Source organism: Mobula hypostoma, chromosome 23 (genome assembly GCF_963921235.1).
Source record: "Mobula hypostoma chromosome 23, sMobHyp1.1, whole genome shotgun sequence".
Lineage (NCBI taxonomy): Eukaryota > Metazoa > Chordata > Chondrichthyes > Myliobatiformes > Myliobatidae > Mobula > Mobula hypostoma.
Window position 1 is genome coordinate 3601679 of NC_086119.1, and position 112149 is coordinate 3713827.

The 112149-nt window shown below is 49.2% G+C and overlaps 3 protein-coding genes across 7 annotated transcripts; 1 reads left to right on the forward strand and 2 right to left on the reverse strand.

The window, feature by feature from the left end:
- Positions 1-20654: 20654 nt before the first annotated feature.
- LOC134336884 (tricarboxylate transport protein, mitochondrial-like) lies at positions 20655-52770 on the reverse strand. Of its 4 annotated transcripts, none has more exons than XM_063031490.1 (9): positions 52602-52770; positions 47264-47371; positions 44150-44249; positions 40549-40687; positions 34990-35074; positions 33088-33192; positions 28709-28824; positions 23009-23082; positions 20655-22922 (listed from the first exon to the last, which is right to left on the reverse strand). In XM_063031490.1, the coding sequence occupies exons 1-9, from the start codon at positions 52762-52764 to the stop codon at positions 22817-22819; spliced, it is 996 nt and encodes a 331-aa protein (XP_062887560.1). In that variant the 5' UTR covers positions 52765-52770; the 3' UTR covers positions 20655-22816. The 4 variants fall into 4 exon arrangements, with proteins under 4 accessions (XP_062887560.1, XP_062887561.1, XP_062887563.1 ...); XM_063031491.1 differs by lacking the exon at positions 52602-52770 and adding an exon at positions 48912-49131; XM_063031493.1 differs by lacking the exons at positions 44150-44249; positions 47264-47371; positions 52602-52770 and adding an exon at positions 41123-41191.
- A 1724-nt stretch (positions 52771-54494) lies between these two features.
- Positions 54495-81579, forward strand: tekt1 (tektin 1). 2 transcript variants are annotated; one of them, XM_063031941.1, is made up of 8 exons: positions 54495-54584; positions 55347-55552; positions 67163-67328; positions 69247-69375; positions 70738-70881; positions 76425-76647; positions 77609-77805; positions 80850-81579. In XM_063031941.1, the coding sequence occupies exons 2-8, from the start codon at positions 55363-55365 to the stop codon at positions 81007-81009; spliced, it is 1209 nt and encodes a 402-aa protein (XP_062888011.1). In that variant the 5' UTR covers positions 54495-54584; positions 55347-55362; the 3' UTR covers positions 81010-81579. The 2 variants fall into 2 exon arrangements, with proteins under 2 accessions (XP_062888011.1, XP_062888010.1); XM_063031940.1 differs by lacking the exon at positions 54495-54584 and adding an exon at positions 54595-55244.
- Positions 81580-84944: 3365 nt separating this feature from the next.
- inpp5ka (inositol polyphosphate-5-phosphatase Ka) lies at positions 84945-111800 on the reverse strand. The gene is made up of 13 exons (XM_063031173.1): positions 111631-111800; positions 106956-107031; positions 104747-104854; positions 104530-104638; positions 104300-104416; positions 102927-103102; positions 100569-100680; positions 97637-97746; positions 96393-96597; positions 90443-90580; positions 88503-88586; positions 87329-87433; positions 84945-86657 (listed from the first exon to the last, which is right to left on the reverse strand). The coding sequence occupies exons 2-13, from the start codon at positions 107021-107023 to the stop codon at positions 86565-86567; spliced, it is 1425 nt and encodes a 474-aa protein (XP_062887243.1). The 5' UTR covers positions 107024-107031; positions 111631-111800; the 3' UTR covers positions 84945-86564.
- Between the last annotated feature and the right edge of the window lie 349 nt (positions 111801-112149).

The following is a 112149-nucleotide window of genomic DNA, read 5'->3' on the forward strand; positions in this document are numbered from 1 at the left end:
GTGTTCTACATACCCACCTTTCTCTGTGTAAAAAACCTACCTCTGACATCACCCTCCCCCTCGATTTAGGTATTTCCACCCTGGGAAAAGGACTGATTGTCCACTTGATCTATGCCTCTTATCATCTTGTACACTTCTATCAAGTCACCTTTTATCCTCCTTCACTCTAAAGAGAAAAGTCCCAGCTCGCTCAACCTTTCCTCATAAGATATGCTCTCTAATCCAGGCGGCATCCTGGTAAATCTTCTCTGCACCCTCTCTAAAGCCTCCATATCCTTTCTGTAATGAAGCAACCAGAACTGAGCCAATACTACAAGTGTGGTCTAACCAGAGTTTTACAGAGCTGCAACGTTACCCTGTGGCTCTTGAACCGAGTCCCCTTACTGACGAGGATCATCACAACATATGCCTTCTTAACCACCTATCAACTTGGACAGCAACTTTGCAGGATCTCTGGATGTGGACTGCAAGAGCCTCCTTCCCTCCACATTGTTAAGAACTCTGTTATTGACCTTGTACTCAAGAATTGTTTCCACCCTTCCAAGGGGGAATCAGCACTGCACCTTCCTTGCAGACCTGATTCCCTGCAGCGTCCTTGACCTATACCCAGGTATGAGCTCCGAACCCTGGCCACCACCCGGCCCACAATGTTATGCTAACCTACGTTAACCTTCTCCCCAATCAATCTAAACCTTCTCCCCAATCAGTCTAAACCTTCTCCCCAATCAGTCTAAACCTTCTCCCCAATCGGTCTAAACCTTCCCCACAATCAATCTAAACCTTCTCCACAATCAATCTAAACCTTCTCCCCAATCAGTCTAAACTTTCTCCCCAATCAGTCTAAACCTTTTCTCCTACATCACCAACAACCCTCCATTTCCTTACATCCAATTAATCTTAAATGTTCCTAATATACCTGCCTCTACCACCACCCCTGATAGTACATTGCAGGCACCCATCTCTCTCATAAACACAAAAGATTCTGCAGATGCTGGAAATCCAGAGCAACACACAGAAAATGTTAGAGGAACTCTGCAGGTCAGGCAGCATCTATGGAAAGGAATAAATAGTCAAGATTTTGGGCCGTGACCCTTCAACAGTACTGGAAAAGAAGGAGGCAGAAGCCAGAGTAAAAGGTGGGAGAAGAGAGAGGACTACAAGCTGGCAGGGGATAGGTGAGACCAGGTGAGGGAGAAGGTGGATGGGGCAAGATGGGTTGTAGCCAAGTAGATGATGGGTGGAAGAGGTAAACAGCTAAAGAAGGAATCTAATAGGAGGGAAAACTGGACCATGAGAGAAAGGGAAGGAGGAGGGACACCAGAGGTGATGGGCAGGTGAGGAGAAGAGAAGGGGTGAGAGGGGAACCAGAATAGAGAATGGAGAAAGAGAGAAGGAGGAAGGGGAGAAATTACCAGAAGCTAGAGAAATTGATTTTCTTACCATCATGTTGGAGGCAGATGGAAAAAGAGGGAAAGTGGGTGGGGAGTGGGAAATCTGTGCTAAAAAACAAGCCCTGACATCTCCAGTAAATTTCCTCCATTTGCCTGATGGTTTGCTCATCGCCAAGCGTTAATCAGGCCTTGGGGGAGTGTGGATCTGCATCACGCACAGTAGGTTTGGCAGTAACTACTGTGGACCTGAGCAACATTAGCAGATCTGAAGGATTCAATATTAAGCAGAACTAAAAAGAAGAACAGTAATGGGAAGTTCAAATTACAGACAGACACAGTACAGAACCAATTCCAACGATGGGAAGTTAGAATTACAGGCAGACAGAGTACGGAACCAGGACCAATGATGGGAAGTGAGGATTCCAGACAGGATTCCAGACAGACAGTGTATGGAATGAGGTCCAACAATGGGAAGTGAGGATTCCAGACAGACAGAGTGTGAAATGAGGTCCAATGATGGGAAGTGAGAATTCCAGACAGACACCGTATGGAATGAGGTCCAACAATGGGAAGTTAGAATTACAGGCAGACAGAGTACGGAACAAGGTCCAACGAGTCCATACTGACATCAAACAGCCACCTTTATAAATGACATACACTGAGTGAACACACAATGGGTCCTGGAGAGGGTGAGGCATCAGAACTGACGGCTGTCTGCTCATTGTGTGTGAAGTGTTGCTCTGTGGCAACAGCTGCTCAATTGGGATTTATTTATCACGTGTACGTGGAAACATTCAGTAAAGTGCGTCATTTGCGTCAGCAACCAACACAAGCTGAGGATGTGCTGAGGGCAGCTTGTAAGTGTCGCCACACATTCCGGCGTCAAAATAACATGCTTATCATGCTTGGCAGAACAAAACAAGCTACAACAACAACAAAATCAAAATAACAGCAGCAAAAAAAACCCAATTTCCTCCCTCACACACACCCACAGAGAAAAGCATCCAACACCAGGACAGGCTGCCTCCAGGCCTGAGCCGGACTTGCAGACATCAGGCCTCCAACATCCGGACATGCCATCCCAAGGGTTTCAACCATCAGTGATCAACTTCCGGACACGCCAATGTCAGGCTTGGACCTGCTGGCTACGACCTTCAGTATCGACCCCAAAACTCGCTGATTATGGGACTTTGTACTGGGGTCACAAGGACCTCTGACCCCTGCAGTTAACCTCACTTTCCTAGCAGGCTGACTTGGTTGTTGGAGAGGGTATTCTGTAGTAATATGTGTAGAGTGCCAGTTTTCAGTGGAACCATCTACTACAGCTTGGTGGAGATGGTCTGGGTGTGATGGAGAACCTCTGGGTAGCCTCCAACCTGATGGCATGAACATTGACTTCTCAAACTTCCGCTAATGCCCCACCTCCCCCTCATACCGCATCGGTTATTTATTTATATACACACATTCTTTTTCTCTCTCTCCTTTTTCTCCCTCTGTCCCTCTGACTATACCCCTTGCCCACCCTTCGGTTCCCCCCCCCTTTTTCTTCTTCTGGGGCCTCCTGTCCCATGATCCTCTCATATCCCTTTTGCCAATCACCTGTCCAGCTCTTTGCTCCACCCCTCCCCCTCCTGTCTTCTCCTATCATTTTGGATCTCCCCCTCCCCCTCCAACTTTCAAATCTCTTACTAGCTCTTCCTTCAGTTAGTCCCGACGAAGGGTCTCGGCCCGAAACGTCGACCGTACCTCTTCCTAGAGATGCTGCCCGGCCTGCTGCGTTCACCAGTAACTTTTATGTGTGTTGCTTGAAATTCCAGCATCTGCAGATTTCCTCGTGTTTGCATGATGACATATAAAGCTAATCTTTAAATCTCTTTATTAGAGTTGGGAGCTGAGCTATTCAGCATATTTACTAATGACTAAAGGGCTGTACTCTCACTGTTGGCATTGAGACAGCAGTGACGAACAGTTTCGAAGGAAGCATTACATTACAAATGGACATTAACAGTCCAAGCGAGCAGCGGCTGGAGTAAACCAGATACACCAGCTCAGACCACTCCCCTGGTTACTGAATGCCCAGAGATATTTACTCTGTAAACAACCACGATTAAGTTTCATGGGGTCGTATTAAGTTTGAGGCTTCTGCCACCTAAGTTATTGCCTGCAGTTTTAAACAGTGACCATGGCAACACGTATGGCCACTTACTGACTTTCCCTAGACAAACTGCGAAGTGATTGCCCTATCTGGACTCCTCTGGGTATCCATCACAACCTGTCAACAGTGCAAATGTCACACCCACACAGATTTGCAATGACATTTAAAACTTTGACAAACTTCTCTAGATGCGCAGTGGAGAGTATACTCACTGGTTTCATCACAGCCTAATATGGAAACGCCAATGCCCTTGAACAGAAAATCCTACAAAAGGTAGTGGATACAGCCCAGTCCATCATAGGTAAAGCCCTCCCTCCCACTGAGTACGTCTACATGAAAAACTGTCACAAGAAAGCAGCATCCATCATCAGGGACCCCCACCACCCAGGACATGCTCTTTTCTCACTGCTGCCATTAGGAAGAAGGTACAGGAACCTCAGGACTCACCACCAGGTTTGGGAACAGTTATCACCCCTGAACCATCAGGTTCTTGAACCAAACGTCATTGGCCCCATCATTTAAATTTTACCACAACCTATGGCCTCACTTTCAAGGACACTTCATCTCATGTTCTCGATATTTATTGCTCAGGCCATATGACATAGGAGCAGAATTAGGCCATTCAGCCCATCGAGTCTGCTCTGCCTTCCATCATGGCTGATCCCGGGTCCCATTGAACCCCATACACTTGCCTTCTCACCATATCCTTTGATGCCCTGACCGATCAGGAAACTATCTTCCACTTTAAATATACCCATGCATTTGGCCTCCTCCGCAGTCTGTGGCAGAGCATTCCGCAGATCCACGACTCTCTTGCTTAAAAAATATCATCCTCGTGAACCTCTTCTGGACTATCTCCAATGAGAACACATCCTTCTGAGATATGGGGCCTGAAACTGTTGACAAAACTCCAAGTGCAGCCTGATTAGTGTCTTATAAAGCCTCAACATTATCTCCTTGCTTTTATATTCTATCCCCCTTGCATTTGCCTTCTTTACCACAGACGCAACCTGTAAATTAACCTTCTGGGAGTCTTGCAAGAGGGACTCCTAAGTTCCTCTGCACCTCTGATGTTTGAACCTTCTCCCCATTTAGATAACAGTCTGCACTATTGTTCCTTTTACCAAAAAGCTTTATTGTACACTTCCCAACACTGTATTCCATCTGTTACTTTTTTGCCCATTCTTCCAATTTGTCGAAGTCCTACTGCAATCTCATTGCTTCCTCAGCACTACCTACCCCTCCACCTACCTTTGTATCATCCACAAACTTTGCAAAAAAACCATCAATTTCATTATCCAAATCAATGACAAACAATGTGAAAAGTGACCCCTGAGGAACACCACTAGTCACAACAGCCAACCAGAAAAGGCCCCCTTTATTCCCACTCGCTGCCTCTTGCCTGTCACCCATTCCTCTATCCATGCCAGTATCTTTCCTGGAACCCCATAGGATTTTATCTTGTTAAGCAGCCTCATGTGTGGCACTTTATCAAATGTTTTCTCAAAATCCAAGTAAATGACATCTACTGCCTCTCCTTTGTCCACCCTGCTGATACTTCCTCGAAGAATTCTAGCATATTTGTCATGCAAGTTTTCCATTTACAGAAACCATGCTGACTTTGATTTATGTTATCATTAGTCTCCAAGTACCCCGAAAACCTCATCCTTAATAATGGACTCTGTAAGTGTCGCTACACTTTCAGCACCAACATAGCATGCCCACAATTTACTAACGCTAACCCGTACGTCATGGAGTGTGGGAAAAATCTGGAGCACCCGGAGGAAACCCACACGGCCACAGAGAGAACGCACAAACTCATTACAGAGAGAGGTGGGAGTCAGACCCTGATGGGTGGTCGCCGATGCTGTAAAATTGCTATGCTATGATGTGCCCTAACAACTTAACCACGGCTGCAACTGATCTCATGTACAGCTACCAGGCGTGATGTGATGCCTCTTACAGTTGAACAGCCTTCTCCCAGTCACAGGTTCACACCTAATAGGCCTAGATATAGAGAGGACGTTCCCAATAGTAGGAGAGTCTTGGACCAGAGGGCACAGCCTCAGAATAGAGCAGAGATGAGGAGGAATTTCTTTAGCCAGGGAGTGGTGAATCTGTGGAATTCATTGCCATAGACAGCTGTGGAGAGCAAGTCGGGTATATGTAAAGCAGAGGGTGACAGGTTCTTAATTAGTAAGTGTGTCAAAGGTTACGGGAAGAATGGTGCTGAGAAGGAAAATAACTCAGCCATGTTGGAATGGTAGAGCAGACACAATGGGCTGAATGACCACATTCGGCTCCTATGTCTTATTGAATTGAAGTTATTACTTACATCCTTCATATACGTAAGGAGTAAAAATCTTTACATTATGTCTCCGTCTAAATGTGCAATTTATAGTAACATAATAAATAGTATGTACAACAGGACAGTCAATATAACATAGAAATACTGTTGTATCAGCAGGAATTAATCAGTCTGACAGCCGGGTGGAAGAAGCTGTCCCGGAGCCTGTTGGTCCTGGCTTTTATGCTGTGGTACCGTTTCCCGGATGGGAGCCACTGGAACAGTTTGTGGTTGGGGTGACTCAGGTCCCCAATGATCCTTCAGGCCCTTTTTACACACCTGTCTTTGTAAATGTCCTGAATAGTGGGAAGTTCACATCTACAGATGCGCTGAGCTGTCTGCACCACTCTCTGCAGAGTCCTGTGATTGAGAGAAGTGCAGTTCCCATACCAGGCAGTGATGCAGCCAGTCAGGATGCTCTCAATTGTGCCGCTGTAGAAAGATCTTAGGATTTGGGGGCTCACACCAAATTTCTTCAACTGTCTGAGGTGAAAGAGGTGCTGTTGTGCCTTTTTCACCACACAGCCGGTATGTACAGATCACGTGAGATCCCCGGTGATATGTATGCCGAAGAATTTGAAGCTGTTCACCCTCTCAACCCCAGATCCATGGATGTCAACAGGGGTTAGCCTGTCTCCATTCCTCCTGTAATCCACAATCAAATCCTTTGTTTTTGCGACATAGAGGGAGAGGTTGTTTACTTGACACCACTCTATCAGGGTGATGACTTGTTATTATTTGAGATTAGGCCAATCAATGTAGTGTTGTCAGCAAATTTAATTAGCAGATTGAAGCTGTGGGTGGCGACACAGTCATGGGTTATACAGAGAGTAAAGGAGGGGGCTTAGCACACAGTCCTGAGGGGTTCCTGTGTTGAGGGGTTGAGGGTCAGAGGAGCAGAGGTGAGGGAGCCCACTCTTACCACCTGCCAACAATCTGACAGGAAGTCTAGCATCCAACTACACAAGGCAGGGTGAAGGCCGAGGTCTCTGAGCTTCTTGTCGAGCCTGGAGGGAATTACAGTGTTGAATGCTGAACTGTAGTCCAAGAACAGCATTCTCACATACAGTAAACATATGGTCTTAAAATAAACCATATTTTCTCCTAGCTGCCTGGTTCAGACGCTTAGTTGGGAGGCTGTGGTGACTAGTTTCTCTCCAATATACACAAAGTGAAGCCCACTGTGTAGGTAACTAGAGGCCTTCCACCAGCACCATGCCATGAAGTGACACAGCACTAACCACTTATCTCTAATCCCATTTACCTGTATTTTTAGTCAAAATAACAAAGAATTATAATGAATATAGAGGAAAGAAATAGGACACTTGCCCCATTGTGATAATGTTTGTGCTGTGTGAGGCTGGTGGTATTTCTCCCGCTGCCTCTTTGCCCTGCAGTGACACTGTCCACCCTCTACTTCAAAGTTCAAAGCAAATTTATTATCAAAGTACATAAGTAGTTAATATGCCCTTCGCCTGAGCGGGCGGGTTTCCTCCGGGTGCTCCAGTTTCCTTCCACATTCCAAAGACGTACCGAGCAGTAGGTCACTGTACATTGTCCTACAATAGGCCCTGGTCAAGTAGGTGGATTGTTGGGTGGTGCGATTCACTGGGCCCAGAGGACTTGTCCCATGCTATATCTCTAAATAAATAAAGGTTATACTACCCTGAGATTCATTTTCTTCCAGGCATTCACAGTAGAACAAAGAAATGCAATAGAATCAATGAAAAACTACAAAGACTGACAACCTCTCAGCAAAAGAAGAAAAATTGTGCAAACACAAAAAAGCAGTAACTAGTATTGAGAAGGCGAGTTGTGGAGTCATTGAAAGTGAGTCTATAGATGTGGAATGAGTTCAGTGCTGAGGTAAGTGAAGTTTTCCATGCTTGATGGTTGCAGGGTAATAACTGTTCCTGAAACTGGAGGCTCCTGTACCTCCTGCCTGATGGTGGAGGCCGCTTTCTTGTGGCCGTGCTTCTTGTACATGTGCTCAATCACGAGGAATTCTCTTTCCCTTAGACAACTTGCTATTCACCTCAACCACTGCCCGTGGCAGCAAGTTTCAAAGCACAGAGTGGAGGAGTTTCTTATTTCCCTGTTGGATCGATACCTAATAAATTTCATTAACTAATAGGTTACTAGTTGGGAATTCTTTCACAGCCTGGGTTTGTGAAAAATCAGTTGCTTAGATTCAGATTCATTTATTTATCATATGTATATTAAAACATATAGTGAGGTGTCGTTTGAGTTAACAACCAACACAGTCCAAGGATGTGCTGGGGGCAGTCCGCAAATGCCCCCACACATTCCAGCATCGATGTAGCATGTCCACAATGTTCAACAGAGCAACACAAGCTGCAACACAGCAGTACTAACAATGACAAAATATCAAATCCAGTCCCTTTCCCACCCAATTACACACACACAGACAGGCGTTGAACCCCAGAACAGGCCACCTCCAGGCCTGCAGTTCTTGGCCACAGACTCACAGATATCTGGCCTCCAACCTCCAAAGACTAACTCGGTCTCACAGGGCTACAGATATCAGACATCCCACCTCTCCCGGAAGTTCCAGGAGTCTCCCGCATATTAATAGTGGCTCCCTGATGCCCGCAAATTATATACAATATCACGGAAATCAATGTTTTTGAGAGCAAACAAGAGAAAGCGAGAGAGAGAAAACAGGAGCGCGAGAGCGCACGCGAGCGAGAGAGAGAGAGAGAAAGCAAGCGAGAGAGCGAGCAAGCGACCACGAGAGAGAGCACGAACAAGAGAGAGCGAGAGCACGCCATGGCAGAGTGTTACAAAAAAAAAGAAAATATAAAACGTACGTCACCCCAGACTACACTAAAGTGTACCCCTGCCTAAAAAGGGTCAAAATAATGACAGTGTTGCTCGTTGCACTGTTTGTAACAGTGACTTTTCTATCGCCCATGGTGGGTTAGGACTGTAAAAGACACGTTGAGGTGAGTTTAACAGGTGTCATTCGTTCATTAGCATAGCTAACGTTGTTTAAACTAGCTGGCCAGCTGTTAAGGAGCTACTCTATTGCAGACATCCCACCTCTCCCAGAAGTCTCCCGCAAATTGATGGTGCTACCTCCCTGAAATGAGTTTTTGCAGGGTGGGATGTCTGAGATATCGACCCTCCAACTTCGGACTCCGCTGAACTCTGGGTATTAACCCCAAGACTCAGCGATCACAGGTTTGACCCTCAGGACTCACATGGACCCCGGTGACCTGCTCTGCCTATCTACATCACAGCCTCCAGAGTAATTCACTTGTTGCCAAGTCCTTTGCAACACGAAAGACTGTTAATAATTGCAAATACTTTCTTTTGTTGTGTTAAGTGAGCAGCCAGAACAGGGAGCCAGTGAGCTACAAACAATGGAGCTGATAATTGCTCTTTCGCAGAAAAAGCAAAAGGTCACCACCCCTCCAGGACCAACCTTCTGCCTTCCAACATCAGTTGCCACTGCAAGAAGCAGCCAGAATATAAATGAGAACATCAAGAAGCACTTTTACCTTCGAATGTTCAGGATCAACGTCCTGGGATGAAGTCCAAAACTGGAGGCTCAATGTCTGTGAGTCTGAGAATCAGGGGCCAAGGGATGGAGGCCCGGACATGGCCTACCTGGGGTTGGAGACCTGAGTGGGTGGGAAGGTGGGAAAGGGGCTCACTTTACTGATGTTGTCTTGTACTTTTGATACCGATTGTGTTGTTGCTGCTGAACATTGTGGACACGCTGTGCTGGCACTGGAATATGTGGCAACATTTGCAGTCTGCACCCCGCCCCCCACCACCACCACATCCTTGGAATGTGTCGGTTGTTAACGAAAACAACATATCTCACTGTATGTTTTGATGTACATGTGATAAGTAAATGAATCTGAAACAATTGTTTACTTTTTATCAGAATATTGGAGGTGGGAGGAGTGGGAATGATCCAGGAGATAGGGGTGGGGAAGAATTAGTCTGACGGATAACTCCAGGGATGGGGGAAGAATTAGTCTGACGAGTAGCTCCAGGGATACAGACAAGAGTGAGGTGTTTGCACTTTTATAGGACCAACCAGGGTAGGTCTTATACAGTGAATGGTAGGGCACTGAGGAGTACAGTAAAACAAAGGGATCTGGGAATGAACCATTGAAAGAGGCGTCACAGGTAGACAAGGTTGTAAAGAAAGCTTTTGGCACATTGGCCTTCATAAATCAATGTATTGAGTATAGGAGATGGGATGTTATGTTGAAGTTGCATAAGACGTTGGCGAGATCTAATTTGGAGTACTGTGTCACCATCCGTCACCTACCTGCAGGAAAGATGTAAGGTTGAAAGAGAGCACAGAAAATTTACAAGGATCTTGCCAGGTCTGGAGGACCTGAGTTATTAGGAAAGATTGAACAAATTAGGGCTATTCTTTAGAACATAGAACATTGAAAGGAGATTTGATAGAGGTATACAAAATTATGAGAGGTAAATGAAAGCAGGCTTTTTCCATTGAGGTTGGGTGGGACTACAACCAGAGGTCATGGCTTAAGGGTGAAAGGTGAGAAGTTTAAGGGGAACATCAGGGGAAACTTCTTCACTCAGAGTCGTGACAGTGTGGAATGAGCTACCAGCACAAGTGGTCCATGAAACTTGATGTTAACGTTTAAGAGAAATTTGGATAGGTACATGGATTGTAGGGATGTTCAGGGCCTTGGTCCTGGTGCAGGTCGATGGAAGGAGGCATTACTTCTCTACGACTCTGAAAGTTACTGGGGCACGGGTCCCACACACGCTGATCCTCACTGGGGGATGGTCCCACACACATGCTGACCCTCACTGAGGGATGATCAACACACACACATTGACCCTCACTGGGGGACAGTCCCACACACCCACTGACCCTCACTGGGGGACGGTCCCACACACACACTGACCCTCACTGGGGGACAGTCCCACACACCCACTGACCCTCACTGGGGGACGGTCCCACACACACACTGACCCTCACTGGGGGACAGTCCCACACACCCACTGACCCTCACTGGGGGACGGTCCCACACACACACACATTGACCCTCACTGGGGGACAGTCCCACACACCCACTGACCCTCACTGGGGGACGGTCCCACACACACACTGACCCTCACTGGGGGACAGTCCCACACACCCACTGACCCTCACTGGGGGACGGTCCCACACACACACTGACCCTCACTGGGGGACAGTCCCACACACCCACTGACCCTCACTAGGGGACGGTCCCACACACACACACACTGACCCTCACTGGGGGACAGTCCCACACACCCACTGACCCTCACTGGGGGACGGTCCCACACACACACTGACCGTCACTGGGGGACGGTCCCACACACACACTGACCCTCACTGGTGGACGGTCTCCCACACACACACTGACCCTCACTAGGGGATGGTCCCACACATGAACTGATACTCACTGGGGGACGGTCACACACATACACACACACACACACACACACACACACACACACACACTGACCCTCACTGGGGGACGGTCCCACACACACTGACCCTCACTGGGGAACGGTCTCACACACCCACTGACCCTCACTGGGGGGGACGGTCCTACACACACACACTGACCCTCACTGGGGGACAGTCGCACACACACTGACACTGACCCTTACTGGGGAACAGTCCCACACACACTGACCCTCACTGGGGAACGGTCCCACACACACACACTGACCCTCACTGGGGTACGGTCCCACACACACACACACTGACCCTCACTGGGGGATGATCAACACACACACATTGACCCTCACTGGGGGACGGTCCCACACACACACACTGACCCTCACTGGGGGACAGTCCCACACACAAACTGACCCTCACTGCGGGACAGTCCCACACACACACTGACCCTCACTGGGGGATGATCCCACACATCTATTGACCCTCACTGGGGGACAGTCCCACACACACACACTGACCCTCACTGGGGTACGGTCCCACACACACACACACTGACCCTCACTGGGGGATGATCAACACACACACATTGACCCTCACTGGGGGACGGTCCCACACACACACTGACCCTCATTGAGGGACGGTCCCACACACACACACACACACACACACACACACACACACACACTCACTGACCCTTACTGGGGGACGATCAACACATACACATTGACCCTCACTGGGGGGCAGTCCCACACACACACTGACCCTCACTGGGTGGACAGTCCCACACACACACTGACCCTCACTGGGGCATAGTCCCACACACACACTGACCCTCACTTGGGGGATGGTCCCACACACACACTGACCCTCACTTGGGGGATGGTCCCACACATACACTGACCCTCACTGGGGGGACAGTCCCACACACACTGACCCTCACTTGGGGGATGGTCCCACACACACACTGACCCTCACTGGGGGTACAGTCCCACACACACTGACCCTCACTTGGGGGACGGTCCCACATACACACTGACCCTCACTGGGGGATGGTCCCACACACACACTGACCTTCATTGAGGGACGGTCCCACACACACATCGACCCTCACTGGGGGACAGTCCCACACACACTGACCCTCACTGGGGGGACGGTCCCACACACACACCGACCCTCACTGGAGACCACCTGCGTGCTGTCAAGGTGTTTCAATTGATTGTAGTGAAAATATACCTGTATCTGGAAGGTCCTGGCTAGGGAGTCAGTATCCTGGCAAAAACTACAGTGTGAAGACAAAAGAACACTCCGAGCAACTCCGTGAAAAAGGTGATTGAAAAGCACAAGTCAGGAGATGGATACAAGAAAATTTGCAGGTCACTGAATGTCCCTTGGAGTACAGTTAAGTCAATCATTAAGAAATGGAAAGAATATGGGACAGTGGTAAATCTGCCTAGAGCAGGTTGCCCTCAAATACTTAGTGACCGAACAAGAACGGGCCTAGTGAGGGAGGCCACCAAGAGACCTATGACATTTCTGGAGGAGTTACAAGCTTCAGTGGCTGAGATGTGAGAGACTGCGCATACAACTGTTGCCTGGGTGCTTCACCAGTCCCAGCTTTATGGGAGAGTGGCAAAGAGAAAGCCACTGTTGAAAAAAACTCATATGAAATCTTGGCTAGAGTTTGCCAGAAGGCATGTGGGAGTCTCTGATATTAGCTGGATGAAGATTCTGTGGTCTGATGAAACCAAAATTGAACTTTTTGGCCATCAGACAGGGAAATCCTGGTGGAAAACCTGACGTAATCTACAAGAGAACTGCGACTTGGGAAAAGATATGTTTTCCATCAAGAGAATGACCTCAAGCATAAAGCCAAAGCTACACAGGAATGGCTTAAAAACAACAAAGTTAATGTCCTGGAGTGGCCAAGACAGAGTCCAGACCTCAATCCAATTGAGAATTTGTGGCTGGACTTGAAAAGGGCTGTTCACTCACGATCCCCATGCAATCTGACAGAGCTTGAGCAGTTTTGTAAAGAAGAATGGGGAAAAATTGCAGAGTCCAGATATGCAAAGCTGATAGAGACCTAGTCACATAGATTCAAGACTGTAATTGCTAGTGAAGGTGCACCTACTAAATACTGACTTGAAGGGGGTGAGTAATGATTCAATCAATTATTTGGTGTTCAATAATTGTAATACATTTAGACAGATTTGTAGAAATTTGTCTTCACTTTGACACAAAAGAGTCTTTTCTGTTGATCAGTGTCAAAAAACCAAATTAAATCCATGTGATTCAATGTTGTAAAACAATAAACCAGGAAAACTTCTGGGGCGGGGAGCTACTTTTATGTCATAATACTTTTTATAGACATTGTATATGCCAAACCAGAGCTGGCAACTCCTGTTGAAAGGGCCATCACTCTAAATACTTTATCAGTTACCAACATAAAGAAACTACTGTTGCTCTCAGTTGAACAGAAAGCAGGATGAAGGACTGAACAGAGGTGTAATTGGATCAGTGTCTGAATGAAACCTCCAACAATGAAAAGGCCATTGTACCTAATACTCCGTCCGGTCTTTCTCTAAACAAACTCACCCACTCCAACATCCCGACCTAGTGCAGTGCTACCAGGTTCAGATTCCAATTAATTACAGGCAGTCCCCGGGTTACGAATGTCCGACTTACAGACAACTCGTACTTATGAATGGACTGCCAATAAAGCCTATTATATTAAAAATTGGAGTTAAGTACAATGGTTCGTAATAATGAACGCACGCACTACTTCGTGACGCTCGTGAAAACATTGCACGGCTTCAGCGTTTTGTCGGCTCAAGGAAGGAGAACGCCATCCGCCATTTTAAGTCGGTTCACGTTGCCGTTAACACTGTGTTGAGTGTGTAAATTTGTATTTGGTTTAAAATTTTCTCTTATTTACCCTTGTAACCATGCCTCCAAAGCGTAAATCTGATGCAAGTGCTGGCGATGCATCAAAGAAAAGGAAAACGATCACAATTGAAAATAAAGTGGAAATAATAAAGCAATCGGAAAGAGGTGAAACGCCGTCGGTTATTGGAAAAACGTTAGGCTACAGTCGGTCAACAATCAGAACAATTTTAAAGGATACAGTGATGATAGCATTTGAGGAAGAAGACTGGGACCTAAAAACTCCAGAACCAAAAAAGTTTTTGATGAAAGAGTTAGCTGAAGTCTTTCGTCTCATTGAAGCAGGGATGGCAAAGTTAGAGGAGCAAGATCCTAACACAGAGAGGTTCACCAAAGTTTACCGTACAGTTACTGAGGGCCTCAGCTGCTACAAGGCCATTTATGACAAGAAAAAGAAAAGCTCTGCATAGAAAGGTAAAATATAAACTATATACTAAGGCAAACATTTGCCTAACTGACGCTACATAAGAACCGTATGAACCTGTTCCAACTTACCTACAAATTTAATGTTATGACAGACTTAGGAACGGATCGTGTTGGGGTAACCCGGGGACTGCCTGTAATTTGTCACATGTACACTGAAACATACAGTGAAAGGTATTGTTTGTGTGAACAACCAACACACCCGAGTGTGTGCTGGGGGTAGGCAGTCCACACATTCTGGAGCCAATATAGCATTGTAGTATGCCTACAATGTTCAGCAGAACAACACGGAACATAACAAGCAACAAAACAACAACAGCAAAAGAAGCCTCTTTTCCGCCCATGCAAACACACAGACAGTCCTCCAACTCCAGGACAGGTCTCTGGGTCTCCAGCTTCTGCCATCGGTCTTGAACTTCTACACCTCTGATGATCTTCAGTATTGACCCCCAGATTCCAGGCTTGCCGACTGACTGGCTCTTGTGCCTCCTGCCTGCATGAGCATCTGCTCCCAGGTTATCCCAACATCAGGGAGTTTCCTTTGTCACCCGTCCACATCACTGCGGACAATACCCAGAGACTGGATGTTATAAAATTATAACGTACTACTTTCAGAGCAGTTTTGCAACTGAAGAGGTTCTCTCTCCAATTGTATTTTTGCCTCTAAGTTGCTCATTTGTTGCTTCATAAGACATAGGAACAGATCTAGGCCATTAGGGCCCATTGAATCTACTCTGCAATTCAATCATGGCTGATTTATTTTCTCTCTCAACTCCATTCTCCTGCCTTTTCCCTGTAACCTTAGACACCCTTACTAATCAACAACCTATGAACCTCCACTTTAAATATAGTCATAGTCATAGTCATATTTTATTGATCCCGGGGGAAACTGGTTTTCGTTACAGTTGCACCATAAATAATAAATAGTAATAGAACCATAAATAGTTAAATAGTAATATGTAAATTATGCCAGTAAATTATGAAATAAGTCCAGGACCAGCCTATTGGCTCAGGGTGTCTGACCCTCCAAGGGAGGAGTTGTAAAGTTTGATGGCCACAGGCAGGAAGACTTCCTATGACGCTCTGTGCTGCATCTCGGTGGAATGAGTCTCTGGCTGAATGTACTCCTGTGCCCAACCAGTACATTATGTAGTGGATGGGAGACATTGACCAAGATGGCATGCAACTTAGACAGCATCCTCTTTTCAGACACCATCGTGAGAGAGTGATATACCCAATGACTTGGCCTCCATAACCGTCTAAGGCAATGAATTCCCCCATTGATTAAAGACATTCCTCCTCACCTTTGTTCTAAAGGGATGTCCATCTATTCTGAGGCTGTGCCCTCAAGTCCTGGACTCTCCCACTACAGGAAACATCCTCTCCATGCCTACTCTAACTGGTACTTTCAACATTCAAAAGATTTCAATGAGATTCCCCCTGCCCCCATTCATGACTCACATTGAAAAGTTGAAATGCAGATTTGCTTTATTTGTCACATGTGCATCAGAACAGCAAAACAACAGATGATGACGATGGATGCTGCTTTCCTGAGACACCACTCCATGTACATACGCTCAATGGTGGGAAGGGCTTTACCTGTGATGGACTGGTCGTATCCCTACTTTTGCAGGATTTTCCATTCAAAGGCATTGCCGTTTCCGTACTGGGTCATGATGCAGCCAGTCAATATATTCTCCATGTATGTCTATAGAAATTTGTCTAAGTTTTAGATGTCATGCTGAATCTTCACAAACTCCTAAGGCAGTCTCACCCAGCCTCAGTGGGAAAAGCATTTACACTATCTATGCCCTCATAATTCTGTACACCTCTGTCAAGTCTCCCCTCAATCTTCTACACTCCAGGGAATAAAGTCCGAATCTATTCAATCTTTCCCTGTAACTCAGGTCCTGAAGTTCCTGTAAATGTTCCTGCACACTTTCAATTTTATTTACATCTTTCCTGTAGGTAGGTGACTAAAACTACACACAATACTCCAATTAAGCCTCCCCAACATCCTACACAAGAGGAAATCTGCAGATGCTAGAAATCTGAGCAACACACACAGAATGCTGGAGGAACTCAGCAATCCAGGCAGCGTCTATGAAGAAAGTACAATCGATGTTTTGTTGACTGTACTTTTCATTGGCTTCTTCTGCAAAGCCAGTGCCTAATCCAATTCACTACCTCATCTTGAATGCTGAGCAACTGAACCTTCCTGACCACCCTCCCATGCGGGACCTTGTCAAAGTCCATATAGACAACATCTACTGCTCGCCTTCGTCCGCTTTCCCGGTAACTTCCTCGAAAAACTCTAAGATTGGTTAGACACGACCTACCATGCACAAAGCCTTGTTGAGCATTCCTAATCAGTCTCCGTCCATCCAAATACTTACAATATATCCAGTCCCTTAGAAAACCTTCCCCAATACCTTTCCCACTACTGATGTCAGCCTCACCAGCCTATAATTTTCGGGTTTATTCTTAAGGCCTTTTTTAAAAGGTGAGTGAAGTTATCCATGCTACTTCAGGAGCCTGATGGTTGTAGGGTAATAACTGTTCTAATACATGCAGTACTGTTCTATAACATTCCTGCACCTCAGTAACACTGCTGGCACTCATGTGGCCCCCTGGGGTGATACCCTACTACAATAACTGAAGGGCCAACCTGCCCCTCCTGCTCCAGACTGTGGTCCTTCCTCAATGAGCCCCTGCAGTGGCTGCACCCAGCTGCAGTGTGTCCTTCAGCATGTACCCCTGCAGTGTGGCAGCATTCTTTCACCGACGTCTCAACGTGCTGACAGACCAATGAGTTTCGGGCAGACCAGAGGGCGTCTTTCACTGAGCTGATGATCTGTCAGCAGCACGCGGTGCTTGTTTTCGTGTGTGTCCTTGGGAACAGCCCGTAGATCAAATCCGATGTCACACAGCTATTCACAATGACCTGTGACGTAGGCCCCAGTAGCTCTCTCCACAAGCCCACAGTCCACAAAGAGGTGAGCAACCATCTCGTCCCAGAGATTCCTTTTACCAATATCATCTCCATATTTAATAAGTAATTTTTTGGAACCCAAAACCATTGCAGGAATGTTCCCGAGCAGCAAACTGTGGCGGGAGAGGGTGGTGCGGGGCTAGGATTACATGCCTCCGGCAAATGGATCCATCGTCTCCTGTAGGACTAGTGATCCTGTTCCGGGGCCAGCAGTGGCCAAATCTCCACCTGAAGAATCTTCAGTGACTCCAGGTCCTTCCCCTGACATCCCAACACCACCAACTGCAGGAGCAGAAATAGGTTTTTGGGGTGGTTGCTCACTGGGGTAGCATCAACAGCCGCACTCAGGCTGTGAGACAGTGGAATATCCTGCCACCGCCAAGGTTTTGTCACTAGGACAGTGAGCTGTTTACCAGTTACCAGCAAGCTGCATCACTGCACGGTTTGGAAAGTGCACTGCGGCAGACAGGAAGGCACAACAACAGGTAGTCAAAACTGCCCAGCGCTTCACCGGCACCAGTCGGCCCACCGTCCAAGACTCATATACAGAACGGTGCCGGAAAAGGGCCAGTCACCTCATGAAGGATCCCACCCACCCTGCTCATGGACTGTTCGTCCCAATCCCATTAGGGTGGAAGCCACATAGTGCCAAAGCCAGTTCCGCAAGACTCAAAATCAGGGACCTTGGGGTTCGAGTTAACAGCTCCCTGAAAGTGGCTACTGTTAGAATCTTGTTCTGGTGTTATGACATTACGAATAACATAATTAAGGTGAAGTAAAGTGAGATTGAGTAAAACGTGTACAATTTCACTTCCAACCGATGCTGTGTGGCTGATGAAACCAACCACTGAGAGTGGGACATCATGATTCTGTCCCAGGCAAGACAATAGATGAATGTTCCTGCTATTACTCTGATAGGTAATGCACAGTTCAGGACATTTAAACCTCCTGGTTAGTTGTGTATTTCTCTCCATGAAGTTAGTTGTATTCTCTTCTCTTGTATCTGAGCAGTCAACCCAATATCTCGTTTCCTTATCCTCACTCTCAGAATCTGGAAATCTCCATTCCTCGACACTGCAATTAAAGCTGTATCTTTTGGGATCCGGCTTTCGGATAGACACCAGTATTGAAAGTTCCCTTCTGGAAAGTACTATAGGGATATTAAAAGTTTGTGTAATCAGAAGTAGTGGATGCGACCCAGTACGTTCCGGGCAGTGGATAGGACCCGGTACGTTCCGGGCAGTGGACATGACCCAGTACATTTCGGGTAGTGGATATGGTCCAGTACATTTCGGGTAAAGCCATCGAGCTCATTTACACAGAACACTGTTGCAGGAAAACAGCATCCATCATCGGCAGTCATCACCACCCAGGCCATGCTCCTTTCTCACTGCTGCCATAATGTTATTGGCACAAGAGCCCCAGGACTTGCACCATCAGGTTCGAGAACAGTTACAGTTACTTCCCCTCAACCATCAGGCTCTTTAACAAAAGGGAATAACTTGCTCATCCATTGAGATGTTCCCACAACCAATGATCTCACTTTAAGGACTCTTTATCTCATTGTCTCATGTTCTCGTTATTTATTGCTATTTATTTATATTTGCATTTGCACAGTTTGTTGTCTTCTGCACGCTGATTGATCTTTCATTGATCCTGTTATAGTTACTAGTCAATAGATTTGCTGAGTATGCCCACAGGAAAATGAATTTCAGGGTTGTATATGGTGACATATGTACTTTGAACTTTGAACATCTGGCCTTTAACCACTAATTTTAGTTTTATATAATTCTTTGCTCTTTATAATTGTTGAATGTTGTTGCTTTTTGTTGCAGGTCGCATCGTGACCAACACACCACAGCAAATTCCTAATCCATATAAATGTATTCGGTGAATAAAGTTGATCCTTGAACTTTGAATATTTGAAGAGGTTCTGTTAGTTGGGATGTCAATACATAGTTCTGAAAATTTAACTGACCAATTTCTAAATGTTATTATTTGAAACTGTAGTTAATAGCTTATTTTTATCTTTGTGATGAAGAAGTTTAAAGCATCTTGTGAGGAGAGTGAGATTCTCTTGAATTCTCCTGGAGGTTCTGTATGAATAAAGACTTCTATTTATCCCCCTTACAGCCCTGCGTGTCTCTGGTTTAGACAGTCACAGTAGTGACACGGGTGGAGCGGGTGGGAAAGGCAGCATACGGCATGTGTAGGGGAACTGAGTTGAAGAGTCAGGAAGTTACGCCGCTGCTTTACAAAACTCTAGTTAGGCCGCATCTGGAGTATTGCTTACAGTCTTGTCACCCCCATTATAGGAAGGATGTCGAGGCTTTGGAGAGGGTGCAGAAGAGGCTTACCAGGAAGCTGCCTGGATTAGTGAGTAGGAGCTATAATTAGAGATGGACAAACTAGGGCTGTTTCCTCTGGAATGGCAGCAGCTGAATGGAAATTATTATAAGATTATGAGATGCATAGACAAATGGTTAGTACCTTTTTCCCAGGGTTACAATGTCTAACACTAGAGGGCAATCATTCAAGGTGAGGGGGTAATTTCCCCCCTCCCCATTCTCTCCTTTTCCATTCCGGTCCCCTCTCACTCCTTCACTTCTTCTCACCTGCCTGTTACCTCCCTGTGGTGCACCTCCTCTTTCCCTTACTCCCATGGGCCACTCTCCTCTCCTATCAGATTCCTTCTTCTTCAACTCTTCAACCTTTTCCACCAATCACCTCCCAGCTTTTTACTTCATCCTCTCCCCTCCTCCACCCACTCACTTTCCCCCTCACTTGGCTTGACCTCTCACCTGCCAGCTTATACTCTTTCCCCCCCCGCCACCTTTTTGTTCTGGGTTCTTCCCCCTTCCTTTCCAGTCCGGATGAAGGGTCTTGGCCTGAAAAATTGTCTGTTTATTCCTCTCCATAGATGCAGCTTGACCTGCTGAGTTGCTGCAGCATTTTGTGTGAGTTGCTCTGGATTTCCAGCTTCTGCAGAAAGTCATGCATTTATGACTCGGTGCTGCCTGTAAGCATTACCCTCTCCTCTCCTGAGGTTTCCTGTGCTGCTGTCCATGTTCGGTTTGTGGTTGGGGTGTTGTACATGGAGAGCTCACTGCTCAATTAGTGATATTTTCAAAACAGACATGGTATCTGGAAACCAGCCAATACTCTCAAAGCCTTAACCAGAAAACACAAGGGTCACTGCCAGACGGGGTATCATAGTTACTCATTCCAATTACATCTGCTTAATGATGTGAGCAGCTTTTTCCATAACAGCATGGGATATTTAATACGCCATAATTAGGTTCCATAATTTTATTATAAACTCAGTGTAAGAACGTAACATGAGATAACAGCAAGGCAGCAACCCCATAGCACAAACCAGAGGAACAGCACAACCCCTTCTTTGTTCTGCTTTAATAAGCCTCCATGACCCCATTTAGCAAAACATCAGCAATGGAACTTCAGTTGTTCAGCATAATCGAGAACAATGTCTACACAATGGGTGATCTTTCCAGAACAAAGCTTCTAGTACCCTCTGCTCTTCTAGAAAACACATACGAACCGTGGTTGTCCTTGAACAAAGCGGATGTTACCCAATCGGCTGCTCTGGAGCAATGGGTTCATGGTGCACTGCTGCTCTAGAACAGACCTGCACACACTTCAACTTTTCTAGAGAAAATCCATGGTAATATTCAGCTGTACTAGAGTAAAATTTCTATTCCTCTATAATCCTCGCTGCTCAAGAACAAAACTTTATACGCCTTAGTTGTTCTCAAACAACCCCTCCATGGTTTTGGTTGTTTTAGAACTGAGCCCCAACAACACACTGTTGTTCCAGAACAAGTCATCCATTATCTTCTGTCATTCTCAAACAAAGCATCACTATAATCATCCTGTGGTGACTCAGCTTAGACAACTGATCTGGTTTTCTCAGTGCTTCAGGAATATTGCTCATTAAAATGGGAGCCAGCTTTCGTCTGTCAACCGAGGGGCAACAATATTGTAATAAGTAAATAAAAAGAATAATTTACCAAAGGGGTGGCTCCGCGATGAGTCCTGGTGTAATGTAGCTCAGACTCAGAGACATAATCTGAGCGGCTAGGGAGAGGAGGTGTAGGTGTTTTGGGGGGGGGAGGTCTAAATTGTATCTCCTCATGGTTGCTGTATTGTAGAGTCTAAGCTGATTACTCAATGGATTGCGACAGGCTCAGTAATCCAAGTTAACAGTTTGGGTTTATACATTGCCTCGGCCAGTTCACAGAGGCACCAGACAGCGAGCCATGTACAGAGGGTTTAAGACAGGTGACTGAAAGATTTGAAAAAGTCCAAGGTTCAATTCTAAAGATAAAATTAAACCGTGTGTAATAACATTTTTAAAAATAACACTCTGACAGATCGGGGAAGCTATACTAAACCAAATGAGAATCAACTGCACTTTAAAAAGAAAAGAAGTACTTTCCAGCTTACTTGACGTGGTTTACTTTCCTGGCATGGTGTAGAAGAGGTAATCAGTTTAATCCCAACAGTGCTGGGTTCCAGTACTGATTCACAGGCTGGCTCAGTGTCAGCCTCTGCTTCGAACTCTGTAAAGTATCCTGAAGGGGTCAGGGAACAAGAACTCCCCACAAACTCACAATCAAATCCCCTAACAAAGAGGGCATCAGAATTGGCACCTGCCCTCCATAATAGAGCACCAGGTTTACCCAGACAATACCCAACCACCCCACATCCTTCAGACATCGAGGCAGCCTCGTCCAGGATGACGACAATTTGTCCAAGTTATCATAGTCACAATGCTCTTTTTGGCAAATGCAGTTGATAGAAAGGCTGGCTTGTCATTCAGCATTAGGTCACAGGAGGAGGGAGAGGGGGGGAGGGAGGGAGGGAGGGAGAGAGAGGGGGGAGGGAGGGAGGGAGAGAGAGAGAGACAGACAGACAGAGACAGAGGAAGGAGGGAAGGTGATTAAAAGTGGAAGGGAAGGAGAAAGAGTGGGAGACAAGAAGAGGTACAGAGACAGAGAGAAGGAGAAGGGGTGTCAGGCAGCTGTTGGGAAATGAGAGAGAGTGGAAGGGGTGGGGAAGGGAGCTTTGTGGTGCCGCTGCTGAATCTGTTCTCAGTTCACCACGTCCTGTTCAGAAGTTTGATGACCTCTTCGTAAATAACAAAGACAATGGCCACGTCCAGGCACACTCTGCCCAGGCGCGGAACCGTCCCTTTGTAGAACCTGCCGCACACAAGGCAACAGCCGCTTAGACGCTTTGAAAGTCTGAAAGTGTGGAATTAGGACAGGGTCAACATGCTGCTACTTACGCAAAGGGCCCCTCGTTTCTCAGAATCTGATATGCACAATCCACTGTGTTCTTGTACTTGTGCGACTCAAGGCCCTGCAAAAAAGTGCAGTAAAAGACAGAAATGATCACGTCAGGGTAAGGACTCCTCACATCCTGCAGGCAGCAAAGTCTTAATCTTAATCTTGATGATATTTATCATGTTGAGCCTCAGTGGCTGTGATTATACAAGGATCAAGGATCAACTTTATTCACCATATACATTGCCATTATTCGGAATTAGCTGTGGCGTTTTGGTCAGGGAGCAACATGCAACAGAAGCACATCTTTAAGAATGCATTAAATAACAAGACTACACACTGAAAATATAGGCGAGTTAAAAGTAAATTTTATTTTTTTTAAAGACATATCAGTGTGAAAGCTGCTGCTGAACTTACATTAAACTGTAATGTGATATGAAAATATCTGTGATTTCTATTCACAGGTACTGCTAATATTACTGTGGTTTGTTAGCGGCATTCTTCATTGAAGGAAATGCTAATTTTCAGTTAGACCTTAGTGAAAGCAAAGGTATATTTTTTTCACAGACCCCTGGAATCTATCCACCAACCCCTGATCCCAGGTTAAGAACTCCAGGTTCTGAAGGATATGGGACTGGCTCAGATGGACGCTTTGGTCAGTATGGACCAGTTGGGCTGAAAGATCTTTCCCTTTCATGTGCCTTTATGATACAAACAGGTGGAGGTGGTGGACAGCAGATAGCGCCTGCTTTCAAACTGAGCAGGCGCTAATGGCAGGACTTCTTCACATGGGGGGAATGAAAACCTGGAACAGATTTCTGGGTTGGGTTGGAGTGGAGGAAGGAAACTGACTGGTGAAGGAAAACCAGTGGATGGTCTTTAAACAGCAGGAGCTCAGTCACAGTTGATTGGTAATCTAACAATGTACATATAAATCTCCATATACTGTACAACCCTGAGATTCATTGGTAATTTATCAATGTACGTATAAATCTCCATATACTGTACAACCCTGAGATTCATTGGTAATTTATCAATGTACGTATAAATCTCCATATACTGTACAACCCTGAGATTCATTGGTAATTTATCAATGTACGTATAAATCTCCATATACTGTACAACCCTGAGATTCCTTAGTAATTTATCAATGTACGTATAAATCTCCATATACTGTACAACTGAGATTCATTAGTAATTTATTAATGTACGTATAAATCTCCATATACTGTACAACCCTGAGATTCATTGGTAATTTATCAATGTACATATAAATCTCCATATACTGTGCAACCCTGAGATTCATTGGTAATTTATCAATGTACATATAAATCTCCATATACTGTACAACCCTGAGATTCATTTTCTTGCATGGATTTACAGTAGAACAAAGAAATACAATAGAATCAATGAAAAGCCACATACACACACACAGACTGACAAACAACCAATGTGCAAAACAGACGGCCAAACTCGAATCCGCCTCCAGATCTGGTGGTTGGTTGTACAAAAGGCCTTTCCTTTCCCCACTGGAAGTAAATTCACAACAGGACTCCGTCCCCTCGCTCACCCTCTGATCCTTTCCGTTCCCGTCCTGATGAAGGGTCTCAGCCTGAAACATCGACTGTTCATTCCCCTCCATGGATGATGCTGCCCGACCTGCTGAGCCCCATCAGCATTTTTTGCGTGTTGCTCATCTGCAGAATCTCTTGTGTTTAGGTCACCAGAGAGGGCCCTGCTGTCTGTCTGGGAGAGGAATGTCAGATGTGAAACCAGACAAGCCTGACTCCAGGGGGCTTGACTCCGGTCCAGCTCTTCTATCCTGGCTGGCAAAAGGTCCCCGACCAAATTCTGCAGCAGGCTGCTTTGGAGGCAGTGAGGCTGCATGGGACTGCATGAGACTATAGCCCAATTGATACTTCTGCGTCAAATGTACGCCGTAGGTACAGCGTAGCCACGCACCCTACGCCGAACCCTACGCCTTAGCCTAACGCGCACCTCTCCCAAAATGTAACTACACATTGCGGCGACGCAGGCCGCAACAACTGTGATTGGTCGGCTTGGTAGCATCGCATTTCCTCCTACGCATTTCCGGTTGCTTCTTCTCCGCCATTTCAGAATTGAGAGAGAAGAAACTCTTGTTCAACATTTATTAGCTCCAACTCCAACATGATGCGCTCAGTTTCAATCGCCATTGTTTGAAGTACAGGAAGAAACTCAACACAGTGGCATAGAAACCCCACCTCCAACTAGTGTTTTGGTCGTGAATTGCAGAGCGACGCAGACACACCAACGCACAAGTATAAATGCTCACAATGGCGTAGCCCACTTGCGTAGGCTACGGCGTAAGCTACAGCATAGCCCGTACGCACAAGTATAGATCAACCTTAAGTGGGACTGTGGGGGATTGTGTAGGACTGCACAGAACTATACAGGACTGTGTAGGGCTGCATAGAACCATATAGTACTGTGTGGGACTGTGTAGGACTGTAGAATAGTACGAGGCTGTGTGGGACTATGTAGGGCTTCAGGGGGCAATGAGAGACTATGGGGGTTCGTGCAGTACTATATAGAACCATCTGCCAACAGAAGGCAAAATATAAGACCTCGTGGATGCACCCTCACTCTACACATTGGCACATGATCGACTTCATCATTGTGAGACATAATGACATCAGGGATGTCCTCATCACCCATGCCATGAGAGGTGCAGAGTGCTGGATGGACTGAGCACCGTATGATTGTGGCCAAGCTCCATATGAAAGTGCGTCCCTCCTTGCGGCCGCAAAAAACCAATAAAAAGTGGCTAAATTGCAACCACCTGAGAAATACAGAAGCAAGAAGTGAGTTTCGACGCATCCTAGCTGAGAAACTAAGGGAGTTGGAACCTTCTCTGGACTCAGAAAATACCATGGAACAACAGTGGACCTGTATCACCTCTGCGCTCAATGAGGCAGCAGCCCAATCCATCGGCCATAAGAGCAGGAACCACCAGGGCTGGTTTGATGATAACTCAGACACCACCCACAACTTGCTTAAGGACATCCACAAAGCACACCGGGCAACTTTAGACAACCCGTCATCCACCAGCATCAGGCAGCATTGGCAGGCAGCTCGGAGGAAAGTGCAAAAGGCAATACGGGCCATACAAAATGAGTGGTGGACTGAAAAGGCACATGAAATCCAGTTCTTTGCCGATAATAATGACATACATAACTTTTACAATGCTGTCAAAACCATCTACGGCCCAATAAATGATGCATTACTCCCCTGAAAACAGCAGATGGTCAAACACTTCTGAAGAATCAGAATACCATTCTGCTGAGGTGGGCTGAGCATTTTAACACCCTGCTTAATCAGGACTCTGACGCAGACCCCACCATCCCGACGAACTGCCTGAACTTCTTCCTATTCACGACCTCAGTCTACCACCAACCTTCTAGGAGGTTCTATCAGCTGTCCATTCCCTTAAGAACAAGTCCCCTGGCAGTGACAATATCCCTGCTGAGTTACTGAAGAACGGAGGGTACATGTGTATGCGCACCCTCTACCAGTACATCACCAAGGCCTGGACTGATGAGAACATCCCACAGCAATGGAGAAATGCAAACATTGTTGTGATTTATAAGAACAAGGGTGACAAGGCCATCTGTGTCAATAGTAGGGGCATATCACTCCTTTCTGTTGCTGGAAAGAAAGGTCCTGGCTAAGGTGGTGCTTCAGAGACTCATTAGCAACATCACCAAGTCGATGCTGCCCGAATCACAGTGTGGACTTAGGAAGAACAGGAGCACGATCGACATGATCTTCACAGCCCGGCAGCTTCAGGAAAAGTTCCGGGAGCAACATCAGGACCTGCTTATGGCCTTTGTCGACCTCTCCAAAGCATTCGACACTGTGCAAAGAGAGCTCTTATGGGATGTCCTCCTTAGGTTTGGCTGCCCCAATAAATTTGTTAACATCCTCCACCAGCTCCATGATGGGATGACTGCTCAGGTGACCATAGGAGGACAGGAGTCCGAGCCCTTCCTTGTACGCACAGGGGTGAGGCAGGGGTGTGTACTAGCGCCAGTGCTCTTTAACATCTTCCTCTTGTGTGTTACCAAGCTTCTCCACAACGAGACTGAAGACAGCAGCGGTGTGGCAGTGGACATCAGATTAGATGGCAACCTCTTTGACATCAGGAGGCTCCACGCAACCACCAAACTCCGTAGAGAGTGGGTTCTGGAGCTGCAGTATGCAGATGACTGTGCTCTTGTGGCCCATACTCTGGAGGATCTTCAGCCTGTCCTTGCTGTGACGGTGAGAGCGTACAGCGGGATGGGGCTGACTGTCAATACCACCAAGACAGAAGTGTTTTGCCAGTGTCCCACCCACTCTACCTGCCTTCACTGTTGGTGATGAAAAGCTGTCAGTAGTGCCATCTTTCAAATATCTGGGGAGCATTCTCTCTGAGGATAGCGGCATTGACAACGACATCCAGAGCCGCATTAGACTGGCATCAGCTGCCTTTGGGAGACCTCGGCGTAGAGTCTTTCAGAACAGGAGCCTTCGTCCCTCCACAAAAGTCACCGTATACCAAGCGGTCTGTGTCCTCCTTTATAGCTGTGAAGCTTAGGTAACCTACAGCCATCACATCAAGTCCTTGGAGCGCTTCCACAAGCTGCCTCCAGCACATCCTGGGAATTACCTGGCGTGAGCCGGTGCCTCACACTGAAATACTTGTAAAGACCAACTGCAGGAGTATTGAGGCCATGATCACCCAGCGTCAGCTGCAGTGGCTAGGCCACGTGATAAGGATGCCCCCATGTCGGCTACCCCGCAGAGTGTTATAAGGCCAGCTACATCATGGTCGACGCTCAGCTGAAGGGCCGAAGAAGTGCTATAAGGATCAGATGAAGAATGCTTTAAGGAAGTCCAAGATCAGACCCGAGGACCTGGAGGAGGTTGCTGCTGACCGTACCACTTGGCGACAGCTGTGTAGGGACGGGGTTTGTATTCTGGAGATGGAAAGAACAACCAGAAGACAGCAGAAGAGAGCCAAGAGAATTGCAGCCATGGTTGCCACCATTGCTATATGTACATGTCCCACCTGCAATAGAGCTTGTGGGTCCAGGATAGGACTGTACAGTCATCAAAGATCTCACCGTTAAAGGAGTGGATGTTGTCATCGGATTTCGATGGACAACTGAAGAAGTATAGAACCACTCAGGACTGCGTAGGACTGCAGAGGGCACTACAGGGGACTGAATCTGTGAAATTCATTGCCACAGATGGCTGTGGAGACCAGGTCAGTGGGCAGAGGTTGATAGATTGACTAGGCAGGGCATCAAAGGTTCCAGGGAGAATGCAGGAGAATGGAGTTGAGAGAGATAATAAATCAGCCATGATAGAATGACAGAGCAGACCTGATGTGCCAAATGACCCAATTCTGTTCCCATGTCTAATGAGTCAGAGGTTTTCTATTCTACTGCAGAGAAAAAGAGACTTCCCATTGAAGGACTTGCTCAAGACAATCTCTTCCTCTTTCTCAGCAGGTTACACTGGGTGCTGAGTTGGCTAACGTTCCATTGTGGAACAACATCCAGGAATTTCTCACTGTGCACAGCAGCATCCGAGCTTCCCAACGCTTTCTTTAAGCATTCTAATCTACAACAGACATTGAACCATTACAGATCTCACTACAGCAGCTCCCTTCCCACCTGCATCCGTGTCTTCAGCACATCCAGGGGGGTGTTCCCAAAGACGCTGGCTGCTCCTGCACTGGCTCCAAACACAGCTGTGATGAATGGGCTGATGGATTTATGAGGGTCCTCACCTGTAATTACAGAACAGGTTTGGTTGAATGAGCTACGACTTTTCTCTTTGGAGTGAAGGAGGATGAGAAGTGACAAGATAGAGGTGTACAATATGATAAGAGGCATAGATCAAGTGGACAGCCAGAGACATTATCCCAGGGCAAAAATGGCTAATATGAGGGAGCATAATTTTAAGGTGATTGGACGTAGGTATAAGGGAAGTGTCAAAGTAGGGTTTTTTTTAAACACAGAGTGGCAAGGTCATAGAACACACTGCCATGCAGATACATTAAATCATTCATTATGAGCCATCTCGTATGATTGTTCTTGGCAAATCTTTTGTCAGAAGTGGTTTGCCATTGCCTTCTTCTGGGCAGTGTCTTTACAAGACGAATGACCTCAGCTTTTCTCAATAATCTTCAGTGATTGTCTGCCTGGTGTCAGTGGTTGCATATGCACCACTTGTGATCTGCCCCGGCTGCTCGTACGACCATCCACCACCTGCTCCCATGGCTTCACGCGACCCTGATCGGGGGCCTAAGCCCAAGGGTGACCTGCTGGCTAGTGGAGGGAAGGAGCACCTTACACCTCCTTTGGTAGAGAACTACATTCACCCTGCCACCTGATATATTTGGGATATTTACAACATTCTTAGATAGGTACATAGACGATAGAAGAATGGGTAGCTATGTGGGCTGGAATGGTTAGAGAAGGTTGTTCCTTTTATCAAAATGCATTATTGCACATTTCCCAATACTGTATTCCATCTGCCACTATTTTGCCATTCTTCCAATTTGTCTAAGTCCTGCTGCAATCGCATTGTTTCCTCAGCACTACCTACCCCTCCACCTATCTTCGTATTATCCACAAACTTTGCCACAAAGCCATCAATTCCATCATCCATATCATTGACAAACAATGAGAAAAGCAGTGGTCCCAAAGCTGACCCCAGAGGAACACCACTAGCCAACCAGAAAAAACCTCCTTTATTCCCACTCACTGCCTCTTGCCTGTCAGCCATTCCACTATCCATGCCAGCATATTTCCTGTAACACCACAGTATTTTATCTTTTGCCTTCTGAAAATGCAAGTAAGCGACATCCACTGCCTCTCCTTTTTCCACCCTGCTTGTTACTTCCTCAAAGAATTTGTCAGGCAAGATTTTCCCTCACAGAAACCATGCTGACTTTGACTTATTTTATTATTAGTCTCCCCAAGTACCCCAAAACCTCATCATTAATAATAAACTCCAACACTTTCCCAATTACTAAGGTGAGGCTAACTGGCCGATAATTTCCTTTCTTTTGCCTTAAAGAGTGGAGTGACATTTGTAATTTTCCAGTCCTCCAGGACCATGCCAGAATCAGGTGATTCTTGAAAGATCATGACCAATGCATCCATTATCTCTTCAGCAACCTCTCTCAGGACCCTGGAATGTAGTTCATCCAGTCCAAGTAGGCTCAAGTTCAAGCTGCTCTAAAAAGCCATCTCGCAGGCATTCAACAAACTCCCACTCTTGCAATCCAACACCAGCCTGATTTTCCCAATCCCCTTGCATATTGAATTATCTTATTACAATTGTACATTACCCTTATTAAATGCCTTTTCCAGCTCCCTTTGCAATCTCAACCCCACATCTTGGCTACTATTTGGAGACCTATATATGATTGTGATGCAGACTGGGAGACCGTTTCGCTGAACGACGCAGACTGGGAGACCGTTTCGCTGAACACCTACGCTCTGTCGGCCAGAGAGAGCAGGATCTACTAAATTGCATTACCAAATGACAATAAAAGAGGACTGCGTGTCCTCATAATCTAATCTAATCTAATCTCCCAGTGGCCACACATTTTAATTCCACATCCCATTCTCATTCTGATATGTTTATCCATGGCCTCCTCTACTGTCAAGATGAAGACACACTCAGGTTGGAGGAACAACACCTTATGTTCCGTCTGGGTAGCCTCCAACCTGAAGGCATGAATATTGACTTCTCTAACATCCGTTAATGCCCCACCTCCCCTTCTTACCCCATCCCTTATTTATTTATTTATTTATCTACTTGTTTGCTTGTTTGTTTATTTATTTATTTTCCTTTTTTCCTTTCTCTCTATCCCTCCCACAATAACTCCTTGCCTGCTCTCCATCCTCTGATGCTCCCCTCCCACTTTCTTTCTCCTTAGGCTTCCCGTCCCATGATCCTCTCCCTTCTCCAGCCTTGTATCCCTTTTGCCAATCAACTTTCCAGCTCTTAGCTCCATCCCTCCCCCTCCTGTCTTCTTCTATCATTTCAGATCTCCCCCTCTCCCTCCCACTTTCAAATCTCTTACTATCTTTTCTTTCAGTTAGTCCTGACGAAGGATCTCAGCCTGAAACGTCAACTGTGCCTCTTCCTATGGATGCTGTCTAGCCTGCTGCGTTCACCAGCATTTTGTGTGTGTTGCTATGATTACCATGTTTTTTTCACCCTTGCAGTTTCTTAATTCCACCCACATAGATTCAACATTCTCTGACCTATGTGACCTCTTTCTAAAGATGTGATTCCATCTCTTACCAATACAGCCACACCACCACCCCTGCCTTCCTGCCTGTCCTTCAATACAAAGTCTATCCTTTGATGTTAAGCTCCCTACTCTGAGCTTCTTTCAGCCACGACTCACTGGTGCCCACAACATCATATCGACCAATCTTTAATTATGCCGAGCGTTCATCCACCTTATTCCGAATACTACGCATTTAAATACAGCATCTTCAGTTCTGCATTCTTCGTTCTTTTGAATTTTGCCTCTGTGGTACAATTTAACTTTTTGCTCTGTCTGCATTTATACCCAATCATTGGCTTGTCCCTCCTTATATTCATGTTACCCCTATCATCTACTTTTAAACTTGCTGGGTCATCCTCAGCTCTATCACACTGGCTCCTATCCCCCTGCCATATTAGTTTAAACCACTCCCAACAGCTCTAGTAAACCTGCCCGCAAGAATATTGGACCCCCTCAGATTCAAGTGCAACCCACCCCTTTTGTAGAGGCCATATCTGCACCAGGTGAGGTCCCAACTTTCCAGAAATCTGAATCTCTGCCCCCTGTTCCAATTCTTCAGCCATGCATTTATTCGCTACCTCATTCTATACCTATCCTCACTGTCACGTGGCACAGGCAGCAATCCTGACATTTCTACTTGAGGTGCTGCTTCTCAGCTTCCTTCCCAACACCCTGTATTCTTTTTCCAGGACCTCCTCCCTTTTTCTTTCTATGTTGTTGGTACTAATATGTAACACACCTTCTGGCTGCTCACCTTCCCTTTTCCTGATATTGTGGACGCGTTCAGAAACATCATAGACCCTGAAACCTGGAAGGCGATCTATCAGTTCCTTTTAGCATCCACAGAATCACCTGTCTGACTATAGAGTCCCCTATTGCTGCTGCCGTCCTTTTCAGTTCCCTACCCTTCTGAGCTACAGGGCCAGACCCGGAGCCAGAGGCACGGCCGCTGCTGCTCCCCCCAGGTAGGTCGTCACCCCCGCTGTTGAGGAGGGCCACATTCTCTCTCCCTCTCCTGACCGATCCTTCAACCTTCTCCAAGATAAACACACATGAAATGCTGGGAGGGGCACCGGGGGAAGGTGAGGAGAGGAGAAGAGGCAAAAGGCCAGAGTGGGGAACAGAAGAGGAAACGAGGAGGGAAAAGTATTACCAGAGGGAGAAATTGTCATTCATGCCATCAGGTTGGAGGCTACCTCGATGGAACGTGAGATATTGCTCCTCCACTGAGACTGGCCTCATGGTGGCAGAACCCCCAGATAAACCTCACCCACCCTTCCCACATAGCAATCCATTTTTCTTTCATTGATGTGTCATTTCAGAGCAACTTCTAAGGCAACCATGGCAAAGTGAGGCATGGTGGCTGGGAGCATCCTGAACTCGGAATGGCTGAACTCCTCTATCTGCGCTGACCCCTGGCTTTGGCCGGGAGCAATCCCAGTCAAAGTAAACCTTATTATCAGAGTATGTATAGACCACCCCGAGAACACGAGTTGTAGAATCCTTGAAAGTGAGTCTATAGGTTGTGGAATCAGTTCAGAGTTGGGGAGGGTGAAGTTATCCACTCTGGTTCAGGAGCCTGGTGGTTGAACTGTTCCTGAACCTGGTGGTGTGGGATCTAAGGGTCGTGTACCTCCTCCCCAATAGTAGTAGTGAGAACAGAGCGGTGGTTACGGGACAAAGTAGTGGGGACAGAGATCCAGTAACCAGTTCTCTGGAGCATTGGGATTTGCCACTCACCTTTATACCAGTTTTGCAGCATTGTCATCATCGAGAAACGGATTGCTTGGTTTGAGCCCTGTTTGAGGATGGTGGCTGTCACACCCTGGTATGTGCCGCGAAGCCCTGAAAGCCAAGGGTTGAGAGATTATCCTCTTTGCTGCTTACATGGTCTCAATGAAAGGTTATCTTTATTTGTCACATGCACATCAAAACATGGAAACACACAGTGAAATGTGTCATTTGTGTCAACAACCAACTCAGCCTGAGGATGGCCTGGGGCAGCCCGCAAGTGTCACCATGTTTCCAGCGCCAGTATAGCACAGACGCGAAGGATGTGCAGGGCAATGGTCCAAGTGTAGGTCAATGGCACCAGGAAAAATAATAATGAGGCATGGACTAGATGGGCTGAAGGGCCTGGTCCTGTGTTGTACTGCTCTGTGACGTGAGCAAATCAATGTCTGTGTGCAGTATTGATGAGCAGGGCGGCAAGGTAGCATAGTGGTCAGCGCAATGCTTCACAGCGCCTGCAGTCAGGATTCAATTCCAGTGACCGTGCACGTCTCCTCCGGGTCAGAGTCACTGCGCGTCTCTTCCGGGTCAGAGTCAGTGCACGTCTCCTCCGGGTCAGAGTCAGTGCACGTCTCCTCCGGGTGCTCCGGTTTCCTCCCACATTCCAAAGGTGTACCGGTCAGTCAGTGAGTAGTGGGCGTGCTATGTTGGTGCCAGAAGCACGGTGACACTTGTGGCTGCCCTCAAAACATCTTCAGACTGTGTTGGGCGTTGACACAAACACCCCATTTCACTTACTAGCTCTTCCTTCAGTTAGTCCTGACGAAGGGTCTTGGCCTGAAACGTCGACTGTACCTCTTCCTACAGATGCTGCCTGGCCTGCTGCGTTCACCAGCAACTTTGATGTGTGTTGCTTGAAATTCCAGCATCTGCAGATTTCCTCGTGTTTGTGACCCCATTTCACTGTATGTTTTGATGTGTGTATATGCGACAAATAAAGTTAATCTTTGAAAATATTTAAATGCTGACTATCATCACAGGTAAAAGTTACAGGAGGTTGCCAAATTGTGAAGTTTAGACAACTAACATGAAGTCTTCTCTCTCACTTGGGAGCTCACAGATTCCTTTCAAATTGAGAAGGTTCTCTTTAAAAGTGCTTCTCAAGCACTTTAGTCTGTTCCAAAATGTTCACAAAACTAAGCGTTCCCCCCCAAGGTTGGATGTAGTACTGAAAGTGACATCATTTGCTCTCCAACTAATCTTCATTCTATTTCATTAGCAGCTTGAGGAGATTTGGTTTGTCATTAAAGACTCCTGCAAATTTCTACAGAGGGCATTCTGACCGGTTGCATCGCTGTTTGGTATGGAGGGGCCACTGCAGAGGATGGGGAAAAAATCTGCAGAGGGTTGTAAACTCAGCCGCCTCTATCACAGTCAAAGATCTTCAAGAGGTGATGCCTCAGGAAGGGGACATCCATCATTAAGGAGCCTCAACATCTGGGACGTGCCCTCTTCTTATTACTACCATCAGAGAGGAGGTACAGGAGACTGACGACACACTCAACATCTTAGAAACAGCTTCTTCACTTTGCCATCAGAGTTCTGAGTTTTTTCCACTGTTTGTTTATTTTGTAATTGATAGTAATTCTGTCTTTCAACTGCACTGCTGCCACAAAACAACAAATTCACAACATATACAGTAAGTCAGTCATAATAGACCTGATCTGACTCTGCCCCAATGCTGTTAAATCACTAAGAAGCAGAAAGTTGCACACAAAGTTTAAACATTATGGTTTAACTTCTCCATCATTTCTGATCACCCCACAGATGGAAATTGGAATTTTTAATTAATAGAAACTTCCGTGGGGTAGCTGGGAGAGGACATCCCTTCACCCAGATTGAGAGGCCTACCTTGTTCTTGAATAATCTTCCGGACTCCATGGTAGAACCCACGGTATTTGGGATTAGCTGAGTTTTGATCATGAATAAACTTCACCTGAAAGGATAATAAAAGGTAAGTACATTCCACAGTGACAAAACAATCCAAAAGATTAAATGCAAGTCAGTTCATCTAGAATAGAAACTGATGCACGGGTGAACAGACACAGTATAGTGAGCAATTTGCTAAACCTCTGCCTTTCAGTAATTTTCCTAAATAAGTCTGCACCTCTCCCAAAAATGAACATTTTTGACATATACCCCATGACCACTTCATTAAGTATACCTGTACACCTTCACATTACTGCACAAGTATTTTCACTATTTAGAGACAGCGTGGCAAAGGCCTTTTCAGCCCTTCAAGTCTGACTGCCCAGAAACCCCTGACAACCTTTTCATTGAGTACAGCTCTGCCTTTAATACCATCATTCCAAATAAACTGATTCCTAAGCTCTGGAACCTGGGCCTGAGCACTCAGGTCTGCAGCTGGATCTTCAGCTTCCTCACAGACAGGACCCAGGGGACAAGCTCTCCTCTACAATCACTGTGAGCACCGGTGCCCCACAAGGCTGTGTACTCAGCCCCCTGCTGTACTCACTGTACACCCATGACTGTGTAGCAAAGTTTCCATCAAACTCAATATACGTTTGTATAAGTTTGCTCATATATCTCGGGTAATGATGAGTTTGAGTACAGAGAGGAATTAAGAGCCTGGTGGCGTGGTGCGAAGGCAATAACCTATCCCTCAACGTCAGCAAGACGAAGGAATTGGTTGTTGACTTCAGAAGGAGTAGCAGATCGCACGACCCAATTTACATCGGTGGTGCGCAAGTGGAACAGGTCAAAAGCTTTAAGTTCCTTGGGGTCAATATTACAAATGACCTGACTTGGTCCAACCAAGCAGAGTTCACTGCCAAGAAGGCCCACCAGCACCTTTACTTCCTGAGAAAACTAAAGAAATTTGGCCTGTCCCCTAAAACCCTTACTAATTTTTATAGATGCACTGTAGAAAGCATTCTTCCAGGGTGCATCACAACCTGGTATGGAAGTTGTCCTGTCCAAGACCGAAAGAAGCTGCAGAAGATCATGAACACAGCGCAGCACATCACACAAACCAATCTTCCGTCCGTGGACTCACTTTACACCGCACGCTGTCGGAGCAGTGCTGCCAGGATAATCAAGGACACGACCCACCCAGCCAACACACTTTTCGTCCCTCTTCCCTCCGGGAGAAGGCTCAGGAGCTTGAAGACACGTACAGCCAGATTTGGGAACAGCTTCTTTCCAACTGTGATAAGACTGCTGAACGGATCCTGGCCCAGATCTGGGCCGTATCCTCCAAATAACCGGACCTGCCTCTCGGTTTTTTTGCACTACCTTACTTTCCATTTTTCTATTTTCTATTTATGATTTATAATTTAAATTTTTAGTATTTACTATCGATTTGTAAACCAGGGAGCGGGAAGCGCAGAATCAAATATCGCTGTGATGATTGTACGTTCCAGTATCAATTGCTTGGCGACAATAAAGTATAAAGTATCAAGTATTTAACCCCAGTCTAATCACTGGACAATTTACATTGACCAATCAATCTACTAACCAGTAACAACTTTGGACTGTGAGAGGACAGGGCATCCAGGGAATCACCAGAGTGATTGAAGCGACTGGAAAGGCGACGATCATCAAACACACATTACAAAAGTGGCTTGCAGAAGAGCATCTCTGAATGCACAACATAACCAACCTTAAAGTGGATGGACTTCAGCAGCAGAAGACCATAAACATACAGGAGTATCAAATAAAGTAGCCACTGAATGTATTTGATGAAATAAATCAAATTTTGAAGAGTTCTTTTACTTACACTATTTCTAGAGGATTTCCCCGAAATGGATATGGTTACTACAAGATGGTATTTTAACTCAGCATGTCTGTGCTGACCATGATGCCCAAATAACTAATCCAATCACAATGTACACGGTCCACATTCCTCCAATCCCCGTACAAGGTCCACATTCCTCCAATCCCTGTCTGTACACAGTCCACATTCCTCCAATCCCTGTCTGTACACAGTCCACATTCCTCCAATCCCTGTCTGTACACCGTCCACATTCCTCCAATCCCTGTCTGTACACAGTCCACATTCCTCCAATCCCTGTCTGTACAGGGTCCACATTCCTCCAATCCCTGTCTGTACACGGTCCACATTCCCCCAATCCCTGTACACAGTCCACATTCCTCCAATCACTGTACACGGTCCACATTCCTCCAATCCCTGTCTGTACACGGTCCACATTCCTCCAATCCCTGTAGACGGTCCACATACTTCCAATCCCTGTACATGGTCCACATTCCTCCAATCCCTGTACACGGTCCACATTCCTCCAATCCCTGTACACAGTCCACATTCCTCCAATCCCTGTCTGTACACAGTCCACATTTCTCCAATCCCTGTACACAGTCCACATTCCCCCAATCCCTGTCTGTACACGGTCCACATTCCTCCAATCCCTGTCTGTACACGGTCCACATTCCTCCAATCCCTGTAGACGGTCCACATACTTCCAATCCCTGTACACGGTCCACATTCCTCCAATCCCTGTACACGGTCCACATTCCTCCAATCCCTGTACACAGTCCACATTCCCCCAATCCCTGTCTGTACACAGTCCACATTCCTCCAATCCCTGTACACAGTCCACATTCCCCCAATCCCTGTCTGTACACGTTCCACATTCCCCCAATCCCTGTCTGTACACAGTCCACATTCCTCCAATCCCTGTACACAGTCCACATTCCCCCAATCCCTGTCTGTACACGTTCCACATTCCTCCAATCCCTGTCTGTACACAGTCTACATTCCTCCAATCCCTGTCTGTACACGGTCCACATTCTCCCAATCCCTGTACACAGTCCACATTCCCCCAATCCCTGTCTGTACACGGTCTGCATTCCCCCAATCCCTGTCTGTACACGATCCACATTCCTCCAATCCCTGTCTGTACACAGTCCACATTCCTCCAATCCCTGTCTGTACACAGACCACATTCCCCCAATCCCTGTCTGTACACAGTTCACATTTCTCCAATCCCTGTACACAGTCCACATTCCTCCAATCCTCGTCTGTACACAGTCCACATTCCTCCAATTCATCTGTACACAGTCCACATTCCCCTAATCCCTGTCTGTACACAGTCCACATTCCTCCAATCGCTGTACACGGTCCCCATTCCCCCAATCGCTGTCTATACACAGTCCACATTCCCCCAATCCCTGTCTGTACACAGTGCACATTCTCCTAATCCCTGTACACAGTCCATGTTCCTCCAGTCCATCTGTTTCTCCTTGCAGCATTTCTGTTCGACCGCCAACTGATTGGATCAGCTTTTATTTTTAGATTCGTTTTATTTGTCACATATACAGTTGTAGTCAGAAGTTTACATACACCTTAGCCAAATACACTTAAACTCAGTTTTTCACAATTCCTGACATTTAATCCGAGAAAACATTCCCTGTCTTATGTCAGTTAGGATCACTACTTTATTTTAAGAATGTGAAATGTCAGAATAATAGTAGAGAGAATGATTTATTTCAGCTTTTATTTCTTTCATCACTTTCCCAGTGTGTCAGAAGTTTACATACACTTTGTTGGTATTTGGTCGCATTGCCTTTAAATTGTTCAACTTGGGTTGAACATTTTTGATAGCCTTCCACAAGCTTCTCAAAGTAAGTTGCTGGAATTTTGTTCCATTCGTCCAGACGGAACTGGTGTAGCTGAGTCAGGTTTGTAGGCCTCCTTGCTCGCACATGCTTTTTCAGTTCTGCCCACAAATTTTCTATCGGATTGAGGTCAGAAAATGATGTCAAGTCTGGTTCACCCTTGGGAGCAATTTCCAAACGCCTGAAGGTACCATATTCATCTGTACAAACAATAGTACGCAAGTATAAACACCATGGGACCACGTAGCCGTCATACCGCTCAGGAAGGAGGCGCATTCTGTCTCCTAGAGATGAACATACTTTGCCGTGAAAAGTGCAAATCAATCCCAGAACAACAGCAAAGGACCTTGTGAAGATGCTCAAGGAAACAGGTAGACAAGTATCGATATCCACAGTAAAACGAGTCCTATATCGACATAACCTGAAAGGCTGCTCAGCAAGGAAGAAGCCACTGCTCCAAAACCGCCATAAAAAAGCCAGACTGCGGTTTGCAAGTGCACATGAGGACAAAGATCTTACTTTTTGGAGAAATGTCCTGTGGTCTGATGAAACAAAAATTGAACTGTTTGGTCATGACCATCATTATGTTTGGCGGAAAAAGGGTGAAGCTTGCAAACCAAAGAACACCATCCCAACCGTGAAGCATGGGGGTGGTAGCATCATGTTGTGGGGGTGGTTTGCTGCAGGAGGGACTGGTGCACTTCACAAAATAGATGGCATCATGAGGAAGGAAAATTATGTGGATATATTGAAGCAACATCTCAAGACAGCAGCCAGGAAGTTAAAGCTCGGTCGCAAATGTGTCTTCCAAGTGGACAATTACCCCAAGCATACCTCCAAAGTTGTGGCAAAATTGCTTAAAGACAACAAAGTCAAGGTATTGGAATGGCCATCTCAAAGCCCTGACCTCAATCTGATAGAAAATTTGTGGGCAGAACTGAAAAAGCGTGTGTGAGCAAGGAGGCTTACAAACCTGACTCAGTTACACCAGTTCTGTCTGGAGGAATGGAACATAATTCCAGCAACTTACTGTGAGAAGCTTGTGGAAGGCAACCCAAAACGTTTGACCCAAGTTAAACAATTTAAAAGCAATGCTACCAAATACTAACAAAGTGTATGTAATCTTCTAACCCACTGGGGAAGTGATGAAAGAAATAAAAGGTGAAATAAATCATGCTCTCTACTATTATTCTGTCATTTCACATTCTTAAATAAAGTAGTGATCCTAACTGACCTAAGACAGGGAATGTTTTCTAGGATTAAATGTCAGGAATTGTGAAAAACTGAGTTTAAGTGTATTTGGCTAAGGTATATGTAAACTTCTGACTTCAACTGTACATCAAAACTTACATTGAAATTCATCTTTGGCGTCAACAACCATCACTGTCTGGGGATATGTTGGGGGCAGCCTACAAGTGTTGCCACACTTCCAGCTCCAAGATAGCATGCTCACAACTTGCTAACCCTAACCCATACGTCTTTGGACTGTGTGAGGAAACTGGATCACCCGGAAGAAACATCAGTGATCACGGGGAGAATGTACAAAGTTCTTACAGACAGCGGCAGGAATTGAGTCCAGGCCGTTGGCACTGTTACAGTGTTACGCTAATCGCTCCACGACCATACCGCCCAAAAACAACCTTGACTCGGCATTACACTTCCCGTGATACTTTCTGATCAGGAATGTTGCTGATTGCTTTTATTCGGGCTGGGTGTTGTGTCCGGAGCACAGATCAAGTTGGAAGAGAAAACTGTAAGCATTACACTAACCACTGTGATACCGTGCTGCCTCCTTGTGTAAGGACTTAGTGTTACCTTCACTGTCTCCATGGGGCAAACCACAAGCACAGCTTCGGCCACCCCGGCCCCCAGGCCACACAGCAGGCTTCGCTGGTTGCTCAGGACCCCGTTCTCATTGACCAAGTGGTTCTTCAGAGACTCAAAGACTCCAAACCTGCAGCAAACAAGGGCAGGACAGCAGGGCAAAGAAGTCAAACTCATACTCAGATTTATTTATTACATGTGCCTTGAAATATACAGTGAAATATATCATTTGCATTTACAACCAACAACCTAAGGATGTGCAGCTCTTTACTTCATCCCTCCCCCTCCCGGTCTGACCTACCACCTTGTGCTTCTCCCTACCCCCACCCCCCACCACCTTTGAGCTCTACTCATCTTTTTTAATCCAGTCCTACTGAAGGGTCTGGGCCCGTAATGTCACCTGTACTCTTTTCCATAGATGCTGCCTGGCCTGTTGAGTTCCTGCAGCATTTTGTGTGTGTTGCTGTCCAATATATCATGTCCATTTTGCTCGGCAGAACAACACAGAAGATAAGAACAGCTGCAGACAAGCCCATTTTCCTCCCGCCCACCCACACACACACACATGGGCAGTCTTCCAACTCCAGGATAGAGCTCCAGCCTCTAGTCTTGGGCCATTGCGCTTTGATTTCCAGACCTTTCGGCTCCGATCTTCAGAAGTGATCAGTCAAGCAGCAGCCATGTCGTCGTCATTTCATTATCTCGCTGTTGGGTCTACGATCTTGCTCTGCAGTAACTGGCTGGCATGTTTCCCAACACTGATATCTTCATGAACATCTCTAAGAATTCTGTGGAAACCTTTGGTTTCTCCTGCAGAGATTAAGCGAATTATGTCCCTCTCTCCCATCCTCACAGAATCTCCTGACACCCTGGCCATTCCCTTCTCTCTTCTACCTTTTGGAAGAAGATAAAGGAGCTTCAACTCCTGGTCCAGCTTCTTCACCAATACCATTGATTTCCTGAACCAATCACCTCTCTCACGCCACAAACTCAAGAGATTCTGCGGACGCTGGAAATCCAGAGTAACACACACACACACACACACACACAAAATATTGGCGGAACTCAGCAGATCAGGCAATGTCTATGGAGTGGAATACTATAAGACCACAAGACATAGGAGCAGAATTAGGCAATCTGACCCATCAAGTCTGCTCTGCCATTCAACCATGGCTGACCCTTTCTTTAATCTCCTCCTCAACCCCAGTTCCCGGTCTTCTCCCCACAACTTTAGATGCCATGTCCAATCAAGAACCTAACTGACGATGTTTCGGGCTGAGAACCTTCATTCAGACATCCAGACCCTTCCTCTCCACTGCCATCACCTCTTCCACATCGCCTTCCTGATGGTGCTACCATGCTCTTAGACTCTTAATTCCACCTCTCTCACTTATTCCACTATTGTCACTTCAGTATTTCTTTGAATTACCTCAAAGTCAAAGTAAATTTATTATATATTGTCACCATATACTACCTTGAGATTCATTTTCTTGGGGCAATTTCAGGAAAATAAAGAAATACAATAGAATTTATGAAAACATATATAAGCAAAGACTGACAAATAATGTGCAAAAGACAAATTAAAAACTAACTACAACTGAGAACGTGAGTTGCAGTGTCCTTGAAAGTGAGTCTGTAGGTTGTGGAATCAGTTCAGAGTTGAGGTGATTGAAGTTATCCACTCTGGTTCAGGAGCCTGAAGGGTGTAGGGTATTCACTGTTCCTGACGCTCATGGTGTGGGATCTGAGGCTCCTGTACCTCCTGCCTGACGGTATTAGTGAGAAGAGAGCGTGGCCTGGATGGTGGGGTCTTTGATGATGGACGCCGCTTTCCTGTGGCAGTGCTCCATGTAGATGTGCTCAATGTGGAAACGGCTGTGCCTGCGATGGACTGAGCGGTACCTCGGTCTGTATCTACAATCTGTGCACTGTTCTGCAGAGCTGTCCTCGTGTTCCTGTTTATTACTACAGTGTACACTGTCTATTCTGTTCCAGTGAACAAGGAACTTCACTGCATCCCGGTGTATCGAACAAACTGATCTAAATCTAGTTTCCTCACCATCAAGGACATCTTCAGAAGGTAGTGTCTCAAGAAGGCAGCATCCATCATTAAGGACCCTCACCGTCCGGGACACCCCTCTTCTCACTGCTGCCCTCTGAGGGGAGTTACAGGACCCAGGAGAGACAAAATCAGCGTTTTAGGATCAGCTTCTATTCCTCCACCATCAGATTTCTGAACTGTCCACGAACACTACCTCATTACTTTGCTCTCTTTTCGCACAACTTTTTTTTATATTTCTTTTTGTAACTTATGTATTGCACTGTACTGTTGCCACAAAACAAGGACACATGTCAGTGATATTAAACCTGATTTTGAACAGCCGGGTTTGATCACTTTCGTTGACATCCCAATGCTGCCACCTGGTGACAAATGCTGAGAAGTACAACCACTGAACATCTCTAAATTTCTGCAACACACATCAAAGTTGCTGGTGAACGCAACAGGCCAGGCAGCATCTCTAGGAAGAGGTACAGTCGACTTCTGAGTTTCTCCAGCATTCTAAACGCTCCAGTGATTCTGGACTCCTGATGAAGGATCTCGGCCCAAAATGTCAACTGTATATTTCCCCTGCATAGATGCTGACAAACATTTTATTATTTAAGTCTATTACCTAGTTGCTCAGCAAGACCTTCCCTGAGGTGTCTCTGTCCGCTTCTTTTAAGGAATCCTGGATACCGGGGATCAAGCTGTCTGACTTTTTAAAGGGTTAACTTATGAGGACAGGTTGCAAAACCTGGTTTGTATCTTTTCAAAGGTTTTAAAAATGAAGGAGGAGTTTGACTGGATAGATTAAAGTAATTTTCACTGTTCAGAAAAAGCAAGACCAAGGAGTTCACGCCCAGCACGAGGCAGCTATTCCAGGGAGTGTGTAACACACTGACTGTACTACATTGAAATGAGTTCACTCCCAGCACAAGAGCCAGCTGTTCCAGGGAGTGTGTAACACACTGACTGTACTACATTGAAATGAGTTCAGAAATACTGTATAAACAACCTTGAACATATAGTCATAGTCATACTTTATTGATCCCGAGGGAAATTGGGTTTCTTTACAGTTGCACCAACCAAGAACAGAGTATAAATATAGCAATATAAAACCATAAATAATTAAATAATGATATGTAAATTATGCCAGGAAATAAGCAAGAGAGATGAAATAAGTTTTTGGTGGGATGATGAAACTGTTGCTGTGTTCAGCATACATACAAACACACACTCACACACATAGTCACAAAGTGTAAACACAGGCACACATGCGCACATTTGCACAGATGCAAGTTTGCACAGAAGTGTGCACACACACTTCTTGAAGTCTCCAACTAGAACTCAGTAAAAATCACCGCGCAAAGATTCTCTGCTCTGAAAAACTCCAGTACGAGCATGGTTCAAAACAGAACAGCCATGCAGCTTCTGTGAGCAATAATCTCCTCGCGACTGGTTCTTATCAATCTCTGTTTATTAATTGCTGCTGTCTGAGTTGTGGTTTTTCCATTTCTCACCTTTGCTACCTGGATTAACTTTGTTGTTTACCTGACGGCAGACTTTGGGATGGAACCATAGAGCAGGGAGCTGAGGCCTCGGTACAGTCCTCTGAACCCGTGATCCTGAACAGTCACACGAACGCAGTCACCTGCCAAGGGAGCAGCTATTAGTGGGGCTCCTTGCTCCCATTCACCACAACCCCAGTCTGTTCCTCCCTCCCTCCCTCAGGATCCCTGCCTCAGTCATCGCCTGGGCATTTACTGGAGCACTGCACATTGTCTTACATATCCTTCCCCAGTCAGCTCCCCCCACCCTCCTATCCATTACCCCCGTCACTGCACTCTCAACCCCTGTTTATTATGCTGTTTACATTGGAAACGTAAATTTCATGTGGATAAATGTGAGGTTATCCACTTTGGTGGCAAGAACAGGAAGGCAGATTACTATCTGAATGGTGTCAAGTTAGGAAAAGGGGAAGTACAACGAGATCTAGGTGTCCTTGTTCATCAGTCACTGAAAGTAAGCATATAGGTACAGCAGGCAGTGAAGAAAGCTAATGGCATGTTGGCCTTCATAACAAGGGGAGTTGAGTATAGGAGCAAAGAGGTCCTTCCGCAGTTGTACAGGGCCCTGGTGAGACCACACCTGGAGTACTGTGTACAGTTTTGGTCTCCAAATTTGAGGAAGGACATTCTTGCTATTGAGGGAGTGCAGCATAGGTTCACGAGGTTAATTCCCGGGATGGCGGGACTGTCATATGTCGAAAGATTGGAGCGACTGGGCTTGGGGCTTGTATACACTGGAATTTAGAAGGATGAGAGGGGATCTGATTGAAACATATAAGATTATTAAGGGATTGGACACGCTAGAGGCAAGAAACATGTTCTCGATGTTGGGAGAGTCCAGAACCAGAAGCCACAGTTTAAGAATAAGGGGTAGACAATTTAGAATGGAGTTGAAGAAAAACTCTTTCACACAGAGGATTGTGGATCTGTGGAATGCTCTGCCTCAGAAGGCAGGAGGCCAATTCTCTGGATGCTTTCAAGAAAGAGTTAGACAAAGCTCCTAAAGATAGCGAAGTGAAGGGATATGGGGAGAAGACAGGAACGGGGTACTGATTGTGGATGATCAGCCATGATCACAGTGAATGGTGGTGCTGGCTCGAAGGGCTGAATGGCCTACTCCTGCACCTGTTGTCTATTATTGAAATACATTTACATAATTCTTTATTCTTTATAATTGTTGAATGTTGTTTTTTTTTTATCATGTTGCATCCTGACCAGCACACGACAGCAAATTCCTTATTATATTCATTTCGTTACAGTGTGGAACAGGCCTTTCGGGCCAGTGACCACCTATTCAACCCCAGCCTAACCGCGGGGCAATTTACAGTGACCAATTATCCTACTAATCGGCACGCCTGGACTGTGGGAGGAGACCGGAGCACCCTGTGACAACGTTCAGTACATACTCCTTACACACAGCGGTGGGAATAAAACTCACACGGTCCGGGTGACAACGTTCAGTACATACTCCTTACACACAGCGGTGGGAATTGAATTTGGGTAGATGGCGCTTTGAGGCATTATGCTACGGTGCCCAGAGGTAACAAAGAGTTAACACGAGCCTGGGGAGTGGGTGAAGATGGAGGGCTGGAGGTTATCCCTAGTGTCGCCCTCACCCCTGCTCCCTCCTACCCCCAAAGCTGAATAAGGCCAAACAGGCAGAACCAGTTCTACAGGGATTCCTCGAGGGACAACTGCTATTCAAACCCAAAGGAAACCCCTGTGACATAGAAGCAGAATTTGACCATTCGGCCCATCGAGTCTGCTTCACCATTCCATCATATTGATACTTTGATGCTACTGAAGTAATCATGCCTTAGTTGGTGTATGTGCCCCTTGCACCCTTGGATAACAGCTTATCACCTCTCGGTAAGCCAAATAGCTCTGGTAACCTGCTATGCAAAGGGAAGCAGTGCTGTTCAAAGACTTTTCTTTCCTGGGTGGTCCACAATCTATCCTTGCCTGGATATTATGTTAACCCTTGCCTTGCTGCACCTCCCACACTGGCACTGGAGAGGGTCCAGAGGAATTTCACAAGAATGATTCTGGGAATGAAAGGGTTAACACATAAAGAGTGTTTGATGGATCCGGGCCTGTATTCATTGGAACTTAGAAGAATGAGGTGTGTGGTTGGGGGGGTCTCATTGAAACCTATCGGATATTGAAAGGTCCAGATAGAGGCAAGGAGAGGATACTCCCAATAGTGAGAGAGTCTAGGACTAGAGGGCACAGTCTCAGAATAGAAGGCTGTCCCTTTAGAACAGAGATGAGGAAGAATTTCATAGCCAGGGAGTGGTGAATCTGTGGAATTCACTGCCATTGACAGCTGTGGAGGCCAGAGGCCAAGTCTTTGGGTATATTTAAAATAGAGATTGATACGTTCTTGATTAGTCAGGGTGTTAGAGGTTAAGGGAGAAGGAGGAGGGGTTATCCCTGTAAATGCAGATGATGAATAAAGTTGATCCTACACGGTTACAAGTGGCTCACTCGCCATTCCAGCCAGAAGACTTCCCATTCACACTACAGCCTGGAGCAGAAAACAAGCAGTGGGGACACCCAGGGTTGGGACTCTTAACCATGGCACATTTTTAAAAGATTTGTCACCTGTACAATGCAACATACCGTGAAATATGTCATTTATGTCAAATCAAATCAAATCAGCCAGAATTGTGCTGCCACACTTCCAGCACCAACAGAACATCCCACAACTTACTAACCCCAAGCCGTACGTCTTTAAAATGTGGGAGGGAAGTAGAGTACCTGCAGGAAGTGGACACAATCACAGGGAAAATGTATGGACAGCGGCGGGAACCAAACCCTGACTGCTGGCACAGTAAAGTGCTCCACTATCATCCTACCTGTCTCACACGTGAACGCGAAAGTGACTTGCAGCTCACGCTTTGGATTGGGTACATGAGGTTGTGTGGAATCCCCATCGAGCTGGCAACTATGGATGTACCATCCTGTAAGCCGGCGACACAGAGCAAGCTCGAGAAGGGTCAGAACCACTCGAGAATGGAGAGCAGAGGCATCTCATTCAGACTGCTGGCTGACCCTCGCTGTGTGCAGTAACAGCCCTTACCCCAGTGGTCCTTACCGATGCCCTTGTAACGAGGAGGGTTTGCCCGTTCATCGAGCTGTAGCTGTGTTTTTACATATTCTGTTGGGAATGTGATGCAAATTTCAATTCCACCAGCAAGTCCACCTACACAGACAGAGGATTTACTGATGTTAGAAATTAGAACTCACCCATCCCTCCTCTCACAAACTCTCCCCTCCTTTCCTGTCACATCCTCCTCTTCTCTCATACACCTTTCAGTCCACCTCCCTTCCCAAACTCTGCCCCACCCTCACACTCCTTCCCCCTCTCACTCCCCCTCCCAAACTCTGCCCCACCCTCACACTCCTTCCCCCTCTCACTCCCCCTCCCAAACTCTGCCCCACCCTCACACTCCTTCCCCCCTCACTCCCCCCAAACTCTGCCCCACCCTCACACTCCTTCCCCCTCTCACTCCCCCTCCCAAACTCTGCCCTACCCTCACACTCCTTCCCCCCTCACTCCTCCCAAACTCTGCCCCACCCGCACACTCCTTCCCCCTCTCACTCCCCCTCCCAAACTCTGCCCTATCCACACTCCTTCCCCTCCCAAACTCTGTCCTACCCAAACACCCTTCCCCTCCCCTCACTCCCCCTCCCCACACATCCTCCTTTTCCCAGATGATCTACACCTCAGTTTCAGTGAGGTGACCTGAAGAGGTGTGTGATTGTACACAGGTCACTGAAGGCTATTCTGTAGGTATAGCGAACTTCTGCAAGGGCAAATAGTGTGCTAGCCCTTATTTATAAGAGGGTTTGATTACAGGGGTATGGAATTCTTACTATAATTGTGAAGGGCCTTAGTGAGACTGCTCCTGGATATTGTGTAAAGATTTGGTCTCTGTGTCCAAGAGATCTGCCACAAAGAAAGCACTTGTCTGGTTTTAGTTTGGCAGGTTTGTGGCGAGATTGAGGAGATATTCAGTACTCTGGGCTTATTTTATTTATTTAAAGAGGCAGTGTGAAACATACCCTTCCAAGCTAATGAGCTGCACGGTCCATAAACCCACTTACTCAACCCCAGTCCACTGATTCCCAACGGAGTCGGTACAGTGTCCTCAGGGGGTGCTACAGGAAATAGAAGTCATCGGAGGTATTCAAGATTCTTTGGGGGGGGTGGTGGAAAGTGGTACCCTAACTTGAGGTACAAGACCTGACCGACCTTTAGTGGAGCAGGCCGAGGTGCTGGAACACAGGAAGAGCCACAGTTGTGCAGGCAGTGAGCACTCGCCAGCACAACACATCAGAAACCTGGTAAGCTCATCCAACCTTACCGTTCAAACAGGCATTATTGGGAATGCATAAATTAGCAACCGGGGTGCCCAACAGTTCCCCCTGACTCGTGGCACAGAACAAGTTCATGCATTTTAACAGTTGGTAAGTCAAGTACACCCTCCCGATTTTCTCTATAGATCTACGTTAAACAGGTTGCACAACGATACAGCGCTGGCCAGAACCAAATGGTGAAATAGAGCCAATCGGTGAACCTGCCAAACCTGAGGATTCCTCTTGAGGTTTCATGTGTGTGGTTAAGAACCATCTTTGGAGATTGTGAGACTTTACGCGATTGGTCAATTGCCCTAACTGGAATAGATCAAAGGTAACTTGCTGAACACCAGCTCTATCCCGACTAACATTCAGATTCCAACCTGAATCCTTGTCAAATGTAATTTTTGCTGTTGTGATTGTCTTCATCTTCGCCTTGCCATTCCTTTGCATGGCACAACCATCATTCCATCCGTGTCAATCCACTGTCACCGTCAACATCCAATAGGCATTCCCAGTTGATCTTACTTTTTTATTTTAATTTAGCCCCATTAATGCTGGATAAATACATACGGCGCAATTTCTCTGAGTCAGTGAAGCCCTGAATTCTAATCCTGCTAAGAAACAGAAACCACAGAAGGTGTGTCAACACAATGTTACATACATGGAGTATGGTTTTATTCCGTTTCCGTCAGATCAGCGACGCCCCGTGTGTCTTATTTGTAATACTAATGAAGATTGCAGAAACACTTCTGTAAAAGACTGCTGAAAAGGCTATTTATGGTATTACTCAGTCCCTGAAGATGAAAGAACTATTAGAAAAGTTTTGCACACTTGAGTCATTTGCTAAGAAAACTAAAAATAACCTTGATAGTGGTCTCATTGCTTCTTACATTTCCAAAATGACAGCAAAATGTGGAAAATCTCATACAATTGGTGAAAGATTAATAAAGCCTGCTGTATTATAAGTACTCACCACTGTTCTGAAAATGGATACCAGTATTTTAAAATCAATTCCTCTGAGTAATAACTCTGTAGCTCATCATATTGGTGAAATGAGTGAAGACTTTGAGTATCAACTATGAAAACTGCTACAAAAAACAGAATTTGGGATACAACTGGATGAGTCAATTGTGTGAGACGAGGCATTGCTAATGGCATATGTACAGTTTATCAAAAATGGAAAAGTTGATGAAGAGATTCTCTTTTGTAAAAAGTTAAAAAACAAATATCAACGGAGAATCAATCTACAATGAGCTAAAAATGTACATTGAGGATAAAAGTATTCAGATTAGGAACATGATTTCTTGTGCATAGATGGAGCACCATCAAGTCACCACATTGGTTCAGTGGAACATATGAAAAAAGAAATTCCAAGTCTGCTTGCAATCCATTGTGTAATTCATTGTCAACATCTCACCGTCAAAAACCTTAGCCAGCAACTTTTTTCAAGCATGACTCTTGTAATATCTGTCATCAACAAACTTAAAGCTTATCCATTAAATAGCAGAATATTTCGCCAGTTATGCAAGGATAATGATGAAGAGTTTGAATGCTCGCTTCTTCACACTGAAATGTGTTGGCTGTCAAAAGGCTGCTGCTTAAAACATTCCTTTGATCTTTTTGACACTGTGGTTGAATTTTTGCTTAAGGTTGACAAGAGCTTGGGAAACAAGACTGAACTTCTATGTGGAGATGTGGCATACCTAGCTGATCAGTATGACAAAATGAACATTCTAAATATGAAATTACATGGTGAGAATTTCAATTTAATCCACACAAAAAGTGCAGTGTCCAATTTTATCGGAAAACTGGAAATATATACAAGCAAAACATTGGGAGAAGAAAGCTTTCACAGTTTCTCTGCATTACAAGTATGGCACTCTCTTTCACAGATGGTGATTTGCAAGGGTACTGCTTTCACCTGAAGTGACTGAAGAAGGATTTTTAGAATCAATTCAAGGACTTAAATGATCTGGAAGTTCCAGACTGGGTAATTAACCCATTTCTTTGTAAGATGGAAGAACAGGAAGAGATCTTGCAAGAAGAAATTCAGAACGATGAAGAAGCAAAAATGCTCTTCAAAAATGTCGGCTTTTGTGGTATGTGGCTACACTGTCATACAAAGTTTCCTGGTCTTTGGAGAAGCGTCAAACTGCTCTTCATTGCATTTTCATCCTCCTTGTTGAAATAGGTTTCAATGTAGTGAACCACATACTCAAAAAAACAAAAGTCGCTTGGACATTGTTACACGTGGACACTTAAGGGTTTTGTTGTCACAACTTGAACCAGATATTTCAGCTCTTGCTAAAAAAAACCATTAAGCTCAAGGATCACATTGATAGCGAAGCTGCTGTACCTGCACAGGTACCATGTAAGCTAGGTTTAAAGATAAATAAACATTTAAAGCAGAATAATTTTTCTCATGTTAGCACATGGTAGACATGTTTTTACACTATGGGGGTGCCAGAAAATATATTGTGCCTAAGAGGGGCATTGGCAAATATGAAGGTGCTTTAGGGGGGCATTGGCAAGGATGAAAGTGGTTTAGGAGGCACTGGGCTAAAAAAACATTGGGAAACACTGCCCTTACCTAATCACAGGACAATTTACATTGACCAATTAACCTACTAACCGGTACATCTTTAAACTGGGGCTCACAGGAAGAACACACAAACTTCTTACAGACAGCACCAGAATTGAACTCCAAACTCCTGAGCTGTAAGTGCCATGCCAGCGGCTATGTAACCCTCTTGAAGGATGAAAGGTGATCTATTTGAAACTGACAAACTGTTTAAAGAAATTGGCAGGCTGGAGTCTAGGAACAAGGGATAGAGTTTCAGAATTGGGAATGAAACTTTAAAACAGAGGGTGATAGATCTTTGGAATTCTCTGACCAGAATGTCTGTGGCAGCTCAGTTATTGAGTTCATTCACAACAGACATAAATAGATCTGGATACTGAGGGACAATTCAGTAGAATGGTGCAGAATAGAAGAGCTGTAATCTTGCTAAGTGGTAACACAGGTCTGATGGGTCAAATAGCCCGATCCTCCATTGGATAAGTGTAAGGTTTTCATTTTGGCACTGTAAATGGGGGCAAATTTACACAGTGAAAAGTAGGACAAAATGCCAGAGTAACTCAGCAGATCAGGCAGTATCTATGGAAAAGAACAAAGTTGGTATTTCGGGCCGAGGCCCTTCATCAGGACTTAGAACAATGTACTCCTAAGTGGCATTCCAGATAGTCAGGGTGAGTGGAGAAGGCCTTCATCATTCAGGGCTCTGAATATAGAAGTTGGACTGTTACAAAGCGGAGGTATTGGAAGGTAAAATTTGGAATATGCTGTCCCAATTTGGTCACTTTGCTATAGGTTAGATGCTAATTAGCTGGAAGGAGTGCAGAGATTTACAAGAGGTTGTCAGGACTTGAGGGAGTGAGTTACAGATGAAGAACCAAGTTGAGGCCTTTTTCATTGGAAACTAAGGTGAGGTGTGATCTTATAGAGATGCAGAAAACCATGAGGGTTATAGACAGAGTGAATGTACAGTCTTTTTCCCAGGATTTAAGTATTGTGCTCCAGAAGAGAGAAATGTCATCGTCTTGTGTTTAAGACAAAAGGGGAGAGATTTAATAGGAACCTGACTGGCAACTCTTTCACCCAGAGGGTGATCTGGATTAGAAAGAGGTGGTTGAGTCAAGTACATTTAACATTTAAAAGGCACTCAGAGAAGTACAGAGATATGAAAGGTTTAGATCAGGGGTTTATGTCATAGTCCCCTACTATTTACTGAGGGGTCCATTAACCCCTGGTTTACACGGATATGGGCCAAATAGGGAATCTATGGAACAGTTGGGCCGAATGGCCTGTTTCCGTACTGTATAATCTCTGAGTTCTTGTGTTCCCCTTTCTTCCTTAAATTTCGTATGTCCCCTCCCGTTCCCCCATCCTACCCCTCCAAATCCTCCATCCCGCCTCCTCCTCATTCTCCCTCAAATCATTTCCCTTTTTTTTCCACAACCCTTCCCTCATATTCCTCCTCAAACCTACTCCCCGCCCCCGGGCCTCGCACCTGCCAGAATGGCTTTGCCCAGGTGCGTTTGCTTGTAGGCGCCGGCTGCTGGGGACGCCGCTCCTAGGGGGCGAGGGCGGCCTGCGACCAAACCGAGCGCTGGCGCCAATCCGGGGAGGGCGGGTGTCCAGCCACCATTGTCGGGCCTGGCGCTGGAGCCCATGGTAACGGGCCGGGCACCATAAAAACCCGCGCCGCCCCGCTCCACACAAGTGTCATTGGTCAATTTCTACCGTTTCTGATTGGCTCAATGCATATCATGATTCTATTCGTCACCACTGGTCCTAAGCGCACGTTAATTGGTTAAATTGTGCAGCCTTTGATTGGTTGCTTCTGGGAGCCTGCCGATAACCGATTGGCTGAGCACTGGGACCTTGGCCGTAAATTCCAGCACAGTGCAGGTTGGGGAAAGTGGGATTGCCCTGTGCAGTAGGCAGACTCGTGCGGTGAATAACTCTTGGTTGCAATAAATTTTAAAAACGTACGCAGCAAAAAGCATGAATTATTAGTCCACGTGTTTAACAAACATTTCATTTTGCAAGACCCTACACAGAGAATAGTGAATACTCACCTTCGCCCCCACCCCACCCCCATCCCATTTGGGATATTTACCGGCAGCGTTGTAGACGAAGCACTGTTGGATCCCTGCCTCCCATCCCACAATCTCTTTGACCCACTGCCGTCGGGAAGGAGGTACAGGAGCGTCAGGTCTCGGACTGTCAGACTGGGTAACAGCTTCTTCCCCCAGGATGTGAGACTAATGATTACCCTGCCACCGCCGAGGTCTCATTGTTAGGACAGAGCTCCTTACTGTTTGCCTGTGCTGAGCACTTCACATGCATTTTGAATTATAATTTAATAACTTATTCGTGGTAATATTTTGTTTCATATGTTGTGTCTGATACAGTATATGAATTGCGTGTGCACCGTGGTCCGGAGAAACTTTGTTTCTTTTGGTTGTGTATCTGTACAGTCAGATGACAATAAACTTGAACTATTTAAGTTAAATACATCTTCTACATTGCATTTCCTTGGGGTTGGTTTTCCCCGATTCTAGGCGTTCTGACGGGGCTGATTCGTCGGCCGCTTTGAATGTGTTTAGGAGTGCGATGTCGGGCATGTGCACGATGTAACCTGCCCAAAGTCCCAAAGTAGCCACCTGTACGTTAACAGGTCACGTCAGCCTGGGAGACGTTACTTCAGCTATCGTTTGAAGGAATTAGCGGATACAGGTTGCGGAAAATGTTTTCTCAGACACAAACAGGAGAAAAACTGCAGATGCCGGAAATCCGAGCAACACACACAAAATGCTGGAGGTACTCAGCAGGCCAGGCAGCATCAGTGGGAAAAAAAAGCACAGTCGACGTTTCGGGCCAAAACCCTTCCGCAGGACTGGGGGAAAAAAGCTGAGGAGTAGATTTAAAAGGTAGGGGGAGGGGAGAGAAACAGAAGGTGATATGCGAAACCCAGAAGGGTCTCGGCCTGAAATGTCGACTGTACTCTTTTCCATAGATGCTGCCTGGCCTGCTGAGTTCCTGCAGCATTTTGCGTGTGTTGCAATGTTTGTTCCAGAGCCTGTGTGGGTAAAATCGGTCTCGTAACAAATAAAGAGCGCAGTACCACAAGTAAATGCAGTGACGCTGCAGACGATGAATATTCAAAACGTGCCGTGATCATGCAATAAATAAGCACGATGCAAAATATAATGGCGATGCACAATGAATGAGTGAAGTTAATGCATTGTGCAACAAATAAACACGTACAGCTACGTGGCACATAAAACACGCTCTGCGTTCTCCGCTGACACAGACACCACCCCATCCTGGCGTGACGCACCCCCTGCGTCACGTTCCCAAGGCGCCGGTTGCCGTCTTGGGAACGGTTGCCAGGCGACGACTTTGTTGACGAGGCGGTCTTTGAGGGCCGCGGCAGGAAGGAGGGAAGCGGGTGGGAGAGAGGGAGGCTCGGCAGCGGCCGCGGCAGGCAAGTGTACGGCGGGCGGGGAGTTTTCCGGAGCAGAACAAGCTCATCTTACCCCCACCCCCTTTCTCCACTCCCGGGGCGCTTCTCCAACCGGTGCCGGGGACACAGAGCCCTGCTCACCCCGGGACCGATCCCCTGGGTTTCTGCGGGATATACCGACCAGGAACCGGCTATTCGGCCCAACGAGTCCGTGCCAGCATCAGCCCCGAGACGCTTCGGGCCGAGACCTTTCATCAGATCCTAATGAAGGGACTTGATGAAGGGTTTCGCCCAAAATGTCGACTGTTTAATCCCCGTCATAGACGCTGCCTGACCTGCTGAGTTTCTCCAGCATCTTGTGTGTGTTGCTCTGGATTTCCAGCATCTGCAGAATATCCTGTGTTTTCGATCAGCCCTTCTTCCATCTAATGAGGAGACAGAAACTCACTCCAGAACTACCGTGGGGGACCACCCGGGGTCTCCCTAAGCCAACTGCCCCACGCCCAAACTCCCTTCATCTTGCCTGAACCCCCGTCCCTCCAAGGTCTCAATTGTCCCATCCCACACCGGGGGCTGCGTTATTTCCCTCCCTCCTTGGCCATGAGTCCCCGAGTCCAAGGTGTGGGGCTGGTGTCGCCAGCTCCTGTGTGAGCGCCTGGGGTAAAGCAGTGCCGGAGAAAGGTGAGCTTTTGTTAGCCAACAGTTCCCGCCCCTCCCTCACTAAACGTACAGCGGGGAAACACTGACCACCGGTGCCGCCCAGTAACCCCATCTTGCTTACAGCACCCGGCAGGAGGCGATGGCCAAACTCGTCCAGGCCCGGACCAAGTTCCTGCCTCAGGAGTGGAACTTCTCCAACAAGAGCCGTTACAACGATGCGGAGGTCCAGCGGTCGCGCTCGGAGCGCCTGGTCTTGGAGAGCGAGAGGCTGGTGGATCAGATCGAGAGCTCCACCAAGAAAACGCAGCGGGACGTCAACAAAAAGCTCGGTAAAGCCTTCTCAGAGTTATGCACCTCTCCCATTGCCCATTTCCGTCCTGGGAAAACGTCTCTGGCTGTCCACGGTAGCGTAACGCTTGACGGTGCCAGTGACTCGGATTCAATTCCCGCTATTGTAAGGAGTGGGTTTCCTCCGGGTGCTCCGGTTTCCTCCCACATTCCAAAGACGTACAGGTTAGGGTTACGAAGTGTGGGCACCGGAAGCATGGCAACGCTTGCGGGCTGCCCCCAATAACAGTCTTAGCACTGTGATAGTCGTTCATGCTAACCGCGCGTGACCCACAGCTCAAGTTTAAATCTTCTCCTGTACTGACCCATCAGGTGGGAACAGTCATGGGCAGAGCCCTTGATGCATCTCAGGGATGTACAGCACAGAAATAGGCCCTTCAGCCCATCTTGTCCATGCTGACCCTGATACATACCCATACTGATCTCACATAACCAAATTAGGTCCACATTCCTCTACCCTCCCTGCACAAGGAATGTGGCTGTCTAACAGTCTCCTCAATGTCCCTCTCCCACCACCCCAGACAGCGCGATCCACACACCCACCACTCTGTGGGAAAAATACCTCTGATATTCCCCTCCCCCCAATACATTCGTCCAAACATCTTAAAACGATGCCCCCTTGTACTAACCATTTCTGCCCAGGGTAAAAGGCACTGGCTGTCCACTTGATCTATGCTTCTTATACACTTCAGAGTCAGAATCAGGTTTAGTATTACTGTGCCATGTGTGAAATTTGTTGCTTTACAGCTGCAGGACATTGCAATGCATAAAAAAAACTGTCAATTATAATAAGTATATATAAATAATAGATTAAATAAGTGGTGCAAAAAGAGAGGGGAGGAAATACTGAGCTAGTGTTCGTGGTTCATTGTCCATTCAGAAATCTGATGACCGAGGGGAAGAGGCTGTTCCTGAGTCGTTGAGTGTGAGCTTTCAGGCTCCTGTATTCCCTCCCTGATGGTAGCAGTGAGAAGAGGACGTGTCCTGGGTGATGGGGATCCTGAATGATGGATCGCTTTTTGAAGATGCTGGGGAGGCTGGTGCCCATGATGGAGCTGGCTGAGTTTACAACTCTGCAGCTTTTCCCATCCTGTGCCATTGCCTCTCCACACCAGACGGTGATGTAACCAGTCAGAATGCTCTCCACGGTACACCTGTAGAAATTTGCCAGAGTTGTTGGTGACAGACCAAATCTCCTCAAACTCCTAATGAGGTAGAGCTGCTGTTGTGCCTTGTTTGTAACTGCATCGATATGCTGGGCCCAGGATAGATCCCCAGAGATGCTGACACCCAGGAATTTGAAACTGCTCACCCTTTCCACTGCTGATCCCTCGAGGACTGGTGTGTGTTCCCTCGACCCCTTCCCGAAGTCCACAGTCAGTTCCTTGGTCTTACTGATGCTGAGTGCAGGGTTGTTGTTGCTGTGACACCTCTCCACCAGAGATCCCAACACACCAGATCACTGCTACTCTACGCCTGCTGTTCCTTCCCGAGACCATTTTGGGAAGTCAGATCGATTGGCTGTACTCCTAGTGCCTGCATACAGACGGAGCCTGAAGAACAAGGCCCCAGAGATCAAGACAACCAAGGGGTGGTCGTGGGAGATGGGAGAACAGTTACAGGATTGTCTTGAGTCAAAGGGCTGGGCTGGGCTGTGTTCAAGAACTCATCTGAGGACCAGAATGACAACACCAGGGTCACGACAAACTTCATTAAAACAGCTGTCGATGAGTGCTCCTCCCGTGAAATCGCTCAGTGCTTCCCCAATCAGAAGTCCTGGATGAACAATTAAATCTGGAACCTGCTGCTGAGAGCCAGATCAGAGGCATTCTAGTCTGGAGATCAAGAATGCTACAAGAGGTGCAGGTATGATCTCCAGAAAGCCATCTCTCAGACAAAGTGGAGATTCTGGACTAGAGTGGAATCAATGAGGGATGCTGGATGGCAGTGGCAGAGTTTGAATGCCATAACCTCCTACAAAGCTAAATCTTGTGACATAGGGGACAGTAGAGCTTCGCTTCCAGATGAGCGCAATGCCTTCTATGTTCATGTTGACCACCAGAACAGGGAGGAACCGTCATGCACCCGGTTTCCTGACAATTCTTTGGTCCCAGTACCTGACGATTACGTGCCGGTTGCCTTCAAGAGAGTGTACCTGGCCGAGTACTGAAGAGATGTGTTGACCAACCGGATCGTGTAATCACGGATATCTTCAACCTCTCACTCCGGCAGTGTGTGATACCCACCTGCTTCAAGCAGGCTTCAATCGTACTGGTGCCCAAGAAGAGTGAGGTAACCTGCCTAAATAACTATCACCCGGTGGCACTTACATCCATAGTGATTACATGTTTTGAGAGGCTGGAGTTGAAGCATATCAGCTCCTGTCTGAATGGTGCCTTGGATCCACTTCAATTTGCCTACCGAAGTAACAGAAGATGCTATCTCGTTGGCTCTTCACAGAACCACGGAACACGTGGACAGCAAAGATACATACATCAGGATGCTCTTTATTGATTACAGCTCAGCATTTAATACAATCATCCTCTCAAAACTAAACAGTGAACTCTAAGACCTGGGCCTCAATACCCCCTTGTGCAACTGGACCCTGGATTTCCTCACTTGCAGACAACAGTCCATCACAATCAAAAACATCTCCTCCACAATCTCCATCAGCACAGGAGCACCACAGGGATGTGTACTTAGCCCCCTGCCTGACTCGCTTTACACCTGTGACTGTGTGGCTAAGCACATCTCCAACACCCTATACCAGTTTGCTGATGACACCACTGTTGTGGGCCGTATCAAAGGTGGTGATGAATCAGCATGCAGGAGGGAGATTCAGAACTTGGCTGAGTGTTGTAATGACAATGTCAATAAGACCATGGAACTGATTGTAGACTTCAGGAGAGGGAAACTAGAGCTCCGTGAGCCAGGAGTCACCGGAAGATCAGAGCTGGAGAGTGCCAGTAACTTTAAATTCCTGGGTATCACTCTCTCAGAGGACCTGTCCTGAACCTATCATGTAAATATAACTGCGAAGAAAGCTCAATAGCGCCTCTACTTCCTCAGGAGTCTGCGGAGATTCCGCATGTCATGGAAAACCTTGGCAAACTTCTATAGCTGTGTGGTGGGAAGTGTGCTGACTGGCTGCATCACAGCCTGGTATGGGAACACCAATGCCTTTGAGTGGAAAATCCTACAAAAGATAGTGGATTTGGCTCAGTACATCACAGGTAAAATACTCTCTCAACCATTGAGCACATCAGCATGAAACATTGCCATTGAAAAGCAGCATCCATCGTCAAAGATCCTCACCACCCAGGCCAGGCTCTTTTCCCACTGCTGCCATCAGGTAGAAGGTACAAGAGCCTCAGGACTCACACCACCAGGTTCAAGAACAGTTACTACCCCTCAACCATCAGGCTCTTGAACAAAAGGGGAAAACTACACTCATTTAAGGATTTTTTTATATTGTTATTTCATGCTCGTTATTTATTGCTATTTGTTTATACCTGCATTTGCACAGTTAGTTTGCAGTTCCTGATGTTTACAGTTTATAGTTACTGTTCTGTAGATTTACTAAATATGCCCACAGGAAAAAGAATCTCAGGGTTGTATGTGTTGACATGTATACGCTTCAATAACAAGTTTTACTTTGAACTTTGAACCACTCAACCAGCCGATCGATCTTACTCCTGTACGCTTCCTCGTCACCATCTGAAACTCTGCCAACAATAGTTGTGTCAATCAGCAAATTTATAGATGGTGTTTGAGCTGTGCCGAGACACACAGTCGTGATGAGAGAGTAGAGCAGTGGGCTGAGCACTCACCCGAGGTACACCAGTGTTTATTGTCCGTGAGGGGGAGATGTATAGTTTCTGATCTGCACAGACTGTGCTCTCCCGGTGAGGAAGTCAAGGATTCAGCTGCAGAGGAAGGTACAGAGGCCCAGGTTTTTGGAGCTTATCGATTAGAACTGAGGGTATGATTGTGTTGAACATTGAGCTGTAGTCAATAAACAGCAGCTTGATGCAAGTATAATTATCCAGGTAATCCAAGGCCAAGTGGAGAGCCGGTGAGATTGCCCCCTGCTGTAGACCTATTGTGGCGATATGCAAATTGCAATGGGTCCAGGTCTTGATTCTAGCCATGACCAACCTCCCAAAGCATTTCATCACAGTAGGTATGAATGCCACTGGTCGATAATCATCGAGGCAGCTCACTCGGGCCTTGGTATGATTGTGAAGCTCCAGCTGTGGCAGTGAGAGATTGAAGATGTCCTTGAACACTTTCGCCAGTTGGTTGGCACAAGTTTTCAGAATTCTACCAGGCACACTCTCAGGGCCTGACACCTTGCAAGGGTTCATCTTCTTGAAAATGGTCTGATGTCAGCCTCTGAGACAGAGATCACAGGGTCATCACGTGCTGCAGGGATTCACATAGACGTAGTTTTATTCTCCCTTTCAAAGTGTGCAGAAAAGGCATTGAGTTCAGCTGGGAGCGAAGCATTACTGTCATTCATGATGTTGGAAGTAATGGCCTGCAAACTCTGCCAGAGCTAATGTGCATCCGATTCCATCTATAACGTCATTCAGAATTGTTTATTTTTACCCTTAGGATAGCCTTCCATAGGTCGTACCTGGACTTCTTGTATAGTTCTGCTCAGTAGTCTTGAATGCCACAGATCTAGCTGTCAGCAGACTACGAATCTCCTCATTCATCTTCGGCTTTTGATTTGGGTATGTTCAGTATGTTCTTGTAGGCACACTCTCATCCACACAGGTTTTAACAAAGTCCGTAACAACTGTGGCACATTCATTCGGATTTGAAGATGAAGCCCTGAATACTGTCCAGTCCACTGACTCAAAGCAGTCCTGTAGATGCTCCTCCACCTGCCTGACCATACTCTCTCGGTCCTCACCACTGGTGCGACAGTCTTTAATCTCTGCCTATATCAGAATCAGAATCAGGTATATTATCACTGGCATGTGACGTGAAACTTGTTAACTTAGCAGCAGCAGTTCAATGCAATACATCATCTAGCAGAGAGAGAAAAATATAATAAATAAAATAAAACATAATAAATAAACAAGTAAATCAATTACATATATTGAATAGAATTAAAAGAATGTGCAAAAACAGAAATACTGTATATTAAAAAAAAAGTGAGGTAGATTCAATGTCCATTTAGGAATCAGATGGCAGAGGGGAAGAAGCTGTTCCTGAATCACTGAGTGTGTGCCTTCAGGCTTCTGTATCTCCTACCTGATGGTAACAGTGAGAAAAGGGCATGTCCTGGGTGCTGGAGGTCCTTAATAATGGACACTGCCTTTCTGAGACACTGCTCGCTAAAGATGTCCTGGGTACTTTGTAGGCTAGTACCCAAGATGGAGCTGACTGGATTTACAAACTTCTGCAGCTTCTTTCGGTCCTGTGCAGTAGCCCCTCTATACCAGACAGTGATGCAGCCTGTCAGAATGCCGTATATCTATAGAAGTTTTTGAGTGTATTTTTTGAGAAGCCAAATCACTTCAAACTTCTAATAAAGTATAGCCGCTGTCTTGCCTTCTTTATAACTACATCAATATGTTGGGACCAGGTTAGATCCTCAGAGATCTTGACACTCAGGAACTTGAAGCTGCTCACTCTCTCCACTTCTGATCCCTCTATGAGGATTGGTATGTGTTCCTTCATCTCACCCTTCTTGAAGTCCACAATCAGCTCTTTTGTCTTACTGACATTGAGTGCCAGGTTGTTGCTGTGGCACCACTCCACTAGTTGGCATATCTCACTCCTGTATGCCCTCTCGTCACCACCTGAGATTCTACCAATAATGGTTGTCTCATCAGCAAATTTATAGATGGTATTTGAGCTATGCCTAGCCACACAGTCATGTGTATATAGAGAGTGGGGCAGTTGTCTAAGCACACACCTGAGGTGCGCCAGTGTTGATCGTTAGCGAGGAGGATATGTTATCACCAATCTGCACAGACTGTGGTCTTCTGGTTAGGAAGCCAAGGATCCATTTGCAGAGGGAGGTACAGAGGCCCTGGTTCAGCAATTTCTCAATCAGGATTGTGGGAATGATGGTATTAAATGCTGAGCTATAGTCGATGAACAGTATCCTGACATGGGTGTTTGTGTTGTCCAGGTGGTCTAAAGCCTTGTGGAGAGCCATTGAGATTGCATCTGCCGTTGACCTATTGTGGCAATAGGCAAATTGCAATGGGTCTGGGTCCTTGCTGCGGCAGGAGTTCAGTCTAGTCATGACCAACCTCTCAAAGCATTTCATCACTGTAGATGTGAGTGCTACCGGACGATAGTCATTAAGGCAGCTCACGTTATTCTTCTTTGGCACTGGTATAATTGTTGCCTTTTTAAAGCAAGTGGGAACTTCTGCCCGTAGCAGTGAGAGGTTGAAAATGTTCTTGAATACTCCTGCTAGTTGGTTGACACAGGTTATGCCGGGATTAGAACTACAATCAGGTGATATGACTTTGTGGGCATGGGATGGCATGGGAAGCGTTCTTGATGGCAGTGTTACAGTGCCAAGTGTGCTGGCTCCTCTGGTGCCACGGGTGATATGTTGGTGGCAGATATTTGGAGACTTGGCCTGGTTGAAATCACCCACAATGATAGGGAAGGCATCAGGGTGCGCTGTTTCATGCTTCTGTCAACTCACCTCTCATTCTCCTTCTCTCCAAAGAGAAAAGCCCCAGCTCGCTCAGCCTTTCCTCATAAGACATGCTCTCCAATCCGGGCAGCATCCTGGTAAACCTCTTCTGCACCCTCTTCTTGTAATAAGGTGACTGGAACTGAAGACAATATTCCAAGTGTGGCCTGATGAGGGTTTTATAGAACTGCAACATTACATCACAGCTCTTGAACTCAAACTCTGACCAACACACCGTACACCTTCTTAAACACCGTATTGACTTGTGTGGCAACTTTGGGGATCTGTGGACATGGACCCCAATCTCTCTGTTGCTCCACACTGCTAAGACTCCTTCAGGGGAATAAATATCCCACTTCAGCCTGGTCTGGTTTTACATCACGTCACACCAGAGCTGGGCCCAGACGAGGGTGGATGATAAGTGGTGAGTTGCCAGTCACTGAAGATATGATAAAATGTAAAGCTTACAGTAAAGGCGAATGGACCAGAGGCTCCAAAGAACATTGAACCTGGATAAGCTTCCTGCATGATCATTCTAACCCTTTCCTCCCAAATAGCCCTCCATTTTTCTATCATCCACGTACCTACCTAAGATTCTCTTAAATGCCCCGAATATATTTGTCTCTCCCACCACTTCTGCCAGCGTGTTCCACGCGCCCACCACTCTCTGACATCCCTGCTATACTGTCCTCCAATCATCTGAAACAGATTTCATTTGATCATAAGAACATAAGAAATAGGAGGAGGAGTTCACCATCTGGCCTGTCGAGCCTGCTCCACCATTCAATAAGATCATGGCTGATCTGACCATGGACTCATCTCCACCTACCTGCCTTTTCCCCATAACTGTTAATTCCCCTACTATGCAAAAATCTATCCAACCTTGTCTTAAATATATTTACTGAGGCAGCCTCCACTGCTTCATTGGGCAGAGAATTCCACAGATTCACCGCTCTCTGGGAAAAGCAGTTCCTCCTCATCTCCATCCTAAACCTACTCCCCCAAATCTTGAGGTTATATCCCCTAGTTCTAGTCTGACCTACCAGTGGAAACAACTTTTCTGCCTCTATCTTATCTATCCCTTTCATATTTTTATCTGTTTCTATAAGATCTTCTCTCATTCTTCTGAATTCCAGTGAGTAAAGACATTGATATTAGACATTGTTGGTATGGGGAAAAGGTGTTGGCTGTCCACTCCATCTATGCCTCTTGTAATCTGGTACACAATGAGTACCTGTCTTACCTTGCCCAAGGCAAAGGATCCCTCTTCTCTCATGACTGTTCAGAGGCTTCCAGCCCATCTTGGTCTTTGTTTCGTTCTCTCTGTGGCCTCACTTCTCCCGACCTCTGAACTCCTCACTCTTGCATCATCTATAACACAGAGTACTACAGATACACACTCTTTGTCCCATCTAGTCCATGCCAGCCTGATCTTCAACCTGCACCTGGACCATACACAGTATTTGTCACATCTAGTCCATGCCAACCTGATTTTCTACTTGCACATGGACCCTACTGGCTGCCTAGGGAGTTCACGGCTGTTATCGTCACAGCGGTGTGCATTCTGCCACAGGCTGATACTGACCTGGCTCTCAAGGAACTGTACGAGACCATCGACACGCTGGAGACTGCACACCCAGAAGCTGCCTGCATTGTTGCTGGTTACTTTCATAGAACATCGCTGACGAAAGTCTCTCCAAAGTTTTGTTAGCACATCCAGGTGAGCAGTCGTGGAGATAAGATACTTGACCATACACTCCCTTCCCCAATGCTTATAAAGCTCTGCTTCGCCCAGCCTTTGGAAAATCAGATCACTCTTTGATCCTGCTCCTGTTGACGTACAGGCAGAAGCTGAAACAAGGGGCGGCCATAGTTAAAACCATCCACTGTTGGTCCGACCATTTGGTCTCCATGCTGCAGGACTGCTTCGATGACGTCGACTGGAATGTCTTCCATGATGACGATGTCTCCAAGTTCACTGATAAAGTGACGTGCTTCGTCCGGAAGTGCATCAGTGATGTTGCCCCCCGGAAGTCAGGCAGGGTCTTCCCGAACCAGAAACCCTGGATCAATAGTTTTGTGCGAGCAGCACTTACTGCACGACATCGAGTTTACATCGCTGGTTATCAACTAGAGCTCAAGAAAAGCAGCTAAGATCTCTGCAAAGCTATCAAGGCTGCGAAACAACAATATAGGGACAAGATTGAGTCAAGATTCACAACGAAAAGCACATGTGACTTGTGGTGAGGGCTGCAAACCATCACAGACTTCAACGCCAAACGTTGTGGTGCTGCCAACATCGTGGCTTCTCTCCCAGATGAGCTCAATCGCCTTTACACTCGGTTAATGTTGCTAACTCTGAGCCTCCGAGGAAAGCCACTGCTACAACCTGCAAGCTGGTCATCTCTGAGGCTGAGGTACGTAGATGTTTCCATCGAGGGGACAGTCACAAGGCTGCGGGACTGGACGCCATCCCAGGGCGAGTACTCAGGATGTGCACAGCACAACTGGCAGGTGTATTTACTGACATTTTTAATCTCTTCCCTCTCCCAGTGTAGAGTGTCCTCCTGCTTCAAATTATCCACCATTGTCCCTGTACCAAAAAAGACCAAGGTAACATGCCTGAAGGACTAGTGTCCTGTCACACTCACCTCAATAATAAGCAAATGCTTTGAGAGGCTGGTCAATGATCACATCTCCAGCAAGCTACCACCCACACTGGACCCCCTGCAATTTGCCGACCGACATAACAGATCGACAGACGACGCAATAGCCACTGCTCTACACACCGTCCTTACACATCTGGAGAAGAAGGATGCTCATGTGAGAATGCTGTTCTTGGACTACAGTTCAGCATTCAACACCATAGTTCCATCCAAGCTCGACAAGAAGCTCGGAGACCTTGGCCTTGACCCTGCCTTGTGCAGCTGGATCTTGGACTTCCTGTCAGATTGGCAGCAAGTTGTAAGAGTGGGCTCCCTCATCTCCACCCCTCTGACACTCAACACAAGAGCCCCTCAGGGCTGCGTACTGAGTCCCCTCCTTTACTCCCTGTGTACCCATGACTCTGTCGCCACCCACAGCTCCAATCTGCTAATTAAATTTGCCGATGACACTACACTGATTGGCTTAATCTCAAACAATAACGAGGTGGCCAACAGGAAAGTCATCTCTCTGACACAGTGGTGTCAAGAAAACAATCCCTCCTTCAATGTCGCAAAAACAAAGGAGCTGGTTGTGGATTACAGGAGGAATGGAGATGGGCTAACCCCTATTGACATCAATGGATCTGTGTTTGAGAGAGTAAACGGCTTTAAGTTCCTCAGCATCCACATCACCGAGGACCTCAAGTGGTCTGTACGCAACAGTGCCTCTTTCACCTCAGACGGTTGAGTAAGTTTGGTATGGGCCCCCAAATTCGAAGAACTTTCTACAGGGGCACAATTGAGAGCATCCTGACTGGCTGCATCACTGCCTGGTATGGGAACTGTACCTCCCTTAATCACAGGACTCAAGAGAGTGGTGTGGACAGCCCAACGCATCTGTAGATGTGAACTTCCCATGATCCAGGACATTCACTAGAACAGGTGTGTAAAAAAGGCCCATAGGAGTATTAGGGACCCAAGTCACCCCAACCACAATCTATTCCAGCTGCTACCATCTGGGAAGCGGTACCGCAGCATAAAAACCAGGACCAACAGGCTCTGGGGCAACTTCCTCCACCAGGCCATCAGACTGATGAACTCACGCTGATTTGAGTACTCTATATTACACTGACTGTTCTATTTATTATAAATTATTATAAATTACTATGATTACACATGGCATATTTAGATGGAGATGTAACAAAGATTTTTACTCCTCATGTATGTGAATGATGTAAGAAATAAAATCAGTTCAGTTCATACTCTTTGTCACATCTAGACCATGCTAACCTGATCTTCTACCTGCACCTGGACCATATCCCTCCAGACCCCTACCATCCATGTACCAATCTAAACTTCTGTTAAATGTTGCCATTGAATCCACATCCACCATTTCTGCTGACAGCTCGTCCCTCACTCTCATCACCCTCTCAGGTTTCCCCTTCACCCATAACCCCTGACCTCTAGTTCTACTCTCAGTCAGCCTCAGTGGGAAAATCCTGCTTGCATTTATCCTATCTGTACCCCTCATAATTGTGTGCACCTCTATCAAATCTGCCCTCATTCTTCTGTGCTCTAGGGAATAAAGTTCTTACCCTGCAGCTCTATAAAATCCTGGTTAGACCACACTGGGAATATTGTGTTCAGTTCTGGTCACCTCATTACGGGAAGGATGTGGAAGCTGTAGAGAGGATGCAGAGGAGATTTACCAGGATGCTGCCTGCATTAGAGAGTGTGTCTTATGGGGATAGGTGGAGTGAGTTAGGGCTTTTCTGGTTTGAGAGGAGGAGGATGAGAGGTGACTTGATAGAGGTGTGCAAGATGGTAAGAAGCGTAGATCAAGTGGACAGCCAGGTACATATTTCCATGGCTGGATTGCCTAATATGAGGGGGCATAATTTTAAGGTGATCAGAGGAAAGTATGGGGGGGAGGGGGAGGGGATGTTGGAGTTATGCCCTTTACACAGAGAATGGTGGGTGTGTGGAACTCCCTGCCAGGGCTGGTGGGAGAGGCAGATACATGAGGGACGTTTAACAGGCTCTGAGATAGGCACATGGATGATAGATAAATGGAGGGTTATGTGGGAGGGAAGGGATCTTAGAGTAGGCTAAAGCCTCTCTCTCTGTTTTAAGACACTTCTTAAAGCTCACCAATCACCTGATGCAAACTCTTTGTGTGGCTCCATGTCAGCTGCTGATATTTGATCCTGTGAAGTACCACAGGACTATCTCTGACACTGCAGGCACTTGATAAATGCAGGTTGTTGTTGTAGACCAGAGAATCGAGGAGGTCACCTTCTGGGAACGGGAGCTGGACAGCAAGCTGGAGGAGCTCTCCAACGCGACTGAGCTGCTGCTGGCCCAGAAGACACGGCTGGAGAAAGCCCTGGACAGCTGCTCGGCCCCTCTCTGCATCGTGCAGCAGTGTCTCCTGAACCGGTACGGACCGACACACAGCCATCGAAACGCTGCAGCTGCTGAGGGGGCTACTGGTGACATAGCTGGGGGGAAGGGATCGAGAGTCGAGCTGGTTTCTACAAATAATAAGGTTACTCCTGCTATTTCTCACCTCATAGGTGGGGTTGGTTGTAGATGGAGGTCAGTTCCATGGGGATCTTGGGAACCCTGCTCTTGTGATTTTTATAAGTGCCTTGGATCAGGAAATGGTTAGTAAGTTTACAGATGACACAAAAGGCAGCTGAGAGGTGGCAAATGAGTTGAATCCAGAGAAGTGTGAAGTGATTCATTTTGAAAGGACATGTTGGATGTTCTTTAACACTTTAGACTCACAGTGAGGATGACTGGAGAGAGAGAAAGACCAGGGAAGGATAAAGGAGGGGATTTATGTTTGGAGGCAGATGACGTGGGTGGGGTACTAAATGAGTGTGAGTGTGTCAGAATTCAGGAAGAAGGATTTGGAGGACAGAGCACATTGCAGAATTAGAATTGGAATTGGTTTATAACTGTCACATGCACTGTGGGTCAGTGGTGAAGGATGTGGGAGCCAGGCCAGGGGCAGGCATTCTGTTAGTGTAAGTGCTTAATGCTGTTAATCAGGGGTTCCTAACCTGGGGCGCACGGACCGCTCAGTTAATGGGAGAGGCTCATGGCATAAAAATGTTGGGAACCCCTGGTCTAGAGGGACTGAATAGCCTGCTGCTGTTCCCTGAGTCTCAGTGTCATCCTCGCACAGTGTCAGGGAGGGGTGCTGAGCTGATTTTGACCCCAGCAGCTGGTGACTTAGTGTGGGGTTCCAAGTCATGTGTGGGTGGCATCCCGGATCAGAGGTGGACAATGTTCTGGAACGGAGGAGGGTGGGTGAGGTTCTGGAACAAAGAGGGTTGGTGGTGTCCTGCATCTGGGGTGGGTGGAGTGAGATCCCGGATCAGGGATGGATAGGGTGAGGTTCTGGATCAGGGGTGGGTGAGGTGAGGTTCTGGATCAGGGATGGGTGAGGTGAGGTTCTGGATCAGGGTGGGTGGGGTGAGGTTCTGGATCAGGGGTGGGTGGGGTGGGGTGAGGTTCTGGATCAGGGGTGGGTGGGATGAGGTTCTGGATCGGGGTGGGTGAGGTGAGGTTCTGGATTGGGGTGGGTGGGGTGAGGTTCTGGATCGGGGTGGGTGAGGTGAGGTTCTGGATCAGGGGTGGGTGGGGTGAGGTTCTGGATCAGGGTAGGTGGGATGAGGTTCTGGATCAGGGGTGGGTGAGTGGGGTGAGGTTCTGGATCAGGGGTGGGTGGGGTGGGGTGAGGTTCTGGATCAGGGTGGGTGGGATGAGGTTCTGGATCAGGGGTGGGTGGGGTGAGGTTCTGGATCGGGTGGGTGGGATGAGGTTCTGGATCGGGGGTGGGTGGGGTGAAGTTCTGGATCAGGGTGGGTGGGGTGAGGTTCTGGATCAGGGGTGGGTGGGGTGAGGTTCTGGATCAGGGGTGGGTGGGGGGGTGGGGTGAGGTTCTGAATCAGGGGTGGGTGGGTGGGATGAGGTTCTGGATCAGGGGTGGGTGGGGTGGGGTGAGGTTCTGGATCAGGGTGGGTGGGATGAGGTTCTGGATCAGGGGTGGGTGGGGTGAGGTGAGGTGAGGTTCTGGATCAGGGTGGGTGGGATGAGGTTCTGGATCAGGGGTGGGTGGGGTGAGGTGAGGTTCTGGATCAGGGTGGGTGGGATGAGGTTCTGGATCGGGGGTGAGGTTCTGGATCAGGGGTGGGTGTAGGTGAGGTCTCAGACCAGGAGAAGTAAGTGGGTGAAATCTGTGATCAGGGTGGGACTGACTTGGACTGACAGTGGCTGTGTGTCTGACACACACTGGGATTTAATTCCCCTCTCCCAGTGCAGTGAGTGTTCTGTGTTGGCCCTGCAGGGAAAAGCGAGTGGGGATCGACTTGGTCCATGACGAGGTGGAACGGGAGCTGCTGAAGGAGGCGGAGGTTTTCCAGGGGGTCATCGCCCTGCTGAAGCGCACGGCTGAGCAGACCGAGGAACAGCTCAGGTGGGTGTAGACACAGCAGTACGTGGCACAGGCTTGATTTGTCTTCCACAGGTCACGGGCTGGTCCCACTGCTGAGGGGTACGTGAACCCAGGCAACACAAGTCCTAAGGGAAGGTTACGCTGTGGGAGGGGCAGTTCTGATTGAAAATCAGCTGAGTGGTGCCACAAGAACCCCTCACTCAACCTCAGCAAAACCAATGAGCTGATTATTGACGACAGGAGGAAGGAACCAGAGGCCCAAGAGCCAGTCCTCAGGAGTTGGTGGGCGCAGCGGTCCCGACCCTCCAAGCAGACCATTGCCTTTGTCAGAGCTGGGGAGCAGCCAATACCCAACAAAAGAACATCTGCAGGCATTCTGACCTCTGCAAGGGACTGGCAGCTGTTGGTGGACCTCGAACGGCAGCTGAAGTTCCCCAACCATATCGCAGCCACCACCCTGCGACCCGACATTGTCCTTGTGTCTGAGTCTACTAAGCAAGTGGTGCTGCTGGAGCTGACAGTCCCATGGGAGGATCGCTTGGAGGAGGCCTTTGAAAGGAAGCTCTCCAAGTACACAGAACTGGTCAGCAACTGTCAGCAGGCTGGATGGAGAGCGAGGTGTCTCCCAGTGGAGGTTGGTTGTAGGGGATTCGTAGCCCGTTCCTCAGTTAGAGCCTTCAGCATTTTGGGCACCGAGGGAGAGAGGAAGAGGAGAGCCATCCGCAGTACCACGGATGCAGCAGAGAGGGCCTCAAGGTGGCTGTGGCTCAGAAGAGGGGAGCCATGGAGTCATAAGTAGCCAGCCATCTGGACACAAGCTGGGGTCTGATCAGCCCCGGCTGGGTCACCTGGAGGAGGTTGTATGATGTTGAAAGACCTGAAACACCGGATGATTCCAGGAACATCACTGAAGATGTGTCCAGAGGCATCAGTAGATGTATGTACACAGCATGGGATTGGAGGAAGGGAGTGTCAATACCTTTACGTCCCTTGGCATTATTTCAGAAGATCCGTTCTGGGTCCAGTACTTCTGTCATTACAAAGAAGGTATGGCAGCACCTCTACGTTAATCAAAGTTTGCTCAGATTTGGCATGTCATCTAAAACTTTGACAAACTCCTACAGATGCACAGTGGAGAGTATCCTGTATCAAGTCCCGGTATTTTTTATTATTGTGTATTGTGTGTTCTGCTGCTGCAAAACAACCGTGCTATTTGCTGACTAATACCCGTGCCATTAACTCTCATTCTGCTGTTTTACCGAAGAGCCCATGGCTCTGGATGTGCTTCGTGTGCAGGGAGGAAGCCTGGGGCCTCCCGGAGTGGTTCACCTGGGGGCAGTAATGAGGAAACAGCCCCGCTCACTGCTTTCTGCTTCCACCCAGGTTAAACCGAATGGCTAAGTTTTACCTGGAGAAGGATTTGCAAGACAAGGCCACTGCCCTGAAGGTGGACAAGTTCACCGCTAATCTCACCAACAACTCCCCAGACATCGACTACTGGTCCAATGTCATCAGGACTGAGGGAAGGTAAGTCCCAATTTCAGAGCTGCATGTGAGGGAGACAGGAACCTCACATTATACAGGAAACTCTCTGCTCGTTATTCCAGATGAATAACGAGTTTCCTCAGAATTATAGAATTCCCAGGGTCAAGTAATTTCACAAATTGTGCAAGTTTTGTGACCGTTTGGGAGGGAGAGGGCAGGGTGGAAACTGTGGGTGTTTATACATCTGCTGAGATGGAAATCAAGATGTTTTTACTAAATATTTGGAGATTAACATAGAACAGTACAGGCCCTTCGGCCCACAATGTTGTGCTGATCTTTTAACCTCGTCAAGATCAATCCAACTCAAAGGTTCTCGACTTTTTTTTTGAGCTATGGACCCCTACCATTAACCAAGAGGTCTGTGGACCCAGGGTTGGGAACTCCTGATCTAACCCTTCCCTCCCACAGAACCCTCCATTTTTCTATCACCCATCTGCTTATCTAAGACTCTCTTGAATGTCCCTAATGTATCTGCCTCTACTGCCACTCCCGACAGAGTGTTCCATACACCCACCACTCTGTGTAAAAACCTGCCACTGACATCCCAGCCCCCCGATACTCTCCTCTGATCACCTTAAAGTGATTTCCCCTGGTATGGGAAAAAGTCTCTGGCTGTCTACTCCATCTATACATCTGATCATGGTAATGGCATTGAATGGCAAGGGTTGGTGGCTATTTTATGATTAGTTTTTCTCTCAAATAAATGTCTGCCCTGATTAACTGATAGCTCAGTTAAAGGGAATCCACTGATTACACTATATAAATGGATGAAAGTGGAACAGAGTGGGTTAATGTCTGTAGGTGATTGAAAGATCAGTGGAGTGGACAGTTACAGGTATGGGTAGGGAGGCTGCATGTGGGGTTTAATCTGAGTGAGTGTGAGCTGGCACTTTGGGTGCTCTCTTGTGATGCACGAGTACACAGACCTTTAACAGATTTACAGAGGTATGTCCATAGCTTGCAGAAAATGACCATGCAACGAGGTTGGGTGGTAAAGAAGGCATACGACACACTTGCCTTTCTCGATTGGGGCATTGAGTGTATGAGACAGGAAGTCATGTTGCAACTTTATAGAACTTTTGTTAGCTGCAGTTCTGGTCTCCCCATTACAGGAAGGATGTGGAAACTTTGAGAGGTTGCAGAAGATGTTTGTCAAGATACATAGAACAAAACAGCACAGTACAGACCCTTATAACCTACTCTAAGATCAGTCTAACCCTTCTTTCCCACATTGCCCATCCGTGTGCCCGTCTAAGAGTCTCTTAAAAGTCCCTAATGTATCCGCCTCTCCCACCTCCTCAGCAGGAAGTTTCACACACTCACCACTCCACTCTCTGTGTAACCCTCCCCCTCCCGCTGTACTTCCCTCCAATCACCTTGGAGTTATGTCCCCTCATATCAGCAATTTCCATCTTGAGACAAATTCTCTGGCTGTCCACTCTACCTATGCGTCGTATCATCTTGTACACCTGTACCTGGTCAACTCTTCTGCTCTTTCACTCCAAAGAGAAAATCCCGAGCTCACTCAACCTGTCCTCATAAGACACGCTCTCTAATCCGGCCAGCATCCTGGTAAGTCTCCTCTGCACCCTCTCTAAAGCTTCCCCATCCTTCCTATAATGAGACAAGCAGAACTGAGCACAATATTCCAAGTGTGGTCTAACCAGGGTTTTATAGAGTTGCAACATTACCTCATTGCTCTTAAACTCAATCCCCTGACTAATGAAGGGCCAACGCACCATATGCCTTCTTAATGCTCTGCCAGGGATGGTAGGAGAGGCAGAGACATTAGAGACATTTTAAGAGACTGTTAGAAAGGCAAGTAAAAAAGCCATAAAGAAGGAAAAGATGAATATGAAGATAAGCTAGCCAATAATATAAAAGAGAGTGCAATAAGTTTTTTCAGATATATGAAGAGTAAAAGAGGTGAGAGTGGATATTGGACCTCTGGAAAATGATGCTGGGTAGATTGTAATAGGGAAAAAAGAAATGGTGGAAGAACTTAATAAGCATTTTGTGTCAGTCATCTCTGTGGAAGACACTGGCAGAGTGCCGGGGGGCAGAAGTGAGTGCAGTTACCATTACTAGGGAGAAGGTGTTTGGGAAGCTGAAAAATCTGAAGGTAGATCAGTCACCTGGACCAGGTGGACTACACCCAGGGTTCTGAAAGATGTAGCTGAAGAGATTGTGGATGCATTAGTAATGATCTTTCAAGAATCACTAGATACTGGAATGTTTCCAGAGGACTGGAAAATTGCAAATATCACTCCACGCTTTAAGAAGAGATATAGGAAGAAGAAAGGAAATTATGGGCCAGTTAGACCCTCCCACCACAGGAAACATTCTATCCGCGTCCGCTCTATCAAGGCCTTTCACCATTTGGTAGGTTTCAATGAGGTCACCCCTCATTCTTCTGAATTCCAGTGAATACAGATCCAGAGCCATTAAACACTCTTCAGGTAACAAGTCATTCAATCCTGCAATCTTTTCATGAGCCTCCTTTGCAATGGGTGGCCACTGGGAGATCGCGCTTCTTCTGGCAGGTGGAATGTAGGTGCTCAGCGAAGCGGTCTCCCAATATATGTTGGGTCTCACCGATATACAGGAGGCCACACCAGGAGCACCAGATACAGTATATGACCCCAACAGACTCACAGGTGAAATGTCACCTCGCCTGGAAGGACTGTTTGGGCCCTGAATGGTGGTGAGGGAGGAGGTGTAGGGGCAGGTGTAGCACTTGTTCCACTTGCAAGGGTAGGTGCCAGGAGGGAGATCAGTGGGGAGAGACGATTGGACAAGGGAGCCGTGTAGGGAGTGATCCCTGCGGAAAGCAGAAAGTGTGGGGGAGGGAAGGATGTGCTTGGTGGTGAGATCCCGTTGGAGATGATGGAGGTTATGGAGAATTATGTGCTGGATGCAGGGGCTGGTGAGGTGGTAGGTGAAGTAGTTTCCTTTTTTCTGCCTCTCTCTCTTCTTGAAGAGTGGAGTGACATTTGCAATTTTCCAGTCTCTGGGAGCATTCCAGAATCTAGTGGTTCTTGAAAGATCATTACTAATGCCTCCACGATCTGTTCCGCTACCTCTTTCAGAACTCTGGGGTGTACATTATCTGGTCCAGGTGATTTATCTACCTTCAGACCTTTCAGTTTCCCAAGAACCTTCTCTCTAGTTATGGTAACTTCACGCACTTCATAACCCCTGACACCTGGAACTTCCATCATACTGCTAGTGTCGTCCACAGTGAAGACTGATTCAGTTCAACCACCATTTTGTTGTCCTCCGTTACTACCATTACAGCATCGTTTTCCAGTGGTTAGATATTCACTCTTGCCTCTCTTTTACACTTTATGTATCTGAAGAAATTTCTGGTAACATCTTTATTATTGGCTAGCTTACTTTTGTATTCCACCATTACCTTTTTAATTACTTTTTTTAATTGCCTTCTGTTGGTATTTAAAAGCTTCCCAATTTTCTGACTTTGCACCATTACATGCCCTCTCGTTGGCTTCGACTGCTGTTGTTAGCCGTGGTTGTGTCATCTTTCCTTTAGAATACTTCTTCCTCTTTGGGATGTACATATCCTGTGCCTTCTGAATTGCTCCCACAAATTCCAGCCATTGCTGCCCTGCCATCATCCCTGCCAGTGTTCTTTTCCAATCAATTCTGGCCAGCTCCTCTGTCATGTCTCTGTAATTCCCTTTACTCCACTGTAATACTGATACATCTGACTTTAGCTTCTCCCTCTCAAATTTTAGGGTGATTTCGATCATATTACGATCACTTTCCCCTAAGGGTTCTTTTACCTTAAACTCTCTAATCAATTCCAGATCATTGCACAACACCCAATCCAGAATAGCTGATCCTCTCGTGGGCTCAACCATGAGCTGCTCTAAAAAGCCATCTCACAGGCACTTGAGAAATCCTGCTTTTAGGAATCGTTATTTCCCCAGTCTACCTGTACATTGAAATCCCCCAAGATTATTGTAACATTGACTTTTTGGCATGCATTTACTATCGGCCATTGTAATTTGTAGTCCACATCCTTACTACTGTTTGTGGGGTCTGTATACAACTCCCATCAGGGTCTTTTTACCTTTGCCGTTCCTTAGCTCTATCCACAATGATTGAACACCTTCTGACCATGTGTCACCTCTTTTTAATGATTTGATTTCATACTTTACCCACAGAGCAACCCCGTCCCTCTGCCTTCCTGCCTGTCCTTTCAATACAATGTGTATCCTTAGACATTAAGCTCCCAGCTTAGTGATGCAGTGATACCTACAACATCATACCTGCCAAAATCTGCAACTGTGTTGTAAGTTTATCTTCCTTATTCCCTATACTGTGTGCATTCAAATATAACACCTTCAATCCCATATGACCCTTTTCCATTTTGTCTGCCTTTTACATTGCAACTCACCCTGCTGACTGCGATTTTGCCCTAATAACAGCCTCTCATCACTATGCATTGCCTCTGTTTGTAAACCAGCTGCCTCATCTTCAGTACTATGGTCTGCCTGTCCTGCAGTACTTTTGCATTGAAATATATGCAGCTCAGGACACTCAACCTTTTGATTCCTAACTTTGTCTGAAGTCTTCCCAAAAGTGCTTCCACAACCTCTCCACGGACTGTTCTGCAGAAGGCAGGGGAATGGGACCCAGGATCAGCCACAATGGAAGTGCAGAGCAGACTTGATGGGCTGAGTGGCCTAATTCTGCTCCCATGCAGAATATCTTTGGGTCCATAGTCCAGAGCTCCCTGGAAGTGAGCATACAAGGAGATAGGGCCATAGAGAAGGCTTGTGGTATGCTTCCCTGTAAGTATAAGAGTAAGGAATTTGTATAAAACTTTGGTTAGGCTGCACTTGAAGTATTGAGTAAGTACATGGGTGGGCAGGGTATGGTGAAGGTGTGGTCAATGGGACTAGGCAGAATTACAGTTCAGCACAGACTGGATGGGCCAAAGAGCCTGTTTCTGTGCTGAAGTGCTCTGCACCCAGTGGCCACTTTATTAGGGACGCCTACACCAGCTCATTAATGCAAATGTCTAACCAGCCAATCACTTGGCAGCAACTCAATGCGCAAAAGCATGCAGACAGGGTCAAGAGGTTCAAACCAAACATCAGAATAGGGAATACATGTCATTCAAGTGACTTTGACTGTTGGTGCCAGATGGGGTGACTTGAGTATCTCAGAAATGGTTGATCTCCTGGAATTTTCATGTGCAACGATCTCTCGAGTTTACAGAGAGTGGTGTGAAAAACAAAAGAAAACATCCATTGAGTGGTGGTTCTGTGACAAAAGCGCCTTGTTAATGAGAGAGGTCAGAGGAGAATGGCCAGAGTGGTTCAAGCTGAGGGTAACTCTAATAGCCACACGTTACAATAGAGGTGTGCAGAAGAGCTTCTCCAGATGTCCAGCATGTTGAATGTTGAAGTGGATGGGTTACAGCACCAGAAGATCATGACCGGGTTCCACTCCTGTACCTACTAACGTGGCCACTGAGTGTCTCTCTGTCTTTCCAGCTCCGTCAGCCCTGAGGAGTGGCAGGATTTCACCAACAGCAACATCGTCAATGCAGACAAGCAGAAAAATAACTCCACCACCATGTGCGCCCTCGTCGACAGCATCTTATCAGAAACCACTGGCGACATGCTGAAGCAGGTGGAGAGTGGGAACCGAGCTTTTCGTCGTCGCGTTCAGGAAACGAAAGATGCTAAATCGAAACTGGAGAAACAGCTCAGCAAGGTCAGGGCACCGACAAGGTCTCCGCCCCCGTAAGACGGTCCCATCGGCTGCTGCCCTGTAACACTTTCCGGCCGCGTCTCCGCCCCAGTAACACCGCCCCGCCGTGTCTCCACCAGCTGAAACCATCCCCTAACCCCAACTCCATATTCCTTCTCCCTGCACCTCACTGCCTCCCTGTCGACCATTTCCCTCAAGAAGGCGGCCTCTATCACGAAACATGCTCCCCACCACATGCCCTCGTCACGTGTACATTGAAACACACAGTGAAATGTGTCGCCTGCATTACCAACTAATAAACCGTGTGTGTGCTGGGGCAGCCTCCGAGCATCGCCAGCCTAGCGTGCCCACAGTGTTCATCAGAGAGACGCACAGCAGCAAAGACCGGCCCCGCTGTGGTGAAGGACCGTCTGGTTCCGGTACTAAACACTGCCCCAGGCAGGGACACTCGCTCCCCGGTCAACGGCGGCTGCTGCTGGTTGGCCGTGGGCAGCCCTCCTTACCACTGAGTCAAGTGCTGTCACAAGAAAGCAGCATACATCATGAAGGACCCCCACCATCCGGCAGGAGGTACGGGAGCCTCAGGTCCCACACCACCAGGTTCAGGAACAGTTATTACCCTGTAATCTGTCAGGCTCCTGAACCAGAGTGGATAACTTCACTCACCTCAACTCTGGACCGATCCTACAACCTACAGACTCACTTTCGGGCATTCTACAACTCAAGTTCCCAGTGTTATTTATTTATTTGTACTATTTGCCTTCTTTTGCATATTGGTTGTAATTCAGTCTTTATTTGTGTATGGTTTTTCATAAATTCTATTGTTTTCCTTTTCATTCCTGTAAGTGCCTGCAGGAAAATGAATCTCAGATGTGTGTATATGGTAACAACTAAGTACTTTGGTAATAAATTTACTCTGACTTTGGTATTCTGGCCTTTCTCAGCAAGTCTCTGCCCTCCCCAGGTCATGGATGAGATCTGTTCTCAGGAGAAGAACATCGAGCTGCTGAGGAAGACGATCATGGACAAGGAGGGCCCCCTGAAGGTGGCAGAGACCCGCCTGGAAACCAGGACCAAGAGGCCCAATGTGGAGCTCGTGCGAGACCTGGCCCAGCACCGCCTCGTCAGTGAGGTGCAGGAGATCACGAGTAATGTGCAGCGGTGAGTCGCAGCACCAGAGCCGGGGGCAGAGAGGTGGGGAACCCCTGACCCCCTTCCCCAGAGTCAGCGGGGTCGTGAAATGTAAAACTTGGGAGCAGTGAGGTGATGTTGCAGCCCCATTAAACCTCCTTCCAACACACTGGTGCTCACTTCTGCTTCCCTCATTATAGGAAGCAAGTGGAAGCTTTAGAGAGGGTGAAGAGCAGGTTTAACAGGATGCTGCCTGGTTTAGAGAGCATGTCTTAAGAGGAAAGGGCTTTTCTCTTTGGAGTGAAGGAGGATGAGAGATGACTTGATAGAGGTGTGCAAGATGATAACAGACATGGAGTGGACAGCCAGAGACTTTTCCCCAGGGTGGAACTGGTAGTACAAGGGGGCATAACTTTAAGGTGATTGGAGGAAAGTATAGGGGGATGGCGAAAGGAGGCTTTTACACAGAGAGTGGTAGGTGTGAGGAACGGGTGTGGTAGTAGCAGCAGATACATCAGGGACTTGTGTAGGCATGTGGATGTAAGGGAAATTGAGAGCTATGTGGGAGGGGAGGGTGAGACTGGTCTTTCAGTAGGTTAAAGGGTCAGCACAACATCGTGGGCCAAAAGGGCCTGTAATGTGCTGTGCTGTACTGTTCTATGTTCTAAAGAGGTGGTAGATAAATATTTAAAAGATCAGGTACACGTGTGCTTTGGGGATCTGGCCCGTGAGGAGTTGAGGTCAGCAGTGATCTGCCATGGTCATATTGGATAATGGGATAAGCTTGAGGGCCTAATCCTGTTTCTGTCTCTCCCCCTCCATAATTTTGCCCACCTCTATCAGGTGCCCCTCCAACCTCCAGCAAGGAATACAAACCCAGGCTCAGTCACAAACACAAGAGATTCTGCAGATGCTGGAAATCCAAGTAACACGCACGAAATGCTGGAGGGACTCAGCAGGCCAGGCAGCATCGATGGAAAAGAACAAACAGTCGACACTTCGGCCTGATGAAGGGTCTTGGTCCAAAACATCAACTGTTTATTCTCCTCCACAGATGCTGCCTGACCTGCTGAGGTCCTCCAGCATTTTGTGTGTTGTTCAGCCGAACAGTGTCTCTTCATAACTGAAATGCCCCATCCTGCCGAGCTCCCTGGGACTTATTCACCACTACTCTACCTCTCATGTTAGCTTCAGGGGTCGTTGGGCAATCTGTTCCCCGCCATTCCCTGTCAATGTCCTACCCTCAGTGGGCCTCCCATGTATCCACCTTGCTCTGCTCTGCCTTTCTCCCAATATCACCCTGTGGGATATCAATGACACCACTTTTCACGTCATCTGCAGACTCCTGATTTGAGTCAACAATCTTTACTCGGTCATATTGAGCACAAGAGTTGGGATGTCAGTCTGTTTGTAACATTGCACGTGTGTGCAATTCTGGTCACTTAGCAATAGGGAGGATATTAATAATCTGGAGAGAGGGCAGAAAAGATTCACAAGGATGTTGTGTTATAAGGAGAGACTGCCTTTTCTCTGGAGAGTTTGAGGCTGAGGGGTAACCTGACTGAGGTTTATAAACTATGGGGCACGTCGGTGGGATAAATGGTCACAATCTTTTTCCCAGGGTAGAGGAATCTAAAACCAGACACATTAGAATGGAGAAATGTACAGATCTCTCAGCTGACCATGTTGTGCTGATCTCTTAACCTACTCTAAGATCAATCTTATCCTCCCCTCCCACATAACCCTCCATTTTTCAATCATCCATGTGCCTATCTAAGAGTCTCTTAAATGTCCCTGATGTATCTGCCTCGACGCCAACCCCCGACTGTGTATTCCACACACCCATCACTCTGTGTAAAACAACTAACTCTGGCATCTCCCCATAGTCACAGAAAAGTACAGCACAGAAACAGGCCCTTTACCTACTGCCTACTCCCTATACTTTCCTCCAATCACCTTAAAATTATGCTGCTTTGAATTAGCCATTTCCTCCCTGGGGAAGTCTCTGGCTGTCCACTCTTATCGTCTTATACACCTCTATCAAGTCACCTCTCATCCCCCCCCACTCTGAAGAAAAAAGCTCGAGCTTGGTCAACCTATCCTCATAAAACATGCTCTGTTAAATCTAGGGATCCCGGTGAATCCCCACTGCACGGGTTCCCGATCTGGGGTCTACAGACCCCTCAGTTAATGGTAGGGGTCCGTGGCATAAAAAACGTTGGGAACCCCTGTTCTAAACCTTCCACATCTTCCTACAACAAGGTGACCAGAACTAAACATAATGTTCCAAGTGTGGTCCAACCAGGGTTTTATAGAGCTGCAACGTTACCTTATGACTCTTGAACTCAATCCCCCAACTAATGAAGGCCAATACACCACACACCTTCTTGACCTCCCTGTCAAATTGTGCTGCAACTTTGAGGGATCTATGGATGTGAACCCCAAGGTCCCTCTGTTCCTCCACACTGTTAACAATCCTGCCATTAACCCTGGACTCTGCCTCCAAGTTCAACCTGCCGATGTGAATCACTTCACACTTTTCTGGAGTGAGCCCCATCTGTCACCTCTCAGCTCAGCTCTGCATCCCATCGATGTCCCATCGTAAGGTACGACAACCTTCTACGCCATCCTCACACCACCAACCTTTGTGTCATCTACATACTAAACAACCCTTCCACTCACAAGTCAATGTAATGATTTGATTTGTATGAACAGCATGCGAGACAAGCTGTTCACTGTATAAGGCAAGAGGAGAATTAGGCCATTCGGGCCATCGAGTCCGGATGGCTGATTTATTACCCCGCTCAGCCCCATTCTCTTGCCTTCTCCTTGTAATCTTTATGCCCTGACTAATCAAGAACCTTTAAATATACCCAATGACTTGGCCTCCACAACTGTTAGTGGCAATGAATTTCACAGATTCAGACCCGCACAATCTTACACCGTGTGACAATAAGAAGCCAATCTCATTAACCCCTGCGGGGTTAAGGGGAGGAGGGTCCTGCTTTAATCGAAGGCGGCATTGCCTGGGGGTGACGTTGCTAACAATGCAGTAAACAGGTGTTGTGACGCAGGTTGCGGACAACGCTGGCACAAGCAAAGGCTGAACTACGGGGACTGCGTCGCAATCAGCTGGCCCTGGAAGAAGAGATTGAAATCAAGAGTAACTCTCTTTACATCGATGATGTTCAATGCATGAACCTCAGGAACTCCATCTCCATCAATTACTTCTAGAGCAGCACCCCATCCCCCCAGCGTGGAGATACGACGGTGTGTACAAACAGAACTATAACACCAACAGCAGCACCTTTATTTTATGCCTTTGTCAGTTTCCTACGCACTTCCCAAAGTATCTGAACCTTGCCATCAACAACGCCTTTTCTAATAAACTACTTGAGAATTATTTGTCATTTTATCGGCAGTTTTAAATACATTTCGTTATTCAGGGATTAGAAATTTGCTTTTTTTAAAAAAAATCACAAACACACAGTGAAATGTGTTGCTTCAGTCAACAATCACAGTCCGAGGATGCGCTGGGGGCGTTTCTGGTGTCAACATAGCAAGCCCACAACTTGCTGACTCTAACCTGTACGTCCTTGGACTGTAGGAGAGAACCAGAGCACCCGGAGAACGTTCAAACTCCTTACAGAGCACCCAGAGGAGAACGTTCAAACTCCTTACAGAGCACCCAGAGAACGTTCAAACTCCTTACAGAGCACCCAGAGGAGAACGTTCAAACTCCTTACAGAGCACCCAGAGGAGAACGTACAAACTCCTTACAGAGCACCCAGAGAACGTTCAAACTCCTTACAGAGCACCCAGAGAACGTACAAACTCCTTACAGAGCACCCAGAGGAGAACGTTCAAACTCCTTACAGAGCACCCAGAGGAGAACGTACAAACTCCTTACAGAGCACCCAGAGGAGAACGTACAAACTCCTTACAGAGCACCCAGAGAATGTTCAAACTCCTTACAGAGCACCCAGAGAACGTTCAAACTCCTTACAGAGCACCCAGAGAACGTACAAACTCCTTACAGAGCACCCAGAGGAGAACGTTCAAACTCCTTACAGAGCACCCAGAGGAGAACGTACAAACTCCTTACAGAGCACCCAGAGGAGAACGTACAAACTCCTTACAGAGCACCCAGAGAATGTTCAAACTCCTTACAGAGCACCCAGAGGAGAATGTTCAAACTCCTTACAGAGCACCCAGAGGAGAACGTACAAACTCCTTACAGAGCACCCAGAGAATGTTCAAACTCCTTACAGAGCACCCAGAGGAGAACGTTCAAACTCCTTACAGAACACCCAGAGGAGAACGTACAAACTCCTCACAGAGCACCCAGAGGAGAACGTACAAACTCCTTACAGAGCACCCGGAGAACGTTCAAACTCCTTACAGAGCACCCAGAGAACGTTCAAACTCCTCACAGAGCACCCAGAGGAGAAGGTTCAAACTCCTTACAGAGCACCCAGAGAATGTTCAAACTCCTTACAGAGCACCCAGAGAACGTACAAACTCCTTACAGAGCACCCAGAGAACGTACAAACTCCTTACAGAGCTCCCAGAGGAGAACATACAAACTCCTTACAGAGCACCCAGAGGAGAACGTACAAACTCCTCACAGAGCACCCAGAGGAGAACGTTCAAACTCCTTACAGAGCACCCAGAGGAGAATGTTCAAACTCCTTACAGAGCACCCAGAGGAGAACGTTCAAACTCCTTACAGAGCACCCAGAGAATGTTCAAACTCCTCACAGAGCACCCAGAGGAGAACGTACAAACCCCTTACAGAGCACCCGGAGAACGTTCAAACTCCTTACAGAGCACCCAGAGAACGTTCAAACTCCTTACAGAGCACCCAGAGAACGTACAAACTCCTTACAGAGCTCCCAGAGGAGAACATACAAACTCCTTACAGAGCACCCAGAGAATGGTCAAACTCCTTACAGAGCACTCAGAGAACGTTCAAACTCCTTACAGAGCACCCAGAGAATGTTCAAACTCCTTACAGAGCACCCAGAGAATGTTCAAACTCCTTACAGAGCACCCAGAGGAGAACGTACAAACTCCTTTCAGAGCACCCAGAGGAGAACGTACAAACTCCTTACAGAGCACCCAGAGGAGAATGTTCAAACTCCTTTCAGAGCACCCAGAGGAGAACGGTCAAACTCCTTACAGAGCACCCAGAGAATGGTCAAACTCCTTACAGAGCACTCAGAGAACGTTCAAACTCCTTACAGAGCACCCAGAGAATGTTCAAACTCCTTACAGAGCACCCAGAGGAGAACGTACAAACTCCTTTCAGAGCACCCAGAGGAGAACGTACAAACTCCTTACAGAGCACCCAGAGGAGAATGTTCAAACTCCTTTCAGAGCACCCAGAGGAGAACGGTCAAACTCCTTACAGACAGCAGCAAGAATTGAACTCCAATCACTGGCCCTGTAAAGCATTTCGTGGCACATTGCTACCGTGCTGCCCCGTGTTTGGAAACTGCTAGAGAGAGTGGGAATGTCCAGGACGTGGGCCTAACCCAACACTGGGATCGATGCTGGTTTGTGGAGAAAGAATGTACCCCCGTCTCCCCACTGCTCAGAATGCCCTCATCCACACTCACCCCTCCCTCACTGCCCCATTCACACCCACAGACACTCAAAACTGTCCATGGTGTTCCCCACTCCTCTGTGACACAAGTATATGAAACATTTCCCAGTCATAGTAATTCCATTCCTGGCTCAGAAGCGACTTGTTTACTGTCTCCCAAATCCGGTCCAGGGAGTACGACCCCCCACCCCCAGCCTGTGGAATCTCCATGAACTTCACCAGCAGAGCCCAGTACCTGGGCAACAGGACACGCACTGACCGACCTGCAGACCAGGAGTACAGGGGCACTGACCAACTCGCGGACTGGGACCAGGACCGGGACGGGCGCACCAGCCAACCCGGAGAATGGGATGGGGAAGGAGGACGGGGAAATCGGCTGACCCGGAGAATGGGATGGGGAAGGGGGACGGGGAAATCGGCTGACCCGGAGAATGGGATGGGGAAGGAGGACGGGGAAATCGGCTGACCCAGAGAATGGGATGGGGAAGGGGGAATGGGGAAATCGGCTGACCCGGAGAATGGGATGGGGAAGGGGGACGGAGGCATCGGCTGACCCGGAGAATGGGATGGGGAAGGGGAAGGGGGACAGGGAAATCGGCTGACCCGGAGAATGGGATGGGGAAGGGGGAACGGGGAAATCGGCTGACCCGGAGAATGGGATGGGGAAGGGGAAGGGGGACAGGGAAATCGGCTGACCCGGAGAATGGGATGGGGAAGGGGGAACGGGGAAATCGGCTGACCCGGAGAATGGGATGGGGAAGGGGAACGGGGAAATCGGCTGACCCGGAGAATGGGATGGGGAAGGGGAAGGGGGACAGGGAAATCGGCTGACCCGGAGAATGGGATGGGGAAGGGGGAACGGGGAAATCGGCTGACCCGGAGAATGGGATGGGGAAGGGGGAACGGGGAAATCGGCTGACCCGGAGAATGGGATGGGGAAGGGGGAACGGGGAAATCGGCTGACCCGGAGAATGGGATGGGGAAGGGGGACGGAGGCATCGGCTGACCCGGAGAATGGGATGGGGAAGGGGAACGGGGAAATCGGCTGACCCGGAGAATGGGATGGGGAAGGGGAAGGGGGACAGGGAAATCGGCTGACCCGGAGAATGGGATGGGGAAGGGGGAACGGGGAAATCGGCTGACCCGGAGAATGGGATGGGGAAGGGGGAACGGGGAAATCGGCTGACCCGGAGAATGGGATGGGGAAGGGGGACGGAGGCATCGGCTGACCCGCGGACTGGGACGGGGGCACTGGTCAACCTGAGGACTGGAACTGGGATGGGGGCACTGGCTTACCGACAAACCGGGACGGGGGAGAGGGGCACCAGTCGACCCACAGACTGGGACGGGGGCATCGGCCGACCTGAGGGCTGGGACTGGGATGGAGGCAGCGGCTGACCCACAGACCAGGACGGGGCACCAATCGACTCACTGACCGGGACGGGGATGGGGGACGGGGGACAGGGGCACTGGCTGACCCTTGGGGGACCAGGATGGAATGGCCACATTGACTGATCCAGAGACAGGAGACTGGACACACTGACTCCGAGGTCAGTCATTCAAACACAGACTTCCAAATCACTTTCATGTTTTTTATTTAAAGCTGATAACTGAGCCAATCTGCTGCTGTTTAAAAATATCTACAAATTGTCAAGCAAACGTCCATGAAGTAAAACACTTAAAATCTGTTGTGTCTCACCTTCACTAAAATGAGTTAAACTTCCCGACTCCAGACCCTGGGAACTGGGGTCTCTCCGAGCCTGAAACTATCCGGCTTCATGCCAGATCCTGGGAATTCCAGCACCAACTGGATTTGGTCCGGATTCAGGGAATAGGTTCTGATTGTTCCATGCTGGGAACACTGAAAATACTAGTGATGCTGGGAACTTGACCAGTGACTGGAAAAGCCCTGGAGACTTGGATGATTCAGGGATCCTGGAGCATGGGAATCCTCAAAAAATTAGGATCAACTTGGCCTTGAGCTGTGATTGGTTCAGAGAGGAACTGAAGTTCAAAAGTGCATAGAGCTTTAATTGGTCACCCTACAGATAAGGGATGGGACAGCTGGGATGGGCTGAGTGGCATCTCTCCAAGTCTGGAGACTGCACCTCCCTCAACTCCACAAGCTCTCACCGTCTCACCGTTTCTGTTATTATCCAATATCCTCCTTCCCCGGCCGCCACAGCCGAACAAAGACGGAAGGAGCTGGATTTCCACATGGATAATATCCAGAAATCAGGGTCACTCCAGATGAAGCAGCTCTGAAGCACGGAGGGAAGTTTGCCCAACGATGGTGATTCCAACCCGAGTTATAGATACAATCTCTGGCTGTCCCTCCCATCCCCAGATGGGAGGGGCTTGCTGGAAGTTTACAGGTGAACGAGCCGGTCAGTGGCAGCTGATGGTTTCTCCCCTACACTGTTCATATTCCCACTGCATTAATCCACTCGTCAGGGTATCCCGTGGAGGGATTGAAGGGTCAGGCAGAGGGCATGTGCCCCAATCACCAGAGGGTGAAGAAGGGGATGGTGATCTCCTTTGGTCTGGCTCTCTCAGGGACTTAAGAGAGTGGGTCCAGAGAAAGTCAGCTGTCCGAGGAGCTTCCTTGCAGAGAAAGTGACTGGTAAGGGTAGATCCTACCTGGGACCAAGTGCTGGACTAACAGCTCCTATGGAAGGGGTGGCAGAGGGGGAGAGACAGACTCACGGAAGCAGAGAGGATGAGGTGCTGTCTGTCTGAGGCAAGGAGAAGGGGTCCCACGAGAGGCAAAGAAACTGAGCTACCTTGTCCAAGGAGACGAGAAGATTGGGCGGGGGGGGGGTGCCTAGAGCTTGATAAACATGTGTAAGACACATTAATATCCCCACTGCTGGGCAGCAATGCCTGTAAAAATATTAATAAACACACCTGTAGTACCGGGTGGGGTGGAGTGGTGTACTTAGCAGCCAACAGTCCCAGCTAATGAAAATCTTTTGCCCCCCCCTTGTCTCCGCACACACTGAACTCAGGACGGGCCCCAAACTCTGGCCAATCCGATCTGATTTAGAATCTAAGGGGAACAGTTGCAGGGTGCGTCGCTGGAGGAGTCACCGGGTCCGAGGCCCGAGGGACGGAAAGCAGTTCACTTTGGGTACGGGATCTCTCCCTCTCCTCTCACGGTGGGCGTACGTAAATGCAGACCTCAGCACGTATCTGAATCACCGTGAGCCTGGGCGTCGCACATCTCCGTCCCGGCGTCCATCTCCAAAGGGCTTCCGGCACATTCCGGCAGGATCTGCAGGGGCACAGTTTGGGAAGAAGTGAAGGGCTCCCCCAGGTGAAGCGATCATCCAGCGTCTCCGCACAGAAAAGTAAGGCAAGCACACTGTGATCCCACAGAGGCATCAGGATGTGTCTGGTCACTGATGGTGGGGCAGGGATTGGCCACAAGGGTCTGGGGTGGATTCCTGTCTCCCACCACAAACCTGCGGGCCATGGGGAATTAACCGCCCACCTGAGGCAGACGGAGTCCCAGTTCCTGCCTCAACAATCGGGCAGCCCCCCCACCCCCAGTACCGCTTCTCCCACTGTGGGGCCCACCCCCACCCCTCCCCTCAATGGGTCTGACCCCCACTATCACCCCTCCCACAGTGGGGCCGCCCTCAGTGTGACCCTTCCCCACAGTGGGGCCCACCTCCCAGTGATGCCCCTCCCACAAAGGAGCCTGTACCCACCACTAGTACCACCCCTCCCACAGTGGGGGCACCCTGTGTGATTCTACCCATAGTGCGTCCACACACCCCTCCCCTTTAAAGTACCACTGCTCAGACTTCCAGTACCATCCCACCCAAAGTGGGGTCCTCCCCAGTACCGCCCCTGCCATGGTGGGCCAGACCCCCAGTACCGCCCCTCCCACAATGTGACAAAGTTCTCTCGGCCCTGCCCAGCAGGCTGGGCTCTGGATACCTGGAATGGGCAGCTAACCCCGACGATACAGTCCATGTTGCTGCTGTAGTAGCAGAGTATGTAGTCCCCTGCATCCTCTGGGACATCCTCACCGTTCAGAAACACCTGATGGGTGAAGAAAAGAAACACTGCTGTTCAGAGTATCAACCCTGCCCTCGGAGTATCGACCGGCAACAACCCTGCCCTCGGAGTATCGACCGGGGAGAAACCCTGCCCTCGGGGTATCGACCGGGAGAAACCCTGCCCTTGGAGTATCGACCGGTGAGAAACCCTGCCCTCGGAGTATCGACCGGGAACAACCCTGCCCTCGGAGTATCGACTGGGAGAAACCCTGCCCTCGGAGTATCGACCGGGAACAACCCTGCCCTCGGAGTATCGACTGGGAGAAACCCTGCCCTCGGAGTATCGACCGGGAACAACCCTGCCCTCGGAGTATCGACTGGGAGAAACCCTGCCCTCGGAGTATCGACCGGGGACAACCCTGCCCTCGGAGTATCGACCGGGGAGAAACCCTGCCCTCGGAGTATCGACCAGCTCAAAGTTAAAACTGGGTGAATTGTCAGATGAACAGGTGCCTGAGACACAGCACGTAATGAACGATCAAAAAGCTCCGTGGAGGCACAGAAGGAAAGTAAAACTTACTTCTTAAATATTTGTTTAGAAATGTTTGTTTAGAGATGCAGAGATCCAGCGATCCAGCATGGTAACAGGAGCTTTGTCCCAGTGGGTCCATGCTGCCCAATTACACCCGTGTGACCAATTAACCTATCAACCGGAACGTCCTTGGACTGCGCAAGGAAACCGGAGTGCCAGAGGAAACCCACGTGGTCACGGGGAGAACCTACAAACTCCTTACAGACAGTGGGGGGAATTGAATCCAGGAAATAATGCTGCTGCAACTATCACAGACACTCAACATCAGAAAAACAGCATTCAGAAGAAAAACAGTTCCATTGAACAAAAGGCCCACGGCAGGGCAGCACGATAACAAGACGGTTAGCGTAACGCTGTACATCACCGGTGGTCAGGGTTCTGCAAGGAGATTGTACATTCTCCCCGAGACTTTGTGGGTCTCCTCCCACATTCTAATGATGTACCGTTTCGAGTTAGTGAGTTGTGGGCTTGCTGTGTTGCAGCCGCGGGGGGGAGGGAGTGGAAAAGGGGTTTCACTCACCTGATAAATGTCTTCATTAACCAGTAGCTCATCATCTTTCACCCAGAGATACGTCACATAGTCCCTGGGACTTCGGAATCCCACCTGCGGTAGGAAAGGTCCTCAGTGGCTTCCCCTCCAATCTGGACACCACACCCCTCACTCCAACTCACCCCTCCCTCAGTACCACCCCTCCCACAGTGTGACCCTCCCTCAGTACCACCCCTCACACAGTGTGACCCTCCCTCAGTACCACCACCCCCACAGTGTGACCCTCCCTCAGTACCACCCCCCCCACAGTGTGACTCTCCCTCGGTACCACCCCTCCCACAGTGTGACCCTCCCTCGGTACCACCCCTCCCACAGTGTGACCCCCCCCTCAGTACCACCCCTCCCACAGTGTGACCCCCCCTCAGTACCACCCCTCCCACAGTGTGACCCTCCCTCAGTACCACCCCTCCCACAGTGTGATGCTCCCTCACAGCCCCTCCCACAGTGCGATGCTCCCTCAGTACCACCCCACCCACAGTGTGACCCTCTCTCAGTACCACCCCTCCCACAGTGTGACCCTCCCTCGGGACCACCCCTCCCACAGTGTGACCCTCCCTCAGTACCACCCCTCCCACAGTGTGATGCTCCCTCACAGCCCCTCCCACAGTGCGATGCTCCCTCAGTACCACCCCTCCCACAGTGTGACCCTCCCTCAGTACCACCCCTCCCACAGTGTGACCCTCTCTCAGTACCACCCCTCCCACAGTGTGACCCTCCCTCAGTACCACCCCTCCCACAAATTATGAGGTCAAGAGTTGCATATTATGGTAACTAGGGGAGTATTCAGTAGTTTTGTAACGGGGGTAGAAGCTGTCCTTGAGCTTGGTGGGACGTGCTTTCAGGTTTTCGTATCTTCTGCCCGATGGCAGGGGGGAGAAGAGAGAGTGCTCTGGGGGGGTGGGGTCTTTGACTATGCTGAGGCAGAGAGAAGTGTAGACATGGAGCGAAGGCTGGTTTCAATGACGTGCCCAGCTCTGTTCATAACTTTCAGCAGTTTCTTGAAGGTTAGTGGTGGTCACAAACAATTTTTGAGGAAGATTTATAACAAGTCTTGAGAGGAGGCAGAGGAATCAGATTTGGTCAGGTCAGACACTGTTGGAGTTGTCTGGGTGGGTAACCACAGTACTGTTGGAGATGTTACACAGTGCAGAGTGTGATAGGATACAATACTTTGATTTACAGAGGCTCATGCACCAAAAGCTTCCTTTCCAGCCCTCCCTTCCTGTGACACCACCTTCCAGGAGTTCTGGATCTATATTCCCAGATCCCTCCCTTCTCCAATCTCTCTGTGGAACAGAAGGATTTGGGAGTGCACGTCTATAACTTGTTGAGAGTGGCTTCAAATGTAGATAGAATCACAAAGAAAGTTTGTGGTACATTGGCCTTCGTAAATCAATGTACTGAGCACAGGAGTTGTGATGATATGTTGAAGGTGTACGAGACATTGCTGAGGCGTAATTTGGAGTATTTTGTGCAGTTTTAGTCACCAAACTACAGGAAAGATGTAAATAAGGTTGAAAGGCTGCAGAGAAAATTTACAAGGATGTTGCCAGGTCTCCAGTTTTAGGAAAGGCTGAATAGGTGGGTGTTCCCTGAAGCTAAGGAGATTTGATAGAGGCATACAAAATTATGAGGGGTATAGACAGGGTAAATGCAAGTAGGCTTTTTCCAATGAGGTTGGGTGGGACTACAACCAGAGGTCATGGGTTAAGGGTGAAAGGTGAATGTTTAAGGGGAACACGAAGGGGAACTTCTTCACTTAGTGGGTTGTATGAGTGTGGAACGGGCTGCCAGCACAAATGGTGGATGTGGGGTTGATACTGATTTCAACAATTTGGATAGCTACATGGATGGGAGGGGTATGCGATAGCAGCATGGACTAGATGGGCTGAAAGGCCTGTTTCTGTTACCTTGAAGAGTCCAATCCAGTCCCAGGAGCTGCTTGAGTAGTCTTGCGCCGGGCAGTAGGAGATGATGGCGTCCTTGCCGGGTACCCACTCCCCCTCGGCCTGCAGTTCCACCAGAGGCTGAGTCATCCTCCTCTCCAACTGGAGACGAGATAAAAGGCAGAAAATTACCTCACCTGACCCATAGCCTCCAGGAGTGACCCATTCCCCTCCCCGTTCACACACCAGTGACCCACTCCCCTCCTCATTCACACACCAGTGACCCACTCCCCTCCCCGTTCACACACACCAGTGACCCACTCCCCTCCCCGTTCACACACCAGTGACCCACTCTCCTCCTCGTTCACACACCAGTGACCCACTCCCCTCCCCGTTCACACACCAGTGACCCACTCCCCTCCCCGTTCACACACACCAGTGACCCACTCCCCTCCCCGTTCACACACCAGTGACCCGTTCCCCTCCCCGTTCACACACCAGTGACCCACTCCCCTCCCAGTTCACACACCAGTGACCCACTCCCCTCCCCGTTCACACACCAGTGACCCGTTCCCCTCCCCGTTCACACACCAGTGACCCACTCCCCTCCCCGTTCACACACACCAGTGACCCACTCCCCTCCTCGTTCACACGCCAGTGACCCACTCCCCTCCCCGTTCACACACCAGTGACCCACTCCCCTCCTCGTTCACACACCAGTGACCCACTCCCCTCCTCGTTCACACACCAGTGACCCACTCCCCTCCCCGTTCACACACCAGTGACCCGTTCCCCTCCCCGTTCACACACCAGTGACCCACTCCCCTCCCCGTTCACACACCAGTGACCCGTTCCCCTCCCCGTTCACACACCAGTGACCCGTTCCCCTCCCCGTTCACACACCAGTGACCCACTCCCCTCCCAGTTCACACACCAGTGACCCACTCCCCTCCCCGTTCACACACCAGTGACCCACTCCCCTCCCCGTTCACACACCAGTGACCCACTCCCCTCCCCGTTCACACACCAGTGACCCGTTCCCCTCCCCGTTCACACACCAATGACCCACTCCCCTCCCCGTTCACACACCAGTGACCCACTCCCCCCCTCATTCACACACCAGTGACCCACTCCCCTCCCCGTTCACACACACCAGTGACCCACTCCCCTCCTCGTTCACACACAAGTGACCCACTCCCCTCCCCGTTCACACACACCAGTGACCCACTCCCCTCCCCGTTCACACACCAGTGACCCACTCCCCTCCTCGTTCACCCACCAGTGACCCACTCCCCTCCCCGTTCACACACACCAGTGACCCACTCCCCTCCCCATTCACACACCAGTGACCCACTCCCCCCTCATTCACACGCCAGTGACCCACTCCCCTCCCCGTTCACACACACCAGTGACCCACTCCCCTCCCCGTTCACACACCAGTGACCCACTCCCCTCCCCGTTCACACACCAGTGACCCACTCCCCTCCTCGTTCACACACCAGTGACCCACTCCCCTCCCCGTTCACACACCAGTGACCCATTCCCCTCCCCGTTCACACACCAGTGACCCACTCCCCTCTCCGTTCACACGCCAGTGACCCACTCCCCCCCTCATTCACACACCAGTGACCCACTCCCCTCCCCATTCACACACCAGAGACCCACTCCCCTCCCCGTTCACACACCAGTGACCCACTCCCCTCCCCGTTCACACACACCAGTGACCCACTCCCCTCCCCGTTCACACACACCAGTGACCCGTTCCCCTCCCCGTTCACACACACCAGTGACCCACTCCCCTCCTCATTCACACACCAGTGACCCACTCCCCTCCCCGTGCACACACCAGTGACCCACTCCCCTCCCCGTTCACACGCCAGTGACCCACTCCCCTCCTCGTTCACACACCAGTGACCCACTCCCCTCCTCGTTCACACACCAGTGACCCGTTCCCCCCCTCATTCACACACCAGTGACCCGTTCCCCCCCTCATTCACACACCAGTGACCCACTCCCCTCCCCGTTCACACACCAGTGACCCACTCCCCTCCCCGTTCACACGCCAGTGACCCACTCCCCTCCTCGTTCACACACCAGTGACCCACTCCCCTCCTCGTTCACACACCAGTGACCCACTCCCCTCCCCGTTCACACACACCAGTGACCCATTCCCCTCCCCGTTCACACACCAGTGCCCCTCCCCTGACCCTCCCCGTTCACACACCAGGACCCACTCCCCTCCCCGTTCACACACCCTCCCCTCTCCGTTCACACCCCCCTCCCTTCACACACCAGTGACCAGTGAACCCGTTCCCCCCCTCATTCACACACCAGTGACCCACTCCCCTCCCAGTTCACACACCAGTGACCCACTCCCCTCCCCGTTCACACACACCAGTGACCCACTCCCCTCCCCGTTCACACACCAGTGACCCACTCCCCTCCCCGTTCTCACACACCAGTGACCCGTTCCCCTCCCCGTTCACACACACCAGTGACCCACTCCCCTCCTCATTCACACACCAGTGACCCACTCCCCTCCCCGTTCACACACCAGTGACCCACTCCCCTCCCCGTTCACACGCCAGTGACCCACTCCCCTCCTCGTTCACACACCAGTGACCCACTCCCCTCCTCGTTCACACACCAGTGACCCGTTCCCCCCCTCATTCAGTTCCCCCCCTCATTCACACACCAGTGACCCACTCCCCTCCCCGTTCACACACCAGTGACCCACTCCCCTCCCCGTTCACACACCAGTGACCCACTCCCCTCCTCGTTCACACACCAGTGACCCACACCCCCCCTCATTCACACACCAGTGACCCACTCCCCTCCCCGTTCACACACACCAGTGACCCATTCCCCTCCCCGTTCACACACCAGTGACCCACTCCCCTCCCCGTTCACACACCAGTGACCCGTTCCCCTCCCCGTTCACACTCACCAGTGACCCACTCCCCCCCTCATTCACACACCAGTGACCCACTCCCCTCCTCATTCACACACCAGTGACCCACTCCCCTCCCCGTTCACACACCAGTGACCCACTCCCCTCTCCGTTCACACGCCAGTGACCCACTCCCCTCCTCGTTCACACACCAGTGACCCACTCCCCTCCCCGTTCACACACCAGTGACCCGTTCCCCCCCTCATTCACACACCAGTGACCCACTCCCCTCCCCGTTCACACACACCAGTGACCCACTCCCCTCCCCGTTCACACACACCAGTGACCCACTCCCCTCCCCGTTCACACACACCAGTGACCCACTCCCCTCCTCATTCACACACCAGTGACCCACTCCCCTCCCCGTTCACACACCAGTGACCCACTCCCCTCCCCGTTCACACACCAGTGACCCACTCCCCTCCTCGTTCACACACCAGTGACCCACTCCCCTCCTCGTTCACACACCAGTGACCCACTCCCCTCCCCGTTCACACACCAGTGACCCACTCCCCTCCCAGTTCACACACAGCCCCCACCCTCTCAGCCCCTCTACCCACCACTGGCCAGGATGACTGGAGGCTAGGCAAACACATGTAATTGAGCCCCAAGACCATTCAGGCCATCTCATCACTACTAACCCTCCAGTACCCATCTACCCTTTGGTAAACCCATTTACCACTTGTGTGCCTTGCCAATTCAATGGCAGACAGCCTCGCCACACAGCTGGACGGGGGGGTGGGGGGGCGGGTGGCAGGGTGAGGGTCATTAGCACATGGCTGGACCGGGGGGTGGGGGTGAGGGTGAGTAGCCACATGACCAGACGGGGGGGGGGGGGGTGATGGTGAGTAGCCACGTGACCGGACAGGGTGGGGTGGGGTGAGGGTCAGTAGCCACGTGGCCGGACGGGGTGGGGTGAGGGTCAGTAGCCACGTGACCAGATGGGGTGGGGTGAGGGTCAGTAGCCACATGGCCAGACGGGGTGGGGTGAGGGTCAGTAGCCACGTGGCCAGACAGGGGGGTGGGGGTGAGGGTGAGTAGCCACGTGACCGGATGGGGGGGTGGGGTGGGGGGTGAGGGTGAGTAGCCACATGACCGGATGGGGGGGTGGGGGTGAGGGTGAGTAGCTACATGACCGGACGGGGTGGCTGGGGGTGAGGGTGAGTAGCTACATGACCGCATGGGGTGGGGTGAGGGTCAGTAGCCACGTGGCCGGACAGGGGGGTGGGGGTGAGGGTGAGTAGCCACATGACCAGACGGGGGGGTGTGAGGGTGAGTAGCCACATGACCGTACGGGGTGGAGTGGGGTGAGGGTCAGTAGCCACATGGCCGGACGGGGGAGGGTGGGGGTGAGGGTCAGTAGCCACGTGGCCGGACAGGGGGTGGGGTGAGGGTCAGTAGCCACATGGCCGGACGGGGGGGGGTGGGGTTGAGGGTCAGTAGCCACATGGCCGGACGGGGGGGGGCGGTGGGGGTGAGGGTCAGTAGCCACATGGCCGGACGGGGTGGGGTGAGGGTCAGTAGCCACGTGGCCGGACAGGGGGGTGGGGGTGAGGGTGAGTAGCCACATGACCAGACGGGGGGGTGTGAGGGTGAGTAGCCACATGACCGTACGGGGTGGAGTGGGGTGAGGGTCAGTAGCCACATGGCTGGACGGGGGGGGGTGGGGTGAGGGTCAGTAGCCACGTGACCAGACAGGGGGTGGGGTGAGGGTCAGTAGCCACGTGGCCGCACAGGGGGGTGGGGGTGAGGGTGAGTAGCCATGTGACCGGATGGGGGGGTGGGATGGGGGTGAGGGTGAGTAGCTACATGACCGGATGGGGTGGGGTGGGGTGAGGGTCAGTAGCCACATGGCCGGACGGGGGGGTTGAGGTGAGGGTCAGTAGCCACATGACCAGACAGGGGGTGGGGTGAGGGTCAGTAGCCACGTGGCCGGACGGGGGGGTGGGGTGAGGGTCAGTAGCCACAGGACTGGACGGGGGGGTGGGGTGAGGGTGAGTAGCTACATGACAGGACGGGGGGGTGGGGTGAGGGTCAGTAGCCACGTGGCTGGACGGGGGGGGCGGTGGGGTGAGGGTCAGTAGCCACATGACCAGACAGGGGGTGTGGGTGAGGGTGAGTCGCTACATGACCGGACAGGGTGGGGTGGGGTGAGGGTCAGTAGCCACATGGCCGGACGGGGGCTGGGGTGGGTGTGAGGGTCAGTAGCAATGTGGCCGGATGGGGGGGGGGTGAGGGTCAGTAGCCACATGGCCGGACAGGGGGTGGGGGTGAGGGTCAGTAGCCATATGACTGGACGGGGGGGTGGGGGTGAGGGTGAGTAGCTACATGACTGGACGGGGTGGGGTGGGGTGAGGGTCAGTAGCCATGTGGCCGGACGGGGGGGGGGTGGGGTGAGGGTCAGTAGCCATGTGGCCGGACGGGGGGGTGGGGTGAGGGTCAGTAGCCACGTGGCCGGACGGGGGGGCGGTGGGGTGAGGGTCAGTAGCCACATGACCAGACAGGGGGTGGGGCTGAGGGTGAGTAGCTACATGACCGGACAGGGTGGGGTGGGGTGAGGGTCAGTAGCCACATGGCCGGATGGGTGGTGGGGTGGGGGTGAGGGTCAGTAGCAATGTGGCCGGATGGGGGGGTGGGGTGAGGGTCAGTAGCCACATGGCCGGACGGGGGGTGGGGGTGAGGGTCAGTAGCCATATGACTGGATGGGGGGGTGGGGGTGAGGGTGAGTAGCTACATGACCGGACGGGGTGGGGTGGGGTGAGGGTCAGTAGCCATGTGGCCGGACGGGGGGGTGTGGGGTGAGGGTCAGTAGCCACGTGGCCGGACGGGGGGGTAGGGTGAGGGTCAGTAGCCACGTGGCCGGACGGGGGGGGTGGGGTGAGGGTCAGTAGCCACGTGGCCGGATGGGGGGGGTGGGGTGAGGGTCAGTAGCCACGTGGCCGGACGGGGTGGTTGGTGTGTCATGTGAGCTCATTGGCTATCTGTTATTGTTAGTGGTTCGTACCCGCTCCCCTTTCCCCTCACCTCCAGGGAGAAGGTGGCCAACACGGGCTTGTGGTCACTGACTCCATACTGCATCTGGCTGTCGTAGATGTTTAAGGTGACAGCGATGGGCTTCCTGGCGTCAGACCGCTGGCTCCCGGCCCCGCTCCCGGTCCCCCGGTCCGGGCAGGCCGCTTTAACCCTCCAGAGAATGCGATCAGTCCAGGCCGGTTTCCGTCTCTTCTCACTGGTGACAGGGAGAGGCTGCGAGTGAGCTGGAGAGGGGACTGGGACCTCTGCCATGGTAAGCAGGCTTTGACTACCCTCCCCAACAGAAGAACCCCTCCATAGAGGAGATCCTGTCGAGGCTGGAAATCCAGAGCAACACACACACACACACACACACACACACACACACACACACACACACACACACACACACACACACACACAAAAAGCTGGAGGAACTCAGCAGGTCAGGCAGCATCTATGGAGAGGAATAAAGAGCTGACATTTCGGATTGAGACCCTTCATCTCCTCAGATGCTGCCTGTCCTGCTGAGCTCCCCAGGCATTTTGTTGGTGTGACACAAACACACCATGGGGAAAGAAATGAGCCACTAACCCCTCCACCCTGTGCTGCCCCCTGAACTTGGTTTGCCTTTCAGCCGGTTTCCTGTGGGCCTCAATCCCACTGTTGTTCAGAAATCGTTCTGCCTCTCTATAAATGCTTCTGTAACAATCCTATCTCGCCCTCCACCACCACGGGGCAGATCAATCCTGAGATTCAGCAGAGAGACTTGAACCAGTCTCCTCCAGGTAGCAAGCAAAAACAGGGTCTTTAAGCTTTTACCTATGGGGGAGACTGATTCATGACAAAGATGACTTCATTATTTATTGAGACTCAGTGAGGAACAAGCCCTTTCAGCCCGATGAGCCTCTCTACCTGGTAACCCTCCACTTAACCTAGCCCAATCACAGGGCAATTTACAATGACCAATTAACGTCTTTGGACTCTGTGTGGGCGGGGCGGGTAGCTGGAGAAGACCCACGCATTCCACGGGGAGGACGTACAGATGATGTCAGACGCCCCCAGCTGCAGTAATGACCACTAACCACAACACTACTGTGGCGCCTCACAAATCTTAGCCAGCATCTTGTACAGATAGCAGAACAGTCGAGGGGCTGAATGGCTCCCGATACAATTGGCTTGAAGAAGACTCCCTCTGTAACTACATAACGCATTGGAAGGGTACTGAGTGCACGGATACAGAGGTCGGGGCTCACCTGGTGTCATAGTCTGTGGAGTCCAGGTTGAACTTGTAGCTGGGTTTGAATAGCAGTTGTCCCTCGAGGAATCCCTGTAGAACTGGTTCTGCCTGTTTGGCCTTATTCAGCTTTGGGGGTAGGAGGGAGCAGGAGTGAGGGCGACAGTAGGGATAACCTCCAGCCCTCCATCCTCACCCACTCCCCAGGCTCGTGTTAACCCTTTGTTGCCTGTGGGCACTGTAGCATAATGCCTTACAGCATCATCTGCCCAAATTCAATTCCCATCGCTGTGTGTAAGGAGTATGTACTAAACGTTCTCACCAGGACCGTGTGAGTTTTATTCCCACCGCTGTGTGTAAGGGGTATGTACTGAACGTTGTCACCAGGACTGTGTGAGTTTTATTCCCACCGCTGTGTGTAGGGGGTATGTACTGAACGTTCTCACCAGGACCGTGTGAGTTTTATTCCCACCGCTGTGTGTAAGGGGTATGTACTGAACGTTGTCACCAGGACTGTGTGAGTTTTATTCCCACCGCTGTGTGTAGGGGGTATGTACTGAACGTTCTCACCAGGACCGTGTGAGTTTTATTCCCACCGCTGTGTGTAAGGGGTATGTACTGAACGTTGTCACCAGGACTGTGTGAGTTTTATTCCCACCGCTGTGTGTAGGGGGTATGTACTGAACGTTGTCACCAGGACCGTGTGAGTTTTATTCCCACCGCTGTGTGTAAGGGGTATGTACTGAACGTTGTCACCAGGACCGTGTGAGTTTTATTCCCACCGCTGTGTGTAAGGGGTATGTACTGAAGGTTCTCACCAGGACCGTGTGAGTTTTATCCGGGTGCTCTGGTTTCCTCCCACGTTCCAGAGACATACCGATTAGGGTTAGTGTTTGTATCATCAGGGAGGAGGGACGGGAGCCTGAAGGCACATTCTCGATGTTTTATGAACAGCTTCCTCCCCTCCACCATCAGATTCCTGAGACTGGTTGGCGTCAGTGAGTTGCAGACATGCTGTGTTGGCACGGGAAGCATGGCGACACTTGCTGGCTGCCCCCAGCACATCCTCAGACTACGTTGGTCGTTGACACAAACAACACATTTCACTGTGTTTCAACGTACACGTGACGAATAAAACTCATTTTTAAGATTATTCAAGGTCATGGTTGGAGGTTGGAGGCCTGGGATCAGAGGTTCCATGGCCAAGGCCTGCAGGCAGCATGTTCTGGGATCGGAGGCTTGCCTGTCTGTGAGTGAGTGAGTGGGTGGGTGGGAAGTTGGAAAAAGGGAATAGTTCTGCTGCAGTTGTTCTGGGCGTGCTATGCTGGGGCTGGAATGCTGGCAACACTGTGGGCTGTCCCGAGAACACCCTCAGACTGTTTTTAGTCGTTGGTTGAATGTCTTAATACACTATAGATATGCAACAAATAAATCTGAATCTTTAAGCCTTGGTGAGACCACAGGGGGTGTCGCAAGGGCTCACCAGACCAGTCATTGGGATGCCAGGACCCAAGAGGGAGGGAGTCACTCACGAATGAGAGACGTACAAAGTGCTGATAGGATGTGTCAATGGCAGAGGGTCCAAGCCCCCCAGACAGTCAACAAGATGGATGGGGGTGAGGTGGGGCTGAGAAAAGGAGAGGTTTCTTCAGTTACACACAAAATGCTGGAGCACCTCAGCCGGCATCACTGGAGGGAAATGAACAGTCGACATTTTGGGCAGAGACCCTCTGGCATTTTGTGTGTGTTGCTGCAGATTTCCAGCATCGAGAGAGATTTCTTCACTTGGAGGATGGTGAGGCTGGGATTCTCACAGGATCTGGGAGGTTCAGCCACAAGGTAGTGAATGACAGAGCAGCGGGAAGGGCTGAAGATGAAGATAGGCTTCATATGTCACTTTCACATCGAAACCTCAAAGTTTCTGCGCAAGCTGACAGGGTGGTCAAGAAAGTTTATGGTGTGTTGGCCTTCGTTAGTCAGGGGATTGAGTTCAAGAGCCACAGGTAACATTGCAGCTCTATAAAACCCTGGTTGGACCACACTGGAATATTGTGCAAAGTTCTGGTTGTCTCATTATAGGAAGGGTGTGGAATGTGCGGAGGAGATTTACCAGGGTGCTGCCTGGATTAGAGATTGAGTGAGCTAGGGCTTTTCTCTTTGGAGAGAAGGAGGATGAGAGGTGACTTGTTAGAGGTGTATACAATGATAAGAGGCATAGATTGAGTGGACAGCTAGAGACTTTTCCCCAGGGTGGAAATTTTAAGGTGATGAGAGGAAATTGTAGCGGGGATGTTAGAATTAGGTTTTTCTCCCCCCCACCCCCCACAGAGAGTGGTGAGTGCGTGGAACACTCCGCCAGGGGTGGTGGTACATTAGGGACATTTTAGAAACTCTCAGATAGGCACATGGATGAAAGAAAAATGCAGGATTATATGTGAGGGGATGGTTAGATTGGGCTTAGAGTAGGTTAAAAGATCAGCTTACCATTGTTGGCCGAGGGGCTTGTACTGTTCGGTAATGTTCTATGTTCGATGAAACATCGAGATGTACAGTGAAATGTGTGGTTTGTATCAACAACCCACACAGCCCGAGGATGTGCTGGGGGCAGCCATGCTTCCAGTGGCAACACAGCATGTCCACAATTTACGAATCCTAACCCGTCCGTCCTCGGACTGTGGGAGAAAACCAGAGCACCCGGAGGAAACCCACACGGTAACGGGGAGAACGTAGAAACTCGTTCCACACAGCCGGGTCACTGGTGCTGTAATAACGTTACAGTATTGCACCAGCCCACAGCCCCCACCTGCATGCTGACCGGTTGTCCTGACCTGGTCCATAGCCCCCACCAGCATGCTGACTGACTGCCCTGACCCGGTCCATAGCCCCCACTGGTATGCTGACCACTGCCCTGACCTGCTCGTCCCACCGGCATGCTGACCGACTGGCCTGACCTGGTCCTTGTCCCACAGCAGGTGGAAGCGTTTCTTGCCGATTGTATCGCGGATGAAGTGTAGCCCGTGGTCTGCGATGCGGAAGTTGAGGTCTCCGAACCAGAAGAGCAGGCTACGAGAGATGAGAGTTGTCAGTGGCAGGAACCCAAACACTCTTGACTGGCTGCCCCTGACTGAAAAATCAGCTCCTTGATTCATCAAGCTGTCCAACATTACGGGGAGAAGTCCGGAGGATGGGATTGAGGGGGAAGGATGGCCTAATTCTGATCCTACGTCTTATGGTCTCTCCCGGGGTTACATCTGTGCTCACGTCCCTGGAGACAGAGCACACGATACCAATGGGTGCAATGGCGGATTTCAGGCAATGTGGTCCCTCAAGACCGAAAACTTCTTCTTAAGTCCCTCACCCCCACGGGGGCACAGGCCAGCTCACCCAGACCTCTGTCCCTCACCCCCACGGGGGCACAGACCAGCTCACCAAGACCTCTGTCCCTCACCCCCATGGGGGCACAGGACACTGACAGAAGCTCGTCAGTTCTCTGTCCCTCACCCCCACAGGGGCACAGGGGGCCGACAGCAGCTCGCCAGAGTCCCCTGTCTTGGGCCGAAGGTTGATCGGCCCTGTGGCTTCTGTTTTCACCAGATGACACTACATGTCGTCTGGATAAAGTCCCTCCCTCTCCCAGGGATGAGGCCTTTGGAGCTCCTGTTGGTGTTTCTGTAGGTCTGGGATTTTTAACGGGATGGAGTTTGGTCAGTCCCATGCTGAACCCTCCTTTCACAGTCATGATGGAGTTGTAGGTTGTAATAGTCAGATTTTAATTGGAAATGATAGTTTATGATTTTTTAAAATATAGTCTTTAGTTGCTTGAACAAACTGTTGTAAAATAGACGTGTATTCCTGGGGCACCCTGGGGGGTGTGATGGGGAACCAACCTCACTGGCAAATCACACACGGGCTGGGGTTGAGGGGGGTGCTCTGGTCACTCACTGTCGCCCACTTTGCCAGTGAGTCCATAACGGACCAGGCACTGCTCCAAAAGGCAGGACACAGCTTAAGCACGTCATCGGGGAACAGAGATCACAGCTATCAACCTTCTCGGCTACAGAATCCGGGCTCAGACCTTTTGGGGAGGGGAGCGGGGAACTCTGGATTCATGAACTACAGAGCTTGACAAACACAGATACCAAGAAGCCCCACTCACAATACTCTCCTGTGTAAAACACAGCGCTGATAATGTGCAGCCTTTTCCGAACTTTGGCAGGAGCACACGGGGTGAGTTTGGCTTCATTGAGAGAGGGTTTTGCGAGAGTGGAGGTTGGGCAGGGGGTTTCCCCAGACGGACAGCAGACAGCTCAGGAAAACAGCGGCAGACTTATTGGACCAGTAACCGGAGGGTGGACTTACAATCTCACACCTCATCCTGAACAATTTTTGGGTTTTAACGTTCTGAGAATAAAAACCACCATGCCGGTCATGGTCATCACGGGAGTACTGGGACCAGTGTGGACTCTCGACCTCAGACTCTACCTTGTTATGACCTTGTGCCTTACTGTCTGCCTGCACTGCACTCTCTCCGTGACTGTAACACTCTATTCTGCATTCTGTTACTGGTTTACCTTGTTCTACTCAATGCACTGAGTGATGATCTGTCCGTATAACAGTATTCAGGACAAGCAGTATCGCGGTACAATTGACTGAGACCACCACTGATGGACCATAAGGAGGAGGAACAGAATTAGGCCATTCAGCCCATCGAGTCTCTTCCACTATTCGATCATGACTGATTTATTATCCCTCTCAACCCCATTCTCCTGCCTTCTCTCCGTAACCTTTGATGCCCTGACTAATCTGTTTTTAAATATACCCACTGACTTGGGGTCCACAGCCATCTATGGCGATGAATTCCACAGATTCACCATCTCTGACTAAAGAAATTCCTCCTCATCTCTGTTCTACATGGACGTCCCTCTATTCTGAGGCTGTGCCCTCTGGTCCTAGACTTCCCCATTACTGTAGGCCGCCTCTCTATGTCCACTCTATCAAGGCCTTTCAATATTCAGCAAGTTTCAATGAGACCCCCCCCACCGCCACCTCATTCTTCTGAATTCCAGTGAAGACAGGCCCAGAGCCATCAAACGTTCCTCATATGACAAGTGATTTCATCCTGGAATCATTTTGGTGAATCCTCTTTGAACCCTCTCCAGTTTCAGGGGCCCAAAGCCACCTGTGTGCCCCTGAATGGGTTACTCTGTCCAGAGGCAGACAGGCTTGGAATCAGACGTGCCGAGCAAACCTCTCCCTCCCCACCAGCACAACCCCTGCACCGCGCACGCACGTGTCGCAGGTGGACTCACTCGTGATCGAGGACGGAGGGGGAGGTCGGGCCGGGGAACCTCAGCACGGCCAGAATCCGCTGGAAGGTGCTGATACGCTGGCTGCTGTTGTGGAGGTGCGCCGGCAGGTGGCAGTTCAGAAAGCAGAGCAAGTGCCCGTAGACGGAGAGGCGGGCAGCCACTGCCCCTTTGTTCCCCTGCGGCGGGGGAGGAGAGGGAAAAAAAAACAATTAGTGCGGAGACCACGGAGCCCACCCCAAAACCCAAACTCTCGGGAGTTGAGGGAAGCCCTGTGGGGAGTGGGAACGGGTTAAGGAGCCAGAGGGAGACAGCGATTGGGAGGGGTGGGTAATTGGGGAGCGGGTGGTAGTTGAGGTGATAGAAGAATGGAGGGCTGTGTAGGAGGGAAGGGTTAGTCTGATTTTAGAGAAGGTTAATGAGTCAGCACAACATTGTGGGCCAAAGGGCCAGTGACATTCTAAGCACTAACACAGGACTGAACAGCTGTATCGGAGCACTCCCAAAGGCAGGAAAGCCAGCCCCCGCCGAGGGCTGTTTCTCCAGGGCCAGATCCCAGCAATTCTCTGCTCCCCACCGCCACATTGAGAGAGCGTGGAACGATAGAATAGTACATTCCCTTCAGCCCTCGATGCCGGGCTGACCCTGTAAGATCAATCCCACCCGGTACCACGGGACAGCGATGGATCTGATGGCTTCGTGCAGAGCTAAACCACACCCCCCCCACCAAGCCCCCATCTTCAAATGGCGATGCCTCAGGACGGTGTCAATTGTCACGAAGGACCCCCCATCAGGCAGCAAGTGCTTCCTTCTCATTAGAACTGGCCATCACGGAGGAGGTACAGGAGCCTGAAGACTTGTGTTCAACATTCCAGGAACAGCTTCTTCCCCTCCGCCATGGATTTCTAAATGGACAGTGAACCCATCAACACTACCTCACTATCTTGGCCTCTTCTTATTGCACTACTTGTTAAATATTCCTTATTGTAACAAAGTGATTTTGATGTCTTACAACGTACTGCTGTTGCAAAACAACAAATTTCACAACATACGTATGTCAGAGACAATAAACCCAATTCCGATGACCTCACTGAAAGGCACTTGAGGGGGTGACGTTATGTTTGTGAGCGATCTTGCCCTCCAGTCTAGTTCCTGGACTTCCTGCCCCCTCGGTCACAGAGACACCAACCTCTCACTTTTGCGGGGGGGGGGGGGGTCAGCCTGTGGCCAAGACTGAGCTGAGATTCGTGCGATGAGAGGCCTGGGCGAGGAAGGACTGGGCAGCTGCCATAGTGCCCAGCTGCAGCAGCAGCCCACCGGCCCACCGATTGACCATAGGCCCCAGGCCCGGGGTGGGTGGGGGATGCTGGCCTTACCCAGTAGCCGAAGAGGCCGGTGCGGGTATAGCTGGTCTGGAGGTCACAGATGTACGGCAGGTGTTGGAGCTTCACACAGATGAGCAACAGGAGACCTTGCATCCGGATGGAAGATACCTGGGCGGGGGGAGGGAACAAGAGAGGGGTCAGAGAGAAAACCAGTCTGACATGGTCTCCTCTACATCGTTCGAGGCTGCTAATGCCACCAGACAGGTCGGGCTCGCACTCACCTTGACGTAGCCGAGGGGAGCCAGGAAGTTGGTGATGAAGACAGTCCAGGGGTCATAGAACACCATGTCGATCAGAAACGAGGGCACCTTTGAGTTCAGTTCCTGCAGGCTGGTCACAAGTCCAGTGGTCAGTGCCATACCCCGTCCAAGACCTGATCACCGGCCTTGCACCTCCCCAACCCTCACCCCGCTTTCCCCTACCCCTCCCCTCACTCACCCAATGACGTACATGTCTGTCTCCTGCGTCTGGGCCTCCAGCTGTAGCAAGGCGGTGATGTCATCAGGAGGCGCGGCAGTTCCCACGTTCCAGGTGACGATGTGCAGTCTGGGAGGAGCACAGGTGGGGTGGTGGGGTGGGGGTGTTTAGGGTTAGGGGATACAGATTCATAAATACCCTGGGGCAAGCGAGTCCCTTCCCCGTGAGTTAGGATGGTGAACCTGGGCCTCACTCTCTCTGCCCCACCCCTGAGAAGGTGCACATTCCACACCCAGACGGTGCCACAGGCGGGGATCGAACCTGGGTCCCTGGAGCTGTCAGGCTGCCACAGTGCCCACCAGGCCACACTGCGAGTGGTGCCCAGCCCTGGGACATCCCAGTCCCCCAGTCCCCCAGGAGGAGCTCCACCTCAGGATGTATCCGAGAGTACTGAGCCCATGACAGTTCCACCCTGGGACATCCGAGAGTAATGAGCCCCTGACAGAGCTCCACATCCATGACCCTAGGGTGTGACATGAGGGAGTTTAATTGGCGAGGTAATATAATCCTGATTATCCATCATATCCTGTGCAGACTGGAGCATCTTCAGCGCCCCCCCCCCCCCAAACCACCCCTCCTCACCCACCAGTCCTCCACAGGTGAGAGACCAACAGAGTCAACCCGTGCTTGCACCACCAGGTTCAAGAACAGTTACTATAGCACCTCTCATGCATCAGATTCTTGCCCATCCGTTGAGATGCTCTCACAACCAGTGCTCTCACTTTAAGGACTACCTCATCTTCTCATTATTTATTGCTATTTATTTGTATTTCCATTTGCACAGTTTGTTGTCTTCTGCACCCTGTTTCCTCTTGTTATAGTTACTATTCGATAGATTTGCTGAGTATGCCCGCAGGAAAATGAATCTCAGGGTTGTATATGGTGACATATGTACTTAGATAATAAATTTATTTTGAACTTTTCTCCTTTCGCTCGTCTGCAGTGGGTCTCCCTCCACTTGCTCGTTCCCCTCTCCCCTATCTCCCTGCCACTTTCTCTCTCTCCCTCACCCTTATTTGTATTATTCTCCCTCTCCAATCTCTGCAATTCTCTCTCACTCCTTCCCCTCCCTCCATCGTGCCACCTCTGTTAGCTCGTCGAGTTCCACAGGGATTAGCCGCTCAATCCTCTTTCTCCATAGGTCGTGATCCCACACTACTTAGCAGCATTCTTGAGTAACGGATCCAGTCACAGGTTCAATCACGAGGGCCTTTCAAAGGCATTTCGGAACAGATTTACTCCTAAATAGAAGCATGTGTTGTAAACAGAATGGGTCACTTGGGCACAAAACCGGCTTCACAGGAAGAGACTGTGATTAATGGCGAGCTGGCATGGAGGGGGCAGTTTTAGCCTCTCTACTTTTCCTGTTATATAACCTTTAAAGACTTTTTTTTAAAAGGAGATCAGCCTTATCTGTCACACGTACGTTGAAACACACAGTTTGCATCAACAACCAACGCGGGGCAAAGTTGTGCTGGAGGCAGCCGCAAATGGCACCAAGCTTCCGGTACAAACACAGCGCACACACACACACACACACACACACACACACACACACACGTCACTGACCCTAACCCGTACGTCTGTGAAATGTGGGAGGAAACTGGAGCACCTGGAGGAAACCCATGCAGTCACGGGGAGAACGTACAAACTCCTTACAGACAGCAGTGGGATCCGAACCCAAACTCTACGACAGTGTTATATTTCCTTCCACGTGACCGTGTCACTCTGTGCAGCTCTTTTGCCTGACGATGACAGAACACAGCAGTGTACGAACGGCCTATCAGGAAGGTGGCAGAGGTGAAGACATAACAGCAATGGGGCAGGGCAGCGGCAGCAACAGTTTAAAGATAAGAGAGTGAAAGGACACGTCTTACTGGGAATAGCTTGAACAGCCAGTTCAAGCAGTATTGCCCCTCCCACGGCACACCGTCCCCCTCCCACAGCGTACCATGCCCCTTTAGCATCAGATACCCCGACCCAACACCGGACCCCTTCAACACGACCCTCCCATGATCGCCATAGCAGAGTTGGTGAATGGGAACAGGACTCTCAGACTGGTACTGGGAGAACACAGCACAGCCACAGACCATTCGGCTCACAACCCCCTGCTGACCATGACCCCCAGGAGATGAAGGAGAAAGGTGGCACTATCGCCCAAGTCTCTCACCCGAACTTGATGGTCTTGTGAGATCCATGCACAGTCTTCAGCCCCTGAGCATTGAGGGAGCACTCCATCCTCGGCCCTGGTGGGGTGGGGGGGGAGTAAAGAAGAAAATCAACACAGTCTTTGGAAGAGCAGAAAGGCGGAGTGTCGAGTGTGCGTATGGAACTTTCTTAAAGCAACAGCAGCCGAGAGGCAGCCCTCCATACCACCCCTCCCACAGTAACACCTCTCCACAGTGTGACCCTCCCTCAGTACCACCCCCCACAGTGCGACCCTCCCTCGGTACTACCCCCCAGGCTGTGACCCTCCCTCAATACCACCCCTCCCACAGTGTGACCCCCTCCCCCCTCAGTACCGCCACCTGAGCAGAACCCTCACTGCCCACTTCCAGGACCCATGGGTAGGTATTGTTATCAGTCCAGGAGTAAATTTATAGAACATAGAATAGTACAGCACAGTACAGGCCCTTCGGCCCACAATGTTGTGCCGACCCTCAAACCCTGCCTCCCATATAACCCCCCACCTTAAATTCCTCCATTTACCTGTCTAGTAGTCTCTTAAATTTCACTAGCGTATCTGTCTCCACCACTGACTCAGGCAGTGCATTCCACGCACCAACCACTCTCTGAGTAAAGAAACCTTCCTCTAATATCCCCCTTGAACTTCCCACCCCTTACCTTAAAGCCATGTCCTCTTGTATTGAGCAGTGGTGCCCTGGGGAAGAGGCGCTGGCTATCCACTCTATCTATTCCTCTTAATTATCTTGTATGCCTCTATCATGTCTCATCTCATCCTCCTTCTCTCCAAAGAGTAAAGCCCTAGCTCCCTTAATCTCTGATCACAATCCATACTCTCTAAACCAGACAGCATCCTGGTAAATCTCCTCTGTACCCTTTCCAATGCTTCCACATCCTTCCTATAGTGAGGAGATCAGAACTGGACACAGTACTCCAAGTGTGGCCTACCCAGAGTTTTTTAGAGCTGCATTATTACCTCGCAACTCTTAAACTCTATCCCTCGACTTAAGAAAGCTAACACCCCATAAGCTTTCTTAACTACCCTATCTACCTGTGAGGCAACTTTCAGGGGTCTGTGGACATGTACCCCCAGATCCCTCTGCTCCTCCACACTACCAAGTATCCTGCCATTTACTTTGTACTCTGCCTTGGAGTTTGTCCTTCCAAAGTGAACCACCTCACACTTCTCCGGGTTGATCTCCATCCGCCACTTCTCAGCCCACTTCTGCAACCTATCAATGCCTCTCTGCAATCTTCGACAATCCTCTACAACACCACCAACCTTTGTGTCGTCTGCAAACTTGCCAACCCACCCTTCTACCCCCACATCCAGGTCATTAATAAAAATCATGAAAAGTAGAGGTCTCAGAACAGATCCTTGTGGGACACCACTAGTCACAGTCCTCCAATCTGAATGTACTCCCTCCACCACCACCCTCTGCCTTCTGCAGGCAAGCCAATTCTGAATCCACCTGGCCAAACTTCCCTGGATCCCATGCCTTCTAACTTTCTGAATCAGCCTACCGTGTGGAACCTTGTCAAATGCCTTACTAAAATCCATATAGATCATATCCACTGCACTACCCTCATCTATATGCCTGGTCACCTCCTCAAAGAACTCAATCAGGCTTGTTAGACACGATCTGCCCTTCACAAAGCCATGCTGACTGTCCCTGATCAGACCATGATTTTCTAAATGCCCACAGGTCCTATCTCTAAGAATCTTTTCCAACAGCTTTCCCACCACAGACATAAGGCTCACTGGTCTATAATTACCCGGACTATCCCTACTACCTTTTTTGAACAAGGGGACAACATTTGCCTCTCTCCAATCCTCCAGTACCATTCCCGTAGACAACGGGGACATAAAGATCCTAGCCAGAGGCTCAGCAATCTCTTCCCTTGCCTCGTGGAACAGCCCGGGGAATATTCCATCAGGCCCCGGGGACTTATTTGTCCTAATATATTTTAACAACTCCAACACTTCCTCTCCCTTAATATCAGCATGCTCCAGAACATCAACCTCACTCATATTGTCCTCATCATCATCAAGTTCCCTCTCATTGCTGAATACCGAAGAGAAGTATTCATTGAGGACCTCGCTCACTTCCACAGCCTCCAGGCCCATCTTTCCACCTTTATCTCTAATCGGTCCTACCTTCACTCCTGTCATCCTTTTTTTCTTCACATAATTGAAGAATGCCTTGGGGTTTTCCTTTACCCTACTCGCCAAGGCCTTCTTATGCCCCCATCTTGCTCTTCTCAGCCCCTTCTTAAACTCCTTTCTTGCTTCCCTATATTCCTCAATAGACCCATCTGCTCCTTGCTTCCTAACATCCTGCAAGAGATCCCTAAACATCGACCACATGTCCATTGTACATTTCCCTGCAAAAACATCATCCCAATTCACACCCGCAAATTCTAGCCTTATAGCCTCATAATTTTCCTGTGCTCTCTGATTCTATCCTTTTCCATGATAATGCTAAAGGCCAGGGAGCGGTGGTCACTGTCCCCCAGATGCTCACCCACTGAGAGATCTGTGACCTGGCCCGGTTCGTTACCTAATACTAGATCTAGTATGGCATTCCCCCCAGTTGGCCTGTGAACATACTGTGACAGGAATCCGTCCTGGACACACTTAACAAACTCTGCCCCGTCTTCACCCACCCAGCTGGCTTCACCGATCACCTTTAACTAGCTTCCTTCCCCTCCCCTTTCTTTTTATTCTGGTGCCTTCCCCCTGTCAGCTCAGTCTGATGAAGGGTTGGAACGTTGACTGTTTATTCCTCTCCACGGATGCTGCCTGGCCTGCTGAGTTTTCCAGCAGTTTGTGTGTGCTATCGCGGTGAGAAGAACTGCATTTCAAGCAGTTCACCTCAAGCAACCAACAGCTTCTGTTGTAGACCCAGTGGTATTCAGTTTCAGATTCATTTATTAATCATGTGTACGTTGCAACAGACAACTAAATGAGATGTTTGTGTTAACACCATCTAGTGTTGTGCTGGGGGCAGCCCGCAAGTGTCCTCACACATTCCTGCGCTGATGGAACCTGTCGTACCACGTTCGGCAGAATCAAACACATCACTTGACTCTCACACACACACACACAACACACACAGGTCTCCACACCCAGGACAGTTGGTCTCCGGGGGAAGCACTGAGGGTCAGGAATATATCCTACACGTTGGCCAAAATGATCAAAGATACAGGCCCTTCAGTCTGGCCAGTTCGTGCCCACCCAGCTGGTCCTAATTCTCACATCTCTCTGAGTCCCCCACCCCGGAATGTATCCATCCAGGTGCTTGATAAACGTGGCGACTTTATCTGCCTCAAACTCTTCCTCTGACAGCTCGTTCCAAAAACTCCCCATCCTCCATGCAGAGAGTGTGGACCCTCGGAAGCCGTTTAAATCATTCTCGTCTCACCCCAAACCTCTGCCCCCAGATCTGGATTCCATTTCTCCCAGGGAAGAGAGGGACGGACGGAGATGGAGGGACGGACGGAGAAGGAGATGGAGGGACGGATGGAGAGAGAGATGTATGGAGATGAAGATGGAGGGAGGGACGGATGGAGATGAAGATGGAGGGAGGGATGGACGGAGATGGAGATGGAGGATGGGACGGACAGATGGAGATGAAGATGAAGGGAGGGACGGACGGAGATGAAGATGGAGGGACGGACGGAGATGAAGATGGAGGGAGGGACGGACAGAGATGGAAGTTGAAGATGGAGGGACGGACAGAGATGGAGATGGAGGGATGGACGGAGACGAAGATGGAGGGAGGGACAGATGGAGATGAAGATGGAGGGAGGGACGGACGGAGATGGAAAATGAAGGGAGGGACGGACGGAGATGAAGATGGAGGGAGGGAGGGAGGGAGGGACGGAGATGGAGGGAGGGACGGATGGAGATGGAGATGAAGATGGAGGGAGGGACGGATGGAGATGGAGATGGAGGGAGGGACGGATAGAGATGGAGATGAAGATGGAGGGAGGGACGGATGGAGATAGAGATGGAGATGGAGGGAGGGATGGACGGAGATGGAGGAAAGGTCGGACGGAGATGAAGATGGAGGAAAGGACGGACGGAGATGAAGATGGAGGAAAGGTCGGACGGAGATGGAGATGGAGGGAGGGACGGACGTAGGGAGAAATGGACGGAGATGGAGGGAGGGACGGACAGAGAAGGAGATGGAGGCAGGGACGGATGGAGATGGAGATGAAGATGCAGGGAGGGATGGACAGAGATGGAGGGAAGGATGGACGGAGAAGGAGATGGAGGGAAGGACGGATGGAGATGAAGATGGAGGGAAGGACGGACGGAGATGGAGGGAAGGACGGACGGAGATGGAGGGAAGGACGGACGGAGGGAGGGATGGATGGAGATGGAGGGAAGGACGGACGGAGATGGAGTGATGGAGGGAGGGACGGAGATGAAGATGGAGTGATGGAGGGAGGGAGATGGGGGGAGGGAGGGACGGAGGAATAGAGATGGAATGACAGGCGGACAAAGAAGGAGGGAAGGACGGAGATGAAGAGGGAGTGACGGGCTGACCGATACCGCTCCCTCACCGATCCGACCCTGGTTTCCCCGACAGCCGGGGCCCACCCCGCTCAGAACCGGATACGAAGTACGAGCGGCGCCTCGGGATTCCCCTCACCTGGTGCCGGCGTCCCGCGGTGGCGGTGCCGGTGCCGCTGCCGCTGCCGCCCGTCGCTCGGCCCGACTCCCGTTCAAACCCAACCGCAGCGGCGGCGCCAATTCTTAAAGGGATCGCCCAGTCGGTCGGCGTTTAAAGGGATCAGCACGTACCCGCCCGCACCGCCCCCCCAACCATTCCTTCCTCAGTTGATGATGCCGCCGAGCTCTCAGCGATTGGTCGACAGCTATCAGCTGACCCGCGGTCTCCACCAATGAGCACGCATCCTGCCCAAAGCAAAACAGAGCCGAGCCGACGCTGCTTTGGTGATTATTTCTGGGCGGGACAGGGGCAGCCTGAGTCACTGGGTGACCGGTATAGGGTGGGGTGGGGTGAGGGGTGACCGGTATAGGGTGGGATGATGGTCTGGGGAGGGGGTGACCGGTATAGGGTGGGATGATGGTCTGGGGAGGGGGTGACCGGTATAGGGTGGGATGATGGTCTGGGGAGGGGGTGACCGGTATAGGGTGGGATGATGGT

Coding starts and splice junctions, on each gene's coding strand:
- LOC134336884 (XM_063031490.1), bottom strand. CDS start 52,764: ATGGGCTCCAGCGCCAGGCCCGACAATGGTGGCTGGACACCCGCCCTC. Junction 44,250..47,263: donor TCCTCGTTACAAGGGCATCG/GTAAGGACCACT, acceptor CTCCCTTGGCAG/GTGACTGCGTTCGTGTGACT. Junction 23,083..28,708: donor TGCTGAAGACACGGATGCAG/GTGGGAAGGGAG, acceptor ACTTTTTTGCAG/GGCCTTGAGTCGCACAAGTA.
- tekt1 (XM_063031941.1), top strand. CDS start 55,363: ATGGCCAAACTCGTCCAGGCCCGGACCAAGTTCCTGCCTCAGGAGTGG. Junction 67,329..69,246: donor CAGCAGTGTCTCCTGAACCG/GTACGGACCGAC, acceptor TTGGCCCTGCAG/GGAAAAGCGAGTGGGGATCG. Junction 76,648..77,608: donor TGGAGAAACAGCTCAGCAAG/GTCAGGGCACCG, acceptor TGCCCTCCCCAG/GTCATGGATGAGATCTGTTC.
- inpp5ka (XM_063031173.1), bottom strand. CDS start 107,023: ATGGAGTGCTCCCTCAATGCTCAGGGGCTGAAGACTGTGCATGGATCT. Junction 104,855..106,955: donor CACAAGACCATCAAGTTCGG/GTGAGAGACTTG, acceptor TGCTCCTCCCAG/ACTGCACATCGTCACCTGGA. Junction 88,587..90,442: donor ACTGGATTGGACTCTTCAAG/GTAACAGAAACA, acceptor TTCCTACCGCAG/GTGGGATTCCGAAGTCCCAG.